The 144,179-nt window shown below is 44.6% G+C and overlaps 1 protein-coding gene across 1 annotated transcript; it reads right to left on the reverse strand.

The window, feature by feature from the left end:
- Positions 1-4,239: 4,239 nt before the first annotated feature.
- htr1e (5-hydroxytryptamine receptor 1E) lies at positions 4,240-101,235 on the reverse strand. Its single transcript, XM_043696217.2, has 2 exons — positions 100,493-101,235; positions 4,240-5,593 (listed from the first exon to the last, which is right to left on the reverse strand). Exon 2 carries the CDS (start codon positions 5,423-5,425, stop codon positions 4,337-4,339), a length of 1,089 nt encoding a protein of 362 aa, XP_043552152.1. The 5' UTR covers positions 5,426-5,593; positions 100,493-101,235; the 3' UTR covers positions 4,240-4,336.
- Positions 101,236-144,179: the final 42,944 nt, after the last annotated feature.

The following is a 144,179-nucleotide window of genomic DNA, read 5'->3' on the forward strand; positions in this document are numbered from 1 at the left end:
GTACAGAGTTAAAAATCACATACCACCAGGTTATGGTCCAACAGGTTTAATTGGAAGCACACTAGCTTTCGGAGCGACGCTCCTTCATCAGGTGATTGACAATCACCTGACAGTGTGGTGAACGTTGGCACGTTTGCCTTCATCAGTTAGAGCATTAAGTACATGAGTTGAGACATCATGTTACAGCTGTACAAGACATTGGTAAGTCCTCATTTGGTGTACTGTGTGCTTTTCTGGTAATCCTCCTGGAGGAAAGATGTTGTTAAATTGGAAAGAGTGCAAAAAAGATTTACAATGATGTTACCGAGACTGGAAGGTTTGAATAATAAAGAGAGGCTGGATAGGCTGGCACGTGTTTCCCTGGGGTGTAGGAGGCTGCAGAGTGACCTATTAGTAATTTATAGAATCACAACGGGCATAGATAACGTGAATAGCCAAGGTCTTCTCCGCAGGGTAGGAGAGTCCAAAACTAAAGGGCGTAGGTTTAATGTGAGAGCAGATTGATTTAAAAATGGACCTGAGGTCAACTTTTGCACAAAGAGGGCAGTGTGTACTTGTATTGAGTTGCCAGAGGAAATAGTGGAGACAGGTACAATTACAACACTTAAAAGACATTTGGACAGGTACACAGATAGAAAAGGTTTAGAGGAATATGGGCCAAATGCAGGCAAATGGGATTAGTTCAGTTGAAGAAACCTGGCCAGCATGGATTAGTTGGGCTGAAGGTCCTGTTTCCCTGCTGTATCTCTCTATGACTTTCTGACTCTGCCCTGAGTTTAGATAATCAGATATGCTGCTGTATCTTTTATCATACTAAAGATAGTTTTAAATAAATAAGCAGCTATTTAGAAACCAAGGATGAAATCTTACCAGGTGCTGAACAAAGTCTAAGGCAAGAAATTTGAGAGAATCAAATGAGAAGGCAGGAAAGACCTTTCTTGATGTCAAGACCAACAACTTACATTTTCCAAATAAGTTCTGGATGGGGAGGTGAAATCTTCACTAGTAAGAGGAGAGAGACCTACTAATGTGCATTATCACTCATTCACATTCTTATTATTACCTAATCTCATCTTCTTGAGATGTACTCTATTCTACAACTCCCCCCAGATAGTAACTGGAGGCTAAGAATTCCCAGTATAAAAGTCAAAGTGGGATATGGTGTCTCTAGGTCAGTGCTTTCTCCACAGGACCTCCATCTTGGACATCTGCACCAGCATTTCAGGTAAAGCTCCACAGACAGCAACTGCATACACAGCATATCCATGGTGCTGGTCTCTGAGATATACCAGCCTCTCTGCATCCTCATCATAATTCTCTGATCCATTAGCAATATGCTTTTGTGCTTTAATGCTGCACTTTGAGGTACACTGGCACATATCATTGTATGCAGGGACCCATCTAGCTTATTGAATGGAACTGGCTGCATTTTACGGGTTGCTGTTCTTTTGCCATCTTAAAGTTCATTCACTTTGGGTCTATCCAGATGCTGACAGCATTCTTGTCTTGCTTTGCCTTGCCTTTTCGTGCACACAGAAAGCCAGACAGCATGTCATGATTGTCAGTGATCATTCAAGGGGGTGGACATTTTGCCGTCCAGCATCATGCTATGGCGATCTCACAGCCACACCATACAGTCACAGACAGCTATAGCATTGAAAAAAGCCTTTCATGCTTTGGCGTCACAAATGTATATCTGAATATCTCTTAAATGTTATATTGGTTTCTGTTTTACTACTCTTCGAGGCAGTGAATTCCAGATTCCCATACCATGACTGAAAATGTTTTTCCTCCTCTCTCCTCAAATCCTTTTGCCCCTTACTTAATTCTATGCCCCTGATTGATCCCTCCATCAAAGGGAAATATTTCTTCTTGTTTGCCCTGTCTATATCACACATAATTTTATACGTCTCAATTAAAGTCATAAAGTCATAGAGTCATAGAGATGTACAGCATGGAAACAGATGGTCCAACTTGTCCATGCCGATCAGATATCCCAACACAATCTAATCCTACCTGTCAGCACCCAGCCCATATCCCTCCAAACCCTTCCTATTCAAAGACCCATCCAGTTGCAATCATACTAGCCTCCACCACTTGCTCTGGCATCTCATTCCATACATTTACCACCTCTGTGTGAAACAGTTGCCCCATAGGTCTCTTTTATATCTTTCCCCTCTTACCCTAAACCTATGTCCTCTAGTTCTGGACTTCCCCACCCCAGGGAAAAGACTTTGTCTATTTATCCTATACATAAGTCTCATGATTTTATAAACATCTAAAAGGTTACCCCTCAGCCTCCGATGCTCCAGGGAAAACAGCCCCAGCCAATTCAACCTCTCCCTATAGCTCAAATCCTCCAACATCCTTGCAAATCTTTTCTGAACTCTTTCATGTTTTACAACATCCTTCTGATAGGAAGGAGACCAGAATTGCACGCAATATTCCAACAGTGACCTAACCAATGTCCTGTACAGCCACAACATGACCTCCCAACTCCTGTACTCAATACTCTGACCAATAAAAAAAGGATACCAAACACCTTTGTCACTATTCTATCTACCTGCGACTCCACTTTCAAGGAGCTATGAACCTGCACTACAAGGTCTCTTTGTTCAGCAACACTCCCTAGGACCTTACCATTAAGTCTATAAGTCCTGCTAAGATTAAGGGCCCATTTGCCCACCTGATCAAGATCTCGTTGTAATCTGAGGGAACCTTCTTCGCTCTCAATTACACCTCCAAATTTGGTGTCATAGTTTGGTACAAACCTACTAACAATACCCCTTATGCTCATATCCAAATTGTTTATATAAATGATGAAAAGTAGTGGACCCAGCACCGGTCCTTGTGGTACTCCACTGGTCACAGGCTTCCAGTCTGAAAAACAACCCTTCACCACCACCCTCTGTCTTCTACCTTTGAGCCAGTTCTGTATCCAAAAGGCTAGTTCTCCCTGTATTCCGTGAGATCTAACCTTGCTAATCAGTCTCCCATGGGGAACCTTGTCAAATACCTTACTGAAGTCAATATTGATCACGTCCACCCTCAAACTTTTCTGCTCTAAGGAAAAGAATCCCAGTCTGTTCAATCTCTTTTCATAATTAAACTCTCTAGCCAAGCCTATGTCCTGCTAAATCTCCTCTGCACCATGGTCTTAAAGTATTTTCTATTACAGGCAAATATAATAATATTCCCCTCTGAACCATTTTATCAACCTGTCCTGATACCTTAAGGGACTGGTGGACATGCACACCAGTGTCCCTCTGATTATTAATGCTTCTCAGGGTCCTAGTACTCATCATGCATTCCCTGCCTTGTTTGTCCTGCCCAGGTGCACTTATCCAGACTGAATTTCATTTGCCACCGATGAACCCATCTGTCCAGCTTGTCCATACCCTCCTGTAATCTAAGGCTATCCTCTTCATTATTTACAACCCCAGCATGTTGGAGAAGCTTACGCAGCTAACACATTACAACCAAATAGCCATGTTCCCAAGTCTAAGGGGAACAGTCCTTTAGTATGGAAGTGCTAGCATAGTAACTCAAAAAAAAGCCTCGAACATCAGTCCAGGTGATTGGGCCCAGTCAGTCAGCATGCTTAAGGTGATCAGGGTCTGAACCTTCTCCTCATAGAGTGTGAAGGGCAGACAATCAGGCACTCCACTCCATCTTGGTTTGTTCTGCCCCGGTATGGTTGTTTTCTTCTGTGATGAGTGGGTGGCACAGAAGGCATAGTTCAGTAAAAGCACCTGACAATACCCAACTCAACTTCATTATCACATTTATCTAGTCCTCTGTTGTTGCTAAGTTAACAAATCTTTTGTCAACCAACTGGAGATCAGATTGTTCCTCCAATTAAATATTGGAAAGAAGTTATTTTCTATCCCTCCTCCAAGTGCTATTCCATGGATCCTAATTCCATCCCTTTCCATGGGAACAGTCTGAGATGAATTTAATCTTTTAACGACCTTGAATAAGTTTCCCCCTCGTCCTTGCTATGAAGGCAATGTTTAAAACCTATCTCTTGGTCACCTGACCTAATATGTGGCCTTATGTGGCTTGGTGTCATATTTTGTTCTATCATGCTGTTCTGCAGCGCCTTGGGAAATTTTTAAAGGTGCTTTGTAAATTGTAATTTCATTGCAAGAGAGAAACAGTCGCTTTAGTAATTTAAAACATTTTCCAGACTTCAGAAGATACTAATATAACAAAAAAGCACCGATACAAATAAAAAAAGCTAATTTAATGTTCTTTCAACAACTGCAAAAACAAATACTCAAATAATAAAAGCACATTCTGTATAAGACATGTAACCCCCTTGTTCAGGGAATCTTTAACCATGTTTTTTGCATCTTATAAGCTTCCGGAAGGCTAACTTGAAATCTTCATTGAAACTTGTGTACAAGAGAGGGTTAATTAAAGAATTGATGTAGCCTAACCAAGTTAAAAAATCAGCAACTACTGGAGAAACAACACAAAGGTGCAGTCCCACACAGAGCTCTTTGATGAAAAAGGGCAGCCAGCAGATAATGAAAGCCCCAAGAATGAGTCCCAAAATGCGAGCTGCTTTCCGTTCCCTTGAGTTAGAGATTTGCTGGCGCTCTTCCATACTCCCCTGCCCATTTTCGAGTGTTGGGACCCTGACCATCAGGTGATCATTGTGAAACTTCAGTGCAGGTTCAGAGTTGTGTAGATCAGATACACAAAAGGTATGTGTCAGATTATAGCTCATGTAGATTTGGCTTTCACTGTTGCGACCAGTAAAGTGGCGGCTGGAACCACGTTTCTGGTAAAGGTTCTTGGCAGCATGGTAGATACGGTAGTAAAGGATGAGAATTAAAGCTGATGGAATGTAAAAAGCTCCAAATGTTGAATAAATGGTGTAGATCACAAGGTCATGCTGAATTATGCACTTTTTCCCTGTAGAGTTAACATTGTGGCTCCTCCAAAACAGGGGTGGCATGGATATGAAAACAGAAATAGTCCATACAGCCAGTATCATGACTCCCGCACGCTTGGCAGTCCTTTTTGGAGCATATTCTATGGCATCCGTGATGGCCCAGTATCTATCCAGAGCAATCACACACAGATGAAGGATTGAGCATGTACAGAATGTCATGTCCAAACTCAACCATGCCTCACAAACAATGTAACCCAAAACCCAAGCATCAGTGGTAATGTATATAATACTGATAGGCATTACTAGAATAGCAACAAGGAGGTCTGTCAGAGCTAGGGAACATATGAGATAGTTTGCAGGTTGGTGCAATTTCTTTGTAATACAAATAGCAACCATTACAGCAGAATTCAACAAAGTTGCTAGAATTGCAATTAAAGACAGAATTGAAGCAATAGCAGTCCTTTCAGTAAACGTTTTGGATCGTCCTTGACATGATTCATTTGTGGAGTTTGAGAAGCTCATTGTTTAATGTCCAGAACACAAATGCTTACAATTTCCAAAACATGGCAGAAGATTTCCACTGTTTCTTTTGTCAACTGAAGAGTGAGTTTAATTATTATTACTTCAACGTCAAAGTCCTGAGTGTTCTTCACAATCTTGTTTTTGTGTAACATCGACAAAATAATTTTCCTAAAAGAGAGAAAAGAAAAACCCAATTAGTATAAATTTATTTTGAGACAAAATGGACACAGTTTTCTTGGTGTTTTGATGCTGAGTTACCAGTTAGACCTGATAACTCTTTTTTTCCCAAAACTCTGCCTGACATACTCAGCATGATTTCTGACAGCAAAGCATGACTTTGAATGTGCCCTTTGGCACGTTTTATGAATTTGTGCACATACAAATCCATTATTATCATCAGAGATGCAAAGTCCTACAGATTGATTTTGTGTTTACACAGATCATACAGTTTTCAAGTTTGCAATGATACCATTGTGCAAGTATATACCTCCCTTGTGATAACATCACTAGATATGCATATATGAAGTTAAACTTAGTGACAGTCTCAAACTCTTTTGAGTTGCTCACTCTCCAAAATGACTGTATGAGAAATGTTGAAAATCATTTAAAGTGAGAGTGCCGGTGCATGACTGTCACCTTATTCCACTTATTTACCTATCTGCATTGTACATACTTTCAGATCTTTATATGCTACATGAATGAGTTTGCATGACTTTAAACGGGTGGCACGGTGGCACAGTGGTTAGCACTGCTGCCTCACAGCGCCTGAGACCCGGGTTCAATTCCCCCCTCAGGCGACTGACTGTGTGGAGTTTGCACATTCTCCCCGTGTCTGCGTGGGTTTCCTCCGGGTGCTCTGGTTTCCTCCCACAGTCCAAAGATGTGCAGGTCAGGTGAATTGGCCATGCTAAATTGCCCGTAGTGTTAGGTAAGGGGTAAATGTAGGGGTATGGGTGGGTTGCGCTTCGGCGGGTTGGTGTGGACTTGTTGGGCCGAAGGGCCTGTTTCCACACTGTAATGTAATCTAAAAATCTAAACCTGGTGTTCATTTTTGCTGTAAAAGTGAATTAGATGATCCTTTGTCATCCTTTGCCTTCTGTCCGCCAATCTCTACCACTGGTTACATTTCTCTGCCTCTAATAATGGACATATTTTAGACAAATTAGTTATTCGTGCTTTTCCTAAATCCTAAGTATGGCTTCCACTGCTGTCCTTATTTTTTGGACCATTCTTAAAACTATTCATAATCAAAATATTGAAGATGCTAGAAATTTGAACTAAAGTAATCAATAGGTCAAGATGATATCTGTGGATTTTTTGACATTAAATTTGAAATCTTAAAACTGTACTTTTCATGTTTTTTTAACACAACTATTTCTATTTCTCTGCCGTTACCCGAATTTTAGTAATCTCCAAAAATTAGTGCAGTGATTATCGAACATAGAACAATAAAGCACAGAACAGGCCACGATGTTGTGCCGAACATTTGTCCTAGCTTAAGCACCCATCCATGTACCTATCCAATTGCCGCTTAAAGGTCGCCAATGATTCTGACTCTGCCACTCCCACAGGCAGCGCATTCCATGCCCCCACCACTCTCTGGGTAAAGAACCTACCCCTGATATCCCCCCTATACCTTCCACCCTTCACCTTAAATTTATGTCCCCTTGTAACACACTGTTGTACCCGGGGAAAAAGTTTCTGACTGTCTACTCTATCTATTCCTCTGATCATCTTATAAACCTCTAACAAGTCACCCCTCATCTTTCGCCGTTCCAATGAGAAAAGGCCTAGCACTCTCAACCTATCCTCGTATGACCTATTCTCCATTCCAGGCAACAGAATAGTAATACATGTTACTAGAATAGTAATTCAGGAGCAAAATGAGGCTCTATTCACCTGCAGGAACCTGGACAACATTCAGGTTTGGACTGTTGAGTAGCAAGCAACATTTATGCCACAAAAGTGCTAAGTAATGACGATTATCAGCATTAGAGAATCTATAACCTTTTCTTGATATTCAATGTCATGACTGTAGTAATCAGAATGAGATCAACCAGATGGACATCAGCGAATGTGTTCCCTGATTGGGGCTGTTAACCTGGTCCAATCAGAGACACCTTTTGAGAGAAATGCTTGGAATTTGAATAAAGATTCGTGCACTTTGCATCTTTCACTGTGTCTCACACCTGCACACACACACCATGGGTGCTGGGGAGAAAATATGCACTACCACACTTAGGTGGTAGTGTGGGGTTAAAGGGGAAAAAAAAGGGGAGTGTCACTAAAAAAGAAAAAAGAAAAAAAAATAAAAAAAATAAAAAAAATAAACAGGAGATTAAAGAAAAAAAAAACAGGAGTGTTCACTGGCCACCCGGGTGTTTTCCTATCTTCCTGGTGGTGGAAATTGAATAAAGATTCGTGCACTTTGTGTCTTTCACTGTGTCTCACACCTGCACACACACACACACACCATGGGTGCTGGGGATAAAATAAGCACTACCGCACTTAGGTGGTAGTGTGGGGGTTAAATTTAAAAGAAAATAAAAAAAAAAAAAAATGAACGGGAGTGCTTGGAATTTGAATAAAGATTCGTGCACTTTGCATCTTTCACTGTGTCTCACACCTGCACACACACACCATGGGCGCTGGGGAAAAATAAGCACTACCGCACTTAGGTGGTAGTGTGGGGGTTAAAAGAAAAAAAAAAGAGAAATGTTTGGCCACTCGGGTGTTTTCCTATCTTCCTGGTGGTGGAATTTGAATAAAGATTCGTGCACTTTGTGTCTTTCACTGTGTCTCACACCTGCAAAAAAAAAAGAAAAGAAAAGAAAAAAAAAATGAACAGGAGTGCTTGGAATTTGAATAAAGATTCGTGCACTTTGTGTCTTTCACTGTGTCTCACACCTGCACACACACACCATGGGTGCTGGGGAAGAAAAATAAGCACTACCGCACTTAGGTGGAAAAAAAAAGAGAAATGTTTGGCCACCCGGGTGTTTTCCTATCTTTCTGGTGGTGAAATTGAATAAAGATTCGTGCACTTTGTGTCTTTCACAGTGTCTCACACCTGCAAAAAAAAAAGAAAAGAAAAGAAAACAAAATGAACAGGAGTGCTTGGAATTTGAATAAAGATTCGTGCACTTTGTGTCTTTCACTGTGTCTCACACCTGCACACACACACACCATGGGTGCTGGGGAAAAAAAAATAAAAGAGGACATCAAATAAGCGCTACCGCAGTTAGGCGGTAGTATGGGGGTTAAAAAAAAAACTGGAGCGTCAATTCTATTTTGATAAAAAAAACCCAGAAAATTTACATTAGAGCCCGGGTGTCCTTGGAGAAGGAGCACACGGTGTCCACCAACACCCTGGAGTTGTTCAGGGAGAGGTGGGCGCCGCAGGGAGTGGAGTGCATTATTTCTCCCTCCAACTCTAAATAAAAAAAAATGAACAGGAGTGCTATCACACAGCATTGCCCTTTGATGTGAAGGGCACTGCTTGTCACTGGCCACTCGGGTGTTGGCCTATCTTAAGAGTTGGAGCAGTGTGAGTGAGTGTGCACACGTGCAAGGACTCTCCTCCTTGAAGGGGACTGTCCCTGGATTAGCTGCCCTGCATCGAGAGAGAGAGAGAGAGGAAGGAAAGAAGAAGAAGAGGAGGAGGCAGAAGCAGAAGGAGGTGAGAGATTTTGAGTCTGGGGCCTACGTTTGGACCTGCAGCCTGGGCTTCACCCAGGTCAAGGGAGTGTTGCTGCTGACCTGGGGCCCACTCCCACTGCTGGTTTTTGGGACCCCGCCTGGACCTGCCTCAGCTGTTGCTGCTTGGGGCCTGCCTCACTGCTGCTGCCTGAGACTTGCCTTGGGGACCCTCCCAGGACCTCCACCACTGCTGCTGTTATTAGAGGCCCACCTCCACTGCTGCTGCCTGGGACTCAATTTTGGGGCTGACTGGGACTTGCCTTGGGGACCCTCCCCAACAGGTCTGCCCCACCAACTGCTGCAACCAAGGGCCTGCCTAGGACTTGCCAGAGGCCTGCCTCCACTGCTGCTGTTGTCTGAGGCCTGCCTCCAACAATGCTGCCTGGGACTCGCCTTGGGGCCCCTCCCAACAACCTCAACCACTACTGCTGCCTGGGACTTGCCTTGGGGACCCTCCCCAACAGGTCTGCCCCCACCGCTGCGACCGAGGGTCTGCTTAGGACTTGCCTGAGGCCTGCGTCCACCGCCACTGCCTTGTCCCCTCCCCAGGACCTCCAACACTGCCACTGCTGGAGGCCCACCTCCACTGCTACTGCTGCCTGGGACTCAATTTTGGGGCTGACTGGGACTTGCCTTGGGGACCCTCCCCAACAGGTCTGCCCCCACCGCTGCGACCAAGGGCCTGCCTAGGACTTGCCAGAGGCCTGCCTCCACCGCTGCTGTTGCCTGAGGCCTGCCTCCACCACTACTGCTGCCTGAGACTCGCCTTGGGTGACTGGCCTTGGGCCCCTCCCCACAACCTCCACCACTGCTGCTGCCAGAGGCCCACCTCCACCGCTGCTGCCTGAGGCCTACAAATATCCAGCAGCAGAGTATGGCGAGCCCGAAGGTCACGGGGCCTAGCCGCACCTACGCCGGGGTAGCCGCTGCTTTAGGCTCGGCTATCCCAACCCTGGCCGCAACCGCAACCCCCTTCAGGCACCTGACTAAATGCCTGGGGGTAAAGGCCTATCCCCACCCCAATATGTCCATCGAGGCCTGCAGCAAGGCCATGGCTAGTGTGGTCGGCCCACTGGCCATCGTCGCTGCGGCCCGGATGTACGGGAAGGCCGTCTTCTTCCTTAAGACCGAGCAGGCGGTCCACCTGGCCGTGGAGAGGGGGCTCACTGTGGGCGGGACACATTTGCCCGTCGACCCTCTGGAGGTTACGGCCCAGAGGGTCGTGATCTCCAACGTCCCACCCTTCATTGCCAGCGAGCTCCTTCTACCCCACCTCACCACCTTTGGGGAGATCCGGTCAGGGGTCCAACCGCTCCTGCTCGGTCTTAAGGACCCCGCCCTCCGACACATCTACTCCTTCCGATGCCAGGTGTTCATTTGCCTGGCCCGGGAGGAGGTCACCGAGGGCTCATTCACACTCCTCCATGAGGGCGTGGCCTACCACGCCTTGCAGACAGCATGCGGTGCCACCTGTGCCCCGAGGTGGGGCGCATTAGAAAAAACTGCCCCACCCAGAAGGCTGCCCAGCCCACGCCAACAGCTGATGGTGGTGCCGCCGCACCCACTCCCCCTCCCCCGAAGTCAACACCACAAGCCCCGGCACCGGAGAGTAAGCCGGATGCATCCGATGCTCCAGCCTCAGGCAGGGAGGGGGTGATCGTCCGGCCGGCCAGAAGGCGCTCAAGAAGACGTGACATGTCAGGCCTGCCCACGGGGAGACCACCCTATCCCCTTCCCCGACACCCAGCCCACGCCCTGCCCCACCTTGGCACGATAATGCCCCTGCGGCCGTGCCAGCATTGCCCCGGCGCGGGAACCCTGACCCCCAAACCCCCACCTGATCCTGGTCTCACTGACCCCACATCCACTCCCCACTCCGATAGAGAAACCCCTGGGGCTTCAACACCTGCCCCTGGCGCTGTAACACCTGGTCTGGGGGCCCCCGAGCCCGAGCCCTGGCACTAACCTGGGGGGAAACCACCACTACCCCACCTCCTGCAGCAACCGTGCCTCTGGGCCCTGGAGAGGGAATTGGGCCTCTTTCCCGCCCGCCGTCACCTGATAAACCAGGGGCGGGGCAAGAAGTGACACAGCTGACCCTCCCCACGCCTTCTGTCTTCCCCCAGCCAATCGTATTCCGGGAAAAGCTGGGGGGGGACCTCGGGCCCCATGACCACCGAGGCGGGCGGGGAGGGGAAGGCCCAGAAATCCCCCCCGGTCTCTCTGGGGAAGAGGCACCGGCCCTTGGAGGGGAGGGACTCTCCTGCAGCGCGCCGGCGGCGCTGCCCCTCTCCGGGGGACGAGCCAACGGTGCCCCTCGACTGTCCCGCACCGCGGCCCGACTCGCCCAAACCCCTGGGGGCTACAGCAGGGCCTCCTGCTGCCTTGACTCCTCCGGCCCCTGGGGAGGACCTCGATGACCACGAGGGCCGTGGTGCGGGCGACGACGGGGGACCCTCTGCTGGGTCGTCGAGCGGTGGAGGGGAGGAGGGTGTTATCCTCGCTCCTCCCTCCCAGACTGTTTTTCCGGGGGCCTTGGCCCTGGGGGATGACCTTTTCCTGGGGGATGACCTTTTCCCCGAGGAGCCAGGCGTCCCGGTGTCGGGAGAGGAGCGGGGCCCCGAGCCTCTGCCGCCCGACGACCCGAACTCGGGGCGTTCCGGGAAGGGGTGCGTCGAGGAAGGTACCGCCGGTGACCCTGGGGGTGGGGTCGCCGGGGGTTTGAGGCCGGTTGGCGGCGCCGGACCAGCCCCCATTCTCTCGGTGGGGGAGGGGTCGGTGACCGAGGGCGACCTCCCGGAGGAGGGTTCGGGATCGGTGGCGGACACCGGGGACGACGCGGACTCCGTCTGCAGTGACTTTTTTGAGTCCCGGGTGCCCCCCACCGATCTCTCCCTCATCCCCCTCGAGGAACTCCGGGAATTTGTCGAGGAAACTCGGAGTCGCCGGGATAGAGCCCAACTGGCGCTCGACCGCTGGAGCTCTTTTGAGAAAGTTTACTGGTCGGCCCTCGCTGCCCGCCAGGCGCCTGGGCTCGATGTCAATGAGCGAAAGCGAGTCAGGAACTTCCTGGGAGCACTCCTGGTGAGGGCGAGGGACTTCAGTGCCCCTCCCTCGTCCTCCCTGTAAATATATACACGGGTTTGTTAATTGTACTGGTGGTGGTTGCACAACGCTTCCGACATGGAGACAACTATAGCCAGCCTCAACATCAACGGCAGCAGGGAGTCGCAGCGCAGATTCCAGACCCTCTCGGTCCTTCGGGACGGGAGGTATGCGGTGTGCTTCCTGCAAGAAACCCACACTACCCCGGGAGACGAAGCCACCTGGCTCCTGGAGTGGCGAGGGGGGGTCTACATGAGTCACCTCACCCGCAGATCTGGCGGGGTGGCTATCCTGTTGGCCCCGCATTTTCAGCCGGAGATCTTGGGGGTCAGGGAGCCAGTGCCAGGCCGTTTGCTTCACCTGACGGTTCGGCTGGGGGGCGCGGTGCTTCACTTGGTGAACGTCTACGCTCCCCCGGCCGGGCCGAGGCAAGCGAGCTTCTTCCAAGAAGTGTCCGCTCATCTCGCTTCCATCGACGAGGGCCAGTGCGTCGTCCTCGGGGGAGATTTTAATTGCGTCCTCGAGGGCAGGGACCACGGCGGTGCCCGCACTGACCGCGCGTCAGGGAAGAGGTTGGGGGACTTGGTCAAGTCCTTCGACCTGGTGGACGTCTGGCGGAATCTCCATCCCGACTCCATCGCCTTCACCTTCGTGAGGCCTGGGGTCGGAGTGTCCAGAATCGACCGCCTGTACGTTTCGCGGGCGTACGCCTCCTGTTTCCCGAAGGCCTCCATGCGGCAGGTGTCGTGCACGGACCACCACCTGGTGTGGGCGGAACTCCTTCCGTTCGGCGCCAGGCTCGGCTCCGCGTACTGGCACTTTAACAACCTGCTGCTGGAGGACGAGCGGTTCCGGGACTCGTTTCGTCGCTTCTGGGCCGGCTGGAGAAGGAAGCGGGGAAGCTTCCCCTCCCTGAGGCTATGGTGGGACGTGGGCAAGGCTCACGTCCGCGTCTTCTGTCAGGAGTACGCGAGGGGGTCGACGAAGAGGCGGAAATCCAGGATCGGGGAGTTGGAGAGGGAGTTGCTCGACCTGGAGTCACGCCTCGGTCAGCCCGACGCGGACCCGGCCCTGCGCGGGGTGTACGAAGAGAAGAAGGCCGCGCTCCGGGACCTGCAGCTCGTCGGGGCTCGGGGCGCGTACGTGAGGTCGCGGATCCAGCTCCTCCAGGACCTGGACCGCGGCTCCCCCTTCTTCTACTCGCTGGAAAAAAGGCGTGGCACCCGTCAGCAGCTCCTTGTGCTGCTGGCCGACGACGGGTCCCTCGTCTCGGATCCGGAGGGCGTCAGGGCCCACGTCCGAAACTATTACACAGCCCTGTTCTCTCCGGATCCGTCCAGCGAGGATGCTCGCAGAGTTCTGTGGGAGGACCTGCCGCAGCTCGGCCCGGAGGACGCCGGAAGGCTCGACGCTCCCGTCACTTTGGAGGAGCTGACCGGCGCCCTCGACCGGCTCTCGAGGGGCAAAACCCCGGGGCTGGACGGGCTGACTGTGGAGTTCTTCAGGGCGTTCTGGGACGTCCTGGGGAGCGACTACGCACAGGTCCTGGGGGAGTGTTTAAATGCCGGACAGCTGCCCCTTTCTTGGCGCAGGGCGGTCATCGTCCTGCTGCCAAAGAAGGGGGACCTTCGTTCCTTAAAGAACTGGCGTCCGGTCTCCCTCCTCGGCACGGATTACAAAATCTTCGCCAGGGTGTTGTCTTCTCGCCTGGCCTCCGTGCTGGCCCACATGATCCACCCGGACCAGTCCTACACGGTCCCGGGCCGGAGGATACACGATAACGTCCACCTGGTCCGGGACCTGATCCATTTCTGTCGACGGGCTGGTCTGCCGAGCGCCTTCCTGTCTCTCGACCAGGAGAAGGCGTTCGACAGGGTCGATCACGAGTACCTGCTCGGGACTCTGCGGGCATTCGGGTTCGGGGCGCAGTTCGTCGCCCGGATCCGACTTTTGTACGCCGCCGCAGAGTGTCTGGTTAAAGTTAACGGGTCCCTGACGGCGCCCCTTCGCTTCGGGAGAGGAGTGCGTCAAGGCTGCCCCCTGTCCGGCCAGCTGTATTCCCTGTGCGTGGAGCCTTTCCTGCGCCTCTTGCGGAGGAGGTTGTCGGGGCTGGTTCTGCGCGGCGCGGGCACGGGGGTGGTCCTCTCGGCCTACGCCGACGACGTGCTCCTCACTTTCACCGACCCGGCTGACCTGGGGAGGATGCGCGAGTGCCAGGCCGTGTACTCGGCGGCGTCTTCCGCCAGGATCAACTGGGCCAAATGTTCCGGACTACTGGTCGGCCCGTGGCGGGTGGACTCTCTGCCGGAGGAGTTACGGGGGTTCAGCTGGAGTACCACCCATCTCCTCTACCTGGGGGTCTACCTCAGCCCGGCTGAGGAATCCTGGCCGGCCAACTGGCGGGAGCTGGAGGCCAAAGTCTCGGCTCGCCTAGGCCGCTGGACAGGACTGCTCCGAGTGCTATCTTACAGGAGTCGAGTGCTGGTCATAAACCAGCTGGTGGCCGCCATGCTGTGGTACCGGCTGGTCACTTTGGTCCCTCCTCTTGGCTTTGTCGCTGGCATCCAGAGAACGTTGGTCGATTTCTTCTGGGACAAAAAGATGCACTGGGTCGCCGCGCAGGCTCTGAGTCTCCCTATTGAGGAGGGCGGTCAGTCGCTGGTGTGCGCCCGCACCCAGGTCGCGACGTTCCGCCTTCAGACCTTGCGGCGATACCTTTACGTCGAGCCTCCTCCTAGATGGTGCGCCCTGGCGACGTATTTTTTCCGCCAGGTGCGTAACCTCAACTACGACACGCAGCTCCTGTTCGTCGACCGTGACGGTTTGCAGGTCGCCCTCAAGACGCTGCCTGTCTTTTACCAGGACCTGATCACTGTCTGGAACATGGTCGAATCGCGTCGCGCCTACCCTCCGGCTGGAGTAGCGGCTGTCGTCAGGGAGCCGTTGCTCAGGAATCCGCACCTCCGTACTCGCGGGTTCGAGTGGCTGTCGGAGGAGAGGGCCGCGGCGGCGAGGGTGACCAGGGTCGGGGACGTGCTGGGTGCCGGGGGCCTGGGCTGGACGCTGCCGCAGGACATAGCAGGCAGGGCGGCGGTAGACGTCCAGTACGTGGCCACCGCCATCCGACGCCTCAAAACGGCGGTGCTCGGACCCGACGTAGTACACCAGTTGGAGGACGCTCAGGTGTGCGGTGGGATCCCGTCCGAGCTCACCCCAGCCCGGACGGAATTTCACATTGGCCCCAAGGTCCCGTACTTCCCGCGGGAGCCTGTGCCCCACAACCTGAGCCGCCTCCGAAATTTTAATTTCGTTTTGTTTAAGGAAATAAAAAGAAGAGCCCTGTACAGACTGCTGCTGCACACCGTCCACCTCTTCTCCCTCATCCACCGTCCGGACACGCCTTGGCGTGCCCATTTGCCACCGGGCGGTGGGGATCCCCAGTGGAGGGCTCTCTACGCGGGAGTCCTCCCCCTTTCTCTCGGGGATCTGGGGTGGAGGGTGCTGCACGCAGCAGTCCCCTGCAACCGCAGATTGCGGTGGTTCACGGACTCCCAGCCCAACTGCTTGTTCTGTGGCGCTGTGGAGTCCGTGGACCATGTGTATATTGGGTGTGGGCGTTTGCACTCCCTTTTTGATTTCCTTAAAAACCTTCTCCTCTGTTTTTGGCTGCACTTCAGTCCCACGCTCCTGATCTTTGGGCACCCGGTACGGAGGAAGGAGGGCAGGTCTGAAGACCTCCTCGTGGGTCTGCTCCTGGGCCTGGCCAAACTGGCCATCAACAGGTCGAGGCAGCGGGCCGTGGAGGGGGTCGTTAGGGCCGACTGCCTGCCCCTCTTCCGCGGTTATGTTAGAGCCCGGGTGTCCTTGGAGAAGGAGCACGCGGTGTCCACCAACACCCTGGAGTTGTTCAGGGAGAGGTGGGCGCCGCAGGGAGTGGAGTGCATCATTTCTCCCTCCAATTCTATTTTGATTTAGTCCCTACCCTCCCCTTCACTGTTTTGATCACACAGCACTGCCCTTTGATGTGAAGGGCAGTGCTTGTCACTGGCCACCCGGGTGTTTTCCTATCTTCCTGGTGGTGGAAATTGAATAAAGATTGGTGCACTTTGTGTCTTTCACTGTGTCTCACACCTACACACACACACCATGGGTGCTGGGGATAAAATAAAAAAAAAATAAACACAGTTCAGACCCTAGAGTTGTTCAGGGAGAGGTGGGCGCCGCAGGGAGTGGAGTGCATCATTTCTCCCTCCAATTCTATTTTGATTTAGTCCCTACCCTCCCCTTCACTGTTTTGATCACACAGCACTGCCCTTTGATGTGAAGGGCAGTGCTTGTCACTGGCCACCCGGGTGTTAAAGAAGAAGAAAAAAAAAAAAAAAAAAAAAAAAAAAAAAAAAAAAAAGAAAAAAAAAAAAAAAAAAAAAAAAAATAAATTCCCCCCTGTCTCTCTGGGGAAGAGGCACCGGCCCGTGGAGGGGAGAGACACTCCAGCAGCGCTGCCCCTCTCCAGGGGATGAGCCAACGGTGCCTCTTGACTGTCCTGCACTGCGGCCCGACCTACCCAAACCCCCAGTGGCTACAGCAGGGCCTCCTGCTGCCTCAACTCCTCCGGCCCCTTTGGAGGACTTTAACAACCACGAGGGTCGTGGTGCGGGTGACGATGGAGGACCCTCTGCTGGGTGGTCGAGCGGCGGAGGGGAGGAAGGTGTTATCCTCGCTCCTCCCTCCCAGACTGTTTTTCCGGGGGCCTTGGCCCTGGGGGAGAACCTTTTCCCCGAGGAGCCGGGCGTCTCGTTGTTGGGAGAGGAGCGGGGCCCCGGGCCTCTGCCGCCCGATGACCCGAACTCGGGGCGTTCCGGGAAGGGGTGCGCCGAGGAAGGTACTGCCGGTGACCCTGGCGGTGGGGTCGCCGGGGGTTTGAGGCCAGTTGGCTGTGCCGGACCAGCCCCCATCCTCTCGGTGGGGGAGGGGTCGGTGACAGAGGGCGACCTCCCAGAGGAGGGTTCGGGATCGGTGGCGGACACCGGGGACGACGCGGACTCTGTCTGCAGTGACGTTTGAGTCCCAGGTGCCCCCCACCGATCTCCCCCTCATCCCCTCGAGGAACTCTGGGAATTTGTCGAGGAAACACGGAGTTGCCAGGATAGAGCCCAACTGGCACTCGACCGCTGGAGCTCATTCGAGAGAGTTTATAGGTTGGCCCATGCTGCTTGCCAGGCGCCTGGGCTCGACGTGAATGAGCGAAAGCGAGTCAGGAACTTCCTGGGTGCGCTCCTGGTGAGGGCAAGGGACTTCTGTGCCCCTATCTCATCCTCCCAGTAAATGTGTATATATAGGTTTTTAACTGTACTGGTGGTGGTTGCACAACGCTTCCGACATGGAGCCAACTATAGCCAGCCTCAACATCAACGGCAGCAGGGAGTCACAGCGCAGATTCCAGACCCACTCGGTCCTTCGGGACGGGAGGTATGCGGTGTGCTTCCTGCAAGAAACCCACACTACCCCGGAGACGAAGCCACCTGGCTCCTGGTGTGGCGAGTGGGGGTGGGGTCTACATGAGTCACCTCACCCGCAGATCTGGCGGGGTGGCTATTTTGTTGGCCCCGCATTTTCAGCCAGAGATCTTGGGGGTCAGGGAGCCCATGCCAGGCCATTTGCTTCACCCGATGGTTCGGCTGGGGGGCGCGGTGCTTCACTTGGTGAACGTCTACGCTCCCCTGGCCGGGCCAAGGCAAGCAAGCTTCTTTGAAGCAGTGTCCACTCATTACGCCTCCATCGACGAGAACCAGTGCGTCGTCCTCGGGGGAGATTTTAACTGCGTCCTCGAGGGCAGGGACCACAGCGGTGCCTGCACTGGTTGGGCATCGGGGAGGAGATTGGGGGACTTGGTCAAGTCCTTCGACCTGGTGGACGTCTGGCGAAATCTCCATCCCGACTCCATCGCCTTCACCTTCGTGAAGCCTGGGGTCGGAGCATCTAGAATCGACCGCCTGTACGTTTCACGGGCGCACGCCTCCTGTTTTCCGAAGGCCTCCACGCGGCATGTGTCGTGCACGGACCATCACCTGGTGTGGGCGGAACCTCTTCCGTTCGGCGCCAGGCTCGGCTCCGCATACTGGCACTTTAACAACCTGCTGCTGGAGGACGAGTGGTTCCGGGACTCGTTTCGTCGTTTCTGGGCCGGCTGGAGAAGGAAGCGGGGAAGCTTCCCCTCCCTGAGGCTATGGTGGGACGTGGGCAAGGCTCACGTCCGTGTCTACTGTCAGGAGTACGCGAGGGGGTCGACGAAGAGGCAGACATCCAGGAGCGGGGAGTTGGAGAGGGAGATGCTCGACCTGGAGTCACGCCTTGGTCAGCCCGACGTGGACCCGGCCCTGCGCGGGGCATGCGAAGAGAAGAAACCCGCGCTCCAGGACCTGCAGCTCGTCGGGACTCGGGGCGCGTACATGAGGTCGCGGATCCAGCTCCTCCAGGACCTGGACCGCGGCTCCCCCTTCTTCTACTCGCTGGAAAAAAGGCGTGGCACCCGTCAGCAGCTCCTTGTGCTGCTGGCCAACAAAGGGTCCCTCGTTTCGGATCCGGAGGGCATCAGGGCCCACGTCCGAAACTATTACACGTCTCTGTTCTCTCCGGATTCGTCCAGCGAGGATGCTCGCAGTGTTCTGTGGGAGGACCTGCCACAGCTCGGCCCGGAGGACGCCGGAAGGCTCGACGCTCCCGTCACCTTAGAGGAGCTGACCGGCGCCCTCGACCGGCTCTCGAGGGGCAAAACCCCAGGGCTGGATGGGCTGACTGTGGAGTTCATCAGGGCGTTCTGGGATGTCCTGGGGAGCGATTACGCACAGGTCCTGGGGGAGTGTCTAAATGCCGGAGAGCTGCCCCTTTCTTGGTGCAGGGCGGTCATTGTCCTTCTGCCAAAGAAGGGGGACCTTCGTTCCCTAAAGAACTGGGGTCCGGTCTCCCTCCTCAGCATGGACTACAAAATCTTCGCCAGGGTGTTGTCTTCTTGCCTGGCCTCCGTGCTGGCCCACATGATTCACCCGGACCAGTCCTACACGGTCCCGGGCCGGAGGATACACGATAACGTCCACCTGGTCCGGGACCTGATCCATTTCTGTCGACGGGCTGGTCTGCCGAGCGCCTTCCTGTCTCTCGACCAGGAGAAGGCGTTCGACAGGGTCGATCACGAGTACCTGCTCGGGACTTTGCGGGCATTTGGGTTCATGAGCAGTTCGTCGCCCGGATCCGACTTTTGTACGCTGCCGCAGAGTGTCTGGTTAAAGTTAACAGGTCCCTGACGGCGCCCCTTCGCTTCGGGAGAGGAGTGCGTCAAGGCTGCCCCCTGTCCGGCCAGCTGTAATCCCTGTGCGTGGAGCCTTTACTGCGCCTCTTGCGGAGACGGTTGTCGGGGCTGGTTCTGTGCAGCATGGGCACGGGGGTGGTCCTCTCGGCCTGCGCCGACGACGTGCTCCTCACCTTTCGCTGACCTGGGGAGGATGCACGAGTGCCAGGCCGTGTACTCGGCAGCGTCTTCTGCCAGGATTAGCTGGGCCAAATGTTCTGGACTACTGGTCAGTCCATGGCAGGTGGACTCTCTGCCAGAGGAGTTACAGGGGTTCAGCTGGAGTACCACCCATCTCCTCTACCTGGGGGTCTACCTCAGCCCGGCTGAGGAATCCTGGCCGGCCAACTGGCAGGAGCTGGAGGCCAAAGTCTCGGCTCGCCTAGCACTGCTCCGAGTGCTATCTTACAGGAGTCGAGTGCTGGTCATAAACCAGCTGGTGGCTGCCATGCTGTGGTACCAGCTGGTCACTTTGGTCCCTCCTCCTGGCTTTGTCGCTGACATCAAGAGAACGTTGGTCGACTTCTTCTGGGACAAAAGGATGCGTTGGGTTGCTGTGCAGGTTCTGAGTCTCCCTATTGCGGAGGGCGGTCAGTCGCTGGTGTGCGTCCGCACCCAGGTCACGACGTTCCACCTTCAGACCTTTATGTCGAGCCTCCTCCTAGGTGGTGCGCCCTGGCGACATATTTTTTCCGCCAGGTGCGTAACCTCGACTACGACACGCAGCTCCTGTTCATCGACCGTGACAGTTTGGAGGTCGCCCTCAAGACGCTGCCTGTCTTTTACCAGGATCTGATCACTGTCTGGAACATGGTCGAATCGCGTCGCGCCTACCCTCCGCCTGGAGTAGTGGCTGTCGTCAGGGAGTCGTTGCTCAGGAATCCACACCTCCGTACTCGCGGGTTCGAGTGGCTGTCGAAGGGGAGGGCCGTGGCGGCGAGGGTGACCAGGGTCGGGGACGTGCTGGGTGCCGGGTCCTGGGCTGGACGCTGCCGCAGGACATAACGAGCAGGGCAGCGGTAGAGGTCCGGTACATGGCCACCGCCATCCGACGCCTTAAAACGGCGGTGCTCGGACCCTACGTAGTGCACCAGTTGGAGGACGCTCAGGTGTGCGGTGGGAAGACGTCCACTCTCATCCCAACCCGTATGGAATTTCACATAGGCTCCCGCGGGAAGTACGGGACCTTGGGGCCAATGTCCCACAACCTGAGCCGTCTCCGGAATTTTAATTTTGTCCCTTTTTTTTAAGGATGTAAAAAGGCGGGCCGTGTATAGACTGCTTCTGCACACCGTCCACCTCTTTTCTCCCTCATCCACCGTCCGGACACGCCTTGGCGTGCCCATTTGCCACTGGGCGGTGGGGATCCCCAGTGGAGTGCTCTCTACGCGGGAGTCCTCCCCCTTTCTCTCGGGGATCTGGGGTGGAGGGTGCTGCATGCAGCAGTCCCCTGCAACCGCAGATTGCGGTGGTTCACGGACTCCCAGCCCAACTGCTTGTTCTGTGGCGCTGTGGAGTCCGTGGACCATGTGTATATATTGGGTGTGGGCGTTTGCACTCCCTTTTTGATTTCCTGAAAAACCTTCTCCTCTGTTTTTGGTTGCACTTCAGTCCCACGCTCCTGATCTTCGGGCACCCGGTACGGAGGAGGGAGGGCAGGTCAGAAGACCTCCTCGTGGGTCTGCTCCTGGGCCTGGCCAAACTGGCCATTAACAGGTCCAGGCAGCGGGCCGTGGAGGGGGTCGTTAGGGCCGACTGCCTGCCCCTCTTCCGCGGTTACGTTAGAGCCCGGGTGTCCTTGGAGAAGGAGCACGCGGTGTCCACCAACACCCTGGAGTTGTTCAGGGAGAGGTGGACGCCGCAGGGAGTGGAGTGCATTGTTTCCCCCTCCAACTCTATTTTGATTTAGTCCCTACCCTCCCCTTCACTGTTTGATCGGACAGCACTGCCCTTTGATGTGAAGGGCAGTGTTTGTCACTGGCCACCCGGGTGCTTTCCTATCTTCCTGGTGGTGGAAATTGAATAAAGATTTGTGCACTTTGTGTCTTTCACTGTGTCTCACACCTGCCCACACACACACAACATGGGTGCTGGGGGAAAAAATAAGCACTACCGCACTTAGGTGGTAGTGTGGGGGTTATATATTTTTAAAAAAAGAAGAAAAAGAAAAAATGAACAGGAGTGCTTTTTCCCCCTCCAACGCTATTTTGATTTAGTCCCTCCCCTCCCCTTCACTGTTTGATCACACAGCATTGCCTTTTGATGTGAAGGGCACTGCTTGTCACTGGCCACTCGGGTGTTTTCCTATCTTCCTGGTGGTGGAAATTGATTAAAGATTTGTACACTTTGTGTCTCACACCTGCACACACGCACCATGGGTGCTGGGGAAAAATGAGCACTACCGCAGTTAGGGGGTTAATTAAAAAAAAACAGATGATAAGGGCACTGGTTGTCACTGGCCACTCAGGTGTTTTCCTTTTGAGAGCTGGATCAGTGTAAGTGTGAGTGTGAGTGCGCACGTGCAAGGACTCTCCTCCTTGAAGGGGACTGTCCCTGGACCAGCTGCCCCACATCCAGAGAGCTGAAGGAAGGAAGAGGAGGAAGATGAAGAAGGAGGTGAGAGCTTTGAGTCTGGGGCCTACTTTTGGAGCTGCAGCCTGGGCCTCACCCAGGTCAAGGGAGTGTTGCTGCTGACCTGGGGCCCACTCCCACTGCTGCTGCCTGGGACTTGCCTTGGGGCCCCTCCCAGAACCTCCATCACTGCCGCTGCTGTTAGAGGCCCACCTCCACCGCTGCTGCCTGGGACTTGCCATGGGGACCCTCCCCAACAGGTCTGCCCCCACTGCTGCGACCAAGGGCCTGCCTCCAACGCTGAGGCCTGCCTTCACCATCGCTGCCTGGGACTCAATTTTGGGGCTGTCTGGACCCTCCCCAACAAGTCTGCCCCCACCGCTGCGACCAAGGGCCTACCTGGGACTTGCCCAAGGCCTGCCTCCAGCGCTGCTGTTGCCTGAGGCCTGCCTCCACCACTACTGCTGCCTGAGACTCGCCTTGGGTGACTGGCCTTGGGCCCCTCCCCACAACCTCCACCACTGCTGCTGCCAGAGGCCCACCTCCACCGCTGCTGCCTGAGGCCTATCAACATCCAGCAGCAGAGTATGGCGAGCCCGAAGGTCGCGGGGCCCAGCCGCACCTACGCCGAGGTAGCCGCTGCCTTAGGCTCGGCTGCTCCGGCCGGCCAGAAAGGCGCTCAGGAAGACGCAACATGTCCTGCAGTAAGGCCATGGCTAGTGTGTGGTCGGCCCACTGTCCATCGTCGCTGTGGCCCGGATGTATGGGAAGGCCGCCTTTTTCCTTAAGACCGAGCAGGCGGTCTACCTGGCCGTGGAGAGGGGGCTCACTGTGGGCGGGACACATTTACCCGTCGACCCTCTGGAGGTTACGGCCTAGAGGGTCGTGATCTCCAACGTCCCGCCCTTCATTGCCAGTGAGCTCCTTCTCCCCCATCTCACCACCTTGGGGCAGATCCGGTCGGGTATCCAACCACTCCTGCTCAGTCTTAAGGACCCCGCCCTCCGACACGTGTACTCCTTCCGACGTCAGGTGTTCATTTGCCTGGCCCGGGAGGAGGTCACCGAGGGCTCTTTCACACTCCTCCACGAGGGCGCGGCCTACCGTGTCTCCTTGTTTACGGACGGCGTGCGGTGCCACCTGTGCCGAGAGGTGGGGCACATTAGAAAAAACTGTCCCACCCCCGGTGGAAAGCACAATCCTACAGCCTACAGCTTCACTCATACCAAACTGTCACAATTCCTGTTTGATTACAGGATCACCTATAGGGTAAATTATGGCAAATGGAATTTGATCTGGATGAATGTGAGGTGATGCACTTGGGCAGGACAAATAAGGCAAAGGAATACATGAATGGTAGGACACTGGGAAGCACTGAGGATCCAAGGGACCTTGGTGTCCATGTCCAACATTCCCTTAAGGTAGTGTGGGATAAATAGATAAACTAGTTAAGAAGGCAAATGGGATACTTGCCTTAATTAGCTAAGGCATAGAATTTAAGAGCAGGGGAGGGTATGTTGGAACTATGTGAAATATTGGTTAGGTCATAGGTAGAGTATTGTGTGCAGTTCTGGAATCCACAATGTAGAAGGATGTGATTACACTGGAGAACATGCAGAAAAGATTTATGAGGATTTGCCTGAGCTGGAAAGTTTTATTATGGGTTAGGTTTCATTAAAATATTTATGGAAGGTTGGAGACTACCAAGGAGAACATTAAATAGAGTCTGGAGGCAAGAAAATGCACTACAAATTTTATCATCATCATCTCATGAGCTGCGTTCCTACTAATTTTTCTTGTGCATAGGTCTCCGAGGTCCACCTGTGGCAAAAACTTCTGGATCCAGAAGTCAATGCATCTGCACACAAATCAGCATGCATGGACTTTCTGAGTGGTTGCACGGTCATATGGCTGACAGTTTAGAGGGAATGTTACTCAGGAATGCTAAATTAAAGAATATGATATGGAGGTGCCAGTGTTAGACTGGGTTGGACAAATTAAAGAACAGTATTGAAATACAAGAGAAAGAAATTGGAAATAATATCATTTCATTCGTGAAACTAGACCAGACAGTGAATTAATGATAAGTTTAAATTGTTTCATGCATTTTACCAGCTGGAACCACAAATATGTTACACCAAATACTCTAATGTTACTACAGGCAGGGAAACAAGACAACTGATAAAGTGAAAAACAATGAATTTACCTGTAGCACATCAGCTAGTATTGGATTCACATTTCATGGCGGACCCATTAATGTAAATCTTTTCCTTGCACTTCTTTTTCTTTATTATTTGTTCACAGGATGGGTGCATCACTGGCTAGATGTATATGTGTTGCCCATTCCTAATTCCTTTTGATCAGGTGGTGGTAAGCCACATGCATGAACCACTGCAGCCCTTGGGCATAGATATATCTGTCAGGAAGGGAGTTCAGGGATTTGACCAGTGACAGTGAAGGATTGGATCCAGCACCGGCACCTTCACATCAGTGAAGGATTGATGATATGTATTTCCAAGTCAGGATGGTGTGTAGCTTGGGGAGGAGCTTGTGCTGGCGGCAATCCTATGCATTTGCTGCCCTTGTCCGTTTAGATGGTAATGGTCATGGGTTTGGCAGATAAGATTGGATTAGATTTCCTACAGTGTGGAAACAGGCACTTTGGCTCAACAAATCCACACCGACCCTCTGAAGAGCAACCCACCCAGACCCATTCCCTTACATTTACCCCTGACTAATCTACCTAACACTAAGGGCAATTTAGCATGGCCAATTCACCCAACCTGCACATCTTTGACCTGTGGGAGGAAACCGGAGCACCCGGAGGAAACCCACGCAGACACAGGGAGAATGTGCAAACTCCACACAGACAGTTACCCAAGATGGGAATTGAACCCGGGTCCCTAGTGCTGTGAGGCAACAGTGCTAACCACTGAGCCACCGTGCCATGATATCAAAGGAATTTGCTCTAAGGCTGAAAATAGTGCATTTGTTGAAGGAGATTTGGTGAATTACATTCATCTGGGAAAGTTGAAAGTACTCCAACATTCTCCTGCCATATGCCTTGTAGATGATGGACAGGCTTTAGGAATTTAGAAATGTACCTATTCACAGCCTCTGACAAATTCTTGTAGCCACAGTTTCATGAAACAATTCTAAAGGTCCAGTTAAAAATTCCATTTGGAGCTATATATATTACGTATTGAAAATACATGAAAGCTACAGTCAACAAAAAGTTGTAAGTTTGCCAAAATGATTCCAGGAATGGGAAAATTATAGACATGATGAAAGACTGGCTCTAAGGAATAAAATAATAAATTTGAAATGAGGTGTTAAAACATGATGCTAAGATTTCCATATACAGACAATAAAACAAATGAAGAGGAACTTGAAATTGCAAGAAGAAAAAGAATTCCAGAAAGTGACATCTAGAAAAGACAATATCAGCATTTGCTCGGAAATGAAAAGCTACGGAGTTCTCTTCTGGAGAGTGTGATATTATAAACTTCAGAACTTTAACAACTTTTCATGGATTGAACGAAGCAGCAATAATTCTTTCTGGTTTAAACGTTTAAGCGACAAGGGCAAACAACTGAAAGTGATTAGCCAAGTCTGACAAAATGAACAAAACTGTGTGACACCTGCTTGATATCTGGCTGCCTTAGGCCACAAGGACATCTGATTGCCCTACAGAAGAACTTAAGGAGTTAGCTGCAGGAAAGCTGTGTCTTTCTTCCTACAGATATTTCACAAGGAGCAAAGAAGTTACTTCTGATAAAAAGGCAGGCTTGCAATATCTTGGATGAAAAAAATCTAAAAGATCATCGATAATATCACCCCATAGACCTGAAGGATGAAAATCTGTATAACAATCCAATACCAGAACTCTTCTTCAGTAGAACTTCAAAGGATAACACTGCATAAGGATCAAATCCTGGACGTTAGAGAACAATGTTGGTTGGAATCGTAGGTAAATTCCACCATTAATTGGGTAATGGTCAAGCTGAGTCATGAGGCTAAACTTGCTTACTTGAAGGGTCTTATTTTGGTAGCTACATGCAATAAAGATTAAATCATTGTTTCAGTACTTGATTGTGAGAGTTCATAATGTGTAGCTGGCTTAAAGATAACTTGTGATTTACCCACAACAAGGGCAAATTGCAAGGTAGCAGAAAAGGCATAGTTGCAGAAAAACTCTAGTGGCTGTGTGAGGATGAAACAAGACAGACCAGTATGGCATACCAATACAGCAGATCTCCTGGCAGGAGTAGCTACTGCAATAGACAAGCAGGAGGCTGGAAATCAATATTTCAGGTGTAACTCTTCTTCAAGTCTTGCCAAGGCAAAATTTCCTTTCTGCAGTGTGTTAGACTAAGATTGGAGGAATGCAATGTTCTTGTAATGCTAATAGTCCACGGATCACAACACCAAGTTAAAATAATGAGTTTTGAGAAGATTTGCAGCTCAGGTTTGCTCGCTGAGCTGGAAGGTTCATTTCCAGACGTTTCATCACCCTACTAGGTAACATCTTCAGTGGGCCTCAGGTGAAGCACTGTACATGGTTCCTGCTTTCTATTTATATGTTTGGGTTTCTTTGGGTTGGTGATGTCATTTCCTGTGGTGATGCAATTTCCTGTTCTTTTTCTCAGGGGGTGTAGATGGGGTCTAACTCGGTGTGTTTTTTGATAGAGTTCCGGTTGGAATGCCATGCTTCTAGGAATTCTCGATGTGTGTGTCTCTGTTTGGCTTGTCCTAAGATGGATGTGTTGTCCCAGTCAAAGTGGTGTCCTTCCTCATCTGTAGGTAAGGATATGAGTGAGAGAGGGTCATGTCGTTTTGTGGCTAGTTGGTTTTCACGTATCCTGGTGCTAGTTTTCTGCCTGTTTGTCCAATGTAGTGTTTGTTACAGTTCTTGCATGGTATTCTGTAATGACATTAGTTTGGCTTGTTGTCTGTATAGGGTCTTTCAAGTTCATTAGCTGCTGTTTTAGTGTGTTGGTGCATTTGTGGGCTACCATGATGCCACATTGAGTAGTCTGGCAGTCATTTCCGAGATGTCTTTGATGTAGGGGAGAGTGGTTGGGGTTTCTGGACGCGTTTTATCTGCTTGTTTGGGCTTGTTGCTGAAAAATCGGCGGACAGTGTTCATTGGGTACCCATTTGTTTTGAATACACGGTATGGGTTATTTTCCTCTGCTCTGCGTAGTTCCTCTGTGCTGCAGTGTGTGTTGACTTGTTGAAATAATGTTCTGATGCAGCTTCATTTATGGATGTTTGGATGATTGCTTCTGTAGTTCAATATTTGGTCTGTATGTGTTGTTAATCTGTAGATGCTGGTTTGAAGTTGCCCATTGGCTGTTCGCTCTAATGTGACATCTTGGAATGACAGTTTGCTGTTGTTTTCTTCCTCTTTAGTGAATTTTATGCCAGTAAGGACAATATTGATGGTCTTGAAGGTTTCCTCTAATTTGTTTCGTTTAGTGATGACAAAGGTGTCATTCGCATGGCAGACCCAAAGCTTGGGTTGGATGGTTGGCAGAGCTGTTTGTTCGAGTCTATGCATTACTGCCTCTGCTAAGAACTGCCTCTGATATCAGAGATCCCATGGGTGTTCTTTGGTTTGTCTATAGGCTTAGTTGTTGAAGGTGAAGTGTGTGGTAAGGCATAGGTCCAGTAGGTTGACGATACTGTCCTTGCTGATTAAGTTAGTGGTGTTTCGTGTATGTGTCTTTGGGTCTTCTAATAATGTAGTCAGTGTTTACCAGGCCAGGTTAATGTTGATTGATGTAAACAGGGTTGTTACATCAAAGGAGACCATTATTTAATCCTCTTCTGTTTTAGTGTCTTTGATGGTCTTCAGGAATTCTTGGGTGGAGTGGATGGAGTGGCGTGAGTCTTCTACTAAGCATTTTAGTCTTTGGTGTAGCTCCTTGGCTAATCTGTAAGTTGGTGTTCCAGGTAGTAAGACTATGGGTCTGAGGGGGGCTCCAGGTTTGTGAATTTTGGGTAATTCATAGAAGGATATTGTGTTGGATCTGTTTGGTTTCATTTTTTGGAAGTCAGTCTTATTTATTTCTCCAGATTTCTGAAGGTTTTTGAGTAAGGCTGTGATTCAGTTCTCTAGTTGTGGGGTTGGGTCTATCACCACTTGTAGGTAAGTGTTGGTATTTCAATGTAGTCTCTTCAATTTAGAATGACTGTCAAGCATCCTTTGTCTGCAGGTAGGATAACAATATTTTTATCTTTTTTTAGTCTTTCCAGTGCTTTCCTTTCTTGTGTGTTGAGTGTGTTTCCTTCCTTTTTTCTGCTTAATGTTGGTGCAACTACCTGTCTGATGGCTTGCTGGGTTTCTTCTGTGAGTTGATTGTCTTTTAGTGTTGTTTCTAATGCTGCTAAGAAATTTTTCTTGTCCGCATCCTGGCAGTTGTAATTTAATCCTCTTACTAAGATGGCTTTTTCAGCGTCTGTTAAGGGTCAGTCAGATAAGTTTTTTATCCATGCTTCTGTGTTGTCAGTGTTGTTACTTTGTGTAAGTTTGTCTAGTTTCTAGTCATTTACAAAATACTGTGCAAGAACTATAACATCACAGGAAATGACATCACCACAAGAAATGACATCACCAACCCAAATAACCCCAAACATATAAATAGAAAGCAGGAATTTTCAGCATTGCTTTGCCTGAGGCCCACAGATGATGTTACCTAGTAGAGTGATGAAACATCGGGAAATGAAACTTTCAGCTCAGCGAGCAAACCTACATCCATAAAATAAAAATATTTTTTCTAGTTACTTAAATGACCAAGTGCATATCTATCTATGACAGGTTTTAAATAAAAAAATCTATCAGCCAGGTTTCTTAATAAACACATTTTTTTTAATCGAAACGAAAGTAATTTATTGAAGTCACAGTAATTAGTTAACATACTCAGCAGTAAAGATGTGTAAATGTGTGTTACTCTGAATATTGGAAATCTAATAAAAAAACAGATTTTGCTGCAGAGATTGGCTTTCTGGAAAAAAAAAGCACTTTGATCAATGGATTATTCTTAAAGGCAAAACAAAAAAGTGCAGAATATTCTGGAGTCTATTGCTCTGATGTTCTGTTTTGTATGGTCGAATTATTATTATTCGCAGTTGTCTCTGAAGTCCTGCAGTCACAGCTTGATTAAGAAATCTAATCTTGAGATTTTTTTCTATAATCGCTCACTCAAAAGAATGATTAGGTTTCATCCTGAAGGAGGGTTTTCCTTTCAGAAATGAAAATGATCATCTGAGCAACCGTCCTTTGCAAGCTTTCCTCCAACTCAACTTCCTTAGTAATGTTCCTCTAAACTAACATGCTTTGCGCAGCTTCTTTTTGATTCCATTTGTTCTTAACATTAAATTTAAATAACTAAATATTTGTTTCCAGCAAGGTCAAGTGGAACTGCAGAAGGGGCTCACATTTCAAACATTATCAACTGAACCTATTGGCTCAAATAGAATTATTTGTGTCTTATAGAGGAGCAATGTTTTTGCAGTTAGACTTATCAGGGCATTCCGGAAATCAGTGCACCACTGAGAGTAGAAGAGCATACAGCTGTACATGAAGATAGGAAGAATGATTCCAGTGATAATGAGGTGACAGCTGTCTTCCCATGCAGTGGCCGCTTCTGATTTACTTTTATCAGTCTTTCTTCTAATATTGTTTTATCGTTAATTTTTGTCAATTATTTCATTATTTTCTTTTTTCTCTCTACCGTATAACTATAAGAGTCATTGGATTTCCCTACGTGAACTTCCAAAAATGTGATGATCAGAAGAAATCTAGGATGACTAGGAGTTATCAGGTGGATCATATACATGAGAAATGTTGAGTGCCTAACTGATAAGAGATGTAAAATCAGACATTGCTTGGTCTGGCAGCATATGTGAAAAGAAAGCAGAGTCAACTGTTTATGATTCAGTGATCCTCCTGCATCACTGTACCCAAAATGTTAACTCTGTTTTCTCTCCGCTGTTGCTGCCAGGCCTATTGAGTTTTTCCAGCAATTTCTGAATTTATTTCTGATTTCTCGCATATGCAATTTTTTTTTGGATAAGGAATGCTTTCCAAATCCTCAGGTAGAAATGATTGGTCTTGCTTTGAAAGGATGTCAGCACTTGACAACCAGCGCAATGGTACATAAAAGTGAGAAAACTTGAGCCAGTGCGATGCTGGATGGCTATTCTGAAGCATCCCAGTCATACCATAGCTTGATTTCATAGATGTTGCATAAAATAAGTTATGGCACTGTAATGAACAAAATAGCTTCATAGCCAAATAAATACTTCTGAAGTGTAGTCATGTTGTAATGCAGTAGGATTCATAGGTTCATGCAGTGTAGCAAAGGTCCTTCCACCCAACTGACATAACAACCAATAAAATCTGCCTTCTTTCAATCCAAAGCTGTCTTTTGCAGGCCAGCCTTTTCGGTGTCTAGAACAAATTTTAACCATACTGTATTGTGATCATTATCACCTAAATGTTTCCTCACTACTTCATCGAACAGTTATCCAGCTTCTTTCCTCAGAACCAGATCCAGCACTGGTCTATCCCTTATTGAGTCTTCTTCGTATTGATACAAAAACTTCCCTGGATATTTTTCAAGAAATCTGCCCCTTCTAAATCCTTAACACTATGACTATCCCAATTTATATTGGGAAAGTTGAAATCCCCTTGTATAATTATCCCCTAGTATAATTATCATCTGACACACCTCTGTGAACTATTTACATATTTGCTCCTGTATTTCCCGCTGACTTTCTGGGAGCCTATAATACACTCCCAGTAGGGTAGATGCACCCTTATCATTCCTAAGTTTAGATTAGATTGCATACAGTATGGAAACAGACCCTTCAGCCCAAGAAGTCCGCACTGACCCTCTGAAGAGTAACCCACCCAGACCCATTACCCTACCTTACATTTAGCCCTGACTAATGCACCTAACACTATGGGCAATTTAGCATGGCCAATTCACCTAACCTGCACATCTTTGTATTGTGGAAGGAAACTAGAGCACCTGGAAGAAACCCATGCAGAGGAAATTGATGGGATTGAAGGTTGAATATTCTTTAGGTCTTGACAGTCTACATCTCAGAATATCTAAGGAAGGGGCCCTAGAAATAATGGTTACATAGGTCATCATCTTCCAAGATAGTACAGACTCTTGAATAGTTTCAACAGGTTGGAAGGTAGCTAATATAATCTATCAGACCATAAGAAATAGGAACATGAGTAGGCCATGCAGTCATTCAAGCCTGTTCCACCATTCAATGAGATTGTAACTGATCCAATATTCCTCATCTCCACTCCCCTGCATTATCCCCATTACTTTTAATTCTCAACTGATCAAGGATTAATCTATCTCAGCCTTTAATGTGCACAGGGCCTTGTCCATCACAGTTTTCTGTGGAAAAGAGTTCTGATGACTGACAACCCTCTGAGAGAAGAAATTCTTCCTCATCTTAGACTTTTTGCATCCTTTTATTCTGAGACTATGCACCCTCACCTCTCCCCCAGCCCCACCACTGTCCTAGACTCATCCATGAGGGGAAACATCCTCTCAGCATTTACCCTGTCAAGTCCCTTAAGAATCCTGTTTGTTTCAATGAGATGACTTCTTATTCTTTTAAACTCCTTTGCTCATAAGACTATCTCTCCACACTAAGGATCATCCTCATGAACCTTCCCTGATCAGCATCCAGTGAAATGATATTTTTCCTTGAATACAGGGATCAAAACCGATCATAGTACCCAAGAATTAGTCTCATCAGCACCTTGTGCAGTGCAGTAAAACTCCCCACTCTTATACTCCAAACTCTTCCTGAATATCTGCTGCACCTGTGTGATAGCTTTCTGTGTCTTATATACCAGTCCCCCAAATCCCTTTGTGTTGTGGCTTTCTCAATTTAAGTAATGTCCTGTCCTTTTGTTCTCCCTTCCAAAATGAGCAACTTCACACTTGCCTGCGTTATACTCCACTTGTCAATTTGTTTGCCCACTTAATTGACTTCTGTCTCTCACTGTAAACTGTTAGTATACTTCTTGCAACTTGCCTTTCAACCTTTTTTTGTGTTGTCTGCAAATTTGGCAACAGTACATTAGCTTCCTTCCTCCAAGACATTTATATTTATTGTAAGCAGTTGTGGCCCCAGCACTTTGCCCTCCTAGTTTATTTTCTCTGTCTTTATTATCTTTTTCCTCCCTTGCTAGATTTGGAATTTGCCTTCATGGCTCTCATTGACGAATGCCTCCTTATCTCCTTTATCTTTCAATTTAATACTATCCTTAACTTCCTTGGTTAACCATGGTTGATTTATCCCTCTAGAACCCCAATAGTTACAGGTTGCCTACCTGAAAAAGAATGCCTGATCTCTATTTGCTGTTTCCTGCCCATTAGCTGATTCTCTATCCATACCAATATTCGGCCTCTAATATCATGTCTCATATCTTATAGCTTAACCTTTTGTGAAGTACCTTGTTGAACATCTTCTGGAAGTCCCTGTATAACACATCTACAAGTGCTCCACTATCCACTCTGATTACAAATTCCTCAAATATCGAATAAGTTAGTCAGATACAATTTCCCTTTCATGAAGCATGCTGATTCTGTTTGATTAGATTATGATTTTCCAAACGTTCTGCTATTACTTCCTTAATAATTGATTCCAATACTTTTCCAAAAATAGATGTTAGGCTAATCAGCCAAAACCATTTTTTTGTCTCCCTCCCTTTCCAGTGCTCTGGTACTTCCCCAGAATTCAAGGATTTTTGGAATATTACAATCAATGCATTTACCATCCCCGAGGCTACCTTTTTTAGGAACCAAAGATGCAAGTAATCAAGGGCAAGGGACTTTTCTGGCTTTAGCACCAATAATTTGTCTCATATTACTTATGTCATGGTTGTGATGGCATTGATTCATCCTCTACATTCTTTAGTATTAATGGGATGTTCGAAGTAGGTATTCCACCATGGGGATTAATGCAAAATATCTGTTTAACTCCTCTGCCATTTCCTTGTTGCGCATAACTGTCTCATCCAACTCAATTTCTGGGGACTGATTTTCACTTTGACCTTTCCTTCCTTACATATTTGAAGAAGCTCTTTTATGTCAGTTTTTATATTCCTCACTGGTTATCCCTCCTACTTTGTTTTCTCTGCCACTATTAACTGTTTCCTGCTTTGCTGGATGCTCAACTTGTCCTCGTCTTCATGGCTCTCATTGACTTTTGCCTCCTTATATCCTGTATCTTTCAATTTAATGCTATCCTTAACTTCCTTGGTTAGCCATGGTTGATTTACCCTTCTCTCAGGAACCTTTCTCCTTATTGGGATTTCTTTTTGCTGAGAATCATGGATTATCTCCTTAAATATCTGCCACTGCTGGCTTAGTATCATTCCTGCGAATCTATCTGCCTGTTCACTTTAGCCAGCTGTATTCTAATTTCACTGTAATTCCCTTTATTCACATTAAACACAATTGTTTCTGACCCGTGTTTCTCACTCTCAAAATGAATGTTAAATTCTATCATGTTATGATAGTTACTTCCGAAGAGATGTTTTACTGAGGTAATTTATTAAAGTACATCATCACATTACCAAATCCAAGGTAGCATACCTTGGCTCCATGACATATTGGACTCAGAAACGATCACTAATGTACTCTATGAATTTGTGACCGCAGCTATTCTTTCTAACTTGTTAACCCAAATCAACTTAAAGATTAAAGTCACCCATATTATTACTCTATTCTTTTACATTCAACTGTTATTTGTTGACTTGTAGCCTTTCATACAGAGTGGCTACTGCCTGGGGGCCTATACACTACCCCCACCATTTTCTTTCCCTACATTATCTGAACGTACAATATCTATTGCAACTGTTCTCATTTCATCTCTTGTTAAGAGTGCTATCCCACCAACGTTTCTATCCCTCCTGTCTTTCTGAAAGATCACATTTCCCTGAATGTTACATTTCTAGTTTTTATCTCCTTCTTAGCATCTTTCCGTGGTGGCTATGAGATCACATTCATTTATCGTGCTTTGTGGCATTAGTTCATCTATCTTAGTCCCAATGTTTCGAGCATTTAGATTAAATGTCTTTAAATTTGTTCTATCATTGTGTTTCTCTGCGCTTTTATGGTTCCTTGGTGCAGTATGACATTCACACGTTCTGATCTTGCCTTTAAGTTTCTGGTAGCAATCAGCCTCATCACTAACTGACAATTCTATCTCCTCCTTTATCTTTGATTTTCTAACTCAGTATGCAACTGAGATCTGCAATGCCCTAGTATTTATTTTAAAGCCCTATCTGCTACCCTGGTCATGCAATCCGCCAGGACCCTTGTTCCAATTTGATTCAGGTGGATTTCATCCCATCAAAACAAATCAGTCAGCTCGATATGTGAAAAATGTTAACGTCCGTTATAAAAGAATGAATAGCTAAGCATTTGGAAAACAGTGACAGGATTAGGCAGAGTCAGATAGATTTACAAAAGGGAAATCATGCTTTAAAAATCTACTGGAATTCTTTGGAAATGGAACTAGCAGAGTTGATGAGGGGGAGTCAATGCATGATTTCAACAAAGTCCCACGTAAGAGGTTAGTGTGTAAAATTAAAACGTGATTGAGTGTTGTGTACTGAGATGGATAGAAACTGGTTTTCAGACAGGAAGAAAGAACAGGGCTAAACAAGTCTTTTTCCAAAACCTCATCCATTCATAATATGTACTAATGGTTTGGATGAGGGGACTAAATGTCATATCTCCACATTAACAGATGACACAAAGCAGGGTGGGAGGGTGCGCTGTGAGGAGGATGCAGAGATGGTTCTGTTGAGTGAGTGAGCAAATGCAGTATAATGTGGATAAATGTGAGGCCATCCACTTTGGGAGCAAAACCTGGAAGGCAGATTAATACCTGACTGGCTATAAAGTGAGAGAGGGTAATGTGCAATGAAACCTGGGTGTCCTCATACACCAGTTGTTGAAAGTAAGTATGCAGATACATCAGGCAGGAAAGAAGGCAAATGTTATGTTAGTAACAGGATTGAGTACAGGAGTAGGGGTGTTTTGCTGCAGTTATACGGAGCCTAAGTGAAATCATACCTGGAATATTGCGCGGAGGTTTGGTCTCCTTATCTGAAAAAAAGAAAGTTCTTGCTTTAGGGGGAGTGCAGTGAAGGTTTATCACACTGATTCATGGTATAGTGGGACTGACATATGAGGAGAGAGGTTGAATTGGGAAGGGAAATTTTGTTGTGGGTACTATAAGTAGGTAAAAATGGTTGGTTATCATGAAAGAAACCAGAGCAGCCAGAGGAAACCCATGTGGACACAGTGAGAACGTGGAAATCCCACATAGACAGTTGCCCAAAAGCTGGAATCAAACCAGGTCCCTGGCACTGTGAGCCATCGTGCTGCCCCTTTTTTTTAATTCAGCTAGCTGTAATGCAGTTATGATCAAGAGCAGAGGAGGAAGCAGGAAACATGTTTTCACTGCAGAAGGTAGGGCACATTAAGGCAACTGCTTGAGAAGCTGCAGGAAACCAATGGGGGCCATTGGTATTCAGCAAGGAGAAGCTGGAAAAGGAATTAAGGAAGAAAGCACCCTGAGCCAGCCAGTAGTAGTGGCTAAGATAAAAAGACAGTGGTGAATCCTGCAAAGAAGGTAGAAGGAAACAAAATAAGTGAAGGATATCAGGGATTTTTTCAAAGGATACAGTGAGGCCTTTTACTTCTAAACGAAGGACAAAGCCTATAGCAATTTCAAAGAAAATATGAACATCTCAAACTTTACTATCAAAGAACAGTTTAGCTTTTCCAACTGAAAGTCTGATGAAAACCAAGTTACTAAGAAGTAGGGTGGGAGGAGTATACATTCCAGTTACACAATAAGGCTGGACTACAACATCTTGTTAGGGGATATAACGGTAGGGTGATTCACAATTTGCCAATCAAAGGAGTAGATCCGCTGTTAAGAAGTGACCTTGTAGGACTGAAAATTGTTTCCTCACCTTGTATTGGAGGAGCCAGGGGATAGAGATGAGAGAGGAACACTAGAAAAGGGTGTTCCAGGTATCTTCCTAGCCTGCATAATGACTCAAGCAATAGTTCAGCAGGTAGATTCAATGGAAAAGGTAGCCACACCACAAGCAGCAAGAGGGTGGCTGAAATTATTATACGGAAGGAGAAAGGACGAGAGGGAGTGCTCGAGACACCAATTAATCGACCTACCTTTAAAATAAGAAGGTCTAGGATACCTTCTTAAAAAGTTTTGAAGAGGTCTGGCCTGGTCTATAACAGGAGAAAGTGAGGTCTGCAGATGCTGGAGATCAGAGCTGAAAATGTGTTGCTGGAGAAGCGCAGCAGGTCAGGCAGAATCCAGGGAACAGGAGAATTGACGTTTCGGGCATAAGCCCTTCTTCAGGAATGAGGAAAGTTTGTCCAGCAAGCTAAGATAAAAGGTAGGGAGGAGGGACTTGGGGGAGGGGCGTCGGAAATGTGATAGGTGGAAAGAGGTCAAGGTGAGGGTGATAGGTCAGACTGGGGTGGGGGCGGAGAGGTCAGGAAGAAGATTGCAGGTTAGGAAGGCGGTGCTGAATTCGATGGATATGACTGAGACAAGGTGGGGGGAGGGTAAATGAGGAAACTGGTGAAATCCGAGTTCATCCCTTGTGGTTGGAGGGTTCCTAGGCGGAAGATGAGGCGCTCTTCCTCCAACCGTCGTGTTGTTGTGGTCTGGCGATGGAGGAGTCCAAAGACCTGCATATCCTAGGTGGAGTGGGAGGGGGAGTTGAAGTGTTGAGCCACAGGGTGGTTGGGTTGGTTGGTCCGGGTGTCCCAGAGGTGTTCTCTGAAACGCTCCGCAAGTAGGCGGCCTGTCTCCTCAATATAGAGGAGGCCACATCGGGTGCAGAGGATGCAATAGATGATGTGTGTGGAGGTGCAGGTGAATCTGTGGCGGATATGGAAGTTTCCTTTGGGGCCTTGGAGGGAGGTGAGGGGGGAGGTGCGGGCGCAAGTCTTGCACCTCCTGCGGTTGCAGGGGAAGGTGCCGGGAGTGGAGGTTGGGTTGGTGGGAGGTGTGGATCTGACGAGGGAGTCACGGAGGGAGTGGTCTTTATGGAATGCTGATAGGGGAGGGGAGGGAAATATATCCTTGGTGGTGGGGTCCGTTTGGAGGTGGCGGAAATGACGGCGGATGATGCGCTGTACATGGAGATTGGTGGGGTGGTAGGTGAGGACCAGTGGGGTTCTGTCCTGGTGGTAGTTGGAGGGGCGGGGTTCAAGGGCGGAGGAGCGGGAAGTGGAAAAGATGCGGTGGAGGGCATCGTCGACCACGTCGGGGGGGAAATTGCGGTCCTTGAAGAAGGAGGCCATCTGGGTTGTACGTTTTTGGAACTGGTCCTCCTGGGAGCAGATGCGGCGGAGTCGAAGGAATTGGGAGAATGGGATGGCGTTTTTACAGGGGGCAGGGTGGGAGGAGGTATAGTCCAGGTAACTGTGGGAGTCGGTCGGTTTGTAGTAGATGTCCGTGTTGATTTGGTCGCCTGAGATAGAAATAGAGAGGTCGAGGAAGGGGAGGGAGGAATCTGAGACTGTCCAGGTGAATTTGAGGTCGGGGTGGAAGGTGTTGGTGAAGTGGATGAACTGTTCAACCTCCTCGTGGGACCACGAGGCGGCGCCGATACAGTCATCGATGTAGCGGAGGAAAAGGTGTGGAGTGGGGCCAGTGTAGTTGCGGAAGATGGACTGTTCCACATATCCTACGAAGAGGCAGGCATAGCTGGGGCCCATGCGGGTGCCCATGGCTAATCCTTTCGTTTGGAGGAAGTGGGAGGATTCCAAAAACGTTTGGAATCCAGTTCCAAAAACGTACAACCCAGATGGCCTCCTTCTTCAAGGACCGCAATTTCCCCCCCGACGTGGTCGACGATGCCCTCCACCGCATCTCTTCCACTTCCCGCTCCTCCACCCTTGAGCCCCGCCCCTCCAATCGCCACCAGGACAGAACCCCACTGGTCCTCACCTATCACCCCACCAATCTCCATGTACAGCGCATCATCCGCCGTCATTTCCGCCATCTCCAAACGGACCCCACCACCAAGGATATATTTCCCTCCCCTCCCCTATCAGCATTCCATAAAGACCACTCCCTCCATGACTCCCTCGTCAGATCCACACCCCCCACCAACCCAACCTCCACTCCCGGCACCTTCCCCTGCAACCGCAGGAGGTGCAAGACTTGCGCCCACACCTCCCCCCTCACCTCCCTCCAAGGCCCCAAAGGAAACTTCCATATCCTCCACAGATTCACCTGCACCTCCACACACATCATCTATTGCATCCTCTGCACCCGATGTGGCCTCCTCTATATTGGGGAGACAGGCCGCCTACTTGCGGAGCGTTTCAGAGAACATCTCTGGGACACCCGGACCAACCAACCCAACCACCCTGTGGCTCAACACTTCAACTCCCCCTCCCACTCCACCAAGGATATGCAGGTCTTTGGACTTCTCCATCGCCAGACCACAACAAAACGACGGTTGGAGGAAGAGCGCCTCATCTTCCGCCTAGGAACCCTCCAACCACAAGGGATGAACTCGGATTTCACCAGTTTCCTCATTTCCCCTCCCCCCACCTTGTCTCAGTCAAATTCATCGAATTCAGCACCGCCTTCCTAACCTGCAATCTTCTTCCTGACCTCTCCCCCCCCACCCCAGTCTGACCTATCACCCACACCTTGACCTCTTTCCGCCTATCATATTTCTGACGCCCCTCCCCCAAGTCCCTCCTCCCTACCTTTTATCTTAGCCTGCTGGACAAACTTTCCTCATTCCTGAAGAAGGGCTTATGCCCGAAACGTCGATTCTCTTGTTCCCTGGATGCTGCCTGACCTGCTGTGCTTCTCCAGCAACACATTTTCAGCTCTGGTCTATAACAGGTCCATTGAGTCTATTCTACCATGTAATCATGGCTGAAATATTTCTCAACCCCATTTTCCTGCCTTCTCCCAGTAATCCCCTTCTAATCAAGAACCTATCTATCTTTGTTCAAGGATTGTGCAAAGCTTTGGAGCTCTGGTGCCAGATGCAGTTGTTGTGGGTATGTTCACCAAGTTGTGAATTTGGTTTGCAGACATTTCATCTCTTTTCTATGTGATATCTTCGGTAATGTGAAGTCTCCTGTGAAACACTGCTGTCCTGTATCAGTGGGAACTTATTTGATTTCATTCCTGCTGCTTCCGATTATTGACCCAATATAATTGATCACTTCAACGAACAACTGGAACTGGCAACCAGAAGCAACTCTTTACTGAAGCTTGCAACTCCCCTGGATGTAAGCATCTTGTGATTGCTACAGCTAAAAACAAACTAGAACAAACCTGAACTGGCCACTCCCCTTCCATTGTTAAATTAGACTCTTCAGCATCTCTACCTTTACGATCTTTCTTCAAATCAAAAACCACGGGCAAAATAACAAAATAACAGCATCATCACAGGCCAAAAAGCTCAATTGTTCTCTTGTATCTTATGATCTTAAGGTCTACATGCTTGAAGACCTTAAGTCATGGTTGAGTTGGGCTGAGAGCAGGTATGCTAATTTGTGAGACTCATGGATAAAAAGTCAAGAAAGAGTGTGGGCATTGACCATGGAGGCACTTTGTGAAGAAGCAGTTTAATGTAAAGAGTCATGAGGTGGCTAGCGCAGCCATTCCACAAGCTGCAATGGTACTGACAAGCAAGTTGTCAGCACCCTCTCTGTTTTACCATTTGGGTTTATGAGCCATGAATTTCTCAACTGTGGAAAGGAATCCTGGAAGTGCATGGCTCCACTGAATATTTAATTCTATTCATCACAGTGAGTGCTGGCCATTTTGTATCTGAAATGAATTTAGACATCTATCATAAACTCAAAAGGCAGAATGGAATTTTCCCCTCTTTCAGATGATGAGAATAAAGGTGAGTAAAATTGATTTAATTGGGCAAAAATCCAAAACTCAGATTCTCAACATCAAGGAAAAGCATGCCCAATTATGTCATCACACCAGTTCAGAATCTCACAGTTGAGTATTGAGAAGCTTATTTACATCTCTTTTTCAGTCTAACTCACCATGTTAGATTAGATTCCCTACAGTGTGGATGGAAACAGGCCCTTTGGCCAAACAACTCCACATTGACCCTCTGAAGAGCAACCCACCCAGACCCATTTCCTTCTGACTAATGCACCCCACCCCCCACCACCAAACCATCATCTCCCAGACCATCCATAACCTCATCACCTCAGGGGACCTCCCATCCACCGCCTCCAACCTCATAGTCCCACAACCCCGCACCGCCCGTTTCTACCTCCTGCCCAAAATCCACAAACCTGACTGCCCCGGACGACCCATCGTCTCAGCCTGCTCCTGCCCAACCGAACTCATCTCGGCATACCTCCACACGGTCCTGTCCCCATTAGTCCAAGAACTCCCCACCTACGTTCGTGACACCACCCACGCCCTCCACCTCCTCCAGGATTTCCACTTCCCCGGTCCCCAACGCCTCATCTTCACCATGGACATCCAGTCCCTGTACACCTCCATCCCCCATCACGAAGGACTCAAAGCACTCCGCTTCTTCCTTTCCCACCGTACCACCCAGTACCCTTCCACCGACACCCTCCTTCGAAATGGTCCTCACCCTGAACAACCTTTCTTTCCAATCCTCCCACTTTCTCCAAACAAAAGGCGTAGCCATGGGCACCCGCATGGGCCCCAGCTATGCCTGCCTCTTCGTAGGGTATGTGGAACAATCCATCTTCCGCAACTACACTGGCCCTACCCCCCATCTTTTGCTTCGCTACATTGATGACTGTATCGGCGCTACCTCGTGCTCCCACGAGGAGGTTGAACAGTTCATCCACTACACTAACACCTTCCACCCCAACCTCAAATTCACCTGGACAGTCTCGGACTCCTCCCTCCCCTTCCTAGACCTTTCTGTTTCTATCTCAGGCGACCGAATCAACACGGACATCTACTCCCACAGCTACCTGGACTACACCTCCTCCCATCCTGCCCCCTGTAAAAACGCCATCCCATTCTCCCAATTCCTTCGTCTCCGCCGCATCTGCTCCCAGGAGGACCAGTTCAAAATACGTACAACACAGATGGCCTCCTTCTTCAAGGACCGCAATTTCCCCCCCGACGTGGTCGACGGTGCCCTCCACTGCATCTCCTCCACTTCCCGCTCCTCCGCCCTTGAGCCCCGCCCCTCCAACCGCCACCAGGACAGAACCCCACTGGTCCTCACCTACCACCCCACCAATCTCCATGTACAGCGCATCATCCGCCGTCACTTCTGCCACCTCCAAACAGACCCCAGCACCAAGGATATATTTCCCTCCCCTCCCCTATCAGCTTTCCGTAGAGACCACTCCCTCCGCGACTCCCTTGTCAGATCCACACCCCCCACCGACCCAACCTCCACTCCCGGCACCTTCCCTTGCAACCGCAGGAGGTGCAACACTTGCGCCCACACCTCCCCCCTCACTTCTCTCCAAGGCCCCAAAGGAAACTTCCATATCCGCCACAGATTCACCTGCACCTCCACCCACATCATCTACTGCATCCGCTGCAGCCGGTGTGGCCTCCTCTATATTGGGGAGACAGGCCGCCTACTTGCGGAGCGATTCAGAGAGCACCTCTGGGCCACCCGGACGAACCAACCCAACCACCCTGTAGCACAGCATTTCAACTCCCCCTCCCACTCCACCGAGGATATGCAGGTCATTGGACTCATCCACCGCCAAACCACAACAACGCGACGGTCGGAGGAGGAGCGTCTTATCTTCCGACTGGGAACCCTCCAACCACAAGGGATGAACTTGGACTTCACCAGTTTCTTCATCCCCCCTCCCCCCACCCCCCACCTTGTCTCAGCCGAATCCCTCCAGCCCGGCACCGCCTTCCTGACCTGCAGTCTTCTTCTTGACCTCTCCGCCTCCATCCTACTCCGACCTATCACCCTCACCTTGACCTCTTTCCACCTATCACATTTCCAACACCCCTCCTCCAAGTCCCTCCTCCCTACCTTTTATCTTCTCCTGCTGAACACTCTCTGCTCATTCCTGAGGAAGGGCCTGTGTCCGAAACGTCGAATCTCCTGTTCCCTGGATGTGCCTGACCTGCTGTGCTGTTCCAGCAATAAAGTTTCGACTAATGCACCTAACACTATGGGCAATTTAACATGGCCAATTCACCTGAACTGCACATCTTTGGACTGTGGGAGGAAACCAGAGCAAACCCACACAGACACAGGGAGAAGGTTGGAATGGAACCTGGGACCCTGGTGATGTGAGGCAGCAGTGCTAACCACTGAGCCACTATGCCATCACTGTGCCATGGTAATGTGATACTTTGTTTTACATGACTCCTCAAGTCAAACATATGCATTTTGACCTCAAAGTGTTAGCCACGATAACATTCGCCTTATGAAACTTGATATTGACTATGTATTATCCATATAAAAAGCAGTGAAAAATATTAAAACAAATATTTATAAATAGGGAATTGAAATAAAAATAATGGTGCTGAAATTTAAAGATTTGGTGTCTGATATCGTGAAATTACCACTGCAAATCTTAAAAGCTTCAGAATTATGCTTTCTGCTTTGTTAATAAATATCTTTTTGAACAATGTGAAAAATAAAAATAAATTGAACTGTTTGGACAGTTTCTGAAGTAAAAAGGGCTTATTGGCTTAAATTTCTGGAAAAAACTGACTTGTGAAGAGATGATGGGACATCTGTGCTGATTGTTGCTTAGCAATCCTGGCTCGATTTGGTTTCTGTTTCAAAAGTCTGATGAGTCAAAAAGGAACTGAAGAGTGGATCATGTGGTAACAGCCCCCGTGATCAGCTGAAGGATGAGCATCCAGCAGAGGGCGACGGACAGAGAGATGCATATAGGATTCTATGATCTGATGAATTGAAGAAAGGCTAATTTTACGAAAATAAGACATAGTTTTGCCTAAATGGACTGGAAGCAGCAAATAAGTAGCAAGGAATAGGGCCCATTGACATTGAGAGAGAGAGAGATGATATTTTTGCATCATCGTTAGCCACGGGTGAGGTTCCAGAAAACTGGAGGACAGCGAATGTTCTCCCCTTATTTGGAAGGACTGCAAAGAGGAACCTGGGAACTATAGAACAGTAAGCCTAACATCTGTGGTAGGTAAGTTACTTGACAGAAGATTCTGAAAGATAAGACAGGTTTTGATGATCAATTGCCAGCATGGCTTTGTGCGTGGAAGATTATGCCCCACAAATTTGTTACAGTTCTTTGTGAAGTGACCAGGAGGGTTGACATAGACTATATGGATTTCAGTAAGGCTTTTGATAAAGTTCCACATGGTAGGCTACTCTGACAGGTCAGAACGCATGGAAACCAGACGGAGTTGGAAATTTGTATACACAATTGGCTTGATGGTAGGAAGAAGAGAGTAATAGTGGAAGGATGCTTGTTGGACTGGAAGCCTGTGACTAGTGGGGTGCCTCAGGGGTTGGTACTGGGCCCATTACTGTTTGTTATCTATATCAATGATTTGGATGAGAATCAGATTCCCTGCAGTGTGGAAACTGGCCCTTTGGCCCAACAAGTCCACACCAACAGTCTGAAGAGTAACCCACCCAGACGCATTCCCCTACCTTATATTTACCCCTGACTAATGCACCTAACACTATGGGCAATTTAGCATAGCCAAGTCACCTGACCAGCACATCTTTGGATTGTGGGAGGAAACCCATGCAGACACAGGGAGAACATGCAAATTCCACACACACAGTCATACAATGCAGGCATTGAACCCAGGTCCCTGGTGCTGTGAGGCAGCAGCAAAAACCATTGAGTCACTGTGCTGTCCCAAATGTACAAAGCATGATTAGTAAGTTTCAAGTGTGTGGTGCTGGAAAAGCACAGCAGGTCAGGCAGCGTCTGAGGAGCAAGAGAATCGACATTTCAGGCAAAAGCCCTTCATCAGTAAGGCATGATTAGTAAGTTTGCAGATGACATTAAAGTAAGGAACAGTAGGAAGCTGTCAGAAATTGCAGCAGGACATTGATCAGCTGGGGAAGTGTGCCAAGAAATGTCAAATGGAGTTCAATATAGATAAGTGGTGTCAGACATAGGGGAAGTGCTAAATTAATTTTTTTGTGTCAGAATTCACACTAGAAAAAGACAATGTTGGCGAGGAGAATACTGAGATACAGACTACTAGAATAGATGGGATTGAAGTTCACAAGGAGGTGTTAGGAATTTGGAAAGTGTAAAAATAAATAAGCCTTCAGGCTGGATGGGATTTTTCCTAGGATTCCCTGGGAAGCCAGGGAGGAGATTGCTGAGCCTTTGGCTTTGATCTATTTGTCATCATTGTCTACAGGAATACTCCCTTGTTCAAGAACGGGACTAGAGACAATCCTAGTAATTATAGATCAGTGAGCCTTACTTTGGTTTTGGGTAAAGTGTTAGAAAAGGCTATAAGTGATAGGATTTATAGTCATCTGGAGAGGAATAAGTTGATTAGGAGTAGTCAACACGGTTTTGTGAAGTGTAGGTTATGCCTCACAAACCTGATTGAGTTCTTTGAGAAGGTGACCAAACGGGTGGATGAGGATAAAGGTGCATATGGCTTTCAGTAAGACATTTGATAAGGTTCCCTAAGGTAGGCTATTGAAAAAAATATAGAGGCATGGGAATGAGAGTGATTTGGCGGTTTGGATCAGAAAGAAGATAGATGGTGGGGGTTGATGGGTAACGTCCATCCTGTTTTGAGTCCACTGCTGTTTGTTATTTTTATAAATGATAGTGTAGTAGGATAGGTTAATAAATTTGTGGATGAGATTAAGGTTGGTATAGTTGTGGATGGTGACAAAGGATGTTGTAGGTTCCAGAGGGTCATGGATAAGCTGCAGAGCTGGGCTGAGATGTGGTAAATGGAGTTTAATGCTGAAAGTGAGGTGATTCACTTTGGAATGAGTAACAGAAATCAGAGTTTTGAGCTAATGGTAAGATTCTTGGTAGTGTAAATGAGCAGAGGGATCTCAGTGTCCATGTACATAGATCCCGGAAAGATGCCACCCAGGTTGATAGGGTTGTTAAGAAGGCATACAGTGTGTTAGCTTTTATTGGCAGACGGATTGAGTTTTGGAGCCATGAGGTCATGCTGCAGCTGAACAAACCTCTGGTACGGCCACATGGAGTATTGCATATAGTTCTGGTCACTGCATTATAGGAAGGATGTGGAAGCTTTGGAAAGGGTTCACTTTGGAATGAGTAACAGAAATCAGAGTATTGAGCTAATGGTAAGAATCCTGGTAGTGTAAATGAGCAGAGGGATCTCGGTGTCCATGTACATAGATCCCTGAAAGTTGCCACTCAGATTGATAGGGTATGCCTAGGATGTTGCCTGATCACAGCTTAGTTTCCAGCATGAACTGTGGGACTGCTGTGCACTCTGCTTCACAGAAACCTGGCTCAACTGATCTATTCCTGACTGCGCAATTCAGGCTGATGGTTTTTCTTTCTATCATATGGACCGTACAGCGTCCTCGAATAAGACAAAGGATGGAGGGGTTTGCTTTTTAATCAACAACTTGTGGTGCATGGACATTGTAACCCTGGGCAGCCACTGCTCCCCAAACCTTGAGCACCATCAAATGCCGCCCCTTCTATCTATCATGGGAATTTACCGCTGCTATACCAACTGCTGTATACATACCGCCACAAGCAAAAGTTGACAAAGCTCTGGATGTGCTGTACTCCACCACTAACACCCTGGAGACGGAATGCTCCAAGGCGCTGTTTATTGTAACTGGCGACTTCAATCAAGCCAATCTAAGGAAGGTGTTGCCCAAATACCACCAGGACATTACCTTCCCTACCGGAGGCCCAAACATTTTACAGCACTGCTACACCACTGTGAAAGATGCCTACTCCATCTGCCAGACCCTTGCCCACTCACTTAACCTATCTAAATTTCTCTGCAGACCCTCCACATCCTCTGCACAGTTGCCTTTCCACTCAATTTAGTGTCATCAGCAAACTTGGATATGTTACACTCGGTCTCCTCATCCAAATTATTTATATATATCATGAACAGTTGCAGGCCTAACACTGACTCCTGCAGCACCCTGCTCACCACTGATCTTCAACCAGAGAAACACCCATTTATCACAACTCTCTCTATTGGTTAACCAGTCCTCTATCCATGCTAGTACATTTCCTGCAACTCTATGCATTCTTATCTTATGAACGAATCTTTTATGCAGCACCTTATCGATCTTATGGAAATCCAACTACACCAGCAGCCACCTGTTCCCCTACATTCACCGCGCTTGTTACATCCTCAAAGAACTCCAGTAAGTATGCCAAACACAATCCTCCCTTCCTGAATCATGATGCGTCTGCCTGATGGAACTCTTTCTATCCAGATGTCTCACTATTTCTTTTTTAATGATGGCCTCCAGCATTTTCCTGACCACAGCTAACTGGTCTATTGTTTTTTGCCTACACCATTTTGTAAACAGCGATGTGACACTCACTATTTTCCAATCCGCCGGGACCTGCCAGGGAAGTTTGCTCAATAACCACTAATGCATTTACCATAACTTTCGCCATTTCTTTCTGTACCCTGGGATCCATTCCATCAGGATCTACCTTTAGATCCTCAAGTTTGCTCAACACTACCCTTTTAGTGATGGCAATTCAATTGAGGTCCTCACCTCCCATTGTATCTTTAACATCATTCTTTGGAATGTTAGACACATCTTCCACTGTGAAGACTGACACAAAATACTTATTCAAAGTCTCGGCCATTTCAGCGTTATGCAATATTAATTCTCCTTTCTCAGCCTTCAAGAGATCTACGTCCACTTTAGCCACAGTTTTCCATTTTATACATTTATAAAAACTTTTCCTACCTGTTTTTATATTCTGTGTTAGTTTGCATTCATAATCTATCATTCCTTTCATAGAACATAGAACATAGAAGAATACAGCGCAGTACAGGCCCTTCGGCCCTCGATGTTGCGCCGATCCAAGCCCACCTAACCTACACTAGCCCACTATCCTCCATATGCCTATCCAATGCCCGCTTAAATGCCCATAATGAGGGAGAGTCCACCACTGCTACTGGCAGGGCATTCCATGAACTCACGACTCACTGAGTAAAGAACCTACCCCTAACATCTGTCCTATACCTACCCGCCCTTAATTTAAAGCTATGCCCCCTTGTAATAGCTGACTCCATACGTGGAAAAAGATTCTCACTGTCGACCCTATCTAAACCCCTAATCATCTTGTACACCTCTATCAAGTCACCCCTAAACCTTCTTTTCTCCAATGAAAACAACCCCAAGTGCCTCAGCCTTTCCTCATACGATCTTTCTACCATATCAGGCAACATCCTGGTAAACCTCCTCTGCACCCGTTCCAGTGCCTCCACATCCTTCCTATAATATAGCGACCAAAACTGCACACAATACTCCAGATGTGGCCGCACCAGAGTCTCATACAACTGCAACATGACCTCAGTACTCCAGAACTCAATTCCTCTACCAAAAAAAGCCAGTACGCCATATGCCTTCTTCACCGCACTATTTACCTGGGTGGCAACTTTCAGAGATCTGTGTACATGGACACCAAGATCCCTCTGCTCATCCACACTACCAAGTATCCGACCATTAGCCCAGTACCCCATCTTTTTATTACTCTTACCAAAGTGAATCACCTCACACTCAGCTACATTGAACTCCATTTGTCACCTTTCTGCCCAGTTCTGCAGCTTATCTATATCCCGCTGTAACCTGCCATATTCTTCCTCACTGTCTACAACTCCTCCGACTTTCGTATCATCCGCAAACTTGCTGACCCAACCTTCTAACCCCTCCTCCAGGTCATTTATAAAAATGACAAACAGCAATGGTCCTAAAACAGATCCTTGCGGAACACCACTAGTGACGGCACTCCAAGATGAACCTTTGCCATCAACTACTACCCTCAGTCTTCTTCCAGCCAGCCAACTCCTAATCCAAACCTCCAACTCACCCTCAATGCCATACCTCCGTATTTTTTGCAGTAGTCTACCATGGGGAACCTTATCAAACGCCTTACTAAAATCCATATACACCACATCTACAGCTTTCCCCTCGTCCACCTCCTTAGTCACCTTCTCAAAGAATTAAATAAGGTTTGTGAGGCACGACCTGCCCTTCACAAAACCATGCTGACTATCCTTGATCACATTATTCCTATCCAGATGTTCATAAATGCTATCCCTTACAATTCTCTCTAAGATTTTGCCCACAACAGAAGTGAGACTCACCGGCCTATAGTTACTAGGGTTATCCCTACTCCCCTTCTTGAACAAGGGAACAACATTTGCTAGCCTCCAATCTTCTGGCACTACTCCTGTAGACAACGAGGACATAAAAATCAAGGCCAATGGCTCTGCAATCTCCTCCCTTGCTTCCCAGAGAATCCTAGGATAAATGCCATCAGGCCCAGGGGACTTATCTATTTTCACCCTTTGCAGAATTTCCAACACCTCTTCTCTACATACCTCAAAGCCATCCATTCTACTTAATTGTGACTCAGTACTCGCATTGACAACAATGTCCTGTTCCTGATTGAATACTGACGAAAAGTATTCATTCAGTGTCTCCCCAATCTCTTCAGCCTCCACACGCAACTTCCCACTACTATCCTTGGCTGGACCTATTCCTACCCTAGTCATTCTTTTATTCCTGACATACCTATAGAAAGCCTTAGGGTTTTCCCTAATCCTACCAACTAAGGACCTTTCATGTCCCCTCCTTGCTGCTCTTAGCTCTCTCTTCAGGTCCTTCCTGGCTACCTTATAACTCTCAATCGCCCCAATTGAACCTTCACGCCTCATCTTTACATAGGCCGCCCTCTTCCATTTAACAAGGGATTCCAATTCCTTATTAAACCACTGCTCCCTCACACGACCCTTTCCTCCCTGCCTGACGGGTACATACTTATCAAGGACACTCAATAGTTGCTCCTTGAACAAGCTCCACATATCAATTACGCCCTTGCCTTGAAGCTTACTTTTCCAAGCCACACATCCTAAGTCATGCCTCACCGCATCATAATTTCCCTACCCCCAGCTATAACTCTTGCCCTGTAGTGCACACTTATCCCTCTCCATCACTAGAGTAAAAGTCACCGAATTGTGGTCACTGTCCCCAAAGTGCTCACCTACCTCTAATTCTAACACCTGGCCTGGTTTATTACCCAGAACCCAAATCCAGTATGGCCTCACCTCTTGTTGGCCTATCTACATATTGTGTCAGGAAACCCTCCTGCACACATTGGACAAACACTGACCCATCTAACGAACTTGAGCTATAGCTTTCCCAATCAATATCAGGAAAGTTAAAGTCCCCCATAACAACCACCCTATTACTTTCACTCTTCTCTTGAATCATCCTTGCAATCCTTTCTTCTACATTTCTTTATTGCTTGCATCATGGTTCTTTGTTGCTTTTTAAAGTTTTTCTAATTTTCCGGTTTCCCACTACTCTTGGCTACTTTGTAAGTTTGAGCATTTAATTAGATGCATTCCTTTATTCCCTTGGTTATGCAAGACTGGCTGTTCCTATCTTACTATCCTTGTTTTTGACTGGAATATGCTTTCATTGAGCACTGTGAAAAATCTCTTTGAAATTCTTCCACTGTCCAACTATTCCACCATATAACTTGTGCTCCCTGTTTAATTTAGCCAACTCCTTCCTCATCCCATTATAGACTCCCTTGTTTAAACACAACACCCTGATGATATTATTTCACCCTCCATCTGTATCCAAAATTCAATCATACTGTCATCATTCTTTCCAAGAGGATCGGTAACTCCAAGATCATTAATTTTACACATGATTTGGAGTTGCCAGTGTTGGACTGGGGTGTGCAAAATTAAAAATCACTTAACACCAGGTTACAGGCCAACAGGTTTATTTGGAAGCACTAGTTTTTGGAGCACTGCTCCTTCATCAGGTGGTTGTCAACCGAAAGCTAGTGCTTCCAAATAAACCTGTTGGACTATAATCTGGTGTTATGTGATTTTTACAATTAATTTTACCTGTCTTTTACACAGGACCAGATCTAAGATTGCACGCCCCCTTGTAGGTTTGGTAACATGCTGGTCAAGAAAATTATTACGGATGAGTTCTATGAACTCCTTTTCAAGTCTGCCTCTACGGACTTGATTCGGCCAATCAACGTGCATGTTAAAGTCCCTGATGACTGATGCCGTTCCATTCTTAATGAGTCAAATATTTCTTGATTGATCGACTGTGTGCTACTGTAGTATTATTATTAGGTAGCCTATAGACTACTCTCACCAATGACTTCTCCCCCTTATTATTCTGATCTCCACAAAATGGATTCAACATTTTGATCCTGATGCTATGTTGTCTTTCCCTATCGTCCTAATCTCACCTTTAATTAAGAGAGTAACCCCACCTCCCTCACCTTCCTGCCTATCCTTCCTGAATGCCTGATACCCTTGGATATTTAATTCCCAGTCATCACCACCCTGCACCCATGTTTCTGTAATACCACTTTGTACTGATTTGCACAACAATTTCATAGATTTTCTTTCGAATATTATGGGAATTCTGATAAAGTGTTCTAGTTTAAAGCTTCCCTAAAAGCTCTGGCAAACCTGTCCACAAGGATATTGGTCTCTTTCAAGTTCAGGTGTACGCCGTCCCTTTGTACAGGTCATAACTTCCCCAGCAGAGAACCCAATGATCTACAAATCTGAAACACTTGACCTTGCACCAACTCTTCAGCCATGCATTTGTCTGCCATATCTTCCTATTCTTGCCCTCACTAGCGTATGGCTCAGGCAGCAACCTAGAGATTACTACCCATTAAGTCCTTCTCTTTAGCTTCTTTCCTAACTCCCTAATTTCACTTTTCATGACCTCATTTTTTTCCTCGCTACGTCATTGGTATTGATGTGTACCATGACTTCTGGCTGCTCACCCTCCCCTTTATTCCCAATATCTCCTCACACTACCCTGATACTTATACAATCGCAGAAGATGTAATACCTGCCAATTTAACTTCTTCCTCTTTACCCCTCAAGGCCCCAAGCACATCTTCCAGTTCAGCAGCAATTTACCTGGACTTCACTCAATCTAGTCTACTGTATGTGCTGCTTACAATGTGGTCTCCTCTACATAGGGGAAATGGAGTGGAGGTAGGGGTGACTGCTCTGCTGAATACCAAAACTCTGTCTGCAAAACTGACCATAAGCTTCCAGTTACCTGCCAATTCAACACACCATGTGTTATCACAGCAACACTTCTATGGCAGGCCTACTGCAGAGTTTCTGTGAGCTTCTGCACATGTTCAAAGAAAAGGTCTCATTTCCTGCTTCGGAACCCTTCAACCTCTAAGACTCAAATTCCAGTTAAATAACTTGATGGCCTGATTTCATCCTTCCATTTCTTTTTACCCATGCTATGCCTAGTCCTGTTATGACATGGTTGCTGTTAGCATAGTAGCCCATTCCACATACTCCCACACCCATTATCACAGTTTATAGGTTGCATGTAGCATAGCCAAACCATTTTCCTACCCTCTGCTTTTATTATCACTGATTCAGTTTTCCTTCTGTCCTAGCCTGCTCCATGTTTACTTACCCCCCACATATATCTCTGTCTGGGCTCCATCTACACCCATCCACTCAATCACCCCCTTCTCCCTTCCTCCACTTTGGCTTCAGCATAACTACCACTTTTCCTAGCTACTAACAGTTTTGATGAAGTCCTTGCACTCAAAGCGTTAACTTGCATAGATCCTGCCAAACCTGCTGAGTTTATGCAGCAATTTCTGTTTTTGTTTTCGATCTTCAACATCCACAGTACTTTGTTTTATTATTATCTTGATAGAGGAATCTTACTGTAACTGGAAATCTGTTTCCAGTGGGGTTCCACAAGGCTTGGTGCTGTTTGTGGTGTCCATTAATGATTTGGACTTAAACGTTGTATGATCAAGAAGTTCGCAGAAGAAACAAAAATTAGTAAGGTGGTAAATAACATGGAGGATAGCTGAAAACTGCAGGAGGATATCAATAGACTAGTCAGGTGCACAGACAGCGATAAATAGAATTTAAGCTGGAAAGATGTGAGTTAGTGCACTTCGGGAGAACTAACAAGGCAAAATATGCAATAAAGATGGTAGGAGGCAAAGCTTTTAGAACTGAAATGCTCATACTGAGTTGTACCTATCTCTATGTTAATTCATTTCTGGTCATGGATACATTTTTGTATAACAATATTGTCTCATTTTATGTTTCTCAGGGTGGAAATATCAATTATTAGGGGCACAGGTTTAAGGTGAGAAGGGAACGTTTCAAGGAGATGAGTGAAATAAATTTTTATGTAGAGAGTCGTAGGTGCCTGAAATATGCTGGTCGGGAAAGTAGTTGAAGCAGATACCATCATAATGTTTAAAAGGTATATATGAACCTAAGGAGAAAGTGAGGTCTGCAGATGCTGGAGATCAGAGCTGGAAATGTGTTGCTGGAAAAGCGCAGCAGGTCAGGCAGCATCCAGGGAACAGGAGAGTCGACGTTTCGGGCATAAGCCCTTCTTCAGGAAAGGCTTATGAAAACTGCAGGATATTTCCACCCTGAGAAACATAAAATGAGACAATATTGTTATACAAAAATGTATCCATGACCAGAAATGAATTAACATAGAGATAGGTACAACTCAGTATGAGCATTTCAGTTCTAAAAGCTTTGCCTCCTACCATCTTTACTGCATATTTTGCCTTGTTAGTTCTCCCGAAGTGCACTAACTCACATCTTTCCAGCTTAAATTCTATTTATCGCTGTCTGTGCACCTGACTAGTCTATTGATATCCTCCTGCAGTTTTCATAAGCCTTTCCTGAAGAAAGGCTGTGCTGTGCTTTTCCAGCAACACATTTCCAGCATATATGAACCTAAGGCAGGAAAGAGAAGGATATGGACAAAGTGCAGGCAGATTTAATTTGATTTTATTATTGTCACATGTACTAAGAGATAGTGAAAGCTTTTGTTTTGCATGTTAAACAGACAAATCATACCTTAAATAAGTACATCAGGGAAATAGAACAAAATGCAGATTATACTGTTATAGCTGCAGAGAAAGGTAAACTCTAATATGTGAGAGGACCATTCACATGTCTGATAACAGCGGGGAAGAAGCTGTTCTTAAACTTGCTTGTTTTCAAACTTTTGCATTTTTTGCCTGATGGAAGAGGGTGGAAGAGAGTACATTCGGAGTGGGAGGGAGTCTTTGATGATATTGGCTGCTTTCTCAAGGCAGCAGGAAGTTAGACAGAATCATTGGAAGACAGGCTGGTTTTCATGATGGACTGGGCTACGTTCACAATGCCCTGAAATTTCTTGCAGTCTTGGGCACAGATTGCTGTGGTGCATCCAGATAGGATGCTTTCTATGGTGCATCCATAAAAATTGGTAAGATTTATTGTGGATATGCCAAATTTCCTTAGCCTCCTGAAATATTGAATAGCATCATGGTTAGCACAGACATTGTGAGCCAAAGGGCCTGTTCCTGTGCAGTACTGTTCTATATTGTATGTGGTAACTGGAAGTACAACAATAATTTGTAATCTATCATATTGACAAAAAAACTACCTCCTATTCATTCTACTTCAATGAAAGTTCTAGTATTCTTTTTCAACAGACAAATGTCGTCCCAATCAGAGAGGGTATCACAGCTATAGAAGTTACCATCGTCGAGGAGGGTTTGCGTACTGATTCAGTATGGGTGGAAATTAGGAACAGTAAGGGAGCAGTCACCTCATTAGGGGTTGGCAGATTTTGGAAAAGGGCGAATGTAGTAGGGTTGTTGTTCTGGGTGACTTTAACTTTCCCAATATTGATTGGAACCTCCTTCGAGCAGATGGTTTGGAAGGAGCAGTTTTTGTAAGGTGTGTTCAGGAGGGTTTCCTAACTCAGTACATTGACAGGCCAATGAGAGGAGAGGCCATTTTGGATTTGGTGCTCGGCAATGAGCCGGGCAGGTGTCAGATCTTGCGGTGGGAGAGCATTTTGGTGATAGTGACCACAACTGCCTCACATTCTACATAGCTATGGAGGAGGAGAGAAGCAGGTACAATGGGAGGATATTTAATTGGGGAAAAGGGAACTATGATGCTATCAGACATGAGTTGGGAAGCATGAACTGGCAGCAATTGCACCATAGAAAGGGCACTATAGACATGTGGAGACTATTAAGGAACAGTTGTTGAGAGTGATGCATAAATGTGTTCCTCTGAGACAGGCAAGAAGGGGTAAGATAAAAGAACCTTGGATGATGAGAGCGGAGGAGCTTCTTGTCAAAAGAAAGAAGGCAGCTTACGTAAGGTGGAGGAAGCAAGGGTCTTGCTCAGCTCTAGAGGATTACAGGCAGGCGAGGAAGGAGCTCAAAAATGTCTGAGGAGAGCCAGGAGGGGACACGAAAAAGGCTTGGCAGGAAGGATTAGGGAGAATCCAAAGGCATTTTACATGTATGTGAGGAATAAGAGAATGATCAAAGAAAGAGTAGAGCCGATCTGGGATAGCATAGGGAACTTGTGTATAGAGTCTGAGGAGGTAGGGGAAGCCTTAAGTGAGTTACTTGCTTTTTTCTTTACTAAAGAAAAGGGCCTTGTAGTGAATGAAACCATTGAGGAGCAGGTAAGAATGCTGGAACGGATAGAGATTGAGGAAGCTGATGTGCTGAAAATTTTGACAAACATTAAGAATGACAAGTCACCAGGGCCAGACCAGATTTGTCCTCGGCTGCTTTGGGAAGCGAGAAATGTGACTGCTTCACCGCTTGCGAAGATCTTTGCATCCTCGCTCACCACCGGAGTCGTACCTGAGGACTGGAGGGAGGCAAATGTAATTCCTCTTTTCAAGAAAGGAAATAGGGAAATCCCCGGCAATTACAGACCAGTCAGTCTCACATCTGTCGTCTGCAAGGTGTTAGAAAGGATTCTGAGGGATAGGAATTATGACCATCTGGAAGAGCATGGCTTGATTAAATGCAGTGAGCACAGCTTTGTGAGGGACAGGTCATGCCTCACAAATCTTATTGAGTTCTTTGAGGATGTTACTAGACAGGTTGATGAGGGTCGAGCAGTGGATGTGGTGTATATGGACTTCAGCAAGGTTCCCCATGTTAGGCTCGTTCAGAAGGTCAGGAGGAATGGGATACAGGGAAATTTAGCTGTCTGGATACAGAATTGGCTGGTCGACAGAAGACAGCGAGTGATATTGGAAGGAAAGTATTCTGCCTGGAAGTCAGTGGTGAGTGGTGTTCCACAGGGCTCTGTTCTTGGGCCTCTACTGTTTGTTATTTTTATTAATGACTTTGATGAGGAGATTGAAAGATGGGTTAGCAAGTTTGCAGGTGACACAAAGGTTGGAGGTGTCATTGACAGTATAGAGGACTGTTGTAGGCTGCAGCGTGACATTGACAGGATGCAGAGATGGGCTGAGAGGTGGCAGATGGAGTTCAACCTGGATAAATGCAAAGTGATGCATTTTGGAAGGTCGAACTTGAAAGTTGAGTACAGGATTAAAGACAGGATTCTTGGCAGTGTGGAGGAACAGAGGGATCTTGATGTGTAGGTACATAGATCCCTTAAAATCGCCACCCAAGTGGACAAGGTTGTTAAGAAAGCAGATGGTGTTTTAGCTTTAATTATCAGGGGGATTGAGTTTAAGAGCCGTGAGATCTTGTTGTAGCTCTATAAAACTTTGGTTAGACCGCACTTGGAATACTGTGTCCAGTTCTGGTCGCCCTATTATAGGAAAGATGTGGATGCTTTGGAGAGTGTTCAGAGGAGGTTTACCAGGAGGTTTGCCTGGAATGGAGGGCTTATCTTACGAAGAGAGGTTGACTGAGCTCGGACTTTTTTCATTGGAGAAAAGAAGGAAGAGAGGGGACCTAACTGAGGTGTACAAAATAATGAGAGGCATAGCCAGAGACTTTTTCCCAGGGCAGAAATTGTTAACATGAGGGGTCACAGTTTTAAGCTGTTGGCGGAAAGTATAGAGGGGATGTCAGAGGTGGGTTCTTTACGCAGAGAGTCGTGAGAGCATTGAATACATTGCCAGTAGCAGTTGTGGAAGCGAGGTCATTGGGGATATTTAACAGACTGCTGGACATGCATATGGTCATAGACATTTGAGGGTTCGTACATTAGGTTAACCTTACATGAGGATCAATGGTCGGCACAACATCATGGGCTGAAGGGCGTGTTCTGTGCTATACTGTTCTATGTTCTATCTATGTTCTAGAATGGCAAATATCACAAATTTCTGTGTTTTGAAGAAATTTACGTGAAATAGAATATACGATAAGCTAATTCATTCAGCTTTATTTTTAAATTCCACCAGAAAACCCAATACAGCATTGTTCAAAGATATTACATGCAGCAAATGAAACTGCAATACAGTAAATTTACTAAAGCAATTGTCACAATCATGGGACTATTATATATTTTATAAATAAGTCTAGCTTGATTTATTTTTAGAAATGTGCATAGCAATTTCAACAGTGGCTTCCAGGAACCACATATTGATTCACTTCAACCAAAGATACAGACAGGCCGGTAAATCATCTCAATACTAATCACAAAGGAAGTCTTTTAGAATTTGATTAGTCCCTGGAGAACGCAATGGGTCAATGCAGGCTTGAAAATTTAAATATTTCAAGACACAGAGGAGACTGAAAGGACCCCTCCCAGCGGGGTTCCAGCACAACTGACTTTACTCTATGGAACAGTGAATAATCAAAAGTTAAAAAGTAGCCATCTTAATTTTGATCCAAGTCAGGATGGTGAGTGAATGAGATGCAGCTCCTGAGTTAGAATCTAAGTGGTTGGAAGTGAGAAATGAGAAGTGAGCGGTGACCTTGCTGAGTGTTTATTACAAACCTTTAAATAGTGGGAGGAAGTAGAAGTGAACATTTATAAGCAGATTATAGAAATCTGCAGGACAAGTAGGGTTGTGGTAGTTGGTGTTTTCAATTACCCAATGGTAGACTGGAAAAAAAGTAGAGCGTGGGCATGGAGGAGGGGAAATTCCTATAATGTATGTGGGAGAACTTTCTGGAATGATACATTTCCAGCCATACCAGGAAGGGATCTGTGCTGGATCTGGTCCGAGGAAATGAAGGAATGTAGGGAACATCAGAGTGGGGGAGCATTTTGGAAATAGCAATCATAATATAATAAGTTTCAATATTAAGTTAAAAAAGCATGAAAACCAGTCAATGATTAAGATCCCAGATTGGAAAAATGCAGATTTTAGGTGTCTCAAAGTTGAGCATTGATTGCAAAAGTAGTTTGATAAATAAAATGATAGATGAAAAATGGGAGAATTTCAAAGGAGAGATGAATAGAGTACAAACTAGATACATTGCCAAGAGAAATAAATATGGGATAGGCAAAGCTAGAGCACCTAAGGATATTGATAAGGAAGTTACAAGGAAAATGAAGCATATGATGCGTACTAGACTAACAATAGCAAAAGAAATCAGGAAAATATCTCAAATGCAGACTAGAGTCTCAGGCTGGAATAAGGAAGGCGAGGAGGAAGGATGGCAGTTTGCAATAAATCAGAGAATAAAATATTCTTGAAACATATTAATAGTAAAAGATTAATGAATGCTAGTGTGACACCCATAAGGAGCAAGCAGGGTAAGCTGCCCATTGATGCAAAGGATATAGCAGATGTAGTAAATAAACATTTTGTTTCTATCTTTACCAAATTAGAAGCTAAAGACAATGGTCTAGTTGAAAACATGGGTATTCAGCAACTGAGCAGTATAGTGATAAATTTTAAAAATGCTAAAAAGGCTAGCAGCACTCCGGGTAGATAAGTCACCAAGCCCAAATGGGATGCTTGTCAGGTTACTGAGAAAGGTAAGGGGCAAATCGTGGAGCAATTAACAGAAATTTCCAGGCCTCTCTGAACACATACATAGTCCTGTGGGACTGGAGAATTGCCAATCTGATACTGTTGTTTAAAACAGGAAAAAGGTTAACCCAGGAATCAATAGACCTGTTAGCTTGACATCATTGGGAAAACTGATAGAGGCTGTAATATGGGATAAGGTAAATATATATTTAGAGAGAAATAGGTTAATACTAGACAGCCAACATGGCTTTTAACAGGGTAGGTGTTATAAAGCAGAGGTTATGAAAAGTGCTGTGACCTTTCTTTCAGAAACTTCTTGTGGTTAAATAAAATAAATTCCCATCACTCATTTTAAAATCAACAAGTAACAATTTATTTGTATAACTTTAACAGTGAACAAAATACCTAAATGATAAACAAACCGAATAAAACCCTTCTAACTATTAATTATTCCTGAATAAGGCAATATTCTAATGGTATGCTATTCCAATAAATATAAATCCCACCCCTATAAAAAAGATTTTAGTCTCTCAAAATTACAGCAATGTTATATTTCTTCCGGAATGTTCTGTGCCTTCTCCAATGATTCATTTGATGTGAATGCCTTTTCTGTCGATTCTTCTGTCAGGAATGCCTTCTCCATCATTGGTCCCATTGTTATTTAGATGGAGCTTTCTCTAAGAGGTAGGTTAGGCTGTGAGAGCCAGAGATTCTCTCTTGAGAGCTGAGGGCCATTGGTTCTGGCAGGTGGCAGCTTGCTCTGGGATCTTTGCCCCCTTTTTTTATAGGAGAAAGTGAGGTCTGCAGATGCTGGAGTTCAGAGCTGGAAATGTGTTGCTGGAAAAGCGCAGCATGTCAGGCAGCATCCAGGGAACAGGAGAATCGACGTTTCGGGCATAAGCCCTTCTTCAGGAATGAGGAAAGTTTGTCCAGCAGGCTAAGATAAAAGGTGGGGAGGAGGGACTTGGGGGAGGGGCGTCGGAAATGTGATAGGTGGAAAGAGGTCAAGGTGAGGGTGATAGGTCAGACTGGGGTGGGGGCGGAGAGGTCGGGAAGAAGATTGCAGGTTAGGAAGGCGGTGTTGAATTCGATGGATTTGACTGAGACAGGGTGGGGGGAGGGGAAATGAGGAAACTGGTGAAATCCGAGTTCATCCCTTGTGGTTGGAGGGTTCCTAGGCGGAAGATGAGGCGTTCTTCCTCCAACCATCATTTTGCTGTGGTCTGACGATGGAGGAGTCCAAAGACCTGCATATCCTTGGTGGAGTGGGAGGGGGAATTGAAATGTTGAGCTACAGGGTGGTTGGGTTGGTTGGTCCGGGTGTCCCAGAGGTGTTCTCTGAAGCGCTCCGCAAGTAGCTGGCCTGTCTCCCCAATATAGAGGAGGCCACATCGGGTGCAGAGGATGCAATAGATGATGTGTGTGGAGGTGCAGGTGAATCTGTGGCGGATATGGAAGTTTCCTTTGGGGCCTTGGAGGGAGGTGAGGGGGGAGGTGTGTGCGCAAGTCTTGCACCTCCTGCGGTTGCAGGGGAAGGTGCCGGGAGTGAAGGTTGGGTTGGTGGGGGGTGTGGATCTGACGAGGGAGTCACGGAGGGAGTGGTCTTTACGGAATGCTGATAGGGGAGGGGAGGGAAATATATCCTTGGTGGTGGGGTCCGTTTGGAGATGGCGGAAATGATGGCGGATGATGCGCTGTACATGGAGATTGGTGGGGTGGTAGGTGAGGACCAGTGGGGTTCTGTCCTGGTGGCGGTTGGAGAGGCGGGGCTCAAGGGCGGAGGAGCGGGAAGTGGAAGAGATGCGCAATTTCCCCCCCGGCGTGGTCGACGATGCCCTCCACCGCATCTCTTCCACTTCCCGCTCCTCTGCCCTTGAGCCCCGCCCCTCCAATCGCCACCCGGACAGAACCCCACTGGTCCTCACCTATCACCCCACCAATCTCCATGTACAGCGCATCATCCGCCGTCATTTCCGCCATCTCCAAACGGACCCCACCACCAAGGATATATTTCCCTCCCCTCCCCTATCAGCATTCCATAAAGACCACTCCCTCCGTGACTCCCTCGTCAGATCCACACTCCCCACCAACCCAACCTCCACTCCCGGCACCTTCCCCTGCAACCGCAGGAGGTGCAAGACTTGCTCACACACCTCCCCCCTCACCTCCCTCCAAGGCCCCAAAGGAAACTTCCATATCCGCCACAGATTCACCTGCACCTCCACACAGATCATCTATTGCATCCTCTGCACCCGATGTGGCCTCCTCTATATTGGGGAGACAGGCCAGCTACTTGCGGAGCGCTTCAGAGAGCACCTCTGGGACACCCGGACCAACCAACCCAACCACCCTGTGGCTCAACATTTCAATTCCCCCTCCCACTCCACCAAGGATATGCAGGTCTTTGGACTCCTCCATCGTCAGACCACAACAAAACGACGGTTGGAGGAAGAACGCCTCATATTCCGCCTAGGAACCCTCCAACCACAAGGGATGAACTCGGATTTCACCAGTTTCCTCATTTCCCCTCCCCCCACCCTGTCTCAGTCAAATCCATCGAATTCAACACCGCCTTCCTAACCTGCAATCTTCTTCCCGACCTCTCCGCCCCCACCCCAGTCTGACCTATCACCCTCACCTTGACCTCTTTCCACCTATCACATTTCCGACGCCCCTCCTCCAAGTCCCTCCTCCCCACCTTTTATCTTAGCCTGCTGGACAAACTTTCCTCATTCCTGAAGAAGGGCTTATGCCCGAAACGTCGATTCTCCTGTTCCCTGGATGCTGTCTGACCTGCTGCGCTTTTCCAGCAACACATTTCCAGCCCCTTTTTTTATACCCTTGGTTACAGATTAATATTCCTTACATAGGGTTGGTCCAATGTTGTCAAAATCATCAGATTAAAATTTGATAGGTTTTGGTATCTAAGTGTTTGGTTCAAATTGACTAGCTAAATTCAAAAACCTTGTCTTGGTAAAAACTGCTGTGTGGCCTATTAACTGTATGGCCTTTCGATACCATAGAATCATAGAACCCCTACAGTGTTGAAACAGGCCATTTGGCCCAACAAGCCCATACCGACCCTCCTAAGAGTACCATACCCAGACCCATTCCCCGATATTTCCCCTGACTAATGCACCTACCTACACATTCCTGAACACTATGAGGAATTTACCGTGGCCAATTCACCTAATTTGCATATCCTTGGACTGTGGGAAGAAACCCAGAGCACCCAGACAGAAGGAAAATGTACAAACGGTACAAAGTCACCCAAGGTTGGAATTAAGCCCAGTTCCCTGATGTTGTGAGGTAGTAGTGCTAACCATTCAGCCACTGTGCCATCCTAATGTTTTAGTTCAGGCTCTCTGTGTCTTTGCAAAATTTCAAGCTATTGGTCACTGACATCCATTTTAAAATTTTTGAATACTGAAAAAGCATCATCTTTTAAAGGGATCATGCAATGCTTTCCCCCCTAGCATTTTACAATTTGACAAATACTAAATTCTAATTTCCTGCCTCCAATCCAGAATTACTCTACCCAACTTTGCAAAACAGATCATGCATGACAAATTTAATTGAATTCTTTGATGAGGTAACACTGGCAATGGATGAAAGTTATTGTTGTCTATCTGGACTTTTGGAAAGCATTTGATACAATGTCATATGGCAGGTTGGTTAGCAAATTTAAAAAGTTTAGAATTGATGGTTCCTCGGCAGCATGGATTAAAAGTTGGTGAAAAGACAGGAAGCAGAGAATGGGTATAGATGGGCATTTCTCATTGAATTGAAAGTGGTATTCCCCAAGGATTAGTGTTGGGACCCTTGTATTTTCTGCTATAAATGGTTTAGAGTTGTGATGTTGAGGGCAAAATCTCTAAATTTGTCAATGATTCTTAGCGAGGGATAATACTGAGGGTGATACTGAGTGACTTCAGAGGGACATTCACAAGTTGGCCAAATGGTCAGACACCTGGTAGATGAGGTAGTGTATTTTGGTAGAAGAAACATGGATAGCGATACAGGCTCAATGGTACAATATGACGGAAGTACAGGAGCAGAGGGAATTCGGTGTTCTTGTCTATGATTCTCTGAAGGTGTCCAGGCAAGATAAAACAGCTGTTAAGAAGTCTTATATTGTTCTTGCATTTATACATAGAGACATAGAGTACAAAAGCAAGACATTAGTCAAAACATATTTGGAGTATTGTGTTCGGTTCTGGGCACCATAATTAAGGAAGGATGTTAAAGCACTGGAAAGAGTTTAAAGGAGACTTACTAGAATGATAACAGGAATGAGAGATTTTAAATACAAGGAAATGTTAGAGAAATTGGGCTTATTCACCTTGGAACAGATAAGAAAAAGAAATTACCTTATTGAAGTTCAAAATTATTAACAATTTTGACAGAATAAAGTTTTCACGAATTAGAACTCGGTGTCACAATGACAAGATTGCCAGCAAGAGAGCTAGGAGTGAGATAAGAAGAAATGTCTTTACTCAGTGTTATTTAGATTTGGAATGTGCTGCCTGGGACAGTGTGGAAGTGAATTCGACAGGAGATTTCAAAGACATCTGGATATGTATTTGAAAATGATGAATTTAGAGAGCAACAGAGATTGGACAGGAAAATGGGATGGCTGGATGCTCTTTCAGAAGCATAACAGGTTGAATGACCTTCTTCTATATTGCAAAATTCTTTGATTCTATATGAGTGGCTTAGAGCAGATCTTGCAGGTGGTGGTGATGTTCCCATGTGTCTGAAGTCCTTATCCTTCTAGCTGTAAGTTGGTATGGGATTGGAAAGTGCTGTCTAAGGATCTTTGGCAAACGTATGAAATCTGTGGAGACAGTGCTCCCAATTTTATACATGCCCCCCAGATGTTAGTTAGGAGGGCTTTGCAGGGTTCACAGGGCTGCCTTTGCTGTAAAGTAGTTTATGTGCTCAAAGAACATTTTTATCACTGAATCACTGTAACATTACTATGGCCAATATTTTGTATAATAATGGCAAACATCCATGACAGGTAGGACCTGTCCATTTTCCTTCCCACTTATCTTCTCCACCCTCCACTCCGATCTATCGCCATCCTCCTGCATTCCTAGCTACCTTCCCCCTCAGCCCCCTTCCATTGATCTCTCAACCCCCTTGGGCTCCCCCCCACCCCATATTCCTGATGAAGAGCTTCTGTTCGAAACGTCGACTCTCCTGCTCCTCAGATGCCGCCTGACTGGCTGTGCTTTTCCAGCACCACACTTTTTGACTCCGATCTTCAGCATCTCCAGTCCTCACTTTCTCCTTGGGTTTTGAACTCAGCATTGTAAGTTGGTTGCTGGGAAATTATGGAGGGGCATAAAATATTAAACAGCATAGATAAATTAAATCTGATGTATTAAATCAAGTCATCTGAGCCAAGTGGACTTTTGAACTATTGGCAGGCAAATGTAAGGTTTACGAAAGCCTTGAGATGGACTTTTATGTAAAGTCATAAAGACTCTCCAGATCACGTGCCAATTGACTTATCAGAGGCCAGATGTCTCTGCATCTTAAAGTCTGCCTGTTGAAGCCGAATCACTGAGGAATGTAGCAACAAGAAGATGAGTCCTTCCTTTCTTCTTTTCATGGGCTGGGGTCATGAGAACTGGGGCTGAATGCAAGAATTGGTCAAAGCCCCCATCTGTACTTCCAACTACCCCCAGATTGGGGAAATTCAACATTTCCCTAACTCAATAGGCAGATTATGTTGGTTTTCCAGTTGGGAAACTAGCCACCTTTCCCATCTACTGGGGAGGCTTGTGATGAGGGAAATGATAGATTGAGGCCCTTAATTGCTTCTTAAGGGCTTTCATCACTGGTGTGTTGTGAAATTTGCCTATGCACCTTTACTTCTAGCACTTAATTGAAGAGATGGTGAGAAGGTGGAACATTTCTCTCTAGGTCAACTCATCTAATTAGTTCCCTTTTTCACCATTCTTTCACCACTTCAGGGAGGGGAAATTTCTGCCCATAGTCCATGCATCATGTTTAATTTATCTATGTTGCTTAATATCCTATGCCCCTTGATAGACTCCCAGCAAAGGCCACGGAGCTCAAATCTTTCTTTATTTTGAAGGTATTATTTGAAAGAAGAAACAAAGATTCTTGGGACTAGGGGCACTGCTATGAGATTATTTACTTGTCCATATCAGAATCACCAGATGAAGTTGACCAGGGCAATTAAGACTCAGTTATGGGATAGAGAGCTGTACTCACACACGGGTCAAACCATAGTTCATGGTATCATTGACAGGTGCTAAAATGTTACAGTGAGGCACTATAGACTTTCCTCGATGAGTGAATTATGTTAATCCAAATGGCACTTTTCATTATCCTCTAATAATACATACCACAGAACTATCATACATTTGTCTCCAGATTTGTTTAAACAAATATTTGCTCCTATAAGAGAAGGGAGTCCGTGAATTCATGTGACAACTTATGGGATAAATGTAATCAGCATAAGTGAAAGCGTTGGTGAATGCCAGTCAGATGTATTCTCCAGCTCACTGAAGATAAGGTATACTTAAAGAGGATTATGATGTGGAGGTGCCAGTTTTGGACTGGTATGGACAAAGTTAAAAAATACGCAACACCAGGTTATAGTCCAACAGGTTTATTTGGAATATATATTAATGAACCAAAACCTGCAACCCATTTTAAAAGATGAAAGACTTAACAGCAATCTAGGTTTGCTCAATATATTGTTTTAGTTGCATGATATTGTGATCTTTTGCTTTAAATTCTGTGTCCTATGATTATGCTCCGCAGCTACCTGATGAAGGAGCAGCAGTCCGAAAGCTAGTGCTTCCAAATAAACCTGTTGGACTAAAACCTGGCGTTGTGTGATATTTAACTTTGAAGAGATATAGACTGTAACCTTTATATTATCAAATGGCACCATTGAGCAAACACTTCTCATCATGGGTTAATATTAAAATATTAAATTTATTAAAGTTATATGGTATTCTGTTATAGCAGTCACCCAGCATGAAGTTCCACACTTCATGTTTCAGATCAGCCAAGAATAGGTGTTTCCAAGATATTTAGTGCTCCTTGAACTCTCCTACTGCTACTTCCCAAGAACCATAACCAATACCTTGCAGTGTCACAAACATATTCTCAACCTCTTTGTCTCCAACATCAAGTTAGAACAAGTCAACATGGATTTAGTACAGGGAGGTCATGCCTGACAAACCTGTTGGAATTTTTTGAAGAGGTAACAAGTAGGTTAGACCAGGGAAACCCAGTGGATGTGGTCTATCTAGACTTTCAAAAGGCCTTTGATAAGGTGCCACACGGGAGGCTGCTGAGCAAGGTGAGGGCCCATGGTGTTCGAGGTGAGCTGCTGGGATGGATTGAGGATTGGCTGTCTAACAGAAGGCAGAGAGTTGGGATAAAAGGTTCTTTTTCAGAATGGCAGCCGGTGACGAGCGGTGTCCCACAGGGTTCGGTGCTGGGGCCACAGCTGTTCGCATTATATATTAATGATTTGGATGAGGGAACCGGGGGCATTCTAGCGAAGTTTGCCGATGATACGAAGTTAGGTGGATAGGCAGGTAGTACTGAGGAAGTGGGGAGGCTACAGAAGGATCTAGACAGGTTGGGAGAGTGGTCCAGGAAATGGCTGATGGAATTTAACGTGAGCAAGTGCGAGGTCTTGCACTTTGGCAAAAAGAATAAAAGCATAGACTACTTTCTAAATGGTGAGAAAATTAATAAAGCCAAAGCACAAAGGGATCTGGGAATGCTAGTCGAGGATTCTCTAAAGGTAAACATGCAGGTTGAGTCCGTGATTAAGAAAGCGAATGCAATGTTGTCTCTTATCTCAAGAGGGTTGGAATATAAAAGCAGAGATGTACTACTAAGACTTTATAAAGCTCTGGTTAGGCCCCATTTGGAGTACTGTGTCCAGTTTTGGTCCCCACACCTCAGGAAGGACATACTGGCACTGGAATGTGTCCAGCGGAGATTCACACGGATGATCCCTGGAATGACAGGTCTAACATATGAGGAACGGCTGAGGATACTGGGATTGTATTCGTTGGAGTTTAGAAGATTAAGGGGAGACTTAATAGAGACGTACAAAATAATACATGGCTTGGAAAAGGTGGATGCTAGGAAATTGTTTCCGTTAGACGAGGAGACTAGGACCCGTGGACACAGCCTTAGAATTAGAGGGGGTCATTTCAGAACAGAAATGCGGAGACATTTCTTCAGCCAGAGAGTGGTGGGCCTGTGGAATTCATTGCCACGGAGTGCAGTGGAAGCCGGGACGCTAAATGTCTTCAAGGCCGAGATTGATAGATTCTTGTTGTCTAGAGGAATTAAGGGCTATGGGGAGAACGCTGGTAAGTGGAGCTGAAATGCGCATCAGCCATGATTGAATGGCGGAGTGGACTCGATGGGCCGAATGGCCTTACTTCCACTCCTATGTCTTATGGTCTTATGGTCTTATCAACAATCACCTCATCCCAGTGTTGTACAGATCTACAATTTCAATTCATCCTCTATCTCATACTGTACTTTTTCTTTCATTTAACTACAACAGATTGCAAGCTTCAACAGATCTTGAATACCAACATTATTCCAAATCCTTCTTTACCTGTCTTTACTCTGATGCGTCCTTTCTTCTAATTTTATCTTTTGCCCTGTTTCTTTATTTCTTCCAACCTGCACTTCTCTGATCATGATTGACCTTCCCTTAATCAGTTTCATCCCCTTACGACCGCGATTCAAAGAATTTTGAGTTCAACATGATACTCAGCTCTTCTTCTGTTACCTTTGCTTCTGCACCACTTCTTTGGCTAGGTATTCAGCTCCCTGCACAGTCAACTCTTTTAGCTGCTCTAGAAATCGCCTTCACTTCCCAACGCCATTTCATTTTTTTGAGAATGGTAAAATATGATACTGAAATATCTACACCCTTTACTCAACATAACTTAGCTTCCTCTGAACATGCAAACTCAGATCACTAACGTTGTCATCAAATTTGCTGACAAAGATGCCATTGTTATTTGCTGAACTAGCCTCAAATGTGCAGATGCTAAATGCTACACTTTGTCTACCTCTCCTGCACAACAACTCACCAGCAAACAAGTCACCAATCCTCAAACTTGTCACTTTTATCTTCTCTGAAGATCTTTCCTCCATGAACTCCAAATCATAGTTCCCCAAACCTGCACAGCTTATCTTTATATTTTATTTTCATTATTTCATGGATATGGGTGACACTGCTAAGGCCAACATTTGCTGCTCACTTTTATTTGTCCTTGAACTGAGAGCCTTGCTTGGTTTTTTCAGAGAGCAGTTAAGAATCAACCACACTTCTGTGAGTTTGAAGTCACACATAAACCAAACCTGAGAAGGATGGCAGATTTCATTACATTTTTAGATTACATTACATTACAGTGTGGAAACAGGCCCTTCGGCCCAACAAGTCTACACCGACCCGCCGAAGCGAAACCCACCCATACCCCTACATTTACCCCTTACCTAAGACTACGGGCAATTTTAGTATGGCCAATTCACCTGACCTGCACATCTTTTGGACTGTGGGAGGAAACCGGAGCACCCGGAGGAAACCCACGCAGACATGGGGAGAACATGCAACCTCCACACAGTCAGTCGCCTGAGGCGGGAATTGAACCCGGGTCTCAGGCGCTGTGAGGCAGCAGTGCTAACCACTGTGCCACCGTGCCTTCCCTAAAGGGCATGAGGAAACCAAATAGGCTTATATGACAACCAATGTTAGTTTAATTGACATCATAAGTGGCACTAGCTTTTAATTCCAGATTTGTGGTGGAATTTGTACTAATTTCGCAAGAATATTAGTCTGGGTCTCTGGATTATTCATCCAGTAACATTGATACAACCCCACCATTTGTCAAATACACATATCCGATCACCCTAGTAGACTCATCCTTTCAGCCTGCTCCTGCCCTATCTTTCAAACAAGTCATTTTGTCCCGTATCTTCAAAAACTACATTTATGATTTGAGCTATATCTTCCATGGAATCAGAATTATTGCAGCATAGAAGGAGACCATTCAGCACCTAGTGTTTGCACTAGCTGTCTGTAGGAGCAAACAGCATCATTCCTCCATTCCTCCTGTAGCTCTGCACATTCTTCTTTTCATGTAACATTACAATTTCCTGTTGAATTGAGTGCACCTGTATCCACTACACTCAGGCACTGCATTCCAGATTCTAGCCCCTTATTGAGTGAATAGATTGCGCTTATGTCTCCACTGTTTGTTCCGCCACTTACATGACCTGTACATCAACGCAATTTTAACATTTTCCAGTTTCAAAGAGCAAAGGACAATACAGCACAGGAACAGACTCTTCGACCTAGCAAACCTGCACTGACCCATGTCGACTTTCTAAACTAAGAATCTTTTGCCTCTATGCTGTCTGTATCCCTATTGTAATGATTTTAATGAGGTCAGACAGGTGGACCTCATAAATGAGTTCCCTGATTAGCGCTGTTAATTTGGTTCAATCAGGGAGCCCTGGCTGACAGAAATAAACAGGAGTGCCAGAGGTTCTGATCACACGGAGAGCTGGCTCAGAGGAAGCTGGATCAGTTTCAAGGACTTTCCATGTGTAAGTAAAAGGGGACTTGGTGATGGAATACCAGCCTCTGTGGAGTTATTTCAGTGGTAGTGAGAGAAAAGCAGGCTCCTGAAGAAATTCACTCACAACAGTCATCTTTGAGTTGGGGTAAGCTTTTCTGGTTTCATGCCATTATATGGGAAGTTTAACTCATTCGATCCTGCCATTGTAGATTGGGCCCAGGTTTCGAGCTATCTTCTAGACCTGTAGCTTTTTCAATTATTAGGAGCCTAATATTCCATGAAGCACCACATACCAAAACCTTTCATCAGTTGACAGATTTAGTTAAGAAATATTGCCACCTCAAGCCTTCTCTAATTCTGAGATGTTATCGGTTACACTCGGCACTTTGAGAACCATGGGAATCCGCATAGAGATCTTTGATTAGGTTAACATGACTGGCTATGGCTTTGTTTTAACACTTATAATGAAATGCCGAGAGACCGCCTTGTATGTGGGATTAATGATGTAACCATCAGAAGTGCCTACAAGCCATAGTCCAACTTGAGACAAAACTTGTCTGGCACATCTCCTTTAAACATTCCTCCTTTAATCTTAAACCTATGTCCCCTAGTAATTGACATCTCTGTCCTGGGGAATAGACTCTGATTATCCATTCTATCCGAGCCTCATAACTTTTTACGCTTGGATAGGCCCTAAGCCTCCAATATTCCAGTGAAAACAAACAACATTTATCCAATCTCTCCTCATCGGTAATATCCTCCAAACCAGGCAATATCCTCCGAAACCCTTTCTGTACTCTCTTGAAAGCCTCCACATCTTTCTGGTAGTGTGGCAACCAAAACTGTATGCAATATTGCAGATATGGCCTATATAAAGTTCTGTACAGCTGAAACATGACTTGCTAATTTTTATACACTATGCTCCGACAGCTGAGGGTAAGCATGCCATATGCTTTCTTGACCACCTATTCCACTTTGTGCTGCCACTTTCAGGAAACATCAAGATCCCTCTGAAGGTGACGAAGGGTTCTGCCATGTACCATATACACACTTACGTTAGACTTTCTAAAATGAATCACCGTGCATTTGTCAGGATTAAATTCCATCTGCCATTTCTTTGCCCAAGTCTCCAGTCTATGAATATCCTGTTATATTCTCTGGCAATCCTCCTTATTATTTGCTGTTTGCCCATCGTTGTGTCATCCGCAAACATACTAATCAGACCAACAAAACTTTCTTCCAAATCATCTCCATATATTACAAACAACAGGGGTCCTAGCACTGATGATTGTGTAACCACCTTCTGTGGTTTTATTTTGTGTTCCTGGGCACAGCAGTTGCCTTGCCGGGTGGTTATGCACCCAGATAGTATGCTTTCTATAGTGCATCTGTAAAAATTGGCAAGGGCCCTTATGGACATGCCAAATCTCCCAAGACACCTAAGGAAGAGAAGGCTTTGCTGTACCTTCTTGATGAAGAAATCTACATGGGAAGTCAAGGGCAGGTTGTAGGTTATCATCACTCCCGGAACTTGATGTTCTTGGCCCTCTCCATCTCAGCTCTGTTGATGTAAATGGGGACGTGTATTCCTCCTTTATTCTTGAAGTCAATGATCAGTGCTTTTGTTTTGCTGACATTGCAGGATGATAATATATAATAAGTAGCTATGATAAGTGCAGTCATAGAATATGGATAGATAAAATAAAGGAAAAAATGCCCACTAAGAGTTGGAACACAGGGAATAGTAATTTGCTTCATTCACTCGTGGGACATGGGCATCACTGGCTGAGCTGGCATTTAACGTCCATCCTTAGATGCCCTTGAGAAACTGATGGTGAACAGTTTTCTTGCATCATTATAGTCCATCAGCCGTAGGTAGACCTGCAATACTATTGTGATGAAATTCCAGGATTTTCACCCAGCAATAGTGAAATAAATTCAAGTCAGATTATGTATGTATTGGAGGAGAACTTGTGGAGGGGGATGTTCCCATGTAACAGGTGCCCTTGTCCTTCTATATGGAAGCAGTCTTGGGTTTGGAAGGTAGGAGAAAGTGAGAACTGCAGATGATGGAGATTAGAGTCCAGCAGTGCGATGCTGGAAAAGCACAGCCGGTCAGGCAGCATCCAAGGAACAGGAGAATTGATGTTTTGAGCATAAGCCCTTCATTAGGAAAGAGAGCTGTCACCCAAGAGGGCTGAGGGATAAATGAGAGAGGGATAGGGCTAGGGGAGGGAGGGTGGGGGGATGGCAATAGCTGGGAATGTGATAGGTAGATGAACGTGAGGGGTGAAGGTGATAGGTCAGAGAAGATGGTGGAGTAGATAGGTGGGAAGGAAGATGGATAGGTAGGACAGTTCAAAAAGGGGGTGCCAAATTGGAAGGTTGGATCTGCAATAAGGTGGGAGGAGGGGAAATGAGGAAACTGGTGAAATCCACATTGATCCTGTGTGGTTGGAGGGTTCGAAGGCAGAAGATGAGGTGTTCTTCCTCCAGGTGTTGAGTGGCAAGGGTTTGGCAGTGGACTAGGCCCAGAACTTGCATGTCCTTGGTGGAGTGAGATGGGGAGTTAGTGTTCAGCACAGGGCAGTGGGGCTGTTTCATGCGTGTGTCCCAGAGATGTTCCGCAAATTGGCAGCCTGTCTCCCCAATGTGGAGGAGACCATATTGGGGACAATGGACACAGTAGATGACATGTATGGAAATACAAGTAAATCTCTGTCAAATGTGGAAGGATCCTTTGGGGCCTTGGACGGAGGTGAGGGTGCAGGTTTTGCACTTCTTGTGGTGGCAGTTGAAGATACTGGGAGTGAAGATCCATTCATTGAATGAATGAATGAAGTTAGCTTCATTGAATGAATGAGTGAAGTTTGATTTATTGAATGGATGAATTTAGTTTGATTCATTCATTGATTGAGCAAAGTTTGATTCATTGAATGAATGAATGAAGTTTGATTCATGAATGAATGAATGCAGTTTGATTTATTGATTGAATGAGTGAAATGGAGGGTGGGTTGGTGGGGGCGTGGACCTAACAAGGGAGTCGTGGAAGGAATGGTCTCTCCAGAACACAGGTTCAGGAGGGAAATATATCCCTGGTGGTGGGGTCTGTTTGTTGGTGGCAGAAATGGCGGAGGATGATGCGATGTGTCTGGAGGTGTGTGGTGTGAAAGGTGAGGACCAGGGGTGTTCTGTCCTTGTTATGGTTGGACGGGTGGTGTTCAAGGGCAGAGGTGTGGGAAGTGGAGGAGATGTGCTGAGGGCATCATCGATCATGTTGGAGGGGAAATTGCAGTCTTTGAAGAAGGAGGCCATCTGGGATGATCTATGATGGGAGCAGATGTGATGGAGATAGAGGAATTGGGAATAAGGGATAGCGTGTATACAGGAGGCAGGGTGGGAGGAGGTGTAGTCAGGTAGCTGTGGGAATTGTCGGTTTGTAGTGGATTTCTGAGTTGAGGTTCAGGAAGGAGACGGAAGTGTCCGAAATGGTCCAGGTGAATCTGAGGTCAGGGTGGAAGGTGTTGGTGAAGTTGATAAACTGTTCAACTTCCTTGTGGGAGCATGAGGTGGTGCTGATACAGTCATTGATGCAGTGGAGGAGGAATTCCCAGTTACTTCCCCCCATCCCCCCACCTGCCCACCATCCCCAGCCCATTTATCTCTCAGTCCCCGTGGGCCCTAAGCCTCATTCCTGATGAAGGGCTTATGTTCAAAATGTCTGGCTGTGCTTTTCCAGCACCACACTCTTCGACATGGGTTTGGAAGGTGCTATCTGAGGATTTTTGGTGGATTTCTGCAACGTAGATTGCTGCTGCTGAGCATCAGTTATGGAATGATTGAATTTTTGTGGATATCATGCCAATCAAGTGGGCTGCTTGTCCCGGATGATGTCAAGCTTCTTGAGTGTTGTTGGAGCTGCACTCATCCAGGCAAATGGGGAGTATTCCATTATACTCCAGCCTTGTGCCTTGTAGATGGTGGATGGGCTTTGAGAAGTCAAGAAGTGAGTTACTCGTTGCTGTATTCCTAGCCTCTGACTCTCGTAGCTTGTTTACTTTCAGGTGATTCCAGCTCAGTTTCTCCTCAGTGGTAACCCCACGGATGCTGATAATGGGCGATTCAGTGATGGTAACACAGTGGTTAGCACTGCTGCCGCACAGCCTCACAGCGCCAGAGACCTGGGTCCAATTCCCGCCTCTGGAAATTGTCTGTGTGGAGTTTGCACATTCTCCCCGTGTCTGCGTGGGTTTCCTCTGGGTGCTCCGGTTTCCTCCCACAGTCCAAAGATGTGCAGGTTAGGTGAATTGGCCATGCTAAATTGCCCGTAGTATTAGGTGAAGGGGTAAATGTTGCTCTTCGGAGGTTCGGTGTGGACTTGTTGGGCCGAAGGGCCTGTTGCCACACTGTAAGTAATCTAATCTAATCACTGAATGTCAAGGGGTGATGCTTAGATTGTCTCTTACTGGAGATGATCATTACCTGGAATTTGTCTGGGGTGAATATTACTTACCAATATTCAGCCCTAGCCTGGAGATTGTCAAGATCTTGTTGCAGCTGGACATGGACTACTTCAATATCTCAGGGAGGGATTGACAGGCACAAGCCTCAGTAACATTGGACATTTCTGGACAATGGTGTCCGCATCTGCTAACCCCTCATGACTATCCTAGTACCTCTCCGATACGGTGCCAGACCACACATGTGGCATTGCAAGGTACACTGACAACTAGCATTGAAAAGGCTGCAGCAATGAAACTTTCTGCACCTGGACAGACACCCAGCTCAATAACTGGACCAGACCCCATCTCAGGACTACTTGCTTGCCCTCATAGCAATTGCTCATTTTGTGCCTACCAGCATTGTCACAACATCCATACCAGGCCTGGCCTCACCTTATGCCATTCCTGTGAGCGTATTAGCACTCCAACCAAAGCCAGTTAGATGCTTGTCAGTGTTGACTGGATCTGGGAGGATTTCCTGGGGATGTTGGGAATACTTTCCAATCCCTTTTTGGCCAGAGTAGTAAATAGCCAATGTGGTACCATTATTCAAGGAAGGAAGGAAGGGATAAACCAGAAAACTACAGAACAGTCAGTCAGTGGTGGGGAAACTATTGAAGCAATTTGAGGAGCAGAATGTCTGCATTTGGAGAGGCAAAGATTAACCAAAAACAGTCAGCATAGTTTTTATTAAGTCTAACCAACTTGACTGAATTTTTAGAAGACGTAACCAGGTGTGTAGATGAGGGCAATGCATTTGATGTGTCTACTTGGACTTCAGCAAGACTTTTGATAAAGTCATACATGAGAGATTAATAGTGAAGGTAAGAGCTCAAGAGATCCAAAGAAATTTGGCTAATTTGATCCAGATTGACTTTTGCAGGAAGCAGAAGGTGATGGTCAAGAGTGTTTTTATGACTGGAAGCAGTCCAATGGATTCTGAAGTGATCTGTGTTGGAGCCCTTGCAATTTGTGGTATATATAAATGAGTTACACTTGAATGCAGGAGGGCTGATCAGTAAGTTTGCTGATAATATGGAAATTGGTAGGGTGATAAATAACGAGGAATATAGTCCTGGCTTACAGGATGATATAGATGGGTTGGTCAGATAGGCCCATCAGTGGCAAATGGGAATTCAGTTTGGATAATTGTGAAGTAATGTGCTTGGGCAGGAAAACACGGCAAGGGATGCATGATGAATGTCTGAAGAGTTTTAGGTATGAGGAGAGATTAGATAGACATGAATTGGTTTCCTTAGAGTAGAGGAAACTATGTGGGTGTATGATTAAGATGTATAAAATCATGGGTGGCTTAGATAAGGTAAGAAACATTTCTCCATGGTGGAGGAATCAACAACCAGAGGCCATTGAAGGGAAGAAGCAGAAGGTTTAGGAGGGAGGTGAGGAAATAATTTTTCACCTAGAGGGTAGTGTGAATCTGGAGCTCACTGCCTGCAAGGATAGTAGAGGCAGAAACCTTTACAACATTTAAGAAATATTTAGATGTATATCTGCGATGGCAAAGCATCCAAGTCTATTGGCCAAGTGCTGAAAAGTGGGATAAGAATTATTATGTCGTTGTTATTGACCAGTCAGTCAGGGGTTGGATCAGTCGTGTCTAGGAACTGTTCATTAAGGTCTGGGACAAATGCAATCCTGGGTGTCTGTCCATTGACCGATCAGGAGGGTTCAATGTGACGAGTGGTAGAGACAGTGGGGAGAATCAGTGACAGAAAGGGAGGTGAAGTCAAGGCTGAGAGGAAAGCAGAGACATTTATAATCGTATAATAATAATTTATAATAGAGACATTTAGATCATACATACTGTAGAAAACTCAACTTCAATGGGCAGAATTCAGAACATCAACAAAGAGCATGACAGGCTATAGAAATGGTGTTATTTATTGTGACCATCACTGTGGTCTCTACAAGGAGAGTGTAAAGGAGTAGGATGGGCATTAAAAAAGTGTAATTCAGGGTTCGGGGCAGAAAGAACAGTTGTGGATGATGTTCAGTTGTGAGTCTCCCCACTTGGGGAATGGGTTGAAATATGCTGTTGAGGTAATGTGAGGTTATCAGGGATGTGCAGACTGTGTGTGTGGTACCTTGCAGCCAGTGGGGTCCGTTGCTGATGGTATGCAGTGCGATCTGATTTACTTTCCCTTCTCTAGAAGTGAAGTGCTATTTGCAAATGGCAAGAACAACACTCAGGATGGGCAAAACAAGCATCTGTTTGATGGCTGAAAGTGCAGGATCTATGTTTGTCACAAGAAAAGCATGAAGCAGCCATTAGGAAAGTGCGGCTACTTTGGATTTGCAATCATTGAATTGCCTGTTTTATATGCATTCAGATTAACAATGCTGCAGGGACAGATGCTGTTCAAAGGCAACATGCCATGAGTGCTTGAAAATTGAACCTGGGCATCTCAATAATACTGAAGTTAGCAGCAATGATGGTAAAGGATAAAAAGCTACTTCTGGCAGAAGGCAAATGACTATTAGTTCCACCTCCAAGAATTCTATGTGAGACACACAAATTCCAGTCCTCATCTAATAAGTTAAGTGCAACCATTGCGCACAATGTAGTGTGAAGTTCAGCATTTGATGTGGGTGTACGGTTTGGAGGGTAAAATTGTGCTGCAGACAGGCCCTTTTTTTGGTTGACATGTGGTGGTTACTCAGCTGGCACAGCACCTTCAGTGATTGCACGTGCTGAGGCAGAATGTGGATGCCCAGTGCAGACATATCTCACTGGGTGCTGAATTGTGCTCAGCCCTCATCTAGAGAGTATGCCCCTGATTCCTGCCCCTAAGAAACTCATTTGCTCTTTCTGTACCCAATCTTCCACCAAAGTGGGATGTTGTTTGCTGTTTAGGTGAGAAGACAACAATAAATGCAGGAGGAACAGGACCAATGGCAAGTCCAGGAGCATCAGCAGGTCACCACAGAAGGTGAGGATCACCCAATTCAGGGAGAGGTCAAAGCTGCAGGCCTCTCAGGATGTGTGGAGTGAGCAAGAGTTAGATATTTTTCTGGCCACAAATCCATTTCCTGGAGATGAGCAAGCACAGGGCTGATGCAGGCACTATATGATCTAGACATGGTGACAGAACAGTGCCTGAATGCTGGAACAGGTCCTCAGACAGGCAGCTGCAGGAGGCCATCCTCTCCCAATGGCTGTGAAGGTCACTGCGTTGTTGAACGTATTTGTGACTGGGTCTTTCCAAGGAGCAACAGGAATCATGGCTGGGATCTCTTAAATGCATTAGGACAGAATGATACCATCTGTACAAGGTCACACTTGTTTATTTCATTCCATTATGACAATGTCAGTACTGCAGCCTAGTAGTAGGATTCAAAAAACATAACTGCGATTCCCCAGATGCAGGGTGCCATCCACTCTACACATGTGGCCCATGTATCACAATGCTGCAGAATTCATCAACAAGAAGGTATTCCAAGCTCTTAATGCCCAGGTGATTTGTTATCACTTCCTGTAGTGTATACTTGCTACTCTAGCAGCTGCTGTGATTCCTACATTCTGAAACACATCTCGAGCACTTGGTGCATTTGAGGAGTGAGGTGCATTACAGACCTGGCTACTGGGGTATCATGGCTCATAACAACATTGTGCAACCCATTTACTGAGTGATAAAGAGTTAGATTTAATGTCATGCCTCAACCAAGGCCTTGATAGATCAGATAATAGTGGTGCTAAAAATGAGGTTTTTCAGCTCAGATTAGTTTGGGTATGCCCTCCAGTATAGTCTGGACAAAAGATTCACGTGATACTGGTGTGCTGTACTTCGGAGCATGCAATGGGCAATGTCCTGAATGCAGAGGAACTGGCCGAAGAGACGTCCTCTGAGGAGAACAAGAACATGGTGCAACAATGCTGACGCTTTAGACCATAAAACCGTAAGACATAGGAGCAGACATTAGGCCACGCAGCCCAACAGGTCTGCTCCACCATTCAATCATGGCTGATATGTTTCTCAACCCCATTCTCCTGTAACTCTTGATCCCCTTGATTCTTAAGAAACTATCTATCTCAATCTTAAATATACACAATGACCTTGCCTCAATAGCTTTCTGTGGCAATGAATTCCATGGATTCACCACTCTCTGGCTAAAGAAGTTTCTCATTATCTCTGTTCTTAAAGACCTTTCCTTTACTCTAAGGCTGTGCCCTCGGATCCTAGTCTCGCCTACCAATGGAAACATCTCCCCAATATCCACTCTGTCCAAACCATACAGCATTCTGTATGTTTCAGTTAGATCCCCCTTTATCCTTCTAAACTCCATCAAGTATAAACCCAGAGACCTCAAAGGTTCCTCATATGTTAATCTTTTCATTCTTGGGACCATTCTCGAGAACCTGCTCTGTACATGCTCCAGGACCAGTACATCCTTCCTGAGGTATGGGTACTAAAACTGCACACAATACTCCAAATGTGACCTGACCAGAGCCTTATAGAGTCTCAGATGTAGATCCCTGCTTTTATGTTCCGGTCCTGTCAAAATAAATCCCATCATTGCATTTGTCTTCCTAATTACTGACTCAGCCTGCAAGTTTAGCTTGAGAGAACCTGGACTGGGCTCTATTCCTGATGAAGGGCTTTTGCCCAAAATGTCGATTTTCCTGCTCTTCGGATGCTGCCTGAACTGCTGTGTTTTTCCAACACCACTCTAATCTAGAATCTGGTTTCCAGCATCTGCAGTCCTTGCTTTTACCTGGAACTCCCAAGTCTCTTTGCACTTCAGACTTATGAATTTTCTCCCTATTTAGATAGTTATTTAACAAGGTTATTTTGTCCTTGAGTTTTTTTCAAGAGAGGTCATAAAGGCAGAGGTGGTGAAATGTCTGGAAATGTCTAGTTTAACAATGGCAGGAAAGTGGCCAGTTCTCCCAGTTCAAGTTTTCTCTAGTTTGGTTTAGTTATAGCAGAAAAGCTGCTGATAGCTGTAGCAGAAGCTGCTACAGTGCATACAGGTTCCATGTTTCAGCAAATAATTCTTGACTGGCTTCTTTCTCTGAAATGTCTCCTGCCTGTAAGAACCTGTGTTTGAATTTACCTTTTGCCAAGGGATGTGTTTATGTGATGTTATGGGAATTAGAACAGTTCTTCAGTTAAGTCGCTATATCAAATCAGTTAAGCTTTCCAATAGTTAAGTTATTCTAAATTCTGTTTTTTTTTCTTCATGTTTCAACTATTGTTTTTAAATAAATTCTGTTTTGCTTAAAGCCGAGTGGTTTGGTCAGCTGAAATGTACCTGGAATATCCATTTCACAACTGCCTTTATAATAAGAAATATTTAAAGTTTGGGCTCCTTCCTCAAAATATTTTGAGGGGTTCTGGCCTGGCCCATAACAGATTGAAAGCTTTTGTCGGGATTTATTTGATCATTCCAATTTGGGATTAGCGTTGTGGAACTCAAAGGCCATGAGTGGTAAGTGACACAGGTTCAGGAGGAGATTGCTCTGAGACAGCATAATCAAAGTTGAAGTGAATGGAGCTCACCCATAGTAATGGTGCCAAAACCAAACAGTACCCAACTGTTATGTGTAGACTACTACAAGGTCAAGGCAGTTACACAGCCATATTCATATCTGATTCCACGTTTGGAGGACTGTATTGAGAAGGTGGGAAAAGCAACTTATATTTCTAAATTGGACTTACTCAAAGGACACTGGCAGGCACCCTTATCCGAAAGAGCAAAGGCAATTTCAGCTTTCATAACACTGAATGGACTAAATCAACTTAAAGTCATGCCATTTGGCCTGAAAAATGCACCACCTATATTTCAAAGACTAAGCAATAAAGTCATTTCTAGATTACGCAATTATGTGGTATGCATCGAAGACCTGGTGGTTTTTTGACACACATGGAAGAAAGATTTGCAGCATTTATCAGAATTATTTGATCAACTTTGGGAGGCAGGCTTGGCGGTAAACCTGACTAAGAGTGAATTCGCCAAAGCCCAAGTCATCTTCCTAGGCCATGTTATCGGACATGGACAGAAGGCCCCATGGAACGATTCCTGGGTTTGAGTGGGTTTTATCAGAAACTTGTAATGAGTTTTAGCAGTGTGGCTGCTCCAACCACTGAATTACTAAAGATATGCAGGAAATTTTAGTGGATGGTCATCTGTCAAAAGGCATTTGGCAGCCTGAAAGCTGTGTTAACCACTGCCCTACTATTAGCCACATCTAATTACACAAAGCCATTCAAGGTGGCTATTGATGCCAGTGATTTTGGTGTTTGTGCTGTACTCCTACAGGAAGATGATGAGAAGATACAAAGATCTATCAAATATTTCTCAAGGAAATAGAACATTCATCATCAAAAATATTCGACAATTGAGAAGGAGACATTTTGATCTTGTTGTTTGTGTTATAATATTTCAACATTTATGTTGACGGTAATGTGTCTGACATAATAATATATAGTGACCATAAGTTTTTGGAGAAATTGAAGGACAAAAATTCCAGACTGTTTACATAGAGCTATTCAATTTGAAAATTATACATGAGGTAGGACGAGAAAATGTAATTGACAACATACTGTTGAGATGTGGATAAAAAACAGAGACGTTTGGTGGCAAGAGTTAACGGACTGAAATAGAATGTAATAGTATTTCATTCGTAAAGTAGTAGTCATTCATAAAGTCAGGAGGTATGGGAGATTTGGCTGTCTGGGTTCAGAATTGGCTGGCTGACAGAAGGCTGATGTTGTAGATGGGAAGTATTCTGCCTGAAGGTCAGTGTTGAGTGGGGTCCCGCAGGGCTCTGTTCTTAGACCTCTGCTCTGTGTAGTTTTTATAAATGACTTGGATGATGAGGTTGAGGGGTGGGTTAGTAAATTTGCAGATGACACAAAGGTTGGAGGTGTTGTCGATAGTATAGAGGGCTACTGAAGGCTGCAGCGCAACATGGATAGGATGCAGAGCTGGGCTGAGAAATGGCAGGTGGAGTTCAGCCTGGATAAATGTGAAGTGATGCATTTTGGAAGGTCGAACTCAAATGTTGAATATAGGATTAAAGACAGGATTCTTGGCAGTGTGGAAGAACAGAGGGATCTGGGTGTGCAAGTACTTAGCTCCCTCAAAGTTGCCACCCAAGTGGATAGGGTTGTTAAGAAAGCATATGGTGTTTTGGCTTTCATTAACAGGGGGATCGAGTTTAAGAGCCGCAAGGTTTTGCTGCAGCTCCACAAGTCCCTGGTGAGACCACACTTGGAATATTGTGTCCAGTTCTGGTCGCCCTACTTTAGGAAAGATACAGAGGCTTAGGAGAGAGTGCAAAGAAGGTTTACCAGGATGCTGCCTGGACTGGAGGGCTTGCCTTATGAAGAAAGGTTGAATAAGCTCGGACTTTTCTCTCTGGAGAGAAGGAGGAAGAGAGGAGACCTGATCGAGGTGTACAAAATAATAAGAGGACTAGATAGAATCAATAGCCAGGGACTTTTCCCCAGGGCAGGATTGACTGGTATGAGAAGTCATATTTTGAAGATATTAGGGGGAAAGTATAAAGGATACATCAGAGGTAGGTTCTTTACGCAGGGAGTTGTGAATGCATGGAATGCGTTGCCAGCTGTGGTGGTGGAAGCAGAATCATTGGGGACATTTAAGCGACTGCTGGACATGCATATGGATAGCAGTGAGTTGATGGGTACGTAGGTTAAGTTACTATATTTTACATTAGGCTTAAATCTCGGCCCAACATTGTGGGCCAAAGGGCCTGTTCTGTGCTGTACTTTTCTATGTTCTATGTTCTATGTATATGTTTGCATGGTTATAATCAATGTAAAGCATATGTATTGTAATTACTAACAGAGTAAGACTAAGGGATTTAAAATGAAGTCATCTTTGTATACTGAAGAATTTCTTTTATGGAAGGAAGTCTGATGCTGCTATCACTTCAACAAGGTTATTTGTTCTTGGCTTTTTTAAAGAGCGGTCGTATAGGCAGAGGTGTCAAAATGTCTGGAAATGCCCAGTTTAACAATATCAAAAATCACATGACATCGGGTTACAGTCCAACAAGTTTAACAATGGCAAGGCAGTGGCCAGTTCTCTTAGCTCAGGTGTTTTCTAGTTTGGTTTAGTTGTAGCAGAGAAGCTGCTGATAGCTGTAGCAGAAGCTGTTACAGTGCATACAGGTTCCATGTTTCAGCAGATGACTCTTCACTGGCTTGTCTCTCTGAAATCTCTTCTGCCTGTAAGAACCTATGTTTGAATTTACCTTTTGCCAAGGGTAATGTTTATGGGATGTTATGGGAATTGGAACAGTTCCTCAGTTAAGTTGCTGTATAAAGTCAGTTAAGCTTTCTAGTAGTTAAGTTATTCTAAATTCTGTTTTCTTTTGTTTGTATTTCAACTGCAATGTTTAAATAAATTCTGTTTTGCCGAGTATTTTGACCAGCTGCATCACACGTGGTATATCTGCTTCACGTCTGCCTTAAAAATAAGAAAAAGATAGGGTGTGGGCTACCTTCTTAAAATATTTTGAGGGGTTCTGGCCTGGTTCATAACAGATGTGCATGGTACAGGCAGAATCTCACTGACACATGGTTTTAATAAAAGAGATCTGGGTACAGCATTGATCATCGATTGTAACGTTTTTTGAAGCTCAGTTCTGATTGACATTGTGGGGATGCAGTTGGACAGGGGGCAGAGTGGATGGGGTTGGGGGGGTTGCATGGGGAGGGCGGGGGTGCATGGGGGATAGTGCTGCACAGGGGGGTGGGTGTGGGGGCACACGGCAGGGCCGGGACTCGTGTGCAATGTGCTGCTGCCTAGTCTTCTGAACGGGGAGAGGACTTAGCAAATACTCACTGTGTCACTCCCATTGAACTGACTGGGGTGGGGGTGAGGGGGATGGGGGTAAGGCTTGAGTAATGCTGCAGGTCCTTTACACACAAGTGTGTGCCTGTTCAGAAACAAACCCTGAGGCAGATATGGAGCAAGGCAGACAGAGAGAGGAAAAAACAAATTTCAGAAAACTCCGAGCTCCAGAGGAGAGGCATTGAATCGATTAACCAAACAAACAATTATCTCAACAAAATAGTGCCCGCCCATCTCGTTTGGATAATTGAGGTCCCTCTGTATATAAACAGCAGGAAAGGGCAGTGTTTGTCACTGGCCATCCGGGTGTTTTCCTATCTTCCTGGTGGTGGAAATTGAATAAAGATTCGTGCACTTTGTGTCTTCCACTGTGTCTCACACCTGCACACACACACCATGGGTGCTGGGGGAAAACAATAAGCACTACCGCACTTAGGTGGTAGTGTGGGGGTTAAAAGAACATAAATAGGGATTCACACAGCACAAACAAAAAAAAAAATATATATATAAACAGCAGGAAAGGGCAGTGTTTGTCACTGGCCATCCGGGTGTTTTCCTATCTTCCTGGTGGTGGAAATTGAATAAAGATTCGTGCACTTTATGTCTTCCACTGTGTCTCACACCTGCACACACACACCATGGGTGCTGGGGGAAAACAATAAGCACTACCGCACTTAGGTGGTAGTGTGGGGGTTAAAAGAACATAAATAGGGATTCACACAGCACAAACAAAAAAAAAAAATATATATATAAACAGCAGGAGAGGGCAGTGTTTGTCACTGGCCACCCGGGTGTTTTCCTATCTTCCTGGTGGTGGAAATTGAATAAAGATTCGTGCACTTTGTGTCTTTCACTGTATCTCACACCTGCACACACACACACCATGGGTGCTGGGGATAAAATAAGCACTACCGCACTTAGGTGTAGTGTGGGGGTTAAATTTAAAAATAAAAATTAAACTGGAGTCTCACTGCCCTCTGAAGTGAAGGGCAAAAAAAAAATAAACAGCAGGATGAATCCAACCCAGCCAATTACATCAACTTGGCGAAGATAAGGACTGCAGATGCTGGAAGTGAGAGTCAATAGATATAAAGCTGGAAAAGCACAGCAGGTCAGACAGAATTTGAGGTGAAGGAAAGTCAATGTTTCCGCTCTTTGTCAAGATGGGGCATGTGGAGGGTGCAGAACCTATAAATAAATAAGAGGAAGGTGGGGCTGGGGGAAGGGTAGGACAGATGATGCTAGGTGGATGCAGGTAGGGGTTATTGTGACTGGAGCAGATGAGTTAGTAGGAAGATGGACAGGTTAGGTGAGGAGGAGGAGAACGGCTGGCATGGAATAAGGCTGGGGGTGGAGGGACTTTGATGCTGGTGAAGTCAATATTGAGGCTATTGGGCTGTAAACTCCCCAAGTGAACTTTATGGTTTGTTCAGCACCACTCGTGACTCCTCAGATACTGAAGCAGCCTAAGTTTAAATGTAACAAGATCTGGACAATAGCCAGGCTTGTGCTGACAAGTGACAGGTAACATTCGTGCCACACAAATGTCAGGCCATGACCATCATCAATAAGAAACAACCTAACCACTACCCCCTTGACATGCATAACACATAGAACAATACAGCGCAGAACCGGCCCCTTGGCCCTCGATGTTGTGCCAACATGTGAACTGATCTAAGCCCATCCCCCTATACTATCCTATCATCATCCACATGCTTATCCAAGGACTGTTTAAATGCCCCTAATGTGGCTACATTAACTACATTGGCAGCAGGGCATTCTATGCCCTTACCACTCTCTGAATAAACAACCTGCCTCTGACATCTGTCTTAAATCTAATACCTCTCAATTTGCAGCTATGCCCCCTCATACAAGCTGACATCATCATTCTAGGAAAAGGACTTACACTATCTACCCATCTAATCCTCTGATTATTTCGTATGTCTCTATTAACTCCCCTCAACCTTCTTCTCTCCAATGAGAACAGGCCCAAGTCCCTCAGCCTTTCCTCATAAAACCTTCTCTCCAGACCAGGCAACATCCTGTTAAATCTCCTCTGCACCTTTTCCAATGCTTCCACATCCTTCCTGTAATGGGGCAAACAGAACTATACACAATATTCCAAGTGAGGCCGCACTAGCGTTTTGTGTAATTGCAGCATGACATCATGGCTCTGGAACTGCAGTGGCATGGTGGCTCAGTGGTTAGCACAGCACCAGGGTCCCAGGTTCGATTCCAGCCTTGAGTGGAGTTTGCACATTCTCCCCGTGCCTGCGTGGGTTTCCTCCGGGTGCTCCGGTTTCCTCCCACAGTCCAAAGATGTGCAGGTCAAGTGAATTGGCCATGCTAAATTGCCCACAATGTCCGGTGCATTAGTCAAAGGGAAATAGGTCTGGGTGGGTTACTCTTCGGAGGGTCGGTGTGGGCTAGTTGGGGTGAAGGGCCTGTTTCCACACTGTAGGAAAACTAATCTAATTTAATCCAATCAACTGAATTCCTCTACCAATCAAACCTAACACAACGTATGCCTTATTAATAGCACTATCAACCTGGGTGGTAACTTACAGGGATCTATGTATATGGACACTAAGATCCCTATGCACATTCATACTATCAAGAATCTTTCCATTAATCCAGTATTCTGCCTTCCTGTTATTCTTCCCAAAGTGAATCACCTCACACTTATCTGCATTGAACTCCATTTGCCACCTCTCGGCCCTGATGGTGTAACTCTCAGCCTCAGTTACCATCACTGAATCCCCCATTATCACCATCCATGGGGTTACCATTGAGCAGAAATTCAACTGGACCCGCCACATAAATACAGTGTAGAAGAGCAGATCAGAGGCTCAGAATACTGCAGCGAGTAACTCACCTCCTGACTCCTCAAAGGCTGTCCATCATTCTCAAGGCACAAGTCAGGTATATGATGGAATATTCCCCACTTGCATGGATGGGTGCAGTTCCAACAACACTCAAGAAGTTAGATATTATCCAGGACAAAACAGCCTGCTTGATTGGCCCCACATCCACAAATATCCACTCCCTCCACCACTGATACTCAATAATAACAGTGTGTACTATCTACAAGATGCAATGCAGAAATTCACCAAAGAACCTCAGTCAACACCTTCCAAAGCCATGACTATTTCCACCTAGAAGGACAAAGGCAGCAGATACATGGGAACATCATCATCTGCAAGTTCCCCTCCAAGCCAATCACCATCCTGACTTGGAAATATATAGACATTCCTTTACTGTCAATGGGTTAAAATCCTGGAATTCCCTCCCGAACTGCACTGCGAGTCAACCCACAGCAACAGTTCAAGAAGGCAGCTCACCACCACCTTCTCAGGGAAACTAGGGATGGAAATTAAATGCTGGCCAGCCAGAATGCCTACATCCCACAAATGAATAAAAAAGGCCTGAGATCTGACTTCCAAAGCAGGTTCTGTTCACCCAGCTCAAGGAAGGCATGCAAATGAGAGGAAAACAAAGGAAGCATTTCAAAGAACCCCTGAAGGCTACCCTAAAAAATGTAACATAAATATCAATGCATGGCAGGCCTTTGCTCAGAAGAAGCCAACTTTGAGGAAACTCCTATATGAAGGGATGTAATTCTTTGAGAATAACCAATGGCAAAAGACATATGGTGAAGGAACCAGACAAAGGAATGGCAGCAGTCTCAAAACCGAGGACAGTTTCACTTCCTGGAAACACTTGCTAAATATTTGGTCAGATGTGTCACTCTAAGATTGGGCTCATCAGCCACACAGAACCCTCAAAATCCATGCTCAATCATTTTCCTAGGTGAACAATCATACTTATTAGCAAGTGATTGCTGATGATAATGGGTTATCCAGGAATTAGAATAATTAGGTTTTAATTCCTCTCATTTCTTTGGGTAACTGATAAGATAATTCAATCATCCCTCCCAGATTTTCAGCTTCAATTCATTGGGGTCTTCTTTGTATTGGTCTGAATGCTGAGTAATAGCCTTCTACAATTTTCAACTTTCTGGACAATTCTTACAGAGTTTGGGATTTCTACATGGTCCTGCTATGCAATGCCTATCTACATTGTTGTGACAATAATCTGTCAAAAGATCTGAGCTGTTAAACTTTCTGGACAATTCTTACAGAGTTTGCTGCTGTGTTTGGGATTTCTACATGGTCCTGCTATGCAATGCCTATCTACATTGCTGTGACAATAATCTGTCAGAAGATCTGAGCTGTTAAATTTTGTGACAATACTATGAGAGTTGTATTTTGTCCTGGCTTATTTTAAAGAGAGGTTTAAGGCAAAGGTGATGAACAGTCTACCAGAGTCATTAGAGTTAACAGCTTGTAAACCCTTGGTTTTATTTTAAGTTGGAACAATAGAAGCAGCCTGAATGGGTGTGGTTAAGCTCTCACAGAACCAGGATTTTTAGCTTTAGTTTTCTGCAGTTGCTGTCGGTGTCTCAGCAGGGTCGGAAGCTGCAGTAAATCTCGCCCAGCTGCTACACTCTCTCACAATTTTCTTGACTTTTTTTCCGCCTGGCCTACTGGGGTTACATGTGAAACAATCTGCATTTTGCCAAGGGTGTAATTATGGGATCTTACTATATTGGAACAGTTAATTAGTAATAGTTATTGTAATTATTATTCTGTTAAGTTATTCCAATTCCTCTTTCTTTTGTGTCATTTAACTATAGTGGATGAATGAACAGTATTTTCCTCTAAATCCAGTAGCTTGACCAATCGAATTGCATAGAACATAGAACAATACAGCGCAGTACAGGCCCTTTGGCCCTCGATGTTGCGCCGATCCAAGCCCACCTAACCTATACTAACCCACTATCCTCCATATCCTCCATAATGGGTGTGGTTAAGCTCTCACAGAACCAGGATTTTTAGCTTTAGTTTTCTGCAGTTGCTGTCGGTGTCTCAGCAGGGTCGGAAGCTGCAGTAAATCTCGCCCAGCTGCTACACTCTCTCACAATTTTCTTGACTTTTTTTCCGCCTGGCCTACTGGGGTTACATGTGAAACAATCTGCATTTTGCCAAGGGTGTAATTATGGGATCTTACTATATTGGAACAGTTAATTAGTAATAGTTATTGTAATTATTATTCTGTTAAGTTATTCCAATCTGGAATTCAACAACTTTAAAATAAGAAGTAGTTAGGGTCTTGACTATCTTCTGAATATTTTGAGGGAGTTTGGTCTGGTCCATAACTTTTTTTATCCAAAATTTAAATAGCAGTGTATCAAAATCACTTAACAGTTTGAGAGTCCCATAGATGTTAAGCATCCTTTGCAAACTTTTATGTCTATACTAAAAACTCTTAACTCAAACATTCCTTGCTTCATCAGGAAAGACTTCAAATAGCCTTGCTGAGGCACTTCGGCTTTCTTCCTGGTGAAAATAGGATCTGTTTGAAGTGAGGGTGGGAATTATCGATCCAGGTTCCTGATGTCACTTTAGATACTCGGTGGAGTGTCTCGGAGAAATTAAGCCTTTGACAGAGCAGAATGATTGTTCTGTTTGCTACATTCCATAATCATCACATTACTTTATGCGTAAGCATTATATTTTTTAACTATTACTTCATTTTTATTTGCACAATGCGTGAGTTTGCAACTAAAACATTCCAGGATTGCTAGTCTTATTTTATTTGCATTGAATCATTTACAATTAAAATCAATCAAATTGTATATGTTGGCATATAATAGATATCTATAGCTTGTTGCACAGAGTACAATATTTTGGAGGCAACCATTTTGGTTGTAATGAAGATTAAAAAGCAATTATGTGAAAAGAGCAAACATTTGAAAATTACACTTATTGCAGGTAGGATGCAGAAGGTAATAGTGGAAGGATGCTTGTGGATTGTAGGGCTGTAAATAGTAGAGTGCCTCAGGGGTCAGTGGTGGGCCCATTGTTGTTTGTTATCTACATCAATGATTTAGATGAGAATGTATAAGGCATTATCTTTGAGGAGAAAGTGAGGTCTGCAGATGCTGGAGATCAGAGCTGAAAATGTGTTACTGGAAAAGCGCAGCAGGTCAGGCAGCATCCAGGGAACAGGAGAATCGACATTTCGGGCATAAGCCCTTCTTCAGGAATCATTCCTGAAGAAGGGCTTATGCCCGAAACGTCGATTCTCCTGTTCCCTGGATGCTGCCTGACCTGCTGCGCTTTTCCAGCAACACATTTTCAGCTCTGTATAAGGCATTAGTAAGTTTGCAGATGACACTAAAATAGAGATATTGTGGACAGTATGGAAGGTTCTCAGAAATTACAGTAGGACCATGAGCAGCTGGGGAAATGCGCCAAGAAATGGCAAATGGATTTTAATATAGATATGTGTAAGGTCTTGCATTTTGGCAAGTCAAATCAAGGTTTCATAAAGAATGGTAGGGCCTGAAGGAGTGTATTGCAACAAAGGGTTCTTGGAGTTCTGGTGCACAGTTCTTTGAAAGTGCCACGTAGACAGGGTTTTTGGCACACTGGTCTTCATCAGTCAGTGCATTGAGTATAGAAGTTGCAAAGTTATGTTCAGTTGTACAGGACGTTGGTGAGGCCGTACTTGGAGTATTGTGTTCAGTTTTGGTCACCTATAGGTGCTGTAGGACTGATGTTGTTAAAATGGAAAGAGTGCAGAAGAAATTTACAAGAAAGTTGCCAGGGCTCAAAGATCTGAGTGAGAGGGAGAAGTTGGACAAGCTAGGGCTTTTTCTTTAGAGCATAGGAGACTGGGTGAACATCTTACAGAAGTGTATAAGATCATGAGAGACATGGATAGGGTGAATGCACTCAGTCTTTTTCCCAGGGTTGGGGAATCGAGAAGCAGAGGGCATCAGTTTAAGGTTAGAGGGGAAAGAATAAAAGGGAACCTAAGGGGCACCTTCTTACACAGAGGGTGGTATGCATAGGTGGTTGAGGCAGGTACATTAATAACATTTAAAAGGCATTTGGACAAATACATGGATAGGCAAGGTTTAGAAGGATTTGGGTGAAGTGCAGGGAAATGGGGTTAACATGGATGGACATTTTGGTCGGCATGGACCAGTTTGGGCTGAAGAGCCTGTCTCCATGCTGTTGGACTCTTGGTTTGATCAAGAGGAGGAAAACAGAATATGAAGGCAAAATTGCAGAAAACAAAGAAACTGACTATAAAAGCTTCCATAAATAGGTCAAGAGAAAATTATTAGGAAGGACAAATGTCAATCTCCTCCAGTAGGAAGCTGAGGAAATTTTAATGGGGAATGAAGAAATGACAGAATGCATACTTTGGACTGTCTTCACATAAAAAAGGCACAAATAATCTTCCAGAAATGTTAGGAAATAAAGAGTCTAGTGAAAGGAAATCAGTAGCAGTAAAAAAAAGTAGTGCTGGGGAAATTAATGGAGTTAAAGGATGACAAATCATCAGAGCCTGATAATTTATATGCCAGCATAGTAAAGGAAGTGGCCCGAGAAATATTGGATGCTTTAGTGGTTATCTTCCAAAATTCTGTAGACTCTGGAAGAACTCTTACTTACTGGAAGGTGGCCAATGTAGCCCCACTATTTAAAAAGAGCAAAGTAAAAACAGAATGACTGATCAGTTAGCCTAACATCAGCTGTGGGCAACCGACTAGAGTCTATCATAAAACACATGATAACAAAATACTTTGAAAACATTAACGAGATTAGATAAAATCAGAATGAGGTTATGAAAGGGAAATCATGCTTAACTAATCTAGACATTTTTGAGAATGTCACTTTTGTTATTCACTCCTGGGATGGTGGGTCACTGACTGGCTAACATTTACTGCCTGTCCCTAGTTGCCCTTGAGAAGGTAGTGTGAGCAGCCTTCTTAAACCACTGCAGACCATTTGCTGTATGTAGACTAACAATGCACTTAGGGAGGTAATTTCATGATTTTGAGCCAGTGCCAGTGAAGGAATGGCAATATACTTTTAAGTCAGGATGCTGCATGGCTTGGAGGGGAACTTGTATTTGATAGTGTTCCCATATATCTGCTGCCCTTGTCCTTCTAGATGGAAGTGATCATTGGTTTGGAAGGTGCTTTCTGAGGATATTAAGTGAATTTCTGCAGTGCATCTTGCAGATAATACTGCTATTGAGCATCGGTGGTGGTGGGCACAGATACTTGTGAACATGATGCCAGTCAAGTGGTTTTGTCCTGGATGGTGTCAAGTTTCTTGAGTATTATTGGAACCACACTCATGGAGGCAACTGAGGGATTATTCCATCACACTCCTGACTTGTGCCTTTGTATAATGGATAGGCTTTTGGCGAGTCAGGAACTGAGTCACTCTCACAATATTCCTAGCTTTTAACCTGCTCTTGTAGCCACTGTATTTATATAGTGGGTCCAGCTGAGTTTCTGGTCAATGGTATGTTGATAGCAGTGGATTCAGTAACACCATTTAAAGTCAAGCCACAGTAGTTATATTGTCTCTTATTGGAGATGGTCTTTGCCTGATATGAATGTTCCTTTCCACCTGTCAGCCCTGGCCTGGATGTTGTTGAGATTAGATTAGATTAGATTAGATTACTTACAGTGTGGAAACAGGCCCTTCGGCCCAACAAGTCCACACCGACCCGCCGAAGCGTAACCCACCCATACCCCTACATTTACCCCTTTACCTAACACTACGGGCAATTTAGCATGGCCAATTCACCTGACTTGCACATCTTTGGACTGTGGGAGGAAACCGGAGCCCCCGGAGGAAACCCACGCAGACACGGGGAGAACGTGCAAACTCCACACAGTCAGTCGCCTAAGTCGGGAAATGAACCCGGGTCTCTGGCGCTGCGAGGCAGCAGTGCTAACCACTGTGCCACCGTGCCGCCCACCTGCCACCGTGCCGCCCACCTGCCACCGTGCCGCCCACCTGCCACCGTGCCGCCCACGAGATCTTGTTGCATTTGAACATGGACTGCTTTAGTATCTGATGAGTTGGGAATGGAGCTGAACATTATGTAATCATTGGCAAACATCCTCACTTCGGACGTTACAATAGAGGGAAGGTCATTGATGAAGCAATTTAGGATGGCTGGGCCTAAGACACTACCAGGGGTGGCACAGTGGCTTCATGGTTAGCATTGCTGCCTCACAGTGCCAGGGACCCGGTTTCAATTCGGCCTCGAGTGACTGTCTGTGTGGAGTTTGTACATTCTCCCCGTGTCCGTGTGGGTTTCTTCTGGGTAATCCAGTTTCCTCCCTGTACAGCTTTGGATGCACAAATTAGGTGGATTTGTCATTCTAAATTGCCCACAGTGTCCAGAGATGTGTGGGTTAGGTGGATTGGGTCAGGTGGATTAGCTATGGGAATTGCAGGGTTACAGGGATGGGGGAATGGGGGGAGGTGAGTCTGGGTGGGATGCTCTTTGGAGAGTTGGTGTGGACTTCTTGGGCTGAATGGCCTGTCTCTACACTGCAGGGATTCTATTTTATTCTATTCTATGCAGTTTGCAGTTCCTACAGAGATGTCCTGGAGCTAAGATGACTCACCTCCAATAACCACAATCATCTTCCTATGTGCCAAATATGCTCCAACCAGTGGAGAATTTGTATAATGACCTTCATTGCAAGAGGATATGAGTTCAGATGTAACGATATCTTATTGTAGTTATATACAGAGTCTTGGTGAGACTGCATATGGGTTATTTTGTACAGTTTTCATTTTTCTACCTAAGGAAGGGTATACTTGTCACAGAGAGAGTGCCGTTGAAATACATTAGGTTTTTCCTGGGCATGGTGGGAACTGATATATAAGGAGAGGTTGGTTTGATGGGGTGTTATCCACAAGAGTTTTAAAGGAGGACAGGGGGTCTGATTGAAACATATGAAAACTAGATATTGGGAGGGTGTTTACCCTGATTTGGGAATCTACACACAGTCTCAAGGTTTGGGGTCAACTTCTTAGGACTGAGAGGAATAAGCATTTCTTCACTCAAAGCATAGTGAAACCATGGAATTGTCTGCTGCAGAAGACGGTGAAGGCCAAATCATTGAATATTTTTGAGAAACAGTTAGTTTTTTTAGATTTTGAGAGATATGGGGAGAAAACAAGAATATATAATTGAGATAGGGGATCAGTAGTGAACTTTTTGAATTGTGGAGCATATTTGAAGGGCTGTATTGTTTCTATATTTTAAAAGTAAGCAGCAAGATGAATAAAAAGAAAGAAAATAAACAGAGGGAAAAGTACAAAACATAAAGCGAGATATTAAGAATTTCTTTAAATATATAAAAGTCATAGTCCCAGTGAACATTAGTCCCTTAGAAAACAAGACTGGGGAAATAACAATAGGGAGTCAGGAAATGTCAGAAGAGTTGAACAAATGCTTTGCATCAGCCTTCACAATATAGGATATTTACAGCATTTCAAAAGTACTAAATGATTAAGGGGTTAAAGGGGGAAGGAACTAGACACAATAACTATCACTGGAGAAAATTACTCAGGAAGCTAATGGAACAATAGTTCAATAGATCCCCTGGACCAGATGGGTTACATCATAAAATTTTAAAGGAATTAACTACAGAGACAGTGGATGCACTGATATTAATTTTCCAAGAATCCTTAAATTTGGGATAAGGCCCAGAGGATTGGAAAATTGCCAAAGTACTGTACTGATTCAAAAAGGTTGAGAGAGGTCAATCTGTTAGGGGAATATTATTTTTTATTATAAAGTCTATTATAAAGGATGTTAAAGCAGAACATTTAGAAACACATTTTATAATTAAGCAGATGGCTTCCTGAAATGGAAATCATGCTCGACAAATTTGTGAGTTTTTCCAGGAGTTAATAAGCAGGATAGATAAAGGGATATCAGTAGATGTAATACACTAAGAAAGAAACTAAAGATCTGCAGATGTTAGAAATCTGAAATAAAATCAGAAATTGCTGCATAAACTCAGTAGGTCTGGCAATATCTCCGGAGAGAAAGCAGGGTCCAGTGACCATTCTTGTATTTGGATTTTCAAAGGTGTACCAAAGGTGGGCGGCACGGTGGCACAATGTTTAGCACTGCTGTCTCAGAGCGCCAGAGACCTGGGTTCAATTCCCGCCTCAGGTGACTGACTGTGTGGAGTTTGCACATACTCCCCGTGTCTGCGTGGGTTTCCTCTAGGTGCTCCAGTTTCCTCCCACTGTCCAAAAATTGTGCAGGTTAGGTGAATTGGCCATGCTAAATTGTCAATAGTGTTAGGTGAATGGGTAAATTTAGGGGAATGGGTGGCGGGTCGGTGTGGACTTGTTGGGCCGAAGGGCCTGTTTCCACACTGTAAGTAATCTAATCTAATAAGGATGCTTAGTAAGATAAGAATCCATGGTGTTTGGGGTAGAATATTAGCATGAACAGAGATTAGCTAACTAATAGGAGACAGAGAGTTGGGATAGGTCTGAAACATGTAATTAGTGTAACGTCACAGGGCACTACAATTAATTACACTATATGTTAATGATTTGGTTGAATGAGATGAATGTACCAATCACCAAGTTTGTGAATGACACAGACACAGGTGAGAAGGCAAACAGTGAGGATAACACAATGGTCTGCATAGGGAAATATATAACTTAATTGAATAGGCAAAAACTAGACAGATGGAGTATAATGTCAGAAAATGTGAGGTTATGCACTTCAGGATGAACAGGAGAGCTGACTATTATATAAATGGAGAAAGATTGCAGAAAACTGCAGCAAGAAGAACTTTGGAGGTCTCAGATCATGAAACACAAAAAGCTTGCAACCAAGTTTGGTCAGTAATAAATAATACAAATATCATGTTCATCTTTATTTCAAAGGAAATGGAATATAAAAATAGGGATGCTTACTTAAACTATAAAGTTAAAAATCACACAACACCAGGTTATAGTCCAATAAGTTTATTTGGAAGTACAAGCATTCAGAGCACTGCTCCTATGATGCTGCCCTAATAGTTACCTGACAAAGGAAATCTACTCCATTGTAACGAGATGAACAGCATGAATTTTATTCCAAATCAGTCTTGAAACATAATGCTTGCTTACTTAGTGATATTGTAAAATATAAAAGTATAACTTCTATGTTACCTGCAAGCAAATTCAGCTTGTTCTTACTACATTCTCTCATTCTCTTAGCTACATTGAGTCATCCAGCGTGGAAACTGACCCCTTAGTCCAACTCATCCGCCCTAACTAGAAATCCCAATCTGCTCTTGTCTCATTTCCCAGCATTTGGCCCATATCTTCCTATTCATATACCCATCCAGATGCCTTTTAAATGCTATAGTTGTTCCAGTCTCCACCACTTTCTCTGGGAGCTCATTCCATACATGCACCATCCTCTCTGTGAAAACGTTATCCTTCAGATCCTTTTTAAATCATAGCCCTCTCACCTAAAACCTATGCTCTGTAGTTTTGGACTCCCCCACCCTAGGGAAAAGACAATGGTTATTCACCTTATCTATGCCCCTAATGATTTTATGAATCTCTACTAGGTCACCCTTTAGCTTCCGAAGCTACAGGGAAAAATGCCCCAGCCTATTCAGCCTCTCCCTGTATGTCAACTCTAGATGTCCCGGCAACATCATTGTAAATCTTTTCTGCACCCTCTCAAAATTTAACAACCTCCTTCCTATAGAAGGGCAGCCAGAAATCTTTGCAATATTGTAAAAGTGGTCTCACTAATTTTCTGCACAGCTGCAACATGACATTCCAACTCTATACTCAATGTTCTGACCAATAAAGGCAATAGTGCCTTCTTCACCATCCTGTCTACTTGTAACTCCACTTTCAAGGAAATTTGTAGCTGCATATTTGTTCTGCAGCATTCTCCAGGCCCTCCCATTTAATGCATAAGTCCTGCCCTGGTTTGCCTTATCGTAATGCTACACTTTACATTTGTTTAAATTAAACACCATCAGCCATTCCTTAGCCCACTGGCCATCGGATCAAGGTCCCATTGTACATACTTGCTACTCTCAATCAATAACACGGTGAACATAATTCCTGCAAATTATAGCAAAGTCATCCCATACTACTCAATATAATCTTTCCATTGTGGCTTTGTTTTAAGGACAGCAATTGTAATTTGTAGAATTCTTATTTTGTGAGTGTGCACACCATATTTCATATGATGACATTAATTAAACAGCACTTATGTAATATTTCATGTTAGAAATCATAGATTTATGTAATATTTCATGTTAGAAATCATAGTAAAAGTTTTTATTTAAATTTCATAAGTTATAGTGATTCAAGATGGGTGCCAAATTCACTTATTACTGCTACCATTGTGAATATATCTCAAACACTTTTAATTAATTTGTTTTAGTTCTGATTATATTCTGCACATTTTTTTAACCAAATATCTTGGGAAAAATCTCTGAGCAACTGGTTGAAGAATTAAATCTCAATACAAAATGCTCCTCAGTTCCTCAATGAGTGTTTGGACCATTGACTTCACTGTTACATAAGCAATTTACACAGACACAGTGTAACAGCAGAGAAGGATAGCCATCAACTCTATCACTCTTAAAGGAATAATTCCAAGCCTTATTTTCAAATTTCAATTAACAACACTCATATCTAGTTTCATGGCTTTCGTCAACTCTCCCATGCATGTGACAATATTTTTTCAATGTATTTAGGAAGGCATACTCTACTCTAAATAAATTGTGCCCACAAGAAGCATTAAAATTAAGTTTGCTTTGCTCAGAAGACAAGGCAACTCTTCTAATTGGTTTTCCTACCAACAATGGATAGAGGTGAAATTTGGAGGTGCTAGCAGGATAACCAAAGTCAATTTTCAGGCATGGAAGATGTCATTTTTTGACATTAGAAAATGAATCTGGGGAAACGCTTTGGGGAACAAGGAAATGACAGAGGAGTAAAACAAATATTTGCATCATTCTTTATGGTAAAATATATTTTGAATATCTCATTAATGCAAAAGAATATGGATGAAAAATTAAATACTACCATCATTACTAGAGATGTGGTATTAGACAAACTAATGAGGTTAAAGGCAAGTAAGGCCCCTGTCCCTGATGGCTTGTATCCTAGGATCCTAAAAAAAGGAAGGTACAGAGACAGTAGATGCATTGTTTGTCATTTTCCAAAAATTGTTAGATTCTGGGAAAGTACCACAGGATTGAAAAACTGTTAATATAACATCCCTATTAAAAAAAAAGGAGTGTGGGAAAAAGCACGTAATAGTAGGGTTAGGGTTAGCCTAACATCTATTGTTGGAAATGTATTGGAATCAATTATTAAGGAACTAATCGCAGAACATTTAGAAAATCATAATCTAATCGAGCAGAGTCAGCATGACCTAATGAAAATGAAATTGTGTCTAATTTGTTCAGAATTTTTTAAGAAAGTCTCAACAAGAGTGACAGAGAGAAACCAGTAAATGTGTTGCATTTGGACATCCAGAAGGCATTTGACAAGGTACCTCAAGAAAGGTTAAGTCATGAGATAAGAGCCTTCGGTGTTAGAGTTTATTAGCATAGATGGAGACTTTGCTAATGGATGAGAAACAGTGAGTGGCAATTAGGGGTTCTTTTTCAGATTGGCATACTATGACCAGTGGGGTTCCACAGGGATCAGTGATGGGACCACATCAGTTTGCAATGTATGTTAATGACTTGGAGGAAGAAATCTACTCAACCTCTCTTCATAGCTAGCACCCTCCATACCAGGCAACATCTTAGTGAATTTCCTCTGCACCCTCTCCAAAGCATCCACATCCTTTTGGTAATGAGACGACCAGAAATATATGCAGTATTCCAAATGTGGCCAAACCAAAGTCCTGTACAACTGTAACATGACCTGCCAACTCTTGTACTCAATACCCTGTCTAATGAAGGAAAGCATGCCGTATACCTTCTTGACCACTCTATTGATCTGCGTTGCCACTTCAGGATAAAATGGACCTGAACACCCAAATCTCTCTGTCCATCAATTTTCCCCAGGGCTTTTCCATTTACCGTATAGTTCACTCTTGAATTAGGATCTCCCAAAATGCATCATCTTGCATTTGTCCAGATTGAACTCCATCTGTCATTTCTCTGCCCAACTTTCCAATCTATCCATATTCTGCTGTATTCTCTGACAGTCCCCTTTACTATCTACTACTCCACTAATCTTAGTGCCATCTGCAAACTTACAAATCAGACCATCTATACCTTCCTCCAGATCATTTATGTATAACACAAACAACAGTGGTCCCAACACCAGCCCTGTGGAACACTACTGGTCACAGTTCTCCATTTTAAGAAGCTTCCTTCCACTATACCCTCTGTCTCCTGCTGCCCATCCAGATCTTTATCCATCTAGTTAGTACACCCTGAATCTCATGCAACTTCACTTTCTCTATCAGCCTACCATGGAGAACCTTATCAAATGCCTTACTGAAGTCCATGTATATGGCATCTACAGCCCTTCCTTCATCAATCAACTTTGTCACTTCCCATAAAAATTCTATTATGTTGGTAAGACATGATCTTCCCTGCACAAAACCATGTTGCCTATCAATGATAAGTCTATTTTCTTCCAAATGTAAATAGATCCTATCCCTTAGTATCTTCTCCAGCAGCTTCCCTACTACTGACATCAGGCTCACTGGTCTGTAATTACCTGGATTATCCCTGCTACCCTTCTTAAACAAGGGGACAACATTAGCATCTTTGAACCCATGTTCAAAGATGCTTCAAAGATGTCTATTAAGGCCCCAGCTACTTTCTCTCTTGCTTCCCTCAGTAACCTGGGACAGATCCCATCTGGACCTGGGGACTTGTCCACCTTAATGCCTTTTAGAATACCCAACACTTTCTTCCACCTTATACCAACTTGACCTAGAGTAATCAGACATCGATCCCGAGTCTCAACATCCATCATGTCCTTCTCCTTGGTGAATACTGATGCAAAGTACTCATTAAAAATCCTACCCATTTTCTCTGACTCCATGCATAACTTTCTTCCTTTCTTCTTGAAACTAATTCAGCAAGGGGATGGGAACCAGAATTGTAGCTCCAGGGTACAGGAGGTTGAGAGTAGTGAGGTCATGAATAAGGTTTCAAGGTCGCAGGAGAGTACTGGCAGGCAGGAAGGTGGTTTGAAGTGTGTCTACTTCAATGCCAGGAACATCCAGAATAATGGAACAAATAATTGGATTTTTTAAAAAAACATTCCATCCATTTGTTAAGAAGTCTAGGGTGATGACTTAGAGTCATAGTCATAGAGATGTACAGCATGGAAACAGACCCTTCGGTCCAACCCGTCCATGCCAACCAGATATCCTAACATAATCTCGTCCCATTTGCCAGCACTTGGCCCATATCCCTCTAAACCCTTCCTAATCATATACCCATCCAGATGCCTTTTAAATGTTGTAATTGTATCAGCCTCCACCACTTCCTCTGGCAGCTCATTCCATACACATACCACCCTCTGTGTAAAAGAGTTACCCCTTAGGAGCCTTTTAAATCTTTTCCCTTCACCCTAAACCTACGCCCTCTAGTTATGGACTCCCCACCCTAGGGAAAAGACTTTCTCTATTTACCCTATCCATGACCCTCATGATTTTATAAACCTCTATAAGGTCACCTCTTAGTCTCCAATGCTCCAGGGAAAACAGGTCCAGCCTATTCAGCCTCTCCCTATAGCTCGAACCCTCCAACCCTGACAACACCCTTGTAAATCTTTCCTGTACCCTTTCAAGTTTTGCAGCATTCTTCCGATAGGAATGAGACCAGAATTGCTTGCAGTATTCCAATAGTGGCCTAAGCAATATCCTGTGCAAGCACAACATGACCTCCCAACTCCTATACTCAATACACTGACATCTGGTAATTGTTGATTAATTATCACTATAATGTTAAGTATTATACAAAAATGAAGTTAATTTACCTTCCTCGTTACATAAAGTACATTATTCTAGTTTGGAAAATATCATTAAAATAAATACAACAATCAACACATTTTAAACGTTTACAGTGGTCATGAAAGAATAAAACAATTGTTAGGGAGATAATCGTGAGAAATATTAGAGACAAGATTTTTATCTGTGGACTTGCTTCTCATAGCTTCGCCAAGAATAACGCCAAAATTTCCAAAACTTGGAGGCAACATTTTCACACATGAAGTTATTTGGAGGGCTTTACAACCCAATTTAAATAGCTTTACAAGCCAAATTTAAAAAAAATGCTCTGGAAAACGTTACCTTGAAGGAACCCCCATTACCAGGTCAATTCAATTCACTTCCAAAATGACATCTGGTGTTCCGAATTATTCTTTTCCGTCTGAATATATTTCATTTGACAAGTACAACAGAGTTCACGCAAAGCTCCTTCATCACACTGCCGACTGCATATTTTTTAAACGCGCCTCTTCAGACAGTGGAATCCAAGCTGCCAATGACCTCAGTGTCATTGTTCAAGAGCTCCAAGAGAGGACTGACTAAACTCCAACAACCCATCCTTCAGTCTTCAAACGAGTTGAATTGACAGAGATATGATGCTGCACTTAACGAAATACTGCTCTTCCAAGGTCAGTGTATATTAATGAATATTCTGAATAAATATCCTTTTTCCCTGCATCTTTTCCTAATTGATATTCACATTTCTTTTGAATTTTTCTCTGGTTCCGCGTTCGTCTGCGTTATCCTTTGAATTTCAACTGGGTGCAGGTGGTGGATGGTGAATCTGTCATGTGTCCCTTAATAGCTGTAATGATCATTTAAAACGAAGTACTGTACTTGCACTTGATCCGATGTATATATTTTTTTCATTCAGCGCGACCTGTCGCTCATTCACAGAACCCCACTCCAAAAAAGATCCCATCAGTAAATATCCACTGAAACGAGGCACTCTCGTCCTTTGCCGTCCTTAGCTTGCGGCTCAAATTAAAAGCACAGGAACAGTGTTCATGTAATAGGTAAGTAGGCTTTTCTTTATGAAGGTAAGCAAAGATGAAGTTGTTCCCTGATGCATTCTGAATCAGCCGCCCGTACCCCTCAAAGCTCAGTCCCGAAGAATTTTTATTTCTCCTGACAGCTCTCAGTCAAGGTCACAATGCAAATTCAGATCAGAGCTCAGGTGGAATTTTCTCAATCAATTCCCGTACATCAGCAGATTTTTCTAAGAATCAACTGTATGTCAAAAATATAATGTGTGTTGGGTGGGGTAGGGGTGGGGGTGCCTGGAGTGCTAACTGGGGATCAAGGATATTCCAGACATCAATAACGTCAAATGCAACTTGATTTACAAAAATAAACTCCTCGGTAAGGAGCTAAATTCCGATTGCTAAACATTATCAAAATATCACTGAAAAATCGAATTGATTTGTTGAAAGATAATTAAAAAATAAAATCTGCACATACCTCACCACCTGGCACGGCTTCAGTCTCCAGTTAGTTCTTGTCACCTTGAATTGTGGTTCATTGCCCAGAATCAGGAATCAGAGGAAAGATCCTACCAGCTGCAGACAAATATGTTAAGATTCGGTGTTGGACTTCCTAACCTTTCACTAGATACCCTTTCGTCAACTTCTAACCGCAAACGAAACATTTCCTCTCGTAAACTGCAATCTCCTTCCCCGTGCAATATCTCCAGCTCAGGTCGAAGCGCTGTTCAGCTCGGAGATCCTGCAATCAGTCTTAACAACAATAGGACGGTGATGGGAGACTGATAGTTACATTCATTAGCACGTTCTTAGTTTGTGTACATATTTTTCTACATATGTGTGTGCGTGTGCTTGTGGCACAGCGAGCAAAATCCTCACCGAACTGGAAAGATTAGGGACGAGAGCTGATGAGCTTGGATGCTGGAGTAAACTGCTGCAGTTTTCCAGAAAGAACCAGTAAATGAATGCATCTCCTAAGCCATCTGCAGAACACCAGGGGGAGCACCGAGAAAAGGGCGGCTCGCTGCCTGTACCACAGGTTCAAACTTCTCTGCCGGCTTCACCACATAGGACGGATAGGGAGTTGATGCCGTGAGATTCAGTTCATACATTCATAAAGGCAGTTCCGTACGATTCTGCCATTCACTGTCAATATGTAACGTTCTAAACATCTAGAAATAGCTGAGGGTGCTGAATGGATCGTTTTGCGAAAGATTAGTTTGATGAAACTTCATCAACTTTCCTCATGGGGACCTGGGTGTAATAGAACAATTGTGAAGGACAAGAAGCAGTATGATATAATTTATACCTATCATTTCCAAACAGTTCTAGTTAATCTGCTGCACTTTCACACATCGGCAGCAAGGCCCAAATGTAACACAATTCTCTTGCTTATGTTTTAGTCACTAATATGCAAAAATCTAAATACTTTGATTTAGAGTCATAGAGATGTACAGCATAGAAACAGACTCTTCGGTCCAACCCGTCCATGCCGACCAGGTATCCCAACCCGATCTAGTCCCACCTGCCAGCACTCGGTCCATATCTCTCCAAACCTTCCTATTCATGTACCCATCCAAATGCCTTTTAAATGATCAATTGTACAGCCTCCACTACTTCCTCTGGCAGCTCATTCAATACACGTACCACCCTCTGCGTGAAAAAGTTGCCCCTTAGGTCTCTTTTATATCTTTCCCCTCTCACCCTAAACCTATGCCCTCTAGTTCTGGACTCGCCCACCACAGGGAAAAGACTTTGTCTATTTATCCAATCCATGCCCCTCATAATTTTGTAAACCTTTATAAGGTCAGCCCTCAGCCTCCGACACTCCAGGGAAAACAGCCCCAGCCTATTCAGCCTCTCCCCATAGCTCAAAGCCTTCAAACCTGGCAACATCCTTGTAAATCTTTTCTGAACCCTTTCAAGTTTCACAATATCATTCTGATAGGAAGGAGACCAGAATTGCAAGCAATATTCCAACAGTCGCCTAACCAATGTCCTGTTTAGCCGCAACATGACGTCCCAGCTCCTGTACTCAATACTCTGACCAATAAAGGGAAGCGTACCAAACGCCTTCTTCACTATCCTATCTACCTGCGACTCCACTTTCAAGGAGCTATGAACATGCACTCCAAGGTCTCTTTGTTCAGCAACACAGCCTAGGACCTTACCATTAAGTGTATAAATCCTGCTAAGATTTGCTTTCCCAAAATGCAGCAACTCGCATTTATCTGAATTAAACTCCATCTGCCACTTCTCAGCCCATTGGCCCATCTGGTTAAGACCCTGTTGTAACCTGGTTAAGATCCTGTTGTCCACTACACCTCCAATTTTGGTGTCATCTGCAAACTTACTAATTGTACCTCTTATGCTCGCGTCCAAATCATTTATGTAAATGACAAAATGTAGAGGACCCAGCACCGATCCTTGTGGCACTCCACTGGTCACAGGCCTCCAGTCTGAAAAACAACCCTCTACCACCACCAGTTTGAGCCAGTTCTGTATCCAAATGGCTAGTTCTCCCTTGATTCCGTGAGATCTAACCTTGCTAGCCTGTCTCCCATGTGGAAGCTTGTCGAGTGCCTCACTGAAGTCCATATAGATCACATATGGAGGGCACCTGCTCTGCCCTCATCAATCCCCTTTGTTACTTCTTCAAAACACTCAGTCAAGTTTGTGAGACATGATTTCCTACGCACAAAGCCATGTTGACTATTCCTAATCAGTCCTTGCCTTTCCAGATACATGTACATCCTGTCCCTCAGGATTTCCTCCAACAACTTGCCCACCACCAATGTCAGGCTCACTGTCTATAGTTCCCTGGCTTGTCTTTATCACCCGTCTTAAACAGTGGCACCACGTTAGCCAACCTCCAGTCTTCTGGCACCTCACCTGTGACTGTCATATTTAATCGTATTTCATTTCAAATAAGAATACTAGGGACAAATGGAAAACAGAATTAACCTAAACTGATTGGTTGGTTTGGCTTGGTTCCTGTTATTGTCTGAGGAGCATGAAAATGCCTGACTGATGTCTGAAACAAAAACAGAAATCACTGGAAAATCTCAGCAAATCTGGCAGCATCTGTGGATAGAAATCCTTCTTCAGAACTGATCGTAGCTAGGAAAAGGATGGTTTTTAATACAGAAGATGGGGTGAGGAGGAAGGAGAGAGAATAGGTGGAGATAAAGCCCAAAGAGAGAGAAAAACAGTTGAACAAAGGAATAGTTAAAGGTCAGTTTGGGGACTATTCATGATTGTCAATGGGTACTGTGTGGTAGCAGCCCTTATGATGCCAAAGTCTGATGTCTAGATGTGTGGGAAAGCATGGAAAAAGGTGCTCAAGCCATAAAATTGTTGCACTTGATATTGAGACCAGAAAGTTTGTTATGAAGGTGAAGGCATTTACTGTACCTTTAAGAGAAACTGAATGCTGTTCTGAACTGAGAGATTACAAGCACCTGTGTACAGCCTAGGCGGGGGCTGAGTATTGAATTAGTGCCCAATCTCCATCTTCATCTCTGTGAGTAAAGTTTACCCAGGCAGAACAGAAAAAGAAGGGAAAGAAGTTACAATTTTGAGAGATACGGGATCTAATTAGTGTCGAGAGCGTGGTGCTGGAACAGCACAGCAAGTCAGGCAGCATCCGAGGAGCAGGAGAATCGACATTTTGGGCATAAGCTGATCTCCAGCATCTGCAGTCCTCATTTTCTCCTTGGCATCTAATCAATCTCTAATAGAAAGAGATGAACGTACTTGCATGCTTTCTGACATGTTACCCAAGAGAGTGGTAATTTGTGGAATAAATGGACAGAAATTTAGCATTCCCATGAGTAAGATTTAGTTAGAGAGCCAAATCAAGACTGGGGAAGTAACAGTGGGAGAGATTGACAGAGTGTCAGTTCCAGGAATCCAGTTTGCTCTTAGGAATGATTCAGCAGGATCCAAGGTGGGAGTGACACCCCTTATGGTGGAGAAGCCAAAAGTACCAGGGAATTGACGAGTTAAAAGAAAAATATGCTGGAATTTTCCCAGATTATGCAGGAACGAAATCCCACTATTATAAGTCACAGCACGAAGCATAAACTAAAGAGCAAGATGAAGGAGTTGAGGTTCAGTTAGCTTTTGATGTAATGGTGCATGAAAAATCTGTACAGGCAGAGGATCAGGCAGAAGTGTTTAGTCCTGAAAGGCTAATGGACTTTTAACAGAAAGATGAGACAATAAAATATATATGTCTGCAGTCCTCATTTTCTCTTAGGGATCTAATCAGTTTCTAATAGAAAGAGATGAACGCACTTGCACTCTTTCTGACAAGTTACCCAAGAAAGTGGTAATTTGTGGAATAGATGTGTACTCAGAAAAGGAATCAGAAGTATTCCTGAGAGTTATTATCTTAAAGATAGAATCCTAAGATTAAAATGGAGACCATGGCAGGTGAGTGCAGAGGAGAAATGGAAGTGCTCCAGGTTGTGTTGCTGGTAGCATACAGACAGGAAGTGTTATGGGTAGCACATGGGTAGGAGGTCACCTAGGTGTGAGGAAGCCTCAAACTAAGGTACAAAAGCACTTCTATTGGCCTGGACTGGACAATGATGTGATTAAATTTTGCTGTACATGTCATGCGTGCCAAATGTAGGTAAGCCACAGGCAATAATAAAACCAGCATCTTTGTTAATAATCCCCGCATTCAAAGAGCCTTTCATGCGGGTTATGTTCAATTGTGTAGGTCCCCTCCCTTAAACTAAAAACAGGAACCAGTACTTGCTAACCATATTGGATGCATCTACCAGATTTCTGGAGGCCATTCCATTAAAGAGTATTGAGGCAAAAAGGGTGATGGAGGAGTTAGTAGCTTTCTTTACTTGGTATGGACTACCTAGAGAGATTCAGTCAGACTCAGGGTCTAATTTTACTGCTATGCTATTTAAGGAAGTCATGGATAGTTTAACAGGACTTTAAATCAAACGCATACCATTCTGAATCCCAGGGAGCTTTGGAAAGGTGGCAGCAGACTTTGAAGACCATATTAAGAGCATATTGTCAGGATTGCGTGAATGATTTGGATAAAGGTATCCCATTCATATTGTTTGCCATTAGAGATGCCCTAATTGAATCGACTCAGTTTACTCCCTTTGAGTTAATACTTGGCCATGAAGTGGAGGGCCTTGGAAATTAATTAAAGAAAAATGGACAGGATCGAAGTCGGAGATCTCACATTGGATTATGTATCTGAGGTGAGAGAGAGATTAAGTCAGTTAGATGAGTTAGCTAAACAGAATCTGAAAAGGGCACAGCATAGAATGAAGCAAGTGGCAGATAAAAACTCTGGAATTCAGACTTTTTCCCATAGGGATGACTTATTAGTATTGTTACCAGTGGTAAGAGATCATTTCAATGAAAAGCTTAGTGGTCCCTATCAAATTGAGAAAAAGTTGAGTCAGCTAAATGATTGGTAAAGATGCCAGATAGAAAAAAAACTGTCATGTGAATATGTTGAAACCTTATTATAATAGAGACAGGGAACTGGAGAAGCAGGTGTTAGTTACTGCAGAGTGAGGAATCAAATACAGATGTTATGGAGTTTGATGTGCCTCAAAATACACTAAATAATGAGGAACTCCTTGAGGACTGGGATAGATTAGTGAACTATCTGTCTTTGGAGCAAAGAATCCAGTTGAAAATTTTATTGCAGCAGTATGAGGACATATGAAGGAATAAGGTGGGGAGGACTAATACTATTGTGCATGAGGTGGAATTAGGGAATACTATTCCAATTAAGAAAAACACCACTACAAGGCTAATCCTTTCAAAGCAACACAGGTCCAGAAGGAAGTGGATGTGATGCTCAATGAAAATATCATCAAACTGAGTCAGAGTGAGTGGAGTTTGCCAATCGTGTTTGTTCCCAAACCTGACAGGACTCAACGATTTGGTGTGGACTAACGGAAGGTCAATGCTTTAAACAAATTGGACTCCTATCCAATACCAAGTTTGGAGGACTGTGTAGAGAAAGTTGGACAAGCCACTTTCATCACAAAGTTGGACTTACTGTGTGGTTATTGGCAGGTACCTTTATCAGATAAAGGAAAGACGTTTCTGCATTTCTAACCCCAAGTGGGCTATATCAATTCAAAGTGATACCCTTTGGAATGAAGAACACAAAATTTCAATGGACAGAACAATGCCAGGAGGCATTTGACAATCTAAAAGCAGTACTAACCACCACACCAGTTTCTGCTAGCAATATAGGAGTTGGAACTGTACTGCTACAGGAAGTTGATGATGAAATTGAACAGCCAATTGGCTACTTTTCAAAGAAACACCCACAGAGAAACTACTCTACCGTCAAAAAAGAATTATTGAGTTTGGTACAGACCTTACAGCATTTTAATATTTATGTCACGAGCAATGTGTTGGAGACAGTTATATACAGTGACCACAATCCTCTTACATTCTTGGAAAGATTTAAAGACAAAAATATGAGACTATTTCATTCGAGTCCTATGTTACAGACTTTTAATTTACAAATTGTACATGTTGGGGGCCATAACAATATGATAACAGATGTGTTATTGTGGATTTAAAGGAAAAAGTATAAATAAGATTGGACAGATTCCAATGTTTTATATATATGTGTGCAGAAATTAATATGAACTTAGATTAATGACCTATGTATTTCATTGTAACAGGATTAAGAATAAGAAAAACAAGAAGGCATCTTTTCATTATGATGGTTCAATTTTTTCTTAAACAGCGAGGTATTATGAAGTTGAAGGCATGTACTGTACCTTTAATAGGGATGAATGCTGTTGTGAACTGAGAGTTTATAAGCACCTGTGTATATGACTAGATGGTAGTCCCAGAATGCATTTGGAAATTGAAAATATGTAACATTTGGCTGTGAAATGGATACCTGAGTTTTGGTTGCTTTTTTAACAACAATTTGAATTTAACCAGTTTAAATTATGCCGCAGGATACTAAAACCCAATCAAGTTTGAATTTATTGTTTTGCCAACATTGAACCATTAATATGATCTGATGTTAGGGATACAATAATACAGACATGTTGAAAATTGCAGAGAGAACAGCTGCCATCAAGATAGATCCAAGAAATTATGAAACACTCTCTATCAAAGGTACCTCATCATATGAAACATGATCAGAATAAAAGGAAAGAAGATAATCCAGGGAATTCAGCAACTGGAAAACTGAAGACACCAAAGACGACAGTAACTGTATGGTTTTGAAATTACATTGATGTAATTTTAATAAGTGTCTTATTGGAATAGCATATTGTTATGGAGTTGGAGGCAGATAATATGCAGTTAAAAGAAACAGGTCTTAGATCTGTGAATAGTCATTGTTTAATGTTCACTTTTAGATTTAAAAAATAATTTGATGTTATTTTCTTTAAATAGTTGAATTTGGGGGTTCTGTGTCACTCATATTTTCACAGATTTTGAGGTGAGCTTTTCTGGGTGTTTGGTTTAATTAACAAGGGATTTACCTCCGTGTCATAACAGGTTACAGGGTTCCCAAGCAGAAGATGAGGTGTTGTTCTTCCAGCTTGCTTTGAGCTTTGCTGGAGCACTACAGCAAGCCTGAGATAGCAATGTTTTAGATTAGATTAGATTACATTACAGTGTGGAAACAGGCCCTTCAGCCCAACAAGTCCATACCGACCCGCCGAAGCGCAACCCACCCATACCCCAACCCCTACATTTACATTTACCCCTTCCCTAACACTACAGGCAATTTAGTATGGCCAATTCACCTGGCCTGCACATCTTTGGACTGTGGGAGGAAACTGGAGCACCCGGAGGAAACCCATGCAGACACGGAGAGAACGTGCAAACTCCACACAGTCAGTTGCCTGAGGCGGGAATTGAACCCGGGTCTCTGGCGCTGTGAGGCAGCAGTGCTAACCACTGTGCCACCGTGCCGCCCACAACAGGGAACAGAGTGGTGTGTTGAAGTGGTAAGCAACTGGAAGCTCAGGTCCTTTTTTGCAGACAGGACAAAGGTGTTCTGCAAAGCATGCACCCAGTCTGTGCTTCATTTCTCCAATGTAGAGGAGATCACATTGTGATTATGAATATAGGAGACTAGACTGAGTGAAGTACAGGTAAGTGCTGCTCCACCAAGGTAAAAGGCCTGAACTGTCCCAATCAACCACCCTGGATGAGCTCATCCTCAGCCTGACTAACTTCTCTTTTGGCTCCTCTCATAATCTTAAGGTCGAAAGGGTGGCCATGAGCTTAAACATCTTTCCCCATGCTTTGCAATCTTCGGTCTCACTTCACCTGATCCATTTCAGACTCCTCCCTTTTCTCCCTCGACCGTCTCTGTTTCTTTTCTGTATTTTTTATTCTAATGGTAGCAAACAATTTGTACATGGTCAGAGCCTATAATCAGTAATATAATAAATCACCTCCTAATTTAGTTTGATGATTTTGGCTAGATGGGTCAGTATATTAAGATTAGGGAAATGCGACCATGTAGAAAATCCTGCCTGTTGAGTACAAAAGTAGGGAAGCTGTATTAAATCTTAGGGCTCAACTGAGCCACTACATTCAGTCCTTCCTCTATACTTTAGGAAGGATGTGTGGATCAAAGAGCAGTAATAACAAAGAGACAGGCCATTCAGCCCATCATTCCTATACAAGCTCTTCAAATAAGCATCTTTACCTAGTGGCAATCTTCTATTTTTTTCTTGTACCATTTCTCATTACTTATTCTATCCCCATTTTATATTATCTTTCAATGTTCTCCCTTTCAAGTGCATCACTGCACTCTTCTTTGCATCTACCACTTAACCTTCCATCCAACTTTTCAATCACCTTTTGGTTTTCCACATTATCTCCTCACTGTTTGCAATTCTTCCAATTTTCTTCATCTTCTGATTTAAATCATAAATCTGATGTGTTGCACTGTTCAAATGCTTTCTGTTCTGTTCAGTTACTGCTTTTCCCCACTAACCTCTTAATCCAATCAATCCTGCCCAGCTCTTTTCTTGCCCCATTGAAGTCAGCTCTCTGCAAATCAATTTTTCTCACTCTGGAATGTTACACATAATTTTCCACTTTCATCCTGAGTCTTACAATACAATGATCACTGTCTCTTAAATATTCCTCCACTGACACATGGTCTTCTTGACCCAGCTCATTTTCAAGGACCAAAAAAAACAATGTATCCTTTTTTGTTGAAGTAGACACCTATAGGTAAAAACAAGGATTGCAGATGCTGGAAACCAAATTCTAGATTAAAGTGGTGCTGGAAAAGCACAGCAGTTCAGGCAGCATCCTGCTCCTTGGATGCTGCCTGAACTGCTGTGCTTTTCCAGCACCACTCTAATCTAGAACCTACTGCTGTATGAAACTTTCCTTAATGCAATCTAGGAACAATTGTCCCTCACTGCCCCTTATACTACCAATATAACAGTATATATTTGTTTAGTTGATGTCCTCCATTATAACTGTTCCATAATGTTGTCATTTCTCTGTTGTTTCCTCGCAGATTTGCTCCTCTACATGCTTTCTACTTCTTGAATAGAATAAAGTAGAATAGAGGATCCTTTATTGTCACATGTACTCAAGTACATAAGTACAGGAGGAGTTTGAAGTGTTTCCAATGTCACTGCACAAAATACCAAGGTACAGATCTGAGACACAAAATGCAGGAATAAAAGAAAAAGAAAGTAAAAAAAATCAGTTACACTACTTATGGTTCATGGTATAAGTTAGAAAAATTAGAATAAAGTTAAGAATATCAGCATTACAATCTTTCAATAGATCAGTGCGGGGACTTCCATATGTGGTCTGCCTGAGCTCACAAGCTGCTGATTGCCAACACTGATCTCCAGTCCACCAATCATCCCGCTCCACTCAGGTCTCTAGCCCAACAACCATCCCACTCCACTCAGGTCACTAGTCCAACAACCATCCCACTCCACTCAGGTCACTAGTCCAAGAACCATCCCACTCCACTCGGGTCACTAGTCCAAGAACCATCCCACTCTACTCGGGTCACTAGCCCAAGAACCATACCACTCCACTCAGGTCTCCAGTCCAAGAACCATACCACTCCACTCGGGTCTCCAGTCCAACAACCATCCCACTCCACTTGGGTCTCCAGTCCAAGAACCATATCATTCCACTTGGGTCTCCAGTCCAACAATCATCCCACTCCACTCAGGTCTCAGGGAGGGTGGAAAAAGAGGAGGAGGTGTAGCATGGGTAATCAGAGATTGCATCACAGCTGCAGAAATGAAGGTTGTTGAGGAAGGTTTGTCGACTGAGTCAGGATGGGTGGAAGTTAGGAATAGCAAGGGAGCAGCCACCTCATTGAGGGTTTTCAACAGACCCCCTAATTGCAGTAGGGAGATTTAAGAACTCATAGGCCGGCAGATTTTGGAAAAATACAGATGTAGCAGGGTTGTTGTTATGGGTGACTTCAACTTTCCCAATATTGACTGGAACGTCCTTAGTACAGATGGTTTGGATGGAGCCGTTTTTGTCAGGTGTGTTCAGGAGGGTTTCCTTACTCAGTATGTAGATAGGCCAATGAGAGGAGAAAGTGAGGTCTGCAGATGCTGGAAATCAGAGCTGGAAATGTGTTGCTGGAAAAGCGCAGCAGGTCAGGCAGCATCCAGGGAACAGGAGAATCGACGTTTCGGGCATAAGCCCTTCTTCAGGAAAGGAGAGGAGAGGCCATTTTGGATTTGGTGCTCTGCAAGGAGCCGGGACAGGTGTTAGATCTTGCACTGGGAGAACACTTTGGTGACAGTGACCACAACTGCCTCACATTTACCATATAAATTTACATTTACCCTTGAAGAGGGAAAGGAGCAGTTACCAAGGGAAGATATTTAATTGGGGAAAAGGAAATTATGACGCTATCAGCCAGGAGTTGGGAAGTACAGATTGGGAGCAATTGTTCCACAGAAAGGGCACAACAGACATATGGAGACTGTTTAAGGGGCAGTTGTTGTGAGTGATGCACAAATTTATTCCTCTGAGACAGGCAAGAAGGGGTAAGATTAAGGAGCCTTGGATGACAAGAACAGAGGAGCTTCACATCAAAAGGAAGAAGGCAGCTACATAAGGTGGAGGAAACAAGGATCTAGCACAGCTTGATTAGATTACTTACAGTGTGGCAACAGGCCCTTCGGCCCAATAAGTCCACACCGACCCTCCAAAGAGCAACCCACCCAGACCCATTCCCCTACACTTACCCCTTCACCTAACACTACGGGCAATTTAGCATGGCCAATTCACCTAACCTGCACATTTTTGGACTGTGGGAAGAAACCAGAGCATCTGGAGGAAACTCACGCAGACACGGGGATAATGTGCAAACTCCACACAGACAGTTGCCTAGGGGGAATTGAACCGGGTCTCTGGCGCTGTGAGGTAGCAGTGCTAACCACTTTAGAGGATTGCAGGCTTACTAGAAAGGAACTCAGAAATGGACTGCGGAGAGCTTGGCAGAAAGAATTAGGGAGAACCCAAAGGCATTTTACTCATATGTGAGGAATGAGAGAATGATCAGGGAGAAGGTAGGGCTGGTCAGGAATAGCGTAGGGAACTTGTGCATGGAGTCTGAGCAGATAGATTAGATTAGATTAGATTAGATTAGATTAGATTACAGCGTGGAAACAGGCCCTTCGGCCCAACAAGTCCACACCGACCCGCCGAAGCGCAACCCACCCATGCCCCTACATTTACCCCTACCTAACACTACGGGCAATTTAGCATGGCCAATTCACCTGACCTGCACATCTTTGGACTGTGGGAGGAAACCGGAGCACCCGGAGGAAACCTACGCAGACACGGGGAGAACGTGCAAACTCCACACAGTCAGTCGCCTGAGGCGGGAATTGAACCCGGTTCTCAGGCGCTGTGAGGCAGCAGTGCTAACCACTGTGCCACCGTGCCGCCCACGGGATGAGTTTTTGCTTCGGTTTTCACTAAGGGAAAGGGTCCTTGTTGTGAATGAGAACTTTCAGGTGTTAAGAAACAGGCTTGACCAGATCAAGATTGATGAAGTTGATGTGCTGGCAAACATTAAGATTGATAAGTTCCCAGGGCCAGACCAGATTTATCCTAGGTTGGTCCAGGAAGTGAGAAAGGAGGTTGCTAAGCTACTGGGGAAGATCTTTGCTTCCTCACTCTCCATGGGAGTTGTACCATAGGTTTGGAGGGAGGCAAATGTTGTTCCTCTTTTCAAGAAGGGGAATAGGGAAATCCCTGGCAATTACACACCAGTCAGTCTTACATCTGTGGTCAGCAAGTTATTGGAAAGAATTCTGAGGAATAGGATTTATGATTATTTGGAAACATGTAGCGTGATTAAAGGCAGCCAGCATGGCTTTGTGAGGGGCAAGTCAAGCCTCACAAATCTTATTGAGTTCTTTGAGGAGGTGATGAGACAGGTCGATGAAGGTCGAGCAGTGGATGTGGTTTATTTGGACTTCAGCAAGGCATTTAACAAGTTTCCCCATGGTAGGCTCATTCATAAAGTCAGAAGGTATGGGATACAGGGAGATTTGGCTGTCAGGATTCAGAACTGGTTGGCTGACAGAAGGCAGAGAGTGGCTGTAGATGGAAAGTATTCTGCCTGGAAGTCAGTGGTGAGTGGTGTCCCGCAGGGCTCTGTTCTTGGGCATCTGCTCTTTGTAGTTTTTATAAATCACTTCGACGAGGAGGTTGTGGGGTGGGTTAGTAAATTTGCTGGTGATACAAAGATTGGAGGTGCCGTTGAAAGTATCAAGGGCTATTGCAGGCTGCAGCATGACATAGACAAGTTGCAGAGCTGGGCTGAAGCAGAGTCAGTAGCGACACTTAAGTGACTGCTGGACATGCACATGTACAGTAGTGAATTGAGGGGTGCGAAGGTTATGTTATTTTATCTTAGATTTGGAATAATCCTCGGCACAACATCGTGGGCCGAAGGGCTTGTTCTGTGCTGTACGTCTCTATGTTCTGTATTCTATGTCTCCAGCCCGCTGGCAGTCCCCGCTCCATTTAGGTCTCCAGCCCACTGGCTGTCTCCTCCAGCCCACTGGCCATCCTTACTCCACCTGGGTCTCCAGCCCACCGGCCACCCCTACTCCACCCGGGTCTCCAGCCCACTGACCATCCCTACTCCACCCGGGTCTTCAGCCACACAGTTATATGCCTTTTCTTCCGATTTCTGTATTCACTTGCATATGGCATTGAGACCAATCTGGAGATTAATGAAATTAATACCACGAGTTTTAAAATACTCATGGATAGGGATAACTCCTCGGGTGAAGGTTTTGAATTGGGGGAAGGCAAATTACAAATATATTAGGCAGGAACTGGACAATGTTGATTGGAGGCGGATATTTGAGTGTAAATCTACATTGGACAAGTGGGAATATTTCAAAAGGCAGTTAACAGGAATTCAGGAGCAGCACATTCATGTGAGAATGAAGGGTATGTATAGCAGGTTACGTGAACATTGGATGACAAGGATGTTATGAGTTGGTCAAAAAGAAAAGGGAAGCATATGTAAGGGCTAAGAGGATGGGAACTGATGAAGCTTTTGACCTATATAAGAAAAGTAGGAAAGAACTTATAACAAGGAATTGCTAGGGCTGAAATGGGTCGTGAAAATTCGTTAGCAAACAAGATTAAGGAGAATCCCAAAGCTTTTTATCCCTATATATAAAGCAAGAGGGTAGCCAGGGAAAGGATTGGCCCACTCAAGGGCAAAGGAAAGAATCTATGTGTGGAGCCAAGAGAGATGGGTGAGGTCCTAAATGAATATTTTGTGTCACTATTCACCAAAGAGAATGAATTGGTGGAGGATGATCTCAGGGAAGGGAGTGTCAAGTTTTTAAGTCAAGAGGTAATTATAAAGGAAGAGGTATTATCCACCTCAAAAAGTATTAAGGTAGATAAGTCCCTGAGTCCTGATGGGATCTATCCCAGAATATTGAGAGAGGTAAGAGAGCAAATTGCTGAAGCATGGTCAGACATCTTTGTATCCTCTTTGGTCATAGGTGAGGTCTCAGAAGACTGGTGAATAGACAATGTTGTCCCATTGTTTAAAAAGGGCAACAGGGATAATCCTGGAAATTATATGCATGTGAGCCTCACATTGGTGGTAGGGAAATTATTGGAAAAGATTCTCAGGGACAAGATCTATATGCATTTGGAAACGAATAGGCCTATTAGTGATAGACAGTATGGTTTTGTGCAGGGGAGGTCATGCCTCAGTAACTTTATCGAGTTTTTTAAGGAGGTAACGAAGATGATTGACGAGGGTAAAGAAGTTGCTGTTATTTGCAAGGACTTCAGTAAAGCCTATGACACAGTCTCTCATGGCGGATTGTCCAAAAGATGAAGTCACAAGGTATCAGGGGTGAGCTCGCAAGATGGATACAGAACTGGCTTAGCCAGGGTAGCAGTGGAAGGATGCTTTTCAGAATGGAGGGTTGTGACTAGTGGTGTTCCACAGGGATCTTTTTAGGACCTTTGTTGCTCGTGGTCTATATAAATGATTTGGAGAAAATTGTAGCTGGTGTACGCGGTAAGTTTGTGGATGATACAAAGATTGGTTGACTTATGAATTGTAAGGAGGATTGTTGGAAGATACAGCAGGAAATAAATTAAGTCATACAGTCATACAGATGTACAGCACAGACCCTTCGGTCCAACTCATCAATGCCAATGAGATATCCTAAAATAAATCGAGCCCCATTTGTCCACATTGGGCCCATATCCCTCTAAACTAATCCAGATGTCTTTTAAATGTTGTAATTGTACCAGCCTCCACCACTTCCTTTTGCAGCTCAATCCATGCACGCACCACCCTCTGCATGAAATGTTTCCCGTTTGGTCCCTTTTAAATCTTTCCCTTCCCACCTTAAACCTATACCCTGTAGTTTTGGCAAGCATGCAGAAGAGGTTTACCAGGATGCTGTCTGGATTGGAGAGTATGAACTATAAGGAGAGGATAGAAAAACATGGGTTGTTTTCTCTAATGCAGAAGAGGTTGAAGAGAGACTTGACAGAAATCAGTAAAATTTTGAGATCCATAGTTACAGTTGACGGTCAGAATCTTTTTCCCAGAGTTGAAATGTATAAAACTAAGGCAAGAGGGAGAAAGTTCAAAGGAGATGTGAGGGATAAGTTTTTTTTTCAAAGTTTGTGAGAAGATTTGTAGCTCGGGTGCTCATTGCTGTGGTTCTGTTCGCCGAGCTGGAAGTTTTTGTTGAAAACGTTTCGTCTCCTGTCTAGGTGACATCCTCAGTGCTTGGGAGCCTCCTGTGAAGCGCTTCACAGGAGGCTCCCAAGCACTGAGGATGTCACCTAGACAGGGGACGAAACGTTTGCAACAAAAACTTCCAGCTCAGCGAACAGAACCACAGCATAAGATTTTTTTACACAGAGAATTTTAAGAACATGGAATGCACTGTCGGGGTGGTGGTGGAGGACACAGATACGATAAAAGTTTGAGGTACTTTTAGATAGGCACATGGATATAAAAGAAATAGAGGGATATAAAAGAAATAGAGAGTAGGCAGAAGGGATTAGTTTAATTTGATGTTGTGTTTGGCAGTTCCTGTGTTGAACAGTTCTATGTTTTATGTACCTGTCCTGCTACTTTAAGGGACCTGTGGACATACACTTCTTGGTGATTCCCAGGGTCCTACTGTTCATCATGTATTCCCTTGCCCAAGTGTAAGACCTCCATATTTTTCTGAATTGAATTCTACTTACCACTAATCTATATCCATCTATATCCTTCTGTAATCTAAGGCTATTCTCACAATTTACCATCCCACCAATGTTTGTATCATCTGTGAATTTAGTGGGACTCCATTGGATACAGGCTTTCAGTCAGAAAAACACCACCTGCTTCCAGTCAATTGTGGATCCAGTTGCCAAATTTCTTTGGATCCCAAAGGCTTATTTTTCCTACCAGTCCTCCCTTCAGGACCTTATCAAACGTCTTGAGTAGAATCATAACATCCAAAGCATTTCCCTTATCCACACACCTTGTTCCCCTCTCCAAACATTTTGATTAAGTTGGTCAGACATGAGTTAACAAAACCATGATTTACCTAGTAATGACTGGAACTGTCTGGCCAAGGATGAAGGAAGTTGAAGCAATCAATAAATACAAAAGGAAATTGGATGGACACTGACAGAATCAAACTTGCAGTGCTCCAGGGCCCGAACAGGCAACTCTGACTAGGTTGCTTTGCGGAGAGGTGGCATGGACTTGACAGACCAAAATAGCTTCCGATTTTGCTTTAGATGCCTCTGTAACTGTTTAAATACAACAATAAAAGCATTATTTGCCTTCAATTTTTCAAGCAGTCTAGATTGTTATGATTCTACTTCTTCATCAAATTTATTTTTCAGGAGAAAACTGTTATGATTGTGGCTCTACATTTCCCTGAGGGTATCTGAATCTTCCAGGCAAGCAACAATTGATTTAGATCTGGGTGTGACACCATAGTAGTTTTATTGATATAATGTCCCATGTTTCATTGCCAATGTGCACATATCCCAGAACTAATTAAAATAATAATTCCTCTCAATGAGATTGTAATGCTGTGAAGAGAAAAATAATTGTACAGGAGAATGATCACGAAGGGCTCTATGCAGAGAGTTGTGAATGCATGGAATGCGTTGCCAGTTGTGGTGGTGGAAGTAGAGTCATTGGGGACATTTAAGTGACTGCTGGACATGCACATGGATAGCAGTGAGTTGAGGGGTGCATAGGTTAAGTTACTATATTTTACATTAGGATTAAATCTCGGCACAACATTGTGGGCCAAAGGGCCTGTTCTGTGCTGTACTTTTCTATGTTCTATGTTCTAAAAGGCACAGATAGATGTTTCTGCGGCTGACGGTGAACATTAGAATGTTGTGCTGCCTTCCTGTTGCCAGGATCAAAGACATTCGGAGAGGGTGCAGAATGTTCTCAAAGGGGAGAGGGACCAGTAGGAAGTCATTGTATACATTGGAATTAATGACACAGGATGAGAAAAGGCTGAGATTCTGAGGAGAGAATATAGGAAGATAGACAAGAATTTGAAAAGGAGGTCCTCAAGGGTCCTCTGGATTAGAATTAGAATCCCTACAATGTGGAAACAAGCCCTTTCACCCCACCGACTCTCTGAAGAGTAACCAACCTTTCCCGTCCCCGATATTTACCCCTGACTAATGCACCTAGCCTACACATCCCTAAACACCATGGGCAATTTAGCAAGGACAATTCACCTAAACTGCACTTCTTTGGATGGTGGGAGGAAACCCGCACAGACAGCTGACAGAGGCTGGAATCAAACCCAGGTCCCAGGTGCTGTGAGACAGCAGTACTAACCACTGAGCCAACATGCTGGAGCTATTGAGGGTAGGAATAGGAGGATAGAGCAGATGAATGCGTGGCTGAGGAGTTGGTGCAGGGAGAAGGATTTACATTTTGGATCATTGGAATCTCTTCTGGGGCAGAAGTGACCTGTACAAGAAGGGCAGATTGACCCTGAATTGGAAGGGGACTAATATATTGGCAGGGAGATTTGCTAGAGCTACTCGGAAGCATTTAAACTAGTGAGTAGAAGAGGCAGACCCAGGGAGAGAGTGAGGAGAGAGATCAGTCTGAGACTGCACTGTTGGGAAAAGAGCAAGTCAAACAGACAGGGAAAGTGGGAACAAGGCAGTGAACGAAATAGGACTGATAAATTAATCTTCATTTATTTCAATACAGGAGGCCTAACAAAAAAGGCAGATGAACTCAGGGCATATTTGGTACCTGGGACTGGGAAATCATAGCAATTATAGAGATATGGCTCAAGGGTGGAGAGGACTGGCAGCTTAATGTTTCAGGGCATAGGTACTATAGGAAGGATAGTTTTTGATTAGACATAACATTACGGTTGTACTTTGGGAGGATATTCCTAGGAATATGTCCAGGAAATTTGTTTGGGTAGAACTGAGGAATAGGAAAGGGATAATCACCTTATTGGGATTGTATTCTAGACCCCCCAGTAGTCAGTAGGAAATTGAGAAACAAATTTGTAAGAAGATCTCAGTTGGGTGGTTAAGGTAGAGGAGTTTAGCTTTCCAAATATAGACTGGGACTGTCATAGATGCCTAGGGCTTAGATGGAGAGGAATTTGTTAAGTGTGCGCAATAGAACATTTTCTGATTCAATATGTGGATGTACCTACTAAAGAAGGTGCAAAACTTGACCTACTCTTGGGAAATAAGGCAGGGCCTGTGACTGAAGTGTCAGTGGAGGAGCACTTTGGGGCCAGTGAAGATAATTCTTTTAATTTTAAAATAGTGATGGAAAAGGATAAACCAGATCTAAAATTTAAAGCTCTAAATTGGAGGAATTTTGACGGTATTAGGCAAGAACTTTCAAAAGTTGATTGGGGGTGGATGTTCACAGGTAAAGGCATGATTGAGAAATGGGAAGCCTTCAAAAATGGAAACAAGGGTCCAGAGACAGATATATTTCTGTAAAGGTGGAGGCCAAGGCTGGTCAGTGTAGGGAATACTGGATGACTAGGGAAATTGAGACTTTGGTCAAGTATAAGAAGGAAGATTTGTCAGGTGTAGACAGCAGGGATAGGGCGAATCGTTAGAAGAGTATAAAGACAATAGGAAAATACTTAAGAGGGAAATTAGGAGGGCAAAAAGAGGACATGAGATAGTTTTGGTATATAGGGTTACAGAGAGTGCACTTGCAAGATGACAGCAGTGGAATAGGCAGCATTCAGGCTCCTGTGTCTGGGCTTATCCTCCTCGCCTGCATTTTTATGTTTTCTGTTTTCTTCTATCCCTTTTTTTCCCCAAACCTATTTTCTAAAGTGAGCTCTTCAGCAGGAGACAACTTGATGGGGTCCAAAGTGGCAGTGGTGTCCTCAGAGGCAGCTTGACTGCAGAGATGGTTGGCTGGCCTGTGAAGCCTGGAGTGGACTGTCATTTCTGCATGGAGTGGGCCTCTGACTGAGGCATGGCATGGGCTGGTGTAGCCTGGAGCAGGAAACTCTCTCTGTGGCATAGCATGGGCTGGTGTAACAGGCTACTCTAACAATACCAATAACAATAGCTACTTTCTCCTTAACCACCTCCCCATTACTAAGATATAAAACACAGAATTCCAGCTGCAGGAGGCCAGACCTTAAATAGCTTCGCTAAAGGATAACGTTTCTGGACATGACTGGGCACAGGTATCTTAAGACGCTTGGGCATTTTTGTTAGGTCATTGCTGACTCCCGTAGGAGATCTCCTTTAAGTCCATCAGGTGGATCTTATTGCCAGTGTCTCTCAAAGTCGCTATTATTAAATTGGAACGGGTCCTGTTTAACGTAGTCTTGGTGAAGCTCGGAATCTCTACATCGTTACAGTTTAATGGATGGGAGACAGCTTCAGCACAACTACCAATGTTCAGTTCCCAAACTCCAGGGTGGCACTGACTGCTTGGTTTCATTCCTCAGTTCCTCAATTCATTTGCCTTTGGTTCCAACTATAAATCTTCTGGTGAAATTTTCAGAATCTTGTAGTATGTGGCCCAGCTGTCACTGTCATCAATCTCACTGTCAGGGCTAACAGTTACATTACTTTTGCAGTTGATGAGGCCACATGCTCAGTTTCTGATCTGGTTGAAGTCCCATCAGTATAGGAGTCATCAACTGTTTCAGTTAATGTTTTTAGTACGGCCATCTGGCACAGCAATTCCAAACAATATGAACCTGCCAGCTTCCACCACAAAGAAGCCCCATGGGCAGAAATCCATGTCTTTCACAGATACCCATTAGGAATCTTTAGCTTTTGTCCTACACAATGCAGAGACCAGTTTGCTGGCAGCAGATAACAATTCAGAAAATGAATCAAAGGAATGATGAAATAACTGTGATGCTGCATTGCATGTGACCATTCAATACATTGTAAACATCCAAGAGAAAACCCTTGTGAAATCAGTAATTGTTTATCTTCCTTTTTCACCACTCCTATATATATTACCTCTGTGATTTCAGCAGATCTTGAAACAGAATCCTCAGATCCCTGTGCTAACTGCTCAGATGTTCTTGGCCAACATCTTCTTGATCTGGATGCGAGAAAGGCCCAGCCAATGTCCATGTCATCTGCACTATTAGTCATCAGGGCAGGTAGCATCAGGTGGGGCTCTGACAATCCAGAGGCAGGGCTCAAGGCAAAAGGGTGAGGGAAGAGCATCCAGTTTATGACACACATGCCCTTCCTTGCAAGCCAAGAGATGGAGAACTCTTTGCTTCACTATTCAGTGAGGCCTGAAGGCTAAGATGAGCATTTTTCAATTCCATAAAGATTAAGGTCGTAGCATGTAGACCACTGTTAACATGCTTTCAATTATCTTCATGCAAGTGGCCGCTCATACGATGAGCATCAGATATCAACACTAAAAGCTAAAACATCATGGCTGTCCTGCCAGCTAGTCTCCTCCAAACTCTTTGAAATCATGTAGAATGTCTCTGAACATGCTGATTAACTGTCACATGATGTTCCTGCTCCAAAAGCATTCCTATTTGATGGTCTTCAACATCCAAATGGGCAGGGCTTTAAGTGTACCATGCCTACTAATGGAGAATTTCCACTGCTGTTCAGTCTTCAATAATTATTCCTACTCACTTGTAACGTGTGAAGTATGATGTGACAATCACTGCCACTCTTGGCAGTGTAAGTGAGGTGGCATAACCAAGGTCCCAGAAGGAGAAATAAATAAAACTTCTGATTAACATACAGATCTAACAAGTCTTATATACCACAAAATGGAGGTCCAGTATGATGAGTACATTCATTTCCAAGTATTGTTAAACTATTTATTCCTCTCTGGATTGGTTGACAGTGCATATTGTGACTGTGCATTGTCAGAGTGAGTGACCTCCTCTGAGGAGATTAAATCTTCCTCCAGCATTCACCTGCTGTGAGGCTGAGGTACCTGTGGAAGAGGTACAAGACATAAATGCTTCATTGTCATCACTGTACACATTTTCAGTTTTCAATGTTTACTACCATGAATCACCTGATGAAGGAGCGTCGCTCCAAAAGCTAGTGTGCTTCCAATTAAACCTGTTGGACTATAACCTGGTGTTGTGTGATTTTTAACTTTGTACACCCCAGTCCAACATCGGCATCTCCAAATCATTGCTACCATGAAGTTAACATGAGTGAATGTTGTGTGTTACAAGACTGTGGGATGTTTAATTCTGTCTTTAGGTATTTGGAGAATCCATCTCTTCATTGTTAATGCCCAGGCTTGTTGATTATCAATTATTCTCCAGTGCCTCCGGTATTCAAAATGCAGTTGACTGGAAGGTCATCTCCAGTTCTCTCTTCCATTAAGAAAAAGGAAACTCTCAGTGTGAGAACTGAAATGTTTTGAGAGGATGGACACAAATATTTGTGGAGAGCTATTCTGAGAAATTTAATGTCATTGTATTAATTTAAAAGTTAATGTCAGTGATGATCAGATGAGTTTGTGAGATGAGTCAAATGAGATTGATAGATATAAGCATAAGGTATGGCATGTGTGAAAGTTTGGGAAGGCAGAGTGAGGTGCCTGAGGTTAGTTGCAATTAGAATTTAGATGAATGCAACATGCCTTTCCTATGCTAATAAAGGCTCTTGACCTCTTGTGACAACTGCATACAGGAACATGGGACTAGACATCTGCAGCTTACCTCCTTAAGCCACTTTTGACTGTTTGCTTGTTTCTGGAGGAGATTCCTCCTCATACTCAGGAAACAGAATCTCCCTGTAGGTCCTGACAGCCCACAACATCATGTCTGGAGATGGAATTCTTAATTGTGGTCCTTCAATGTGTCTTCTATTCCTGTAATTCCTACATCTTAACCCATGGAATGCATTGCAGTCTCAGACAACAATACTTGCAGTAACTTTGCAATTTAGAAAACAGAACAAAAAGTAGGAGCAGGAGTAGACTATGCAGCCCTTCAGGCCTACTCTGCCTGGTTGAGTCATTTGAACCACTTTAACTCAGAGGCTCTAACTCAGAGTTGCAGACATTCTAGAAGATCATGGAAAAGGAGGATTCTCTGGACACTTTGGAGGTATTATGTCAATAGGTTGGTGTTCCAGACAACAAAACAGCACCATTTCCTATCTCTCACATCTTGCTTTTGCCCATGCAATTACAATTAAAATTCCAAAAGTGCCAATGATGTGCAAGGAAAGCTCAGGCAATTCAGAGGCAGGGGAAACAATTTTTTGGTAAAATAAGACACTAACTGACGATGTTTTAGCTATGGCTGGCCAATGGAGCCTCCTTGTTAAACAGAATGCTCCAGTGCTACAGATTCCTCTCAGTTCCAATGATGAGCTCATTTGCACTGTCACGTGTGAATGTCAAGTAAGACCAGCCGTATGTTTCAGTGATGCCTCCCTGCAGGTTCTCATTTGATCTGTAAGAAAAAGGGAGGGGGGCAGAGCTCTTTCCTGCAGATGGCTTCAGAAAGCTTACCCACTAATAAAGGGGACCTGGATCGTGGTCACAGAGAAGGTGAGAAGCTGTTAAAATAGAACCCGGGCATGGTACAACAAACAGGATAATCATGTATTCCAGTTGGTCAGAGTAAGTGTTTGTATCCAGTTGAGGTTTCTTATATGTGGAAGTGAGCAGTTACACCAAAAAATGAATACATGATCAGCATTAGTGCCACACGGGCAGCTGATGTAAAATCATATTGTGGAAGTGTGATCTTTGTTTGCACTTGGATGTATTGTGCACTATGACAAGCTAGTCCATGTGAGTGGGATGCAGACAAGGGAGTAGGATGTCACTTGATGTATCACTGAATCTGACCATTGTCATGCAGAAGTTGTAGACCAACAATACTCGGTGCCAAGGAAGGGAGGCAGACAGAAGGAGAAGCTCCTGACAGCCATTGGAAGGAGATGCTTAAGATTGCGAGTGAAGAGGGAGTGCAATCCATTGAGGATGGCAAGGCTGGGCACAGTGTGGCGAAAATGTATCCAAGATTGTCCATTTAAGAAAGTGCAACACAGCAATAAATCATTGAGCCTGGGAGACAGTGATAACATCACTGAATCCCACTTCCAGAATGAATGAGCTGGATTTGCATGTTATTAATTGTTTGACTCTCTATTGGTAATTGGGCAAGCAGCCCTGCTTAATGCAAAGGATATTATGGACCAGACTTGACCCTCTCAAAATATTTTAAGCAGATAGCCTCAACCCTAACTTTTTCTTCATGTGAAGTGCATGTTCCAGATGTGATGTGACTGGTCAAACCACTCAACATTCAGGAGAACACAGTTTATTTAAACACTATAGTTAAAATGCAAAAAAAAGGAATTTAGAATGATTAACTATTGAAAAACCTAACCAAATAATAGATATAGTAGCTATTACTAATTATCGGTTTCAATATAGTAACATTGCATAAACACACCCCTTGGCAAAAGGTAAATTCGGATGCAGATTACATACAGTTCTCTAATCCAGGAAGAAACAACATCAAGGGAGATTTCAGAGTATGTAGCAGCTAGGAATCATTCACTGAAGCTTCCAACCCTTCTGGGACCCCAGACAGCTTCTGACTGCTCCAGCTAAAATAAATCTCGAAAGCCTGGCCTGTGAGAATTGTGTTGAGAGTGGTTTTGGAAAAGCACAGCAGGTCAGGCAGCATCTGAGGAGCAGGAGAATCGACATTTTGGACAAGAACCCTTCATCAGGAATCAAATTCCTGGAGAAAGGCTCTTGCCCGAACCTCGATTCTCCTGCTCTTCAGATGCTGCTTGACCTGCCGTGCTTTTCCAGCACCACACTCTTGACTCTGAACTCCAGCATTTGCAGTCCCCATTTTCTCCCTGTGAGAATTGGCCACCCCCCTTGCATTGTTACAACTGTTTAAAATTGTTGACTTAGGTCATCTGCGGTTTGGCATCTCTGCCTTTACAGCCTCACTTCAAAAAAATCCAAAACAAAATAACCTTTTCAAAGTGACAGCATCGTTACAATGAATTTTGTTATATTTACAGTTCTTAATCTTTTGTGTTACCGAATAAAAGTCTCATTATCCATTTGACTGTGTGTTTGGTGTCTTCAAGTGATTCCACTTTCAAATAAATGCCCATTGCATGTCCTATTGACCATTAGGTTAAAAGCAGTGGTCAGTGAGATAGTACATGAACATCACATTGCTGTGAAGTTAGATAGCTCTTAAGACTTTTATCAGGTAATAAAAGAAAAATATTGCGAATGCTGCAATTTTGATATAGTAACAGAAAATACTGGAGAAACTCATCAGGTCTGGCAGCAGAGTTACCATTTCAAGTTTGATATAACTCTTCTTCAGAGTTTCTGAATGTTGTGCAGTGAAGTTTCTCATGGTTGTCTCTCATGATAATCTCTCATGACAAGGTTGAGAGAAATCACTTTCAATCTTCCTTCATCAGTAATCCTTCAGTGTTTCAGACAGTAAATTGCACAGAAATGCTTGAATATTATCTAGGGTAGTGTTATGAAATTGAAGATGTGTAGTGTACCTTTAAAAGAGAGTGAATGCAGTTTTACACTGAGATCTTACAAGCACCTGTCATACAACTAGCTAGCAGTCTCAGACTGTACTTGAAAATTGAAAATATGTAACATTTGGTTGTGAAACAAAAACCTGAGGTTTGGTTGCTGTTTTCACAACAATTTGAATTTAACCAATCAGTTTAAATTATACCCCAGCATACTAAAACCCAATGATGTTTGAATTTATTGTTTTTTCCAACCTCGAACCAATGAGACAATCCAATGTTTGGGGTATAAAGAAGCAGGCATGTTGAAAGTTAGGCAGAGAGTAACTGCCATCTTGAGAGAGATTGCCATTCAACACACTCTCTATAAAAGGTACACTTTTCACATGAAACATCTTTGCAGTAAAGAGTAGAAGACTACCCAGGAAAATCTTCAGCTGAAAGAAGGAGGACACCATAGATGACTGCAGCTGTGTGGTTTTGAAATTAAATTGATGTAATTTTATATGGGTTGTTATTGGGACAGTATATTATTAAAGCGTTGGAGGCAGATAACAAGCAGTAAAGGGAAAGGAGGCTTAGAGTTGTAAATAGTTGTTGTTTCATATTCACTTTTAGAGTTAAAGAATAAATTGATATTTATTCTTTAAATAGTGGAATTTGAGAGTTACTCTGTCACTCATACATCAACAGATTTCAAGATGAGGTGAGGTTGTTTGGGTGTTTTTAATTAGCCGAGGGGTTCATTGCCATGTCGTAACAGTTTGGAGGCTTCAGTTCATGATTTGGATAGTTTTAGAAATATCCAGCCTGAGATTTTGACAGATTTGCATAGATTTTGAGTATGAAAGATTCTAGTAGATCTAAACACTTCCGATTAGTGTCCTAAATCTTTAAATAAAACAGAGGTATTTGTTTAATTTTGGTTACTTGTGGTTGGTTAAATTAAAAGTGAGTGAAATGGTTCTTACGATTGCTAAAGAGGTTCTGGGGTTTGAAGTTGATTGCCAAATTTTCCAAGAAAGCTTAGAAAGACAGAAGAAAGCCATAGTTTCAGAATTAGCAGAGGTCAGAATTGGGTCTAACCAAGGACAAAAGTAAAGCTGAAATTTTAAGGGTGTTAGTCAAGCACTTAGATGTGTCAGAGAAACAGACAAGTGCAGCAGAATTTGAAAACTTAAATTATAATTGAGGAAAATAGAGTTAGAAGATAAAGATAGGGAGGGGGGAGAAAGAAAGAGAGAGAAGGCTGTTAGCTGAGAAAAGAGACAGGGAAGAAAGAGAAAAAGAAAGGGAGAGAGAATTTGAACTTCAGAAGTTGTGAGTTAGTCAGAAAGATCAAGTTAACAGGATAGAGAAGAAGAGAGAAAGTAGTGATATATACAAATATGTTAAAACATTGCCACATTTTGATGAGAAAGATGTTGCAACCTTCTTTATTTCATTTGAAAAATGGCTAGGCAGATGGAATTGTCAGAGAGCTTGTGGTAATGCTAGAAAAGACTAAGTTGGTAGGCAGAGCTAGTGAGGCCATACTGTCAGATGAGGGGCCAAGAGATTATGAAGAGGTCAAACAGGCTATATTGAATTGGTACCAGAGGCATATTGATAGCGGTTCAGAAACACGAAAAAGGAACCAGGTCAGACTTACGTTGAGTTCAAAAGAATTAAGCATAGTCATTTTGATAGATGGGCATGGGCCTTAAAAGTAGATAAGACCCATGAGGCTCTAAGAGAGACTATTCTCCTGGAGGAGTTTAAAACTCACGTCCAGAGATGGTAAGAATTCATGTGGATGAACAAGAAAGTTCAAGAAGTGAGAAGAGCGGCAGAGATGGCAGATGAATATACATTGGTGCATAAGGCAAAGTTTAGCTTCTGGCAAGAATTTCATCCTGTGAGGAATAGAAATTGGGAGAAGGGGAGATCCTACACTACAAAACAAAGCACACTGCTAATAGTTTACCACAGATTAAGAAAGAAGCCTAAGAGGCTGGAAAGGAGGTGAAAAGCCTTAGGTGTTTTCACTGTAATGATGTTGGACACAGAAAATTACAGTGCCATTGGTTTGAGAAGGGCACTGGGAAAAGGTGTTTTCAATGCCAGAAAGTGGGACACGTAAAGGCACAGTGCTGGTCATTAAAGAAAGGCATTGTGGGAAAAGATGTGGTAAAATAATCTAAGTCAGTGGCATTAGTGAAAGTAGTAAAGGATACCCTAAGAAGAGCTGAGGAGCTGCAGGAGAGTGCACAGCCTGGGCAGGGGCTGGGTATGGGAATTAGTGCCTGATCTCAATAAAGATATCACCACTGTGAGTTAAGTTTACTCAGAAAGAACAGGGGAGATGGGCAAGAAGTTATAATTTTGAGAGATACAGGATCTAATCAGTCACTAATAGAAGGAGATGAACGTATTTGCACTCTTTCTGACCTGTTACCCAAGCAAATGGCAATTTGTAGAATAGATGGACAGAAATTTAGCATTCCTGTTCAGGTTGAAGATCAGGTTGAAGTGCCAAATCAAAACTGGGGAAGTAACTGTGGGAGTGATTAACAGAGTGTCAGTTCTAGGAATACAGTTTCGTTCTTGGGAATGATCCAAGGTGGGAGTGAAACCCCTTGTTGTAGAGAAGCCAAAGGAAGACCAGGGAACTGGGGAGTTAAAGGAATAATACTTTTGATGTTTTCCAGACTGTCGAGTAACTAGATCCCACTATCATAAGTCACAGCACGAAACAAAAACTAAAGAGAAAGATGAAGGAGTGGAGGTTCAGTTAGTGGACACCCTGCTTGATGTAATAGCGCAGTAAAAATCTGATCAGGCAGAGGATCAGGCAGAAGTGTTTAGTTCTGAAAGACGAATGGACTTACAACAGAAAGACAAGACAATAAAAGATATATATCTTGATGCATACTCAGAAAAGGACTCAGCATATGTTCCTGAAGGTTATTTTCTTAAAGATAGAATCCTGAGATGAAAATGGAGACCATGGCTGGTTAGTGCAGTGGAGAAATGGGCAGCACAGTGGCTCAGTGGTTAGCACTGCTGCCTTACAGCACCAGGATCCCAGGTTTGATTCCAGCTTTGGGTGACTGTCTGTGTGGAGTTTGCACATTCTCCCTGTGTCTGCGTGGCTTTCCCCTGGATGCTCCGGTTTCCTCCCACAGTCCAAAGATGTGCAGGTCAGATGAATTGGCCAGGCTAAATTGCCCATAATGTTAGATGCATTAGTCAGAAGGAAATAGGTCTGGGTGGGTTACTCTTCGGAGGATCGGTGTGGACTGGTTGGTCTGAAGGGCTTGTTTCCTCACTGTAAGGAATCTAATCTAATCTAATCTAAGTATATCAGACTGTGTTGCCAGACAGGAAATGTTATGGGTGGCGCATGAACTATCAGTAGGAGGTCACCTAGGTGTGAGGAAGACTCAGGCTAAGGTACAAAAACATTTCTATTGGCTTGAAATGAGCAAGCATGTGGTTAACTTTTGCCATTCATGTTATATATGCCAAATGATAAGTAAGCCACAGGCAGTGGTAAAACCAGTACCATTGTTGCCAATTCCCACATTTGAAGAACCTTTCACGCAGCTTATGATTGATAGTTTAGGTCCCCTCTCTAAAACTAAAAGTGGAAACCAATGCTTGCTAACCATAATGGATGTGTCTACCAGATTTCCGGAGGTAGTTCCATTATGGAGCATTAATGCTAAAAGGATGGTAGAGGAATTAGTAGCTTTCTTCACTTGGTACATGCTATCCAGAGAGATTCAATCATACAAAAGTCTAATTTTACTGTGAGGGTGTTTAAGAAAGTCATGGAAAGCTTAGGCATATGGTACTTTAAATCAAGTGTGCATCACCCTGAATCCCAGGGAGTTTTGGAAGGCATCAGACTATGAAGACCATGTCAGGATTATCCAAATGATTGGGATAAAGTTATCCCATTCATATTGTTTGCCATGAGAGATGCCCTAAATGAATCTACTCAATTTACTCCCTTTGAGTTAATACTCGGGCATGAAGTGAGAGGCCCTTTGAAATTAATTTTTAAAAAGTGGTAGAGAATGCTGGATGGCGAGAGAAATTGAGGGTTAGGTTAAGAAAAAGAAGGAATCATATGTCAGCTATAGATAGGATAGATCGAGTGAATCCTTAGAAGAGTATAAAGGCAGTAGGAGTATACTTAGGAGGGAAATCAGGATGGCAAAAAGGGGACATGAGATAGCTTTGGAAAATAGGGCTAAGGAGAATCCAAAACGTTTATACAAATACATTAAGGACAAAAGGGGAATTAGGGAGAGAATAGGGCCCCTCAAAGATCAGCAAGGCAGCCTTTGTGTGGAGCTGCAAGAGATGGGGAAGACACTAAATGAGTATTTTGCAGCAGTGTTTATGGGAGAGAAGGGCATGGAAGATATAGAATGTGGGGAAATAGATGGCGACATCTTGAAAAATGTCCATATTACAGAGGAGGTAGTGCTGGATGTCTTGTAAAGTATAAAAGTGGAGAAATCCCCAGGTCCTGATCAGGTGTACCCCAGAACTCTGTGGGAGCTAAGGAATTCATTGCTAGGCATCTTGCTGAGATATTTTTATCATTGATAGTCACAGGTGAGGTGCCAGAAGGCTGGAGGTTGGTTAACGTGGTGCCACTGTTTAAGAAGGGTGGTAAGAACAAGCCTATAGACAAGCAAGCCTGATGTCAGTGGTGGGCAAGTTGTTGGAGGGAATCCTGACGGACAGGATTTATATGTATTTGGAAAGGCAAGGACTGATTAGGGATAGTCAACATGGCTCTGTGTGTGGGAAATCATGTCTCATGAACGTATTGAGTTTTTTGAAGAAGTAACAAAAAGGATTGATGATAGCAGAGGGGTAGACGTGATCTATATGGACTTCAGTAAGGCGTTCATCAAGGTTCCCCATGGGAGATTGATTAGCAAGGTTAGATCTCATGGAATACAGGGAGAACTAGACATTTGATACAGAACTGACTTGAAGGTAGAAGATGGAGGGTTGTTTTTCAGACTGGAGGCCCGTGACCAGTGGAGTGCCACAAGGATCGGTGCTGGGTCCATTACTTTTCGTCATTTTTCTAAATGATTTGGACATGAACATAAGAAGTATGGTTAGTAAGTTTGCAGATATCACCAAAATTGGAGGTGTGGTGGACAGTGAAGAAGGTTACCTCAGATTACAATGGGATCTTGACCAGATGGGCCAATGGGTTGAGGGGTTTAAATTAGATAAATGTGTGGAGTTGCATTTTGGGAAAGCAAATCTTAGCAGGACTTATACACTTCATGGTAAGTTCCTAGGTAGTGCTGCTGAACAAAGAGACTTTGGAGTGCAGGTTCATAGCTCCTTGAAAGTAAAGTTGCAAGTAGATAGGAAAGTGCGGAAAGCATTTGGTATGCTTTCCATTATTGGTCACAGTATTGCGTATAGGAGCTGGGAGGGCATGGTTTTTTTAGATTAGATTAGATTACATTACAGTGTGGAAACAGGCCCTTCGGCCCAACAAGTCCACACTGACCCGAAACCCACCCATACCCCTACATTTACCCCTTACCTAACACTACAGGCAATTTAGCATGGCCAATTCACCTGACCCTGCACATCTTTTTGGACTGTGGGAGGAAACCGGAGCACCCGGTTGCAGCTGTACAGGATGTTGGTTAAGCCACATTTGGAATACTGCATCCAAATCTGGTCTCCTTCCTATTGAAAGAATATTGTGAAACTTGAAAGGGTTCAGAAAATATTTACAAGGATGTTGTCAGGGTTGGAGGATTTGAGCTATAGGGAGAGATTCAATAGGCTGAGGCTGTTTTCCCTGAAGCATCAGGGGCTGAGGGGTGGCCTTATAGAAGTTTATAAAATCATGAGGGGCATGGATAGGGTAAATAGAGAACGTCCTTTCCCTGGGGTGGGGAGTCCAGAACGCGAGGGCATGGGTTTAAGGTGAGAGGGGAAAGATATAAAAGACCTCAGAGGCAATTATTTTAAGCAGAGGGTGTTGCATGTATGGAATGAGCTCCAGAGGAAGTGGTGGAGGCTAGTAAAGTTGCAACATTTAAAAGGCATTTGGATGGGTACATGAATAGGAGGGGTTTGGAGGGATATGGGCCGGGTGATGGCAAGTGGGACTAGATTGAGTTGGGATATCTGGTCAGCATGGATGAGTTGGACCAAAGGGTCTGTTTCATGCTGTACATCTGTATGACTCTATGACCGAAGTTGGAGATCTCTGGATTATGTATTGGAGGTGAGGGAGAGATTAAATCATTTAGATGAGTTAGCTAAACAGACCTGAAGAGGGCACAAGATAGAATGAAGCAGGTGGCAGATAAAAACTCTGAAATTCGGATGTTTTCCCATGGGGATTAATATTAGTTTTGTTAGCAGTGATAGGAGATCCCTTCAAAGACAGGTTTAGAGGTCCATATCAAATTGAGAAAAGGTTGAGTCTGGTAGAGATGCTGGATAGAAAACAATTACATCGAGTATGTCATGTGAATATGCTGAAACATTGTTATAATAGAGAGAAGGAACTGGAGAAACAGGTGTTAGTTACTGTCCCGCAGAAAGAGGAATCAAATCTAGATGCCGTGGAGTTTGATGTACCTCAAAATACATTAAACAATGAGGAAGCAGGATAGGTTAGTGAACTACCTGCCTCAGCAGCAAAGAAACCAGTTAAAATGATTGTTGCAGCAGTATGAGGACATATGCAGGAATAAGATTGGGAGGACTAATGCTGTTGTGCATGAGATAGAAGTAGGGAATGCTGGCCCAATTAAACAACACTCCTATAGGCTTAATCCTTTCAATGCCACACAGGTCCAGAAGGAAGTGCATGCAATGCTCAACGAAGGTATCATCAAACTGAGTCAGAATGTCAATGCCATAACAAAATCATGCTCATACCCAACACCAAGATTGAAGGACTGTACAGAGAAAGTCGGACAAGCCAGTTATATCACAAAGTTGGATTTACTGCGTGGTTGTTGGCAGGTACCTTTATCAGAGAAAGCGAAAGAGGTTTCTGCATTTGTAACTCCAAATGGGCTATATCAATTCAAAGTAATGCCTTTTGGACTGAAGAACACACCAGCCACTTCCAAAGATTCATGAACAGAGTTGTGGCTGGATTAACAAACTGTGCAGTTTATCTGGATGATGTAGTTATCTTTAGTGAGTCATGGAAAGATCACATGCTACAGTTGGTAGAGTTTTTTTGAATGATTAAAAGAAGAAAAACTGGTAATAAATTTAAAGAAAACAGAATTCATGAAGGTAGAGGTGACATTCTTGGGTCATAACATCAGTCATGGAAGGTTGACCCCAAGGATTACGAAGACGAAGGCCATCGAGGAATTTCCACAACCAACCTCAAAGAAAGAACTGCTTCAGTTTTTGGGACTCAGTGGATTCTACCGGAAGTTTATTCCAAACTTCAGCAACATAGTAGTACCACTGACAGATTTCCTGAAAAAGAACACACAATTTCAGTGGACAGAGCAATGCCAGGAGGCATTTAACAATTTAAAACCAGTATTAACCACTGCACAAGTTTTAGCTACACAATATTTTTTGAAACCCTTTCATCAATGTTAGCAGGAGTTGGAGCTCTCCTGCTACAGGAAGGTGATGATGGAATTGAACAGCCAATTGGCTACTTTTCAAAGAAACTCAATACCCACCAGATAAAGTAATCTACCATCAAAAATGAATTGTTCTTGTCGGTACTGGCCTTACCTCATTTTAATGTTTATGTGACGAACAATGTGTCAGAGACACATGGATCATAATCGTCTTACATTCTTGGAATGATTTGAAGACAAGATTATGTGATATTTCATTCAATTCCTATGTTACAGACTTTTAATTTGCAAATTGTACATGTTGCGGGTCCTAATAGTGTAATAGCAGATGGGTTACCGTGGATTTAACAGTTAAAGTGTAGATAAGATTGAGTAGATATTAATGTGTGTGTATATGTGTGTGTGTATATGCAGTAATTAATATGAAATAAGATTAATATCCGATGTATAGCATTGTAATGGGATTAAGAATTAGAAAAAAATGAAGCTATCTTTTCGTTATGAATGTTCCTTTTTTCTTAAAGGGGAGCTGTTATGAAGTTGAAGGTGTGTACTGTACCTTTAAGAGAGAATGAATGCAGTTTTGCATTGAGAGCTTACAAGCACCTGTCATATAACTAGCTAGCAGTCTCAGAGTATACTGGAAAATTGAAAATATGTAACATTTGGCTGTGAAACAAAGACTTGAGTTTTGGTTGCAGTTTTCACAACAATTTGAATTTAACCAACCAGTTTAACTATGTCCCAGGATACTAAAACCCAATCAAGCTTGAATTTATTGTTTTTACCAACCTCGAACCAATGAGACAATTCGATATTTGGAATATAAATAAGCAGACATTTTGAAAGTTAGATGAGAGTAACTGTCATTTAGAGAGAGACCATCCTTCAAAACATGTCTATCAAAGGTACATTTTTCACATGAAACATCTTTGCAATAAAATGCAGAAGACAACCCAGGGAAATCTTCAGCCGAAAGAATGAGGACACCATAACTGACAGCCACTGTGTGGTTTTGAAATTAAATTGATGTAATTTTAATATGGGCTGTTATTGGAACAGTATATTGTTATAGAGTTGGAGGCAGATAACAAGCAGTAAAGGGAAAGGAGGTTTAGAGTTGTAAATAGTTATTGTTTCATGTTCATTTTTAGAGTTAAAGAATAAATTGATATTTATTCTTTAAATAGTGGAATTTGGGAGTTCTCTGTCACTCATATGTTAACAGACTTTGTGATGAGGTAAGCTTTTATGAGTGTTTGGTTTCATTAACAGAAGGGTTCATTGCCGTGTTGAAACAATAGCACTGAACCTGTGGGAGGTAGCACTTTGCATAGTTTTCCTCAAAGTAAAATGCATCTTTGAGAGAAAATATGAGCTGCCAGTCATGTATCTCCAATTATGGCATTCTGTTCCCCTGAAAACTGTGAACCTATCCTTGCAGGGATGGGGGAATTGCTACTGCTTCAGTATGCTCACTCACAAGCTCTCCCATGATGCCTTTGAGCCTAGATGGCTCAGGTTTGTCATGAGTCTGCTGTCCAGATGCAGGCTCATCCTCTGAGGCTTTAACTTCTGGGTTCACATGCAGGGGGAAGTGGAGAGCCTCGGCACTTCTGGATTATCCATTGGAACTTCAAGGAGGCCTGTGAGTGGCTTTTCCTCCCTATGAATGTCTGTAGGAAACACCCTTTCTTCCTGAGAGGAAGAGGCACCTAGGGTCAGGTCAAGGTTCCCTGTCGCTCACTTGCTTTGCCGTAGAAATATAGAGCTGGAAATGTGTTGCTGGAAAAGCGCAGCAGGTCAGGCAGCATCCAGGGAACAGGAGAATCGACGTTTCGGGCATAAGCCCTTCTTCAGGAATGGGGAAAGTTTGTCCAGCAGGCTAAGATAAAAGGTAGGGAGCAGGGACTTGGGGGAGGGGCGTCGGAAATGTGATAGGTGGAAAGAGGTCAAGGTGAGGGTGATAGGTCAGACTGGGGTGGGGGCGGAGAGGTCGGGAAGAAGATCTCAGGTTAGGAAGGCGGTGCTGAATTTGATGGATTTGACTGAGACAGGGTGGGGGGAGGGGAAATGAGGAAACTGGTGAAATCCGAGTTCATCCCTTGTGGTTGGAGGGTTCCTAGCCGGAAGATGAGGCGTTCTTCCTCCAACCGTCGTTTTGTTGTGGTCTGACGATGGAGGAGTCCAAAGACCTGCATATCCTCGTGCTCCCACGAGGAAGTTGAACAGGTCATCCACTTCACCAACACCTTCCACCCCGACCTCAAATTCACCTGGACAGTCTCAGATTCCTCCCTCCCCTTCCTCGACCTTTCTATTTCTATCTCAGGCGACCGAATCAACACGGACATCTACTACAAACCGACCGACTCCCACAGCTACCTGGACTACACCTCCTCCCATCCTGCCCCCTGTAAAAACGCCATCCCATTCTCCCAATTCCTTCGACTCCGCCGCATCTACTCCCAGGAGGACCAGTTCCAAAAACGCACAACCCAGATGGCCTCCTTCTTCAAGGACCGCACTTTCCCCCCCGACGTGGTCGACGATGCCCTCCACCGCATCTCTTCCACTTCCCGCTCCTCTGCCCTTGAACCCCGCCCCTCCAACCGCCACCAGGACAGAACCCCACTGGTCCTCACCTACCACCCCACCAATCTCCATGTACAGCGCATCATCCGCCGTCATTTCCGCTACCTCCAAACGGACCCCACCACCAAGGATATATTTCCCTCCCCTCCCCTATCAGCATTCCGTAAAGACCACTCCCTCCGTGACTCCCTCGTCAGATCCACACCCCCCACCAACCCAACCTCCACTCCCGGCACCTTCCCCTGCAAACGCAGGAGGTGCAAGACTTGCGCCCACACCTCCCCCCTCACCTCCCTCCAAGGCCCCAAAGGAAACTTCCATATCCGCCACAGATTCACCTGCACCTCCACACATATCATCTATTGCATCCTCTGCACCCGATGTGGCCTCCTCTATATTGGGGAGACAGGCCGGCTACTTGCGGAGTATTTCAGAGAAACACCTCTGGGACACCCGGACCAACCAACCCAACCACCCTGTAGCTCAACATTTCAATTCCCCCTCCCACTCCACCAAGGATATGCAGGTCTTTGGACTCCTCCATCGTCAGACCACAACAAAACGACGGTTGGAGGAAGAACGCCTCATCTTCCGGCTAGGAACCCTCCAACCACAAGGGATGAACTCGGATTTCACCAGTTTCCTCATTTCCCCTCCCCCCACCCTGTCTCAGTCAAATCCATCAAATTCAGCACCGCCTTCCTAACCTGAGATCTTCTTCCCGACCTCTCCGCCCCCACCCCAGTCTGACCTATCACCCTCACCTTGACCTCTTTCCACCTATCACATTTCCGACGCCCCTCCCCCAAGTCCCTGCTCCCTACCTTTTATCTTAGCCTGCTGGACAAACTTTCCCCATTCCTGAAGAAGGGCTTATGCCCGAAACGTCGATTCTCCTGTTCCCTAGATGCTGCCTGACCTGCTGCGCTTTTCCAGCAACACATTTCCAGCTCTGATCTCCAGCATCTGCAGACCTCACTTTCTCCTCGTAGAAATATAGAAAATAGTTGCAGAAGTAGTCTATTAGGCTGTTCGAGTCTGTACCACCATTCAATATGATCATGGCTGATCATGCAATCTCAGAATCCCATTCCTGCTTTCTCTCCATACCCCTTGATTCCTTTAGTCACAAGGGACACATCCAGCTCTCTCTTGAATATATCTAATGAACTAGCCCCAACAGCTTCCTGTGGGAGAAAATTTCACAGGTTCACAACCTTCTAAGTGAAGAAATTCTTCTTCATCTCATCTAGCCACTGACACCATGCACCTATGACTAGTGCAATGGAAAGTAGATTCATGATACCCACAGACTGGACCTGTGTGTATGCATTGAACTTGTCTCTTGAAGGTAGTAACCTCTCCATCGAGGCAGCCAGACACATGTACGCTACAGTCAGCATGGTATAAATAATTCATGCTTCAATTCCATTTCTGAAGACATTTGACAAACTACCTATTGTTCTTGTGCCTGTCTATGCTTTTTGAGTAAATCATTAATGATTGAGACCATGGGATTTTCTTCAGTCCAGGGATGAACAGATGACAAGTCTTTGCCAGCTTTTGGATGCCAGCAGCCTGGAGTAGTTCTTCCTCAACCAGCTATGGAAACATGTCAGTGATGTTTTCACCAGATTGCCAAGTGTAATGTAGGTAGAGGTTAAAGTCTCTGAGCTGGTGAAAGTGAATACCTTGTTGGTGTAGCCTCTGAGAGTTTATTAACTTCCACCTCAGGAGGGAGCTGGAGATGGAGTTAAGCTTCTCTGGTGCTGTTCTCTTGCTGGTAAAGACTTGTGGGGGTGCCATTAGTGTCTAGATAACAGGTGGATTTAGATGTCTAAGAAGGATAAAAAGACTCATTGATTTTTACAGCATGGCAGGAGGCCTTCATGTCCATACTGGACAAAAGAAAGATCTGACTACATTAATCTCATTGTCATCTTTTGCCCCATAATCAAGTAGGTTATGGAAACTCAATTGAATATCTAAATATTGATTAAATATTTCAACAGTTTCTGCCGCAAACACATCTTTAAGCAGTGATCTCCAGACTTGTACCACCCTCTGAATGAAAAAAAAATTCTCCTGAACTCTCCTCTTCACCTTCTATATCTTACCTTAAACCTGTGTTCCCTGCTTATTGAGCCCTCTAGTAATGGAGAATAGTGCCTTCTTATATACCCTTTCTATGCCCTTCATATTCAAAAACATGTCTATCAGGTTCCCTTAACCTTTGCTGCTTCAAGGAAAGCAAAACTAGTCTATCCCAAACTTTCTACATATATAGCCCAAACCCTCCAACCTAGGCAGCATCCTACTAAATCTTCTTTCCACCCTTTCCAGAGCAAATACGTCTTTCCTGAACTGCAGCCAGTACTTCAGTGTTTCATATTTCCAGCAAAATCTCCTTGCTCTTGTCTCCTGTGCTTCAGCTAATAAAGGCATAAAACCCATGTACCTTTTAAACCACTTTATTTAATGGGATTCCAGAAACAGAAACATTCTTCCACATCACCCTCTGCTTCTTGCCTCTCGGCCAATTTTAGCTCCAACTTGGATCCAATGTGCCACTTTGGCTTGGAACCCATGGGCTCTTACTTTTTTGGCCAGTCTGCCATATCAAAGGCCTTGCTAAAGATCATGTAGGTCAAGTCAAATGTATTATCCTCATCAACATTCCAGGTTGCCTCCTCAAAAATTCAATCAAATTTACAAACACAAATGTCCCTAACAAGTGCCATGATTAGATTAGATTACATTGGTGTGGAAACAGGCCCTTCGGCCCAACAAGTCCACACCGACCCACCGAAGCGCAACCCACCCATACCCCTACATTTACCCCTTACCTAACACTACGGCCAATTCATGGCCAATTCACCTGACTTGCACATCTTTGGACTGTGGGAGGAAACCGGAGCACCCGGAGGAAACCTACGCAGACACGGGGAGAACGTGCAAACTCCACACAGTCACCTGAGGCGGGAATTGAACCCAGGTCTCTGGCACTGTGAGGCAGCAGTGCTAACCACTGTGCCACCGTGCTGCCCACTATTAATCCATATCTCTCCAAGTGCAGATATGTTCTGTACCTCAGAATTCTTCCTGAAAACATCCCAGCCATTGAGCTTAGACTGACTGGCCCGTAATTTCTTGGTCTTTCCTTTCCTTCCATTTTTTTAGTAATGGGACAACATTAGCACTCCTGTAATCCTCTGGAGCTTCAATTGAGGCCAGACAGGATTTTAAGATCACAGTCATGGTCCCTGCTATCTCTTCTCCTGCTTCTTTCAATAAGTAATCTGGATGGTGAGACAGCTTAGTGGTTATCACTGCTGCCTCAAAATGCCAGGGACCTCAATTCCAGCTTCGGGCGACTGTCTATGTAGCGTCTGCATATTCTCCTAGTGTCTGTGTGGATTTCCTCCCACTATACAAATCCGTGCAGGTTAGGTGGATTGGTCATACTAAATTGCCATAGTATCCAGGGATATGTAGGTTAGGGGGGTGAGCCAAGGGGATGGAATGAGGTGGGTTAGGGTGGGATGCGCCTCGGAGGATCAGTGTGGACTTAATGTGGCAAATGGCCTGCTTCCATTCTTCGGGATTCTATGATTCACATTTATTGATTTAATCACTTTTAAAATTCCTAAAACCATCAGTGCCTCCTTTCTTAATGTTAATTTCTGCTAAACCTTTGCAGTCCCACACCTTGATATCTGTACTTGATATCCACAGCTACCTAGACTACACCTCCTCCCACCCTGCCCCTGTAAAAACGCCATCCCATATTCCCAATTCCTTCGTCTCCGCCGCATCTGCTCCCAGGAGGACCAGTTCCAAAACCATACAACCCAGATGGCCTCCTTCTTCAAGGACCGCAATTTCCCCCCAGACGTGGTCGATGATGCTCTCCACCGCATCTCTTCCACTTCCTGCTCCTCCGCCCTTGAGCCCCGCCCCTCCAACCGCCACCAGGACAGAACCCCACTGGTCCTCACCTACCACCCCACCAATCTCCATGTACAGCGCATCATCCGCCGTCATTTCTGCCACTTCCAAACAGACCCCACCACCAGGGATATATTTCCCTCCCCTCCCCTATCAGCGTTCCGAAAAGACCACTCCCTCCGTGACTCCCTCGTCAGGTCCACACCCCCCCACCAACCCAACCTCCACACTCGGCACCTTCCCCTGCAACCGCAAGAAATGTAAAACGTGCGCCCACATCTCCCCTCTTACTTCCCTACAAGGCCCAAGGGATACTTCCATATCTGCCACAAATTCACCTGCACCTCCACACACATCATCTATTGCATCCGCTGCACCCGATGTGGCCTCCTCTATATTGGGGAGACAGGCCGCCTACTTGCGGGACGTTTCCGAGAACACCTCTGGGACACCCGGACCAACCAACCCAACCACCCTGTAGCTCAACATTTCAACTCCCCCTCCCACTCCACCAAGGACATGCAGGTCCTTGGACTCCTCCATCGCCAGACCATAGCAACACAACGGTTGGAGGAAGAGCGCTTCATCTTCAGCCTAGGAACCCTCCAACCACAAGGGATGAACTCAGATTTCTCCAGTTTCCTCATTTCCCGTCCCCCCACATTGTCTCAGTCAAATCCCTCGATCTCAGCACCGCCTTCCTAACCTGCAATCTTCTTCCTGACCTCTCCGCACCCACCCCACTCCGGCCTATCACCCTCACCTTGACCTCCTTCCACCTATCGCATTTCCAACGCCCCTCCCCCAAGTCCCTCCTCCCTACCTTTTATCTTAGCCTGCTGGACACACTCTCCTCATTCCTGAAGGGCTTATGCCCGAAAGGTCGATTCTCCTGTTCCTTGGATGCTGCCTGACCTGCTGCGCTTTTCCAGCAACACATTTTCAGATCTGTACTTGTGTCATCCTTTTTCATTTTGAAGACTGACATAAAGTAAGCATTGAAGACTCTATGTAAGTCTTCCTCATCCACAGATCACCTCAATGATTCCGATTGCAGCCTTACTCTTTCCCTAGTGATCTGCCTCACTGAGGTATGCATTAGAAATCAAGCCATGCTATTCCCAAAGTCATGACAGAAGTTAAAGATTTCAAAAAGTTCACAGAATTCCCCAAATTTTATGACTTATAGACTCAGGTTAGTGGAAAACATGGACCACGTTTACTTACTTAAGATTATTATTATTACAAATAAATAGATTTTAACTACAGATAAACAATATAGAGGTATCAACATATAACACTATATGATTACAAAGTGGTTTAAACTCTAACCACTTGTAAATTCCCCTCTGTACACACATGCAGACAAAAGCAGACACGAAAGAAAATATGAGTGTGATGGCAGATGGAAGATTGAGAGGGCAATTAAATGGTGCAATGTAATCCACAAGTTGCTGCTGCCAGTCCATTTGGGTCAAATGATACCTTAGTAAAATCAGTCTTTGTCCAGTTTAGAACTTTTCATCCCAGTCCATCCGTATCCTTTTCCATTACTATCCTAAATCAAATTGAGTTATAGTCACTATCTCAGGAAGCTCAGAAGAACAAAGGGAGGATAGGTTAATCAGGTAGCTAAGAAGGCATATTGGTCATGGCATAGATTGCAATGCAAGAAGGTCATGTTGTATCTGTACAAAACTTTAATTAGGCCACAACTGGAATACTATGTGCAGTTCTGGTCACCACACTGTAGGAAGTTTTAATTGCTTTGGAGGGGGTGCAGAGGAAACTCGCCAGATTTTGCCAGGAGGGAGTACTTCAACCAGGGATAGAGGCTGGATTAGAGCGGGTTATTTTCTTTGGAATGGAAAATGTTGAGGGTATCCTTAATAGAGGTCTATAAGATTATGAGAGGCATGGACAGGGTGAATAGAATGTAGCTTACTCCCCTTAGTCCAAGGGTCAGTAACAAGGGGCACAACTTTCAGTAAAAGTGAAAAGCAGGGGGTTTTGAGGGTTGTTGAGTTAAACCTTTTCACTTGGGGAGGGTGGTGGTCTGGAATGGAATGTCTGGGAGGATAGTTGAGGCCGGAAATCTCACTTCCTTCAAAAAGTATTTGGATGAGCACTTAAATTATCATAACATTCAAGGCTATGGGCCAAGAGCAAGAAAGTGGTACACATGTAAATTGTGTTATATTTTTGCCAGCAGTGGGCCCAAAGTCCTCTTCTGAACTGGATGATTCTATTTCCAAAATGCTCCCCTATTGATCAGCCTGCAAATCTGCTGAGGTTGTTTCTGAATACCAAGTTTAGAACTGCAATCCCCCACTCCCACCCTCCCACTTTTTGGGCTTTCTTTGGGCAGGCTGAAAAAAGGTTCTCTTGGATGCAGTTTAATTTATTTTGTTCCCTCCCTGCTTATACATTAAAACTACTCCAGTTAATGTTTTGTTCATGCAAATCCCCTCATACTACTGGTCTATTAGAACTTTGAACAGGGCAACACAGGAACAGTCCCTTCGGCCCACCATGTATGTGCCAACCATGATGCCATTCTAAACTGATCACATCTACCTGAACATAACTCATATATCTCTATTCCTTATTTATTCATGTGCCTCTCTCAATGCCTCTTAAATGTTGCTATCATCTCTCCTTGTACCACCTCCCCCAGCTGCGCATTTCGGGTATCTACCACCTCTGTGTAAAAGACTTGCCGCACACATGTCCTTTAAACTTTCCACTGTCACCTTAAACCTATGCCCCCTTGTATTTGACATTTACACCCTGGGAAAAATACTCCAACCATCCATCCAATCTACAGGCAGAATGGTGGAACAGTGGTTGGCACTGCTGCCTCACAGCACCAGGAACCTGGGTTTAATTCCAGCCTTGGATGACTGTCTGTGTGGAGTTTGCACATTCTCCCCGTGACTAAGTGAGTGTCCTCTGGATACTCTGGTTTCCTCCCACAGTCCAAAGATGTGAAGGTTAGGTGGATTGACCAGGCTAAATCACCCAGAAATGTGCAAGCTGGGTGGATTAGCCATGGGAAATGTATAGCTGTGGGGATTGGTTGGGGATGCTTTCTGGAGAATGATGTCAACTTGATAGGGATTCTATGATTCTGTTTCTCTCATAACTTAATATACTTCTATCAAAATGCACCTCAGCCTCTGATGTTCTGGCAAAAACAATCGAAGTTTGTCCAATCTTTCCTTACAGTTTATACACTCCAATCCAGGCAGTATACTGGTAAAATTGGTTGCACACTTCTCTGAAATTGGATTACATATTTGTTCCTCTATTTCTCCCTGAATCTTTGGGATCTATAGCATACACCCAGCAGTGTGTTTGCCTCTTTTGTATTTTCTTACTCCTACCCATGTAGCTTCATTTAATGATCGATCCAAGATATGATCTCTCCTCACTGCAATAATTGATTTCTTATTCAATATCACACCTCTCCCTCCTTTTCTATCCCACTATCTATCTTGTCTGATCACCCAATATCCAGGAATGTTGAGCTTCCAAGTCTTGGATATAGCAACGTTGTCATACTCCCATATGCCTATTAGTGCCCTCAGACTATCTAGTTTATTCTTCAGACTCTGCTAAAAGTTTGTGAAGTTTGCAAATGTTTTTGCACTAGTGTTAATGGAAGAGCAACAAAGTTCAGTACAATAAAGCTCACTAGGTTGTTTGTCCATTGAGGTCTCTCTATCCTCACATGGGTGGTCATTCTCTTCACAGGCTAATTCTTGAGGAATCTCATGTCCTTAGCTCACACCCCACCTCATAGCTCCTGACGCTGTCAGCTTGGTCATGGGACAATTTCTCAATGTCTCTTGCGATGAGACAAAAAGAGGAATTGAGTATGCTGGAAGTGGAAGGAAAAGCCGTTCATGGTGATGTCAAAGTAAGATTGGTGGTAAGGCATATTCCAGTGAGTGAATAGTAATGACAGATTGTAGGAAAGGTTAATATTTGGAAGGATGCGGTAGATGAGAATCATTGAATAGATCTGCTGCATGCTATAGTTGTAGTTAATAGACAGATTGCTGGCCCTACGGACTATGAGGTAGCAGAGAGAAGATGTGGCATTTTTAAAAAATTCATTCATGGGAATATGGAAATTGATGGCTGGCCAACATTTATTGCCCGCCCCTAGTTGCTCTTGAGATGTTGCCTTCTTGAATCACTGAGGTTGATTTGCTGTAGGTAAACCCACAATGCCCTAAGGGAGGTCCAAACTAGTGTTGTTTGTAGGAATGGTCTTCTGTGACATTTAGCTGGAAAAAGGACTGACTGCCTACCCACTACCATGTCCACCAACATCCCCAGAACCTGTCCACGAAGCAGAGAGCAAGCTTCATTTCCCCTGAACCATAGCTTTCGAAGTGTAAAAATGACAGTAACATATCAGTGACTCATGTCTGTAGAAAATAGTTCACTTGTAGTCGACTATGATTTCATAAACTTCAATCTAAAGTCATGCTGCTGCCAATGATTTGTGCAGTGGTAAAAGCTGCTTTGTAATAATTGTCAGAGGTCATAGTATTAAAACTGAGCATTCAGTAAAGGTGACAGGCAATTGTCTGAAGAAGTAGCATTTGTCCTGAGTTGTAAACCAGATTTTAAAGGAATCCCATTTAATTTGAGTTCTCCTCTTATTTTTATGAATGAATTATTGAGTAATAAATTTTAAGAGTTCACAACTTTAAAGTGGATGAAAATGTTCAAGGCGGAACATGCTGGCTAGATGGTTTCTGCCAGTAGAATTATTGAATTTATGAAGACAAGTCTAGATGAAAAGAACCCAACAGTTTAGCTGATCCTGATTTAACCCATGATCAATCATCTTTAAGTTTTACTTAGAGCCAAAATCCCTGCACACATTATATAAACTACCAACACTTGGGATGACTTCCACATGTTATCAGTAAGGTAATTAGATGGATTATCACAACTCAAAGTGCTGACTTCTATTTTAACTGCCCCCAGGGAACGGGTCTAATTCTGCAATGCAGTACAATAGGATAGAAAGGTCATCACAAGTTTGCTGAAGGACATCAGTCTGAGAAGAAAGAAAATGCTTTTAGGGTAATAAAGTTCTATACCATTCTACATTTTCCAAATGTACTTACTTATTTCTTGAGTAAAATCCATTTTATTTCATATTTGCCATTAAAATACATGTTAAAATATATCTGTAAATAGAAATAATATAACAGGCAATTCATTAAATGCAATCTCATGAAACCATTACATGCACTATAAAGGCAGATAAAGGCAGGTGGAGATCTAGATTAGGTTTAAAACAGCAGATAAATTAACTGTCCTTCCATCAATAAAGGCATAAGACAAGGTCACTAAACTCTTGGCCTGCAATGCAATGATACTAGAAATTACCTGAGGTTGAGAAGAACTCGGGATGAAACCTACTTCTTCGGGACCTCACTACATTTC

This window comes from Chiloscyllium plagiosum, unplaced genomic scaffold (genome assembly GCF_037043375.1).
Source record: "Chiloscyllium plagiosum isolate Xiang-an unplaced genomic scaffold, Cpla_swu_hap1 HiC_scaffold_10, whole genome shotgun sequence".
Classification (NCBI taxonomy): domain Eukaryota; kingdom Metazoa; phylum Chordata; class Chondrichthyes; order Orectolobiformes; family Hemiscylliidae; genus Chiloscyllium; species Chiloscyllium plagiosum.

Excerpts from the sequence above, each read along its gene's own strand:
- htr1e (XM_043696217.2), bottom strand. The coding sequence starts at position 5,425 with ATGAGCTTCTCAAACTCCACAAATGAATCATGTCAAGGACGATCCAAA.